General features: G+C 36.2%; 1 protein-coding gene and 1 long non-coding RNA gene across 3 annotated transcripts; one reads left to right on the top strand and one right to left on the bottom strand.

Moving 5' to 3' along the window:
- Positions 1–24,591: 24,591 nt before the first annotated feature.
- LOC150057309 (uncharacterized) lies at positions 24,592–43,535 on the bottom strand. The gene is made up of 8 exons (XM_090339988.1): positions 43,313–43,535; positions 39,002–39,112; positions 38,172–38,315; positions 35,392–35,502; positions 33,776–33,907; positions 31,385–31,492; positions 26,125–26,262; positions 24,592–25,256 (listed from the first exon to the last, which is right to left on the bottom strand). Exons 1-8 carry the CDS (start codon positions 43,380–43,382, stop codon positions 24,592–24,594), a joined length of 1,479 nt encoding a protein of 492 aa, XP_090196114.1. The 5' UTR covers positions 43,383–43,535.
- Positions 43,536–43,700: 165 nt separating this feature from the next.
- LOC150057308 (uncharacterized) lies at positions 43,701–142,054 on the top strand. Of its 2 annotated transcripts, XR_016536757.1 has the most exons (5): positions 43,701–43,832; positions 46,116–46,237; positions 46,764–46,918; positions 81,460–81,572; positions 141,778–142,054. It is a non-coding gene; the product is annotated as an uncharacterized LOC150057308 (long non-coding RNA). The 2 variants fall into 2 exon arrangements; XR_016536756.1 differs by lacking the exon at positions 46,116–46,237.
- The last annotated feature ends 2,125 nt before the right edge of the window (positions 142,055–144,179 follow it).

Below are 144,179 nucleotides of genomic sequence, written 5' to 3'. Positions count from 1 at the left end.
CTCACAGGGGTGGTTTAACCACCCCATTTCCAAACAGAAGTTTGCAAAGCTATCTACAGAGTTATTCTACTTCTACTGTTACATATATCAAGCACTTCTAAAGTGTATATATATACACTTTATACATAGCAAAACATCACCCTAGGATAATACTGTTTGCAATAACTCCTTGCCATACCTCCTCCAAATCACTGAAGTACAGACAGTGTCTACCCTTCTGCTCACAGAGCCGGTTTCCTCCTTCCATTTCCTAGAGTTACGTTTCATATGAATGAAAAAAATATCTGAAAGTGATCATATTTAACACACACTGGGCACTACTAAGTATCCAGCTAAACTAGATCTTTTCAAAGAAGGCCTCGGTCCACTGTATACACAGCCGTCTTCACTCATGCACACATCTGAAAACTGTCTTCAAAATCTGAGCATTCTAAGTCCTCCGGGTTGGTGGAACACGCGTGGACGCGCGTCGCTCGTCTAACATCGCCATCCAACGTCGTTTGGAAGGTTTCGTACCACAGATGGGCCTCGAAGGCCGCAGAGGTCTAGGCAAAGGCCGGGGAGCGGCACGCGCTGAGGCCGCTAATCCCGGGCTCCTCGTTCGTTCCTGCCAGCCCTGGCCCAACCGCCAGCGCTGCCAACCGCCACACACCCGGCTCAGCTCACCTTTGGGACCTTTAGGGTCCCCGCCTGGTGGCGTGCGAGGTCGCCAGCTCTGGTCAGGGAGCTCACCCTGGTCCTGGATCAGGGCCTCCCAAGAGCACCACACCCCAGACAGCCTGGCGGGGCCGCCCAGGTGGGAGCAGGCCTCTCTGCCGCGGGGCTGGGGTCTGCCGGATGGGGCCTGGGCCTGGGGCCTGGGGCCTGGGGACCTGGGGAGCAGGCTGCGCTCCATTGCTCTCGGATGAAACTACATTTTATTTTATTTTTACAATGTTGCAAAACAAAAGGCAACTCTTGCAACAACAACAAAAACAAAACCTGATTTCACCACACTAAGGTCCTTAAGTACCGTCCATTATTCAAAAGAAAATTCCACAAGAATCCATCTTGAATATAGCCGGAAAAAGCTGGGTTGAAGACTTGCTCCAAGTGGAAGGGCAAAAAAAGAAAAAGAGTAGAAAGCAACCATGATAAGTGATAATAGTGGAACACAGCTTATTCTCCGTAGGAGCTACAAGCAGGGGAAGTTAAAAGCGTTAAGGAGAAGCACTGATAATAAAGCTAGGATGCTTAAATGTTGATTTTTAAGGTTTTAAGGGAGACTAATTTTGATTGTTTTGAAGGGATTGCTGCCATCAAGCCCCAAACCTTGCACTAGCACATGCCTCTATGCTACGGGCATAGGCTCAGCCTTCTGGTTTGGGGTTTTGAGCAGGTCTTCCTAATGAGTCTGATTCCGGGGTGCCAACATATTGTTGTGAATGATGTTGGGCAGGTTGAAGGACACCTAATGCTTTTTAAGATGCTGGGGTGAACTTGACTGTCCAGTCAGGTCTAGGCTAGGCTGGGCTACATAGAGAACAACTCTGAAAAAGAAAACATACACAAGCTTCAGGAACTGTAGCCTTCATTTTTACGACGTTTATAATGTTATTAATTATATGTCTCTGTATTTTGTTTCATAGATGGCCTTACATTTATGATTAAATGATTTCTTCTGATTTCAAGCATGTTGGCACAGGGCTTTAATCAGAGCTCCTCAGGAAGTTGAGATTATGAGGAATGTAGTTCAAAACTGCCCCCACAAAAAAATCAAAGGGACTCAACTCAAAAACTGAGCTTAGTGGTGTGTCCCAGATACATAGGCCTCATAGATAGGATGATCATTATTCAAGCTAGCTCAGGCAAAAAAGCGAGATTCTGTATGAAAAATACCCAAAACAAAAGGGGTGAGGACAGTGTCCTATAGAAGAGTGCCTGACATCGTGCAAGGCCTTAATTGCCAACCCCAGAACCAGTATTAAGAGGATTTTTATTGCTTATTCATTCAATAATCTATGTGAAAATTACAAATACTTGATACTATTAAACTATTAGATAGTGGTAGATTTCTATGACAGAAAATCTTCTTGGATTATTTGAATAATAAGTCTAAACATTCTTACAATATTAGCCATATTGTAGCTTAAGCAAACATTGCCTAAAAATACCATGTTTTGTTCACAGAAAATTGTTTATATTGATCACTAGTAGTCTTAATTTCAAATGTAATTCTATTAACATTTTTGCATTGAACTGTGTGTGGCTATATAACATTTTCATATATGTTACTACTATTCTTGATATTTACAGAGAAGGTCCTCTGTCCACTTCTTATATACAACAGTTTAAATCAGGAAGCAGCTACAGGTTATTTGAAAATCATGTTTTCAGAAGTTCAGTTTTCAGAATGTGATAAGTTTGTTTCTTTTTTAAAAAAAATCTCATGTTTTCAGAGAACATTTGATTGTCCCCTGAAGGAACAATTTTCCTCCTGACATTATTCAAAAGCCTGAATGGTGATATAACCTCATTTTCAAATAGTCTTCCAGAACATTTTTAGAAAGCAAAATGTGAAAAGTATGTTTCTAAGTGCCAGGATGAATCATTTCTACAGCATATTTGATAGTGATTAGGCATGCTTCCAGCACTCTTGGTCCCATTTCTTCCCTTCTCCCTATGTTTCTCCACAGACTTTGTGGACCTAGATTCATTGCATTGACAATAGATAGACTTTATCACTTGGGTACAGTAAGACTCAACAGTTTGTCTGACTTTTGGAGAGAAAAGCAACCATCATTCAGAGATTTTTATCATTTATCCCAATATTTTCTGTCTTACTATCTGCAAAGTCTTCTTTCCATGAGAAAATACACTGTAGAAGATGTTGACAGAATCCATTTTCTTATGAGTGGCAAGAAAGGAAAGCCTGTCATGATATCAGGTTGTGGCAGGAAGAAGCAGAGAAATCTTAAATGAGCGGAAGGAAACACCTCTGACTTCACACTACACTACAGACATCCTTCTGGGTGGGATGAACACTGTGTGCCTCTTTCCCCTACAAGGAAAGACAGTCCTAGCATTTCCATTACCAGGTGTGTTCATATCTCTTGACAGTTCAATTTTTCTGACTATGGAAGTGAAGTATGTTTTAAGTGCAGATTTGAGTAGTACTCTGACATTAAAATACATGTAGCTATTCCAATAAATGACAAGTGAAATCTAAGCTACACCCCCTCAAAATATATAAGCAGTTTACATGCCAACACTGGCTACTAGACTGTTTTTGAGAATGTATTGCTAAGTGGTTTGCTTAACCTAATTTAAGGTATTTGACCTAATGGTTTGAAGTTATTTGAGGAATTTGATGTGATTGGGCTAATTTTACTGGTTTTCTTTTTTAATTTTATTGTCAGGTTCAGGATGTAGAGTGATTACATATATATATATATACATATATAATATGTGTGTGTATAGTACATTTGTTTTGTTTGGTACTAGGGCTTGAACTTAAGCCCTCATACTTGTTTGACTAAATTGATCAAGTGGCATCTGCCACTTCAGCCTGGCCTCCTACCAGGCTCCATTTATTTCTAGTTATTTTGGAGATAAGCATCTCATAAACTTGTCTGCATCAGCTGATTTTGAACTGTGATCTTTTGGATCTCATCCTATGTAGCTAGGATTAGATACATAAAACACTAGCATCCATCTAGACTTAACTGTGTGCTGAAAATAAAATGGTCATTCATTTTTATCCTCTTCCTGGCCATAGAGAAATAGTTAACACTTGAGAAAGCCTTACTATTTCCATATTCATAGTTATGTTAATGAAGCTCTTAAACTTGATCACCTGAAGACCTAGCATCCTTGCTAAAACATATAAGCTTTGAAAAAAATAATATGATGAATTAGAAAAGTTGAAAGAAGCAATTCAATAAAAGAATAAAAGGCCCTCTTTTTTTAAGCTAGAAAATCATGCTATACCACAGAATTCAGTGCTCTAACCAGGAACAGTACCTCTCTCTAAGACAATGTCTGAAGTAGCTTCAGAGAATTTGCTTGCTTGCCCTATAGTGAATAGAGATCAGAAGTAGGACAAGACATCCTAAATGCCCAACATAAATCATTCTCTTCATATTAAATAATTATCTGACATAAATGTTAAGTGTTGATAAAAAGGAAAACAGTTTTGCATGATCAGTAGATTTGCTATGCAATATGCTCTGGCAGCATGATATCAAGATCAAAGGCATAGTAATGTTTCCAGGCATGACATAGCTATATCTCCCATCAACAGAAAGTGTGGGTGACAATAAGTAGGCAGATGAAATAAAAATATAGATGGCCATTTTGGCCCAACTAAATAAGGTATGTAGAGTGTAAGATACTCTAAGCCAAGCTGTTCACCTGAATAATTAAACAAAGTCTCTTTGTAGACAAGTGGCTCAATATAAAATCTTATAATTCCATAGACTATTCTACAAGTATGGTGTTAAATATGGCCAAACCCTAATTAGGAATGGCAGAAAACAAGAGAATTCAGTGTTACACTTTTGATCTCCAAAATATTTTAAATATTTTTCAGAAAAAGCTATGTATAATACCTATTTTAAAATTTACATGTTCCACACTGTTGTTCATCAGATGCAAGGCTCTATATTTCATCATAGACAAAAAAAGACAAGTACTAGTGGACTAGTAACAAATAAAGGAAATTTTTTAACTAGCTAAACAAATACCATGCTGGTTCGTATATGAACAAGAAAGAGAGTTGCTTTTGGAACTATTTATAGAATTGTTCTGAATTTATAAGTAGAGAAGAGAAAGTGACAGAAGAGACTAGAGTAATGGGTGAGCATTGTTAATAAACATACACTAAAATGGAGGGAAAAAGCAAATATTGAGATTACAACATCATATAAATTTTAACAAAACTGTGCATTTTGTTTGGACCCATAGTCTCCAGTAATTGCACTGAGGGAATGAACAGGAGGTACATATTTGGAGGTCATTTTTTCATGCTTGAGAACACTCCAATAAGTTATTATCCCAAAACAAAAGTCAATTTTTCATCTATAAATCCTGATTAGAATGGCATTGGTATTTCTAGATGCCTAGAAATATAATTCTACTCTTAACTATCATACAGACATGTAGATGTGTCTCATGATTTTAAATATCTATCTTGAAGGATGAGAAGCAGCAAATTTTGACCTGGGACAGGACTTCACCTCTACTTTTCATATATCATTCTTGATGGAGATTGAAAATAAACTCAGAGATTTGAGAATACCAAATTTTTGTTGCTATTATATGACTGCACACAAACTAGTGCTATTATCCTATTTTTTTGGGGGGGGGGGTCCAGTATTGGGGCTTGAACTCAGGGCTTAGGCACTGCCCTTGAGCTTTCTCAAGGCTAGTGCTCTACCACCTGAGACACAGCAGAACCACTTGCAGCTTTTCTGTGTATGTGGTACCAAGAAATCTAACCCAGGGCTTTGTGTATGGTAGGCAAACACTATACCACTAGGCCACACTTCCAGCCCTGCTATTGTCCGTTGTTCTAATCATTTGTATCTCATTAAAATTCAAGGCCAGATCTGTCTACAGTAAATAACAGAATTAAGATAATCTTAAAATTGCATACCAAATGTACAAGATGGTAAAATTAGGAAAGATTCTTTGAAAGATTCTTAATTGCGTAGAATACACTGTTGAAAATTATGAAATATTTAGTTTCTATCAACTATGTCAAAATCTTTATTTGTAAAATATAATGTGACATAAGTAGAGGGTATAGCAAGTTGCAGGCTAATTTTTACCAAATACTAAATGACTGAGTTTAGGATAGATGCCAACAATACCATCATTCAGAGGGCAGAGGCCCAAGAACAGTGAGATCAAGAATGCATTGGACTGTATGGCAGATTCATAATCAGCTTGATCTCTGTAAAATTTTATCTCTACCAAACCAAAGGCCAAGGACGTGGCTTTGTGTTAAAAGTGTTTGCTGAGCATACTCACAGTGATGGGTTCGTTCCCCAGTGACACGTACACAATATGTTCTGAATAGATGCTGGCATAATACGACAAATAGTAGAGATAAGTATAAGCTTTTAGAAATGCAAGCAATTATCAAAGAAAAGAGATAGACTAAATTTTCACTGGCAAATTGTTATCTACTAAAATACCTCATTCTCCCACAACTAATTGAATTTTCCTCTCTCAAAACTAGAAAGTCCTTCTATTAATACCAGATTTTTTAAGTCTTAGCTATTGCCCATTGTGTAATTTACCAGAATAATCGATTTGCAAACACCATGACTACAGATAAATAGACTCCCATTTGGAGCAGAAATACAGAAGTAAAATGCACAAACAGAACTGGATCCAACAGGTTAATTTTTCTACAAAAAAAAATTGTTGGTTAAAAAGATACCAAGTGGGGCCGGGAGTTTCGCCTAGTGGTAGAGTGCTTGCCTAGCATTCACAAAGATCCGGATTCAATTACCTGGTACCACATACAGAAAAAAGCCGGAAGTGGCACTGTGTCACAAGTGGTAGAGTTCTAGCTTTGAGAAAATCCAAGGACAGTGCTCAGGACCTGAGTTCAAGCCAGGACTGATTAAAAAAAAAGATACCATTGTGTACAAATACCACAACTTGTTGATCCACTCATCAACGAGGGACATCTAGGTTGGCTCCATATCTTTGCTATGGTAAATAGTGCTGCAATGAACATTGTTGTACTAGTGGATTTAGTATGTCCTTGTTTCTGGATGGTTGGGTAAATGCCAAGTAGTGGAATTGCTGGGTCATAGGGGAGTTCTATGTTTAGCCTTTTGAGGCCTGCCACACTGCTTTCCATAGTGGTTGAACGAGTTTGCCCTCCCACCAACAGTGCAGTAGTGATCCCTCCTGGCCACATCCCCTCCAGCATCTGTTGTCATTCGTTTTCCTGATCCTGGCCATTCTAACTGAAAAGTGAGGTGGAATCTTAGAGTTGTTTTGATTTGCATTTCTTTTATGACCAGAGATGTTGAGCATTTCTTCATGTGTCTATAGGCCATTTTGTTTCTTCTTCAGAGAAGACTCTCTTTAAGTCTTTGGCCCATTTTTTAATGGGATGGTTGTTACTTTGGAGGTTAGTTTTGGAGTGATCCAATTTTTTGAGTTGTTGATATATTTTAGATATGAGGCCTTTGTCCGTTGTTTGGTTGGTGAAGATCTTCTCCCACTCTATAGGCTTCCTGATTAGTTTACTAGCTTATCTTAGGCTCAATGGTTTCCCTCATTCGTCATAATCAGTAGAAACCTTGGCCTCTACTAGCAGAGATCTGCAATAGAGCAAAATCTTGATACATAAGGCCATATAATGTGAAGCTAATTGAAAGGACCTCCAGGATATTGAAACAAAAGCCATATAATGAATGATTGTTGCCCTTAATGTACTATGTTGTCTCTCATCTCCTTTGCTGTCCCTTGGTTATCTCATATTGGTATAGTATCTCACTTTGTTATCTGATATATTGAATTTATTTGTATTTGGATATTTGAAATTTGATAGGGAAGGGGGGAAAACCAAGACGGGTGTGGGGTGTGGGAGGGGGGAGGGAAATGGGTACCAAGACATGTGAAAGGGTATCAATGTATGTGAATTAATGCACCTTCTATCTGGCAAATATCATGTAACCCTTTTACTAATTACAATAAAAAAATAAATAAAAATAAATTAATAAATAAACTATAAAAAAGATACCAAGTTATAAAATGGATCAAATTGAATTGCATCGATAAGTTCTGTGATCAGTTATGTTGATCTCAAAATCATATATACAAGCAGTATATACTTAACTGTGTTTGTGCACCCAAGTGCTCTTTAATAATGCAAATGAACCAGGCACTAGTGAAATATACCTATAACCCTAGCTATTCAGGAGGCTGAGATCTGAGGATCGAGGTTCAAATGCAGACCACGCAAGAAAGCATGTGAGACTCTTCAATAAAACACAAAAAAATCAGAGGTGGTGCTGTGGTTAAAAATAGTAGAGTGCTAGCCTTTAACAAAGAGTTCAGGGATAGTACCCAGGCTCTGAGTTCAAGCTCCACAACCTACAAGAAAAAAATAAATAAAACCAAGAATGAATATGTTGCCAGTCACTGGTGCCTCAAGACTGTATGAGAATTCCAACGCAAAGTCAGCCCAGGCAGAAAAGTACATGAGGCTCTTTCTCTAATCAACCACTGAAAAGCCAGAAGTGGAAATGTGGTTCAAATGTCCCAGCACGACCAAAAATATAAGGGACAGTGCCTAAACCCTTTGTTCAAGCACCAGCAACAAAAATTTTTAAAGATACATATGTCGATTATTATTGCAGGATCTTACTTATGCTTCAAAGCACATGAAATTGATAGAACATGTGTTACACAAAATAAATTACAAACATACACATCAAAACTTGTGAGAAGTTTGAATTTTAACTCTACTTGCAAGCTAACTGTTGCAGTTTTATGAATGACAACAGGAGGCGTAGGACCCTGGATCCATGACAAAGTCCTGTGTTAGTGTGCAGAGTGCAGAGGGAGGGCATTGCTTTTGTGTATATTAGGCTCCATGCCACACCATGAAAGACGAAAATAATACCACCTTTGGCTCTCCTATGGCATTTCTGTGACACATATCAGGAGGTCAGCAACTGCTTTCTATGAATAATTTTGCTCCCTTTGTTTTAAAAGGAAGCAATACTTGATGATGTGTTTGGCATTGTAGTAAGCAAGCGATGTTGAATAGTTTCAAATGGCTATGTGAGCCAAGCTGAATTGCAAATCTTCATTCAGGAATAGATGTAAAAATCCATGCAAATGGCATGTGGCTCTGATCCTAGCACTCAAAATCCTGAGGGAAAAGGATTTAGATTTTGAGGACACTCTGAGCAAGATCCTGTTTTGAGAGAGACAGAGATATAGAGACACAGAGACCCAGACACAGACACAGAGACAAAGAGAGAGAGATAGAGAAATTACATTGTGCTTTCAAGAGCATACATTGGTAGTAAAAGAAAATAGATTTGGTTAATGATTCTTTTTTGAGAAGTGGAAAGATCATGTTAGATTCTCCACAATTCTGGTTTTTAAAAGAATATTGAACCACAAGAATCACAAATGGCTTGTATGGAGCTATTGCATTTGAACAAAAGATTCTTAAAACATGCAGGAGGGAGGTAGCATGCACAGTTCATTCATACTTGCACTCCCTGCACCTTATATAAACCAGGCTGGATATAGTTACTCTGTTGGATGATGCATTTGCTTAAAGAAAGTTTAGGACTCTACTTTGAACAGCCACATAAGTTTATGATAACATTGATAGGATTGGGGTATTGATGACAAGGTAAATACTGACAAATTACCATAACTGTGAGCCAGTTATACACAAATGCTTTCTATTTATTATTTCATGGGATTTCCATAACAGTGAGCTGTAGGAAATGTTGATGTTCTCCTCAGAGGGTAACTGAAGTTCAGCAGTTGAATTCACTGTCCTGCTCAGGAAATGCTGACTATAAACATCATTTCAGGGCCCACGTTTTTTATTTGGTGACATCCTAGGTTTCATGATTAAATTAATTCTAAGATGGCTAAAAGCCTGAAAACTAGCCATATGGATAATAATGTGCTCTGATTTGAATATGTGTTTCTAAAATTCATCTGTTCAGCCAGGTGCTGGTGACTCATACCTATAAAGATTCCATCTCCAACTAACAAACAAAACCCAGGATACATATGTGAATCAAGTGATAGAATGCCAACTAAGAAACTATGAGGCCCTGAGCACATACTCTGGTAGTAGAGAATAACAGATAGCTAGTTCCCTTATCAGACAGCAAGTTTATTATTCCTGGATCTTAGACTGTCCAGATTAGTACTCTGAAAATTTAAATTTAATTATTTGTAAATTACTTACTCCAATGTTTTTTAAAATAGGAAAAACACGAAGATGTGATCCTTTCTTATAATCAGCCATGATTGGCTTGTGTAAGCAGATACCTCAGGGTGTAATTTCTGGGCCAGCAGTACCAGCATCTACATGGGTAGGGAAGAGATTCTTCAGGCCCCACCAATTCCCTCCTGATTACAGACTCTAGAAATGCAGCCATGTAAATGATTTTCACAAGCCATTGCAATGCATAATAAAGTTTGAGAAACATTGCTGGGAATATCTGGCTTCCAATCAGAGAATCCTAAGTTAGCATGCATTAAGAGATACATTCTGAAAGCTGAGAAGTTGAAATGCTTCATAAAAATACTTACATCCGAGATCTCTTCCAAAAATTAAGCTTAAAAAATATCCTGCTATGCATATGTTTTTTTCAAGTAGATTTTGTAAAGTTTACCAAAAAGGAAAGGAAACCTACCACATAGTTCAGACAGAAAAAAGTTGATTGTGGTGAGAGCAAACTGTAGGCCTGCACAAGATGGAAGCATGGGGAGACAGAAGGGGAGGAGAAAGAGGGAAAAAAAGGGGAGAAGGGATTATATGGGGAAAGTTAGGAGGCGGGACCACAGCAGATGCCCCGCAGTGATTCAGAGCCTAGGAGTTGATTGGCTTGATTCCAGGTTCCAGGCAAGTGAAGAGGAAGGAGGAGGGGCTGTTTTCCAGGGCAGACCTAATAGATTACATGTTTTTTTCATGGGGAATTTAAGAGGCTTTTAAGAAAAATTGCTACAGTTATGAAGTGTAATGTGTCCATTTTTCCTCTGAGAACCTCCTCCACCAACTTTTGCAGATGTCACAGAGGATGTAATAAGCTTTTAGTATCTCAACATAGAACTTGGTACAATAAAGGCATTTTCAAATATTCAAGTTGCAAATGCACCCTTTTCCACAAAACTTTTGAGAATGTTATTCCTCTAAAACAGGAATTAACTAACAAAAGAGAAAAGACCTGACTGAGAAATGTCAGGTAGAGCTTCCCAAACAAGAGCACACAGAAGTGTAATCAGGAGAATATCTAGGCTGAACAGTTTAACTACTTCAAATTATTTCACAAAAGTGGACCACTATAGGTGGATTTTAAAGGAAAAACAGAAAAGTGATAAGACAACAAGGTTACCAGATAGTCATCTCAATGAGCAGAAAGTGACATTCTGGGAGGTTTGCTAGGATTATTCAATAAGCAGATAGGAATCTGAATCAGTAAATGGATAGGGATTTCTCCAGAGAAAGGAAAGCAACAGAAAATGAGAAGTATAACCATGAAGAGGTTCAGGGACAGTGCTGGGACCCTTAGCTCAACACCTAAGGTGGCCAAAAAAAAATGCTTACTGGTGGAAATAAACAGAAAAATCATAGCGAGTACAAAGTAGTGACTTCATGTATACATCGTACAAAGACAAAAATAGAAGCAATCTTTTTTTTTGGCCAGTCCTGGGGCTTGGACTCAGGGCCTAAGCACTGTTTTGGGGCTTTCCTCAAGGCTAGCACTCTGCCACTTAAGCCACAGCACCACTTTTTTTTTCTATGCATTTTTTACTGAGGAATCATACCCAGAGCTCCACACATGCTAGGCAAGCACTCTACCACTAGGCCATGCTCCCTGCCCCAAAAGCAACTTTTGATACACTAATGCAAGGAGGAGAAGAGTGAAGCAAAGCTTTTAGATACTGAAACAGGAAAATAACACACAATGAGCAAATAATGTGAATGACACTTCCATTGAGCAGAGGAAACCTGTAGAACTTAATACTAGGATTAGAGGGAGAAGAAAACAAATCTCGGGAGTTCGTTTATACTAGATTTTAATCAAAGATATTTTTCTGAAACACTTATCTGTTCTAATTCTGGAAGAAGTATTTTTACTATCTTAATGAAGGGATATCTCAGCTGAGGAAAACTATAGTAATGATCAGAAGTAAAGAGTTCATTTACCCATTCCTTGACTGATGGAATCAAGCTATTGAAATGACTCTTGAAAGAAAAACAAAATGTGAAAAATAGCAAAACATATTTTTCCATGTTGTGGCGATAAAGATGTACCATGATTGCCAATTCAAAAGAAATCATTTTTGGAAGTAACTGAGCCAACACTAAGCTTTTAAAAAGAGAAAAATAAGATGAAACTAAAATGTCCAAGGACCTAAAATTTTGAAATATTTATTTTTGTTATAAGCACTATTTAAAATACATACTTCAGCTGGCCACAAGTATCTAATCTAATCCTGGATACTCAGGAGGCTGAGATCTGAGGATCATGGTTTGAAGTCAGCCTAGGTAGAGAAGTCCATGAGACACCAGAAAACCAGAAGTGATGCTGTGGCTCAAAGTGGTGGAGTGCTAACCTTGAGCAAAAGGGAGCAGGGACAATGTCCTGACCTTGAGTGCAAGGCCCATGACTGATACCCCCCCCCCAAAAGGACATTTCATAGCAAATAAAGTAGTTAAAAGTCATAATAGAAAACTTTAAATAATATTTTTATTATAACTCCTTAAAAAGTATAATTAAGCCAAGGGTGATGGCACATAGCTATAATCTCAGCTATTTGGGAAGCAGAGACAAGAGGATCAGTAAAATTAGGGAAAAAATCTATCTCATAAAGAAAATAAAAACAAGCAAAAGTGTTTGATGTATGGCTTACATGGTAGAGCACTTGGCTTGCAAGACTAAGTCTGGGTTCAATCTCAAGTGCTCAAGTGAGAGAGAGGAAAGAGAGCAAAAGGAGGGAGGAAAGAAAGGGGGCGAACTATAACTAGATCTACTTTATACATATATACCTTTAGAGTACAAAATCTTTCAAAACCCTTTGCACACAGTATTATGTAATTGAAGAAAATGTTTTTTGCTTTCGAATAAAATCTTTCTTTTTTTGGCTAGAGCTTGAACTCAGGGCCTGAGCATTGTCCTTGGACTCTGCCACCTGAGCCACAGCACCATTTCTGGCTTTTTTCTGTATATGTGGCACTGAGGAATAAAACCCCAATCTTCGTGCATGGTAAGCAAGCACTCTACCACTAGGCCAAACTTCTGCCCACTCAAAGTAAAACCTATCTGCCAAGTACAAGTGCAATTTAGTATATTAATAATGAATCACTAGAGTAAAAAACGATTTAAACACATGAACTTATTGCAACTGGAAGACCATTTGGGAAAACAAATTAGGGTATCATCTTAGGCCATCAGCTGAATTACATGTAACAAAAAAAAAAGCCACCTTTGAAGCAAAAGCATAGTGGCTTTCACCTATAATTCCAATTACCCAGAAGATGAAGATTGAAAACATTTGAGGCCAGTTTAGAAAAAAATGTCAGGAGACTCATCTCATAATGGTCTGTGCCTGTCTTCCTAGCTAAGAAGGAATCCTAGTGTAGGAGAATCATGATTAATGCTAGACTCAGGTGAACCTATCTTCAAAGTACCTTGAACAAAAAAGGTTGGAGGCAGGGTTCAAGTGGCCCCTAGCAAATAGTCCTAGAGTTCAAACTCCAGTATCAAAAAGGTGGCTCTGAAAATTCATCAACACTGGAAAGCACTAATTCTAATTCTAAATCAAAAAGTAATAAATAGAAAATATTCTTCAAGCAACTCTGTAAAATTGAAACACATCTGTTAAGAATAAATCGGTGATAGTCATAGCCAAAAAGCAAATAAACAGCTTGGTAATAATTTGTGAGAAAACAGAGCAAAAGTGGTGTGCAGCTCACCAGAGAACAAATGCAAATAGCTTTGAAGCACAGGGAAGTATATTCTGTCCTACTCGTCACAAGCAATAAACACTGTCTCTGTATCATTCTTACATGACTGGCAAAAAGTTTAAAGGCTTACAATGGGCGGAACTGGGAGAGGAGAGAAAATGTTATCTCAGATGTTAGCAGTGGAAATTCAGTAGTACACATTCTGAAGAGGGTAAATTGGCCAGAGTAAAGCAAATTCAAAATGCACTGGCAGGAGTTAGTGGCTCATGCCTGAAATATTAGCTCTTCAGAAGGCCAGTATCTGAGGACCAAAGTTATAAGTCAGCCAGAGAACAAAGTACATAGACTCTTATCTCCAACTCATTAGCAAACAAAAAAGCAGCTGCTGAGGTGTGGCTCAACTGGTACTCTCTGCCAGTTCTGAACCAAGTGAAAATTCAGTGGCCCTAGTCTCAGCAAGCCCTAGTAATGGTACACACACACACACACACACACACACACACACAAACACTCTTCCATGTGTCATTATAGGCACATGTGTTGACACTTGAGAAACGTGAAAATATTCTTTGTAATATCCATATGGGAATTAACTTTGTTAGCCTACACACTTGTTGAAGTCAGGCAAAACCATCCACATACTCTGTTGGATGGAATAGTAAGGAAACCGGAATGATGTAAGGAAACATAACAGTTCTGCTTCTTTGTCTCAACCCTAGTCTTATCCACCCTGTATAAGAGAACCAATACATTACTGGATTCTACCATAAACTTCTGCATAATTAAGTAACATGCGTTTGCCCTTCAGATTCGAGTGTGGGGGAGGCAGAAATATGGATCTGCTGTACCCCTCTCAACTCTCCTCTTTCCATTCCTATGTTCCGCTTCTTTAAGACTGTATCTTTCTACCCTTATTGTGTGCTAGAAATGTCACTTAAATTGCATTTTCTCTTTTTCTAAAATGGTATTCAGTCCCTCCTGTTTCATGAATGAATAGTTGTAGATACTTGGTGAAGGGTAAGGAATAGATAGAAAGTACATTTATGATCTTCAAAATTTTACTTGCAGTGCATTTTTAAAAGGCAACTTAAAAACTGCTTTTGTTGGGCCTACAATAAGGAAAAGCAGGATAAAAACTTTGAGCCATTCTCTTCTTCAGTCACTGTAATCATCTGTAGGAAGGACAAGGTATATCTTAGACATATCATGTAACAAAAGGCGAACTGCCTGTCAGACAGGAAATTCCTTCTTCCTATCAACTTGCAGCACAAGATGAAACTGCTAAAAAAGGAGGAAAAGCTCAGGACAGAAGTCCTGCTTTTCAACAATTAGTTACTTGTTTCTTCTATTCCCACCCTCCCCCCAGTGGTGGTGATTTCTCTGGAATCCCTTCAGAGACAAAGATTGAAATGACTTGGACACTGTTTTGTTTATGCATACCTTCTCTTTCTCTGATCCAAATTCTCTTTCATTAATCTATGGTTGATGTCCATAGGCATACCTGAAGGTGTGCTAAGATGCTGTCTTTCTGTGGATGCTATTGTTGGCTCCTCACAATAGCTATTTAGAGTATAAGGGTGAGATCTGATGTAAAATGTAGAAATACTAATATAAGTTTCATCCTTATTCTAAGAAATATTGGAGCAGATAGGATAGGTATCCTCATCTAGGGTGAGAATGGCCTTGCTAAAGGGATAAAGGAAACAGCTCAAGACTATTGTCTTTCCTGATCTTGTGTGATAATTCCTTGACAAATCATCTGTTTTTTTAACTCCTGGTTTTGCTTTCACTCCCAAACAATGAAGCTGTGTCTTATCAGGAAAACTGTTTATTAATATCCATGTGGAAGTGGTTAGAATTTACAGTTTCTTCTATATAGCTACAAATAAAATTTATAATTTTGTCTTTGGAATGAAGAGACTAGCAGATCTAGGAAGAGCATTCAGCAATGAACAGACTCACCTTAACAATTATAGCCATTCTTACTAAAGAAGCAAAACTATGTATCTTCATAAACTGACTCAATGCATTGTCCTGGTAAAAAAAAATTGGTAGGAAAATCTTGTATTTCATATCTCTAATCATCTCAAAGAAGATTACACTAAATGTTGACAGCTTGATAGATAGTCCTGGTAGAGGTGACATGACCCAAGAGCTAACTTATCCTAGCAGGAAAAACTTACACTAGTGGCTTTGTTGAAGTAATAATCTTGTGTCTAATTTTCAGAAGGGCAAATATTACTTTTCTGACTGAATTTTATTAAGTTCACATTAATTTCCTGGAAAAAAATATACATGTATTTACAATTGAGGGAAATCTTGTCACTTACAATGTAATTAAACTACTTTTCATGGGCTTCCTACTGAGTTGTTTTGACCTGACAATAAGATTAAAATTTTTCAGCTATTTTAATATTTTAAGCCACATAGTACAAAACAATATCCAAAAAAGGGCTTGTTCTTCCTGGTTACGAATGTATGTTCTCAGTGTGCCTGATTACCCGCAGATTTGTTTATATAAACCCTCTATCAAGGGTTAAAAAAACCCACAGTGGGAAGTGGCACTGTGACTCAAGGAGTAGGGTGGTAGCCTTGTGCTGAAGAGCTCAGGGACAGTGCCCAGTCCCAGAGTTCACGTCCTGACAAAAACAAAACAAAACAAAAACATGCTTGCCTAGTATGTAGGAAGCCCTGGGTTTGTTTCCTTGGTACCACATACACAAAACAACCTGGAAGTGGTGCTGTGGTTCAAGTGGTAGGACTCTAACCTTGAGAAAGCTCAAAGACCATGCCCAGGCCCTGAGTTCTAGCTCCAGAACTGGCAAAAAAAAAGAAAAAAACACCATTTTTAAGCTGTGTATTTGTGACTTTTCAAATATTACTCATTTTTTTTCAAGTTCCACTAACTAATTTGTAGGCTTTATTTATAAATGAGTCTAATTATAATCTAAAAACTATGTAAAATAGCTTTTCATTGCTATGTCGTATTTTTCATCCCTAAGTGAAACTACTGTTTTAGTTTACTCAAGTTTTATTTATCTTATTTATTGTATTATTTCAGAATAATAATTTAAGTGATTTCTGCATCAATGTTTTCTGACCTTATGATTATAGCTTCATTGTATTACAACTAAAGTGCTCCTAATTCACTTCATATGATGAAATAATGTTAAAGTAGTGTAAAGCAATTAAAAAGTGCAGTTTAAAGTGAATTTAAGTATCCAACTTCGTGAGTACCATGTACTTGTTCCCTTGTACATAAAAATTACCCCTAAATGTGGAACTTATTTACATAAAGATGGCAATATGTCTCTAATGAAAGGCATGAATTTTTAAAGGATTTAGAGCCACATGGAGATTGATTTATCTGCCTGACTGCCTGGCTCTTATGCAGAATAGTCACAAATTTATTTCATCTGTTAGATGTTTGCAGCTCTTCAAAGTTCAAAACAAATCTGCATATGCTGAGGGAATTATTTTTACATGCCCTTTGTCTTTTCATTCCAACTCACTGTACAGGTACATTCCCTACTGAAATAACTGTAATAATTGTAAGTTCTCCCATAATTTAAAAATATTTATTTTTTACAAATGATTATTCATTTTATTTTGTTTTTGAAATTCTCATTGTGCAGCCTCTGGAGCTCTCCATGTAGCCCAAGCAAGCCTAGAACTTACAATCCTCCTTCTGTTTATCCTGCTGAGATAATTGTATGCCATTAGTCCAATATTCAAAAAGTTTTAAATGTACAAACTATACTCAAAGAAATAGTTTGATTTTTTATCACATGCCACAAGGATGGGTTCCTTGAATTTTAAACTTAAAAATATGAAAAAGAAACAATGATTAATTAATTCATTCTATTGGTAAGGGAGCATATTAAAATTTTGTATGTCATCAAGTGAAAAAAGTCCATTTTGTGTATTTTTGTTTTGTTTTATTTTTGTTGCTTGCCAGTCCTGGGACTTTTCTGCCAGGGCTGGCTTTAAACCATGATCCTCAGACTCAGCCTACTGAGTCACTATGATTACTGGTATGAGCCACTGTCACCAAGTGAAATGTAAAATTTTTGACAGAGGTAGTACAATTTGAACAAAGTCACATTTTAATGGGAAGAATGGTTTCATAAATGAGAATTCAATTTTCCACGTGTCAAACATGATCTCAGAGCTGTGTGTCTCCTTACCACACATGATATTAGTCTATGCATGAATCAATCCTGTTCTAGCCAATATAGAAAGTAGTAGACATATAAAATATATTTTAATACTATTTTTTTCTGTTTCCTATACTAAATTAAGAAAATCATAAGAATATAAGTCTCAGAGATATATGTGCATGCTTCATACAGTTAAATGAGTAAGATCAAGGTAAATAAAACCATAGAAATACTGGAATTATTGATGAACACATTGAAAGTAAGAAGAGTAAATTTAAAAATTAGTAGCATTAAGGAAGTGTATATTTTCTTTGCTTTTTGAACCCAGTCAGACTGACTGCCTAATAGTAAATACAATATATATTTAATATTGTATTTCAAAACACTCAGAATGTTATGTTGTATTGAAAATATCCTGGTTATAATGAGAAAATTGCCTCATAGAAATGGAAAATATTATCACCACTCAAGGACAAAGATAATTAACAAAGCACACTATACGATGTCCTAGATACTGAGAGTTTTAGATAAAACTGCAATGCAGTTATATCTGTCATCTGTGAAGTTAATTTTAAAAATAGAAATCCTCAGCCAGACACCAGTTGCTCACACTTGTAATCCTAGTTATTTAGGGGGCTGAAATCCAGAGAATGGTGATGTGAAGACAATCTAGCAGAAAAGTTTATGAAAATCCAACCAGAAGTTTCTGAACTAGAAGCATGGTGCAAATGATAAAGTGCCAGCTGAGTATGCTAAGCACGAGGCCTTGCATTCAAGCTCCAGTATGGACAAATCACATCAATAAATAGAATAGAAACTCTCAGTTAAGATACATGAATACAGATATCTAGATAGAAATTCCAAAACTGATACAAGACAATATATTGGAAATGAACTCTACAACTTGGGGACAGGGAAGGAAAGTGGGAGGGGACAATGTCCAAGAAATGTACTTACCACCTTAGCATATGTAACTGTAACCTCTGTAAATCACCTTGACAGTAAAATAAAGAAAAACTGCAGGCATCATATACCAGAATTTTTGTTGTTGCCAGTCCTGGGGCTTGAACTCAGGGCGTGAGCCCTGTCCTTGGGCTGTCTCAAGGCTAGCACTCTACCACTTGAGACACAGCATCATTTTTGGCTTTTTCTATGTATGTAGTACCAAGGAATTGAACTGGGGTCTTCCTGCACACTAGGCAAGCACTCAACCACTAGCCCACATTCCCAGCCTATATACCAGGGTTTTTAATGACATCCCTAATAGCAAGTACAAAACAATTCCCACACGAGTAAATAAATATAAATATAAAGGCTTTGTTGAAACTCTTTTGGGACAGCTACTAAATGCTAACAAAAATATGAAATAGCGGACAAGCCCACTATAGTCTTAAAGGCTGTTCAATTTATGAAGCTGTACAATGCTGTCAGCACCAAATTCTGAGCCCTTATCTTCGCCAGAATGAAAGGAGCACATAATTGCTTGTCTTTAGAACATTTTCCCCAGACATTTCCTTCTCCATCTATCATGTTCAAGGCGGGCTCCTCAGCTTAGACTGCTGTGGGACACTGACTAGGACAGCAGCCAGCTCTGAGCTTGAGTTTCTCAAGGATGGCTGCATCTGCTTCAGCAGTAGCACAGGTGTGGACCACCACAGTGCAGGTGTGGTGGCCTTGCCACCACACATACATATGTTCCAGTTAGAGATTTTGATTATAATGGAAAATGAGCAATAGCTAATCTTGATCTTGTGACTCAACTGGGCATCTTCATGTTCCTATCCAAGGGCCAAAGAAAAGTTTAGACAACGGGAATCAAGAATCTCTAGTCCCTTTTGATATAGTCTTAATACACTCCATACGTTTCTAATCCTTTAGTTTCAAGGCTTTCTACCACTGACTTTTATTTTATCATATTATCTGTCTATCCATATTTATTCATTTATTTGTACTGGGAGATGGTGATGAGATTTGTTTCATTTATGGTTGGATTATCAGTTTGAAGAACTATTTCTTATATTCAATATCTGGTTTTCACTGCTTTTGAATTTCACAAAATTATGCTTCAGATAATGGAAAATATTTAATTATGCTTATATCCTCTTAAATATGTAGAAGAGTAGTTATTGTTCCCTAAAATTTTCAAGTATATTTACTTTGTAGCAACTTCTTGTTTTTGACAACATATAATAAATGTTTTACTTATATAATCCAAATAATATAGAGATAGTACTGTGCTAATACTGTACTATAGCATCGGCAGTGTACATTTATGTGCATCATCTCTTTAATATTCATATTAGCTCCATATTGAATGCTTCATTATTCCCACAGCTTAGTTGAGAAAAAGGAAGATTTTAAAGGTTAAGAGACTTTCTTAAACACAAAGGTTTTACTCATATTTAAAATCTCTTAATGAACGTAGAACAAAAGAAAAAGAATCTCTATTCTCTTTTAATATTTTATCTTTCTCACTGTATTTTATTGTTGGGATAATGTATAAAGGGATTGCAGTCAGGTAATGGGTGAATTTTTATTATCTTTAGTTGTACAAAGTGGTTTCATGTCAGTTAATGAGTAAAGTATATCTTGGTCAATGTCACTCTTTTTATCTTTCTTTTCCTTCCCTCCAAAACTCATCTGTCTCCTCATGTACTCTACTATCTTGATGTAATAAAATGTAGTTGAATCTTAAAAGCAAAGAAATTCCAGAATTGACCATTTTAAATGATGGAAACTCAGGGGATGAGCCAATTAGCAAAATAAAAATGAAAGATGAGTCAGTCAATATGAACATCAGTAGAAATTAGCTCTGAAGGAAAAAAAGTTTATCAGTAACATTAATAACAGACAACACAACCATGACTGCAAAACTATTAAATAACTATCATGTAATGAAATGCCTACGCAATTAGAAGATATTAAGGGGGTAAGGAAATGACATCACACATTGATGAAGATATAGAATGGAAAGGCCACTGTGTGAATTAGCCTGTAGTTGTTTTTAAGAAGATAAACTTATGAAGTCTATTTAACTAAGTACTATACTAGATATTCAACCTAGAGGGAAAAACAAAACTTACACAGAATTATGCACAGTCACTGTGGCATTTTTGACATGTAGTGGAATAAACAATGGGTATATGCAACACTTAAGACACAGATTATGTTTTGCTAAAAGAAGTCAATATTAGAAATTTATGTGGCTGGGAGTTTGGCCTAGTGGTAGAGTGCTTGCCTACCATGTACAAAAACCCGTGTTCGATTCCTCAAAATGGTGCTGTGGCTCAAGTGATAGAGCTCTAATCTTGAGAAAGCCCAAGGACAGCACTCAGGCCCTGAGTTTCAGTCCCAGGATTGGCAAAAACAAATCTTCATATGCTATGGTATTCTATCCATAGTGAATTCCATGTACATCTATATTTTGATTCATTGTATTGCTCCAATCAGCTGTTTTGCAACTGGATAATGCATATGGTATTATGGATAATGGGTATTTGAGACTCTCTGAATTGTTTCAGTAACTTCTTCTGAAGCTAGGTACTTCATAATCAAAATATCTATTTTCCCCTATCTGAATCCAGTAGCTCAAACCTGGCATCCCAAACTATATGAGGGGCTGAGAATGGGGGCATAGTTGGAGCTTTCTTTGTCACCCTCCACTAGAATTAACTCCAAATGGATCAAAGACCTTGGGGTAAAAGCCGACACACTGAAAATTTTACAAGAAGGAATAGGAGATACACTAGGCCTCCTTGGCACAGGTCGAAACTTTCTCAATAAGGACCAAGAAACACAACAATTCAGAGAAAGGCTGGGTAAGTGGGACTACATTAAACTGCAGAGCTTCTGTATGGCAAAGGACATAGCTAGCAAATTAATTAGGAAGCCTACAGAATGGGAGAAGATCTTGACTAATCATACAACGGACAAAGGCCTCATATCTAAAATATATCAACAGCTCAAAAAATTGAATCACTCCCAAACTAATCTCCAAAGAAACAATCATCCCATTAAAAAATGGGTCAAAGACTTAGAGTCTTCTCTGAAGAAATAAAAAATGGCCTATAGACACGTGAAGAAATGCTTGATATCTCTGGTCATAAAAAAATGCAAATCAAAACAACTCTAAGATTCCACCTCACTCCAGTTAGAATGGCCATTATCAAGAAATCTAATAAGAGATGCTGGAGGGGATGTGGCCAGGAGGGATCACTACTACACTGTTGGGAGTGCAAACTCATTCAACCACTGTGGAAAGCAGTATGGCAGTTCTTCAAAAGACTAAACATAGAGCTCCCCTATGACCCAGAAATTCCACTACTAGGCATTTACTCAATCATCCAGAAACAAGGACATACTAAATCCACTAGCACAATGATGTTTATTGCAGCACTATTTACCATAGCAAAGGTATGGAACCAACCCAGATGTCCCTCAGTTGATGAGTGGATCAATAAGATGTGGTATTGGCACACAATGGAATTCTATGCTGCTGTCAGAAAGAATGACCATCACCCTATTTGTTAGGAAATGGAAAGACTTAGAAAAAATCATATTAAATGAAGTAAGCCAGACTCAAAGGAACATAGGCTCAATGGTTTCCTTCATTTGTCATAATCAGTAGAAACCTTGGGCTCTCCTAGCAGAGATTTGCAATAGAGCAAAACCTAGATATGTAAGGCCTTACAGTATAACGCTAAATGAAAGGACCTCTAGGATATAGAAACAAAAGCCATATAATGAGTGATTGTTGTCCTTAATGTACTGTTATCTCTCATCTCTTTTGCTGTCCCTTGGTTATCTCATATTGTTACAGTATTTCACTTTATTTTCTGATATATTGCATATATTTGTGTTTGGTTATTTGAAATTGGATAGGGAAGTGGGGAAAACAAGATGAGGGGTGCGGGTTCGGGGGGAAATGTGGACCAAGTCATGAGAAAGGGTATCAATGTATGTGAATTAATGTACCTTCTATCTGGCAAATATAATGTTACCCTTCTATTAATTACAATACAAATATATGATAAAAAAGAAATGCAAATCAAAACAACTCTTAAGATTCCACCTCACTCTAGTTAGAATGGCCAGGATCAAGAAAACTAATAACAGATGCTGGAGGGGATGTGGCCAGGAGGGATCACTATACACTGTTGGTAGGAGTGCAAGTAAGTATAGAGCAGCATGGGTGCATGCCCAGAGTGGGAAACAGAGCCCTGTGTAGAAATAAACAAAGAAAAACAAGGCTGGAGGCCTGGCTCAAGGGATAGAGAACCAGGATAGCAAATTTAAGACCCTAGAAATCAAACCAAAAGAAACCAAGAGCTTTTCTTAAAGTTCATGAAATCCCAAATAAGATCATCTGAAAGTAAAAAGTTTACTTAGTAATCAAATTGTTAAAAATCAAAGTTGAAGATGAATGAAAGCACATGAGCAGTCATTTCTATCAGTCACAGTATTAGGTGATTTTACTCTTGTTGTATGCCCTCACGGTGTCATTTTAAGTGCTATCCTCTCAGTTTTCCATATGAGAGCTAAAGGTGGAAGAGCACAAAGATGGCTAACTCCAGCAAAGGTTAAGCCATAGGATTGCTATAATGAAATCCAGTCACTTGGTTTCTGATATGGCGATTTCTAATGTATCTCCCTGATCCACCAGACACATTTGAATCCGTTGAGCTTAAGTATGATTTTTTCTTACTGTGAATCGAGAGGATGATAATATGCTACATTTCTGGAGATGTATCACTTCAATTTATTAAAATAAATAACCTTGTTAAATTTAAGTTGCATCAGTTGCATCAGTTAAGGTATACTAGGTCACACACAAAATCACTCCAGGTATTGAAGCAAAACAAAGCTTTATTGAATGTATAGTTAATTTATGGAACAATTAAAACAGTTACAGTTCAAAAAGGAGAACAGGAATTAAAGCTTGACCAGCCTCCAAGTTTCTTAGGGCTTATTTAAGAGTAGCAATTACCAATAATTTCCAACCATATCAATCTCCCATGGTTTCTTTTCCCAAGATTGAAGTTTGCACAATGTAAACCGGGTTTTATGAAGTCTTTGCTTCTTTGTCCATATTTAACTTATCACTGCTGGCCAAGAAACAAATCTAGAAGAGTTATGTTATGGCTCCTCTAGGACCAGTGGCTTGAATGAGCCCTGTGTCTTTTTTTTCTGCTGAATCACTTCATAGATATTTGTTTCTGTCCTCTCAAGGCATAAGTAGAATGCATTGTTGAGCTGTCATCTCTCAAGTGATGGTACCATGCAGATGTGTGTCAGAGAGACAGTCCTAGGAGATTCTTCTTGTTATTAATTCTACTTCTTCTAGAACCTTGAATCTCAAGTTTGGAAGTGTTTACCTGCCAGGATGTCCTCACCTTTTCTTCAATTCACAGTTCTGCACTTTCTATTCCTAAGGAGTTTATAATTTCATTAGTGTCATGCTGGTATTCACTGGTTTTTAGTTTTAGACACAGCTGGTCTGCTTTGCATGGCCTGAAATTTGTCTTTGTCTTCTGGAGGAAGTAGTGAATATTGTTAGAAGGGGTTCTCTGGTCCTGCTGGTGGTATTGAAATAGAGATGTTGGTAGTGGTTTATGAATAAAAGTGGATCAAAAGTCACGTGGAGAAGATCAAGCTCAGTGGTATGTAGCCTGACTCTTTTAGAGGCCAAAACAATAGTATATGTCAATCTTGATATGTTTGGCACACATTCCTGGTCAAAGTACTTTGCCCTTACTAATTGAAGGTGTCTTGCTCAGGTGTCTTGGATCTTTTCTGCTTCTTCTTGTGTTTCCTTTTATTTCTAAGGGAGGCCAGGGCCAAATGAAAGGTATGGCAGCTGAATCCATCATTGACTCCATGTTCCACGTGATCCTGGAGTATTTCCAAACTTGGGAAGACTCTGCAGCAGGCCATGCATCTGTAGCCATGGTCAAGAGCTACCAGCCATTCAGGTGTTTTGGGCCTAGCCCTTTCCTCCAGAGCCTCAGGCTCATTGGGGCACTCGGATTCCTCCAGTCTTTCCTGAGTGTCGCCATTTACACTAACCTCACTGTCACATAGAAGTTCATGGGTGCACACTTCAGAGTGGTTGATTTCGGTGGGAATCCTCTCAGGGAACATAATGTTGTCTAGTTTGATCTTTTTCCTAGGGTGCTCCAATTCTTCTGTCTCTGGTAAGATAGCCACACCTCTCTTCAAGTGGACATGCATGTAATAGACTTTCATGACTCTTTCGTTATCCATAGGTGCTGAGGAGGTAGAGGGCTTATGGTCATCTAGACATACTGGAAAATAGTTGACTTGGAAGGGAGAGGACGAGTCCTTGTTCTTCAAATGTTGGGTTGCAGGCATCGGGGAAAATTCAAAATATGGGAAATGTTGATCAACTTTGTGGATTTCTACAAAAAGAATATTGAGGTCAAATATGTATGAGAATATCCTTTTGTGTGGTCATGTGGAATGTGAGTACACAAGTCAGATGTCACAGAGTTTTGTGTGTGGCATGTGTTATCGGGAAAATCCATTTATAGTACAGCTTACTGTACATTCTGGTACAATATACAGTAAATATTTCTGGTGCTGTCTTAGGTCCTTTTGACAGTATAGAGTACTGTACAGACTACAGTATCTACATGCTGTTAAATGTTCTCTTATGGACCATGCAACCTAAGGCTTCATGTTAGAGGAAGTTTGTGGGGCTATGTAAAGAGCTAAAGGAATAGTGGATTAAGAGATGTCTGGAATGTGATATATAGGAAAGATTCATAAAAAATGACATGAATATTTTTAAGGTTTGGATTAGGATAAGTTAGGCTATCACTGTGCTAGAATGTGAAGCACTTATGGGTTCATACATAAATGAAACTTTAGAGAATGATATTATGCAGGGATGAGGGTACAAGGATGCAACTCTGTAATGTTGAGAGGGAAGATGAATTAACATGAGAGAGCAATCAAAAGAGTATAGCATCCCACTTGATGTGAAGTAGAATAACACAAAACTGTGACCATGAGATTTTTCAGTCTAACTTGCAGGTTATCGCTTGCCTCACCTACACTGGACAGTGTTCCCATGTGAATACTTGCCGAGGAGCTCAGTCTAATACTTGAAGGGACATTTGCCAGGTGTTCTCCACAGAAGACCCATTCCCTTGGCCCTGAAGCCCTTTCCTATATTTGAGGGAAAAGTGCTTTGAGTGGAGTTGGGTGAGCAGTTTAGCTCTACCTTGCCATACAAATTCAGGTGCACCTTTGTTCCTGACTTACGTTGTTTCCTATCAATTAGAGGAAGGTTGCTTGGAGAGGAGACACAGGAGAAATATACTGAGTCAGATGAACTTTCTTCGTCAGCTGGGCTGCATGCTGCATGGGACTCAGGAGCATTCACCTGAGATTTTAGCCATTCTGGAGAATGAAACAACAATAAAACCTTGACACAAAGCAGGATCTAGGGTCTGCATCATACAAAACCTGGAAAATGAGTGAACTTGATGTTTAAAGTATTGTTATTACCAGAATTAAAGTGATTAAAACTCCAAAACAAAAAGTAAATAAGAAGACTTTAAGATCCAAGGCTTGGTGTACAGGTCTGAAAGTCCAGCTACTCAGGAAGTAGAGGCAAGTACAGCAGTTTGGGCAAATGTGTTTATGTAACGCTAGTAGGAGCCCATCTAAAAAACTAAAGAAGTATATCCAAGGCTCAAAAAGTAGAGTACTAGCCTTGTGGAAACAAGTAGGCCCTGGGTTCAAGTCCTAGTACTGCCACATAAATGAATAAATAAAACAAAAAGGTTACTTGTGGTAGCTCAAGTAGTGGATTGCTTTCTACCACGTATGATGTTCTGAAGCAAACTCTCATATGAGAATGAAAGAGAGAAAGCAAGAAAGGGAGGGAGGGAGGGAGAAAGAGACAGAGAAAGAGACAGAGACAGAGAGAAAATAACAATAAAAGCCATTCTTAACATTGTGCATTGTGTGTATTATCAGAAGCCTGTGGTCTACTCCTGCCATCCTTACTTCTTCATAAGGCTCAGACCTGAGAATCATGGTTTGAAGCCAGCCTGGGAAGAAATGTTCAAAAGATACTTACCTTCAATTATGTACCAGAAAAGCTTGAATGGGAGCTGTTACTCAGGTGTTAGAGTGCTATCCTTGAGCAGAAAAAGCTCACAAACAGTGCCCTGCAGGCAATCCTTTGACAGTTACATGCGTTATACATTTAAAATTGCATGTGGTAGATGACAGTGACATAATCGTGTACAAAATATTCAAAAAGATGCATACAAAAATACTAGAAATTGGAGGACTCAAAGATGGCACTGAAACAATTGGGACCCATCCCAGCTCTCTCCCACGAAAAGAGAGAATTAGGGAATCCCAGGAGCCAACTATCTTAAGAAATCCACAGCTATAAATTCAAGAAGCAATGGAGAAGTACACAAACCAGAAAAGAAGCACAGATAAAGCTTATATCCAAAGATCTCAAAAAATCCAAAATGTGAGGACCCCTCCCCACCGCTAGCCACCAGCTCCAAGCCACAAAAGCCATGTAGGAGGGTGCTGGGGCCCAGGAAGCCCGGAACTCCAGCAAGCAGCAGAATGCAGATGCAAGATTCCCACACAGACTGCAGTGGACTCCAGATGCAGGAATCCCACACAGACCAGGCTCAGACAGCACAGGCAGCAGAGGAGACCAGAGGGGAGGTGAAGGACCCTCCAACACCACAGAGCTCAATAAGTAGTCCAGTGGGTTCCCCCAAACCCATCTGGAAAGCACAGCTGGAGGCGAGCTACAGAACTTAATCCAGACCGCTTCCACCCCACCCAAGAAAGATCAGCAAGTACAGGTGTGAAAGGAATTCAGAATCCTGTCCCTTCCCCCAACAGGCCCCTCCCCAAGGCCAATGAAACTGAAGACTGAGGGGCACTAAGACTCTGCTTTCCAACAGCAGGTGGGGGTGTGTGCACATGACTGCTTCTGTGTGAGCCAAAACTTAGTTGGGTGTCCTCCTGCTGGGAGCCTCTGGTAAGTCAGCACCAGGGGGGACTCCTCCACGGCCCTGTATTTCCAGTGGAAAACATGGGTGCACTCTGTCCTAGTATGGAAAAACAGAAAGAGGAGGAATAACAACCCCAAAACACAACAGGAAACTGGAAGGAAGACCAGCAAGGGCCAAGCTCCCACTCTGAGAACCAGCTCCGCCCTACTGCACAAACTCCCAGAGCCCATGTCCTCAGCTGGGCCCCACCCCTGGGGACTGCGATGGCAACCAGCAGTTGGGCTAGCTGAGAACTAGGTGCACAGTTGCAGACATCCTGTGGGAATTAATTTGGCTGAGAACTACACATATACATAGATAGCCAGAACCACCAGCCCCAAACCAAGTAAAAACCACTTCCTACTGACCACAGAGCAAACCTACAACAATAGTGAACTATCCCTGAACTTCTAATGTAGAAATTACAGAGACAAATCATGAAATATATAAACAAAGTCCCCAAAAGGAAACAAGAGTGAAGGGATGAGAAAGAAGTCACTATCCAAAGAAATTTCACCTGAAGAGACTTGAGACATGACTGTTCAAAGAGATGATTGTGGACATGACTAAAGAGATTAAAGCAGAACTCCAAAAACAATTCCAGGAATATAAGCAGGAACTCACCAAGGAGTTTCTTGATTTTAAAAGAGAAATGGAGACAAAAATAGATAAAGCTTATACTTCCTTAGATGGAAAGATAAATAACCTCAGAGCAGACATGATGGACTCATTGTCCACAATGCAAATTAAAATGGAAGCACTAAGCAACCGATTGACATGGAGAATAGGAAATCAGAATTCATGAAATCAAACGTTCATATATTTGGAATTGGTAACGGGGGAATGCAGCACTTATTCAGCAAGATTATAGCAGAGAAAGTCTGTAACCTTAAAAGGGAAAATGTCACACCCATCACAAAAGACTTCAGAACATTCAATAAACCAGATCCCAGAAGGAACTCTTCCAGACACATCATAGTAAAAACATTCAACCTGAATACTAAGGAGCTGATCTTAAACACCACAAAAACAAAGAAAGAGCTATACTACAATGGAAAAACATTAGAATCACTGCACACCTAAATCACACAAACCCTAAATGCAAGAAAAGCTCGGGAAAATATTATTCATGCCCTGAAGACCAACAACTGCCAACCCAATTGTTATATCCAGCAAAGCTAGCATTTACATTTGAGGGAAAAACAAGAATATTTCATTCCAAAGAGAAGCTATATGAATATATGCACACTAAACCAGCACTACAAAAATATTAAATAATCAAGAACAAAGAGCAGAACAGCAAGAACTCCCATCAAGAAGCTATCACCTATAAATCAGTAAACACAAAGGGGGAAAAAGAGAGAGACAGACACAGAGAGAAACACAGAGTGAAAAGGGATGCTAACCATTTCTCCATAATTTTCCTAAATGTGAACGGGCTGAACAATTCAATGAAAAGAACAGCAGATTGAATTAAGAAACAAGACCCATCAATATGCTGTCTGCAAAAGACCCACCTCACTGCCAAAGGCAGTGAAGGGATGGATCAATGACCTCAATATCAGAACTGAAACCTTGAAACTGCTACATGATAGAGTAGGAGAGACATTGGAACTCATAGGCACTGGCAAAAACTTCCTGAACAGAGTCCCAGGGTCACAACAGATTGGAGAGAGACTCGATAAATGGGACTACCTAAAAATAAAAAGTTTCTGTACAGATAAAAGCATAGATATTAAAGTAGAAAGACAGCTAACCAACTGGGAAAAGATATTTACCAATAATACATCAAACAAATGCTTAATATCCATATCCAGTATCTACAGGTAACTCAAGGAACCCCCCCCAAACCCAACAAACCAATCATTTAACGGGTAAAGGAACTAAAAAGAGACTTATCCAAAGAAGAGTTTAAAATGGCAGAAAAATATATGAGAAAATGCTCATCATCCATGGTCATAAAGGAAATGCAAATAAAAACAACCCTAAGATACCACCTTACCCCAATTAGAATTGCTAACATTCTGAACTCAGACAAGACAAATGCTGGCAGGGTTGTGGAGAAAGAGGAACCATACTGCACTGCTGATGGGAATGTAAACTAGTTCAGCCACTCTGGAAAGCAGTGTGGAGGTTTCTTAAAGAACTGAAAATAGACCTTCCTTATGATCCTTCCATACCACTCCTGGGCATCTAACCTGAACATCATAACCCAAGATATTATAAGGACACCTGCTCAACTATGTTCATCTCTGCACTATTCACACTAGCCAAGGGATGGAAATAACCCAGATGCCCTACTGCAGATGAATGGATACAAAAAATGTGATACACACACACACACACACACACACACACACACACAATTGAATTCTACATAGCCAATAGACAAGATAAAATAATGATGACATTCACTAGGAAGTGGATGAAACTAGAGCAAATCATGTTGAGTGCGTTAAGTCAAGACCAAAGAACAAAAGGAACATCCTTTAATATGTGGATATTAGATCCGAACAGTACAAGAGCGATGGCTTGATATTTGTTTACAAGGTTATGGACATGGTCTTGGAGATATAAATATAACTATATAGACATAAAAATATATGATGGGATATATACTCTATAAACATAATATTATATTGATTGATATGTATCTTTGACATACAAACCCCCAGTTTAATTTCAACTCTGTTCTAAAGTCTATGTGCCAATGATTGTATATAGAGAATTCATTCTTAAATATTTTAAGAAAGTAAAATACTTTTGAAATGTAAAAGAAAAAAATACTAGAAATTCAATTCCATATCATCTCCAAAGGCTGGATATTATTAATATCAGTTCAGGTTCCTCAGAAGCTTTGCAAATAATTGATGTGGATTAGCAATTTATGAAAAAAATTTGTGTTAATTTATTTGAATTCATACACATATAGCCATAGAGCAATGCTAATGTAAATATGAACAAATGATAGGTGGATAAATAGAAATAATTACAGTTGTCTAGGAACTGGGAATCCTTTTGTTGGATGATTATATGAACACTTCACAGACATTCCTCAGACTCCTTTTCTGGAAATGTGCTTTCAAAATTAGTTGGATTTAGGGGCTGGGAGTTTGGCCTAGTGGTTAAAGTGCTTGCCTAGCATGCATGAAGACCCGGGTTCAATTCCTCGGCACCACATACATAGAAAAAAAAAGCCGGAAGTGGTGCTGAGGCTCAAGTGGTAGAGCTCTAGCCTTGAGAAAGTCCAAGGACAGTGCTCAGGCCCTGGGCTCAAGCCCAAGACTGGCAAAAAAAAAATTAGTTGGATTTTAACAGCATGTTAGGACACTCTCAAAAGGATATAAAAGCATAGGTACACTTTTTGAAGGAGACTCGGCATTCCTTGGGAGATGAGATCATTTATATCAGGTGTTAAGCAAAGGAACAAGGTTTGAATTTTCAGTTGTTACTCTATTGTATCACTTCATGATAAGGTAATACCTTACCTTTGTGAATTGGCTTGTCCATAGAAGTACGGAGAGTAGATTTTGAAGTCTTTGTTTTCTTAATGTGGCTTTTAGCCAACCTTGAAGGCCCAGCCTTTGGAGACATTGCTAAAAAGAAAGGAAAATCAGACATAGGGGAGGTTGCATTCAGTATTAATTCCACTATAATAGTGAAAACTCGCATCTGTATTCTTTTTTTATATATTTTTAATTGTAATTAATAGAAGGGTTACATTATATTTGCCAGATAGAAGGTGCATTAATTCACATACATTGATACCCTTTCTCATGTCTTGGTCCCCATTTCCCTCCCCCCCTACTCTCATCCTTCATCTTGTTTTCCCCCCTTCCGTATCCAATTTCAAATAACCAAATACTAATATATCCAATATATCAGATAATAAAGTGAGATACTGTAACAATATGAGATAACCAAGGGACAGCATAAGAGATGAGTACATTAAGGACAATCACTCATTATATGCTAGAAGTCCTTTCATTTAGCATCATACTATATGGCCTTATGTATCTAGGTTTTGCTCTATTGCAAATCTCTGCTATGAGAGCCCAAGTGTTCTACTGATTATGACAAATGAGGAAAACTGTCGGGATCCTTCGTCCCCAGTCCCTCTTGACTAGTAGGAGGGATGGGGAAAAAAATGCCTCGACCAGGCCAAGCTGCGAGAGGAGAGGGCCCACTGTCCTCCCACACTCAGCCTTCCTTCCCCGGAGCACAAATAGAGACTCCATGCTGCTTCAAGGCAGGAAAAATCTCTCTCTCCCCAATAAAACCCCCCTCCTCCTTATATTGGGTGCGGGAGCCTATCAGCACAACAGGTGGGCAGGATAAAGAGGTCCACTTGTTTACCCCTACTACAGGTCTCAGCAGAAAGGTATTAGACATGGCATTACTCAGCCCCCAACAGGAAAGCATTGAGCCTATGTTCCTTTGAGTCTGGCTTACTTCACTTAATATGATTTTTTTCTAAGTCTTTCCATTTCCTAACAAATAGGGTGATGTCATTCTTTCTGGCATTTGTATTCTTAAATCTGCTCTTCTTAGAATATCTATCCATAAGTGGTATGTGTAGGGTATCAGCAGCTCAGAACCATTCCTGACTTGTGAGGAAGTATCCGTTATATTTTGGTAATAACAATTTCTATTAACCAAAGAATCAATTCAGTATATGTATATAGGAAAAGTTTGTTACCTGTAGATTACTATAGAAAGTCCTCCTATTCCTCAAGCCTATGGATTACATGAAAATCTACCTGTTTCCTCAGTGGGATTTGTAGGAAGAAGACTGGTTTTCTGCCAATGTTTTCATAGATGTGTTCTTCTGGCTGTAGTGGGTATAGCTTTGCAGAAATGGAGTATTGTGAGAAGTGACACAATGGAGGCATAAACAGGAGAGCAGGCTGATGTGTGTTTGACTGGCTTCCCAGCATCTGGTACCCCAGTCACACAGCTCATCTCCTTCTGGAGTTCCTACCTAGCCTATACTATCAACTGGCTTAGTATATATCACCTTTCCCAGCTTCACAGCATTTTGCATATCCTAAATTTTTCATCACTATTCCTGATTCTGAATGGTTTTCCTAGCACAATTTGTGTGATTTTAAGTTGAGTCTACACTACACAGATTTAAATATATTGTGAAAATTGTGTTTTTCATATTTATATTAACATCTGTATCCAATGAGAAGAACCCACCCACTGCTGGATTTAACAGCTTAAAACATAAACACTGAAGGTATTTCCTAGCAAGGATGATTAAGGACATAGGATTGCTAGATTCAAGTCCAGTCATTTTGTTTTCAAATATGAAGATGTCTAATGTATCTCCATAATCAATCAAGGACACCTTGAATCTATGGAGTTTGGGTATACTTTTCCAGTATAAAATCAACTACTGACTCATTTGCCAGATTTACTTTTTGAGGGGATGTGAAGTTTTTCTGTTAACGTGTAAATCAATTACAAGGATGAGAGTATAACATGGTACCTATGTATTATCCATAGACCAAAATGGCACACAGATGGAAAGAGAAGATACATTCATATGAAACTATGGACAAAAGGAATGAGCAAGAGAGTCATGGGGCAAAATAACACAAACCTGGGGTACTGAGATTCCTGCAGTCTGAGCATTCCACCAAGTGCCTCACCCACACTAGCTCAATGTAATCATGTAAGGACATGGTGAGCCATTTCTTGTAATGCTAGAGGGGCCATTTTCCATACACACTGCATAGAGGACCCAGTCTTAGCCCCTCATCCCTGAAACCTTTTATCAGTATTTGAGGGGGAATTACAATGAGTGGACCTTGGTGAGCAGCTTAGTTGTACCGTGTTATACACATCCAGGTGCCTCACTTGTTCTTCCCTACCTTTTTTATCAAGAAGACAAATCTTGCTTGGAGACGAGACGCAGGAGAAATACTCTGAGCTGGATGAACTTTCTCCCTCTGCTATATGAGTCACATGAATCTCAGGAGTAATCACATGAAATTTCTGACATCCTGGAGAATGAAACAACAAAAACCTTGAAACTAGGTAGCATCTGATATCTGCCCCATTCAAAACCTGGAAGATGTATGAACTTTATGTTTAAAGGTATTATTACTACTAAAATTGAGATAATTTTCAAATCTCCAAAAGAAAAAAGTAAACAAGGGGATAATAAGATTCAGGGCTTGATCATATATATCAGAATTGAAGTACTCAGGAAGTCGAGACAAGAAGATCAAGACTTTGGAAATATGAGTTCAAATAAATTTAGTGAGGTGCTATCTCAAAAAATAAATAAATAAAGTAGGGCCAAGAGTTTGGCCTAGTGGTAGAATGCTTGCCTAGCATGCATGAAGACCTGGGTTTGATACCTTGGGACCACATAGAAAAAAGCCAGAAGTGGTGCTGAGGCTCAAGTGGTGGAGCTCTAGCCTTGAGAAAAAGAACCCAGGGTCAGTGCTCAGTCCATGCCCAGGACTGGAAAATAATAATAATAATAATAATAATAATAATAATAATTATGTATAGATCCAGCTCAAGTGATTGAGTGCAGGCCCTTAATAAACAAGTAAATGACAACACACAAGATCTGGGTTCAAGCCCCAGTTCTATCATATAAATTATGAAATAAGGCAAAAATTACTTGATTCAGTACTTGATTCTATCATGCATAAAATCCTAATTCAATCGCTAGCATTAAAGAGATAGAGACAGAGAGAATATATAAGAAAATAAGTAATATACTGTGAATTTCCAGGCACCTGTGGTTCACCTCTATAATTCTTACCTTTGATGAAGCCCAGAATGGATTATAATTCAAAGCCAGCCTGTGCAGAAGTGTCTAGAAGACTTATTATCAATTAAGCACCCGAATAGTTTCAGATGGAGCATTTGTTCAAGTGTAACCCACTGGCCTTGTGGATAAAATCTCAGAGACAGCTCCCAAGCTCTGAGTTCAAGCTCAGGACCAGAACACACAGATACAATTTTATATTTTAAATTGTGTGTGTTGGATGTCAGTGATGTACCATTGTATATGACATTTTTGGAGATGCACTGAAAATATTAAAATGGAACCATGTCATTTCTGAAGAGTTTATTATTATTATTAGCTCAAGAATGTGGATTGCAAGTTTATAATATTCATACATATATACATTAATGATGTATATATGAGGCTGATGTGAATATAGATGATCTTTATGTAAATCAATGGATATAAATAATACTTTGAAAATTGTCTAGGAACGGGTGTGATTTTGCTGGATGTTCATGTAAAGGCTTCTCAGCTTTGCTTCAGATAATTCCTTTGGACATGTGCCTTCACATGTCCCAGAGAATGTGACTTCAAAAGAATGTAAGAAACAAAGGGACATTTCTGAGGCAGACCCAATAGTCCTTGGGAGAAGAGATCATTTATATCAGATGCCAAACAAAGGGGCATGGTTTGAAGTCTCAGCTGTTACACGATTGTTATCTCTTTCTTACACCTTACCTTTCTGAATGGGCTTGTCCACAGAAGAAGTACAGGGAACAGACTGTGAATTCTTTCTTTTCTTAGCATGGCCTTTAGTTAATTTTGAAGACCCAGCCTTTGGAGACATTGCTGAAAAAGAAAATCAGGCATAGGGATGGGGGTTACATTCAAATATTAAGAAATTCCTGGGCTCAGAGTATGGTCTGGTGGTAGAGTGCTTGCCTAGTATGAAGGAAGCCCTGGGTTCAATTCTCCATACCACATATACATAAAAAGACATAAATGGTGCTGTGGCTCAAGTGGTAGAATACTTGCCTTCAGAAAGTTCAAGGATAAGCTGGATGCAGTGGCTCACACCTGTAATCCTAGCTACACAGGAGGCTGAGATCTGAGAATCGTGTTTCAAAGCCAGCCTGAGTACGAAAGTCTGTGAGACTCCTAACTCCACCAAAAAACTGGAAATGACACTGTGACTCAACCTGAACGGGTAGGGCAACAGTCTTGAGCTGAAGAGCTAAGGGACAACACCCAGGCCCAGAGTTCAAGGCCCACGATGGACAGTAATAAAAAAGAAAGCTCAAGGATAGTACCTGGGGCCTGAGTTAAAAAAAATCAATTGTAATAATGAAAACTGGCATCTGTACCAAGATTATATTCTTAAAACTGCTCTTCAAGGTTCAAATATCTAGATACATAAAACATTTTCTTGGAATGATCTACCAGATGTATGTGTAGGGTATCACAGCTCAGAATCTTTCCTGACCTGTAAGGAAGCGTCCATCATATCTTGTTAATAACCATTTCTGTTTAACCAAAGAATTAGGTATATGCGTATAGGAAAAGTTTTTAGATTACCATATGAAAAGCTACCTGATTCCTCAGTGGAATTTGTAAGAAGACACTCACTTTGATTTTCTGCCAATAATATGTTCTTCTGGCTGTAGTGGGCATAGCTTGGCAGAAATGGAGCACTGTGAGAAGTGACACAATGGAGGAATAGATAGGAGAGCAGGCTGATATGTGTTGACTGGCTGCAGACAGCACCAGGCACCCAAGTCACACAGCTTTCTCTTCAGAAGTTCCTACCTAGCCTAAACTATGAATTGGCTTACTGTTGTCCATTTTCTTAGTTTCACAACATAGTGTGTATCCTAAAATTTTCATCCTTATTTCTTATTCTCATTCTGAATGGTTTTCATAGCACAATTAGTGTGCTTTTCATTTTTACACTTTTAAATATAGTGTGAAAAACTTGTCAGTTTTTCTCTTTTTTTTTTAAATGGGTCATGGGGCTTGAACTTGGCTTGGGCACTGTCCCTGAGCTTTTCAGCTCAAAGCTATCGCCCTTCTCTTGAGCCAAGCCTCACTTCCCTTTTTCTAGAGGTTAATTGGAGTTAAGAGTCTCCGATACTTTTTTTGCCCAGGCTGGCTTTGAACCTTGATCCTCAGATCTCAGCCTTCTGAGTAGCTAGGATTACAGGCGTAAGCCACCATGCCTAGCAAAAGGATTTTTGTGGTCATTCCTGGCCTTGGACTCAGGGCCTGAGCACTATCCTTGGGGTTTCTCTAGGCTAGCGCTCTACCACTGGAGCCACAAACCACTTTTGGCTTTTTTTCTGTGTATGTGATACCCAGGAATCGAACCCTGGTCTTCATGCATGCTAGGCAAGCACTCTACCACTAGGTCAAACTCCGGGTCCCCTTTTTCCTTTCATATCATTATTGTCAAAATAATGTACACAGTAAAAGTAATGTACACAGAAGGAGTTACGGATATATTAGTCAAGTAATGAGCACATTTCATTTTGAATAATATCACCTCTTCCTTGATTGTCTCCCACTTTTTCCCTCCTACCCTCCTCATCCCACATTGTAGAATTTGTTTTCAACGTAGTGTATATTGAGTATCACTGCTGCCCTGGTTCACCCACTGGCACATCTTTTCTGTGTTTCGATTTACCTTCCTCCCCACAAAAGATGAATTTACATAGAAGGCAAAGGATCTAGGTAACAAAAACAGCAATGAAGGAGAAAAAAAAGAAGCCAAATAACAAAAAAACACGTTTTCATTTCTTAATATCTGTCTCCAGTGAGAAGAGCCCAATCTGAATTCACTAGCTCAATAACTAAATATGAAAATTCAACCTCTTTAAAATAATTTATACACACAAAAGATACTTCATGGCAAGAAAGATAAAGCCCATAGGATCTCTTGATTCAAGTCCAGTCATTTTGTTTTCAAATATGAAGGTGTCTAATGTACTCCTTAATCAGGCAAAACTTCTTTGAATCCTTGGAGCTTAGGTATGCTTCTGTAGCATAAATTCATTTTGGAGATTAACTTTTTGAGGGGATGTGAAATATTCATCGGTTAATGTATAAATCAATTACTGTTTGGAGATTGGTACTATAAAAGGATGAGAGAGTGGTATGTATGTATTGTCCCTAAACAATGGCAGATAGATGGAGAGAAGATACATTCATACGAAAGAATGAGTAAAAGGAATGTGCAATCGAGTTTCATTTGACATGAAGCTGAATAATACAAATATAGGATACTGAGATTTCTCCAATCTGAGTACTCCAAATGCTGTGGATTGCCTCACCCACACTGGCCCAATGTTCTCCTGTGAGGACATGCTTAAAGAGACATCCCCCATATGTATTCCATAGAGGACCCAGTCTTAGTCCCTTGGCCCCTCAGTCCTTTCCAGTATTTGAGGGGGAATACAATTCATGAGGCTGAGTGAGCTGTACCTTGTTGTTCATATTTAGGAGCCTTATTTTCTCTGCCCTACCTTTGCTATCAGGAGGAGGAAGATTGCTTGGAGAAGAGATGCAGGAGAGATATACAGAGTTGGATGAACACTCTTCCTTTGCTGGACTCTCTGCTGCCTGAGTTATGTGGGGCTTAGAAGCATTCTCTGGTAATTTCTGGCATTCTAAAGAATGAAACAACAAAAATCTTGAAACAACATACCATTTAAGGCCTGCTTCATTGAAAACTAAAACTAGGAGTCAACTTTGTGTTGAAGATATTGTTACTTTCGCCACTGAAGTGAGTTTTAATTAATCACTCAGGACGTAGAGGCAAGAATAACTGCTGTTTGGTAGTTACAAGAGTGTATCTCAAAAAAAATAAAGAGGTATGTCTGTGGCTCAAGCAGTACCTTTGAGCCAAAAACTTGAAGTTCAGAGTTTTGATTCTGAACGCATGAGTGCACACACACACACACACACACAATTTTTTAAATTGCATGTGGTAGATGTCAGTAGTGTAAGATACTTTTAGAGATGCACAGATAATACCAGAAACTTACATATGTGTCACTTCTGAAGCTTTCTCATGAGAAATTTTTCTGGCAACGGGTGTGGATTAAAAGTTTAGGATGACAATATTGTTGTTGATATATTTTGCCCTGAATTATTTTTCAAATTTGCATTGGATTTTTAACTTTTTCATATTATTTAGAATACTTTGCAAAGCAAATAAGAATCCCAGGCACACTTTTGGAAAGAGTCTTGGGTAGTTCATGGAGAAGGATCATGCTTTAGGTGCTGAGCAAAAGGCTGTGGGTTCAATTCTAGGTTGTAATTCTGTTGCATAAACAGAACACCTTAAACACACCTCCTTGTACAGTCTTGTCCATAGGAAAAGTGCAGAGAATATAAATTGAGCTATTTGCTTCATTCTTACGTCCTTGAACTGATCCGGAGGGTCCAGTCCCTGGAGAAACTTCTGGAAGAGAAAAATAAAACTCAGACTCTTATTTTTTGCATTCAAAAAATAAGATATTCCATTATAAGAATATAAATATCAGCTGAGCCAAGATTATGTTCTGAAAACTTGTCTTCAAAATTCCAAAGTTTAACCAGAGAAAAAATTTGTCTTAGAATGATATACCCACCACTTGTGTGTGTTGCCTTATACAGAGTATTAGAAGCTCTGAATCTTTCCTGGAAAATGTATAGATGTTTGTGATTATTTTGAAGTTTCTTAATTCATCAACTAAACTTTTACATCCCACAATATATCCAACTTGCTGTTTGCACCACTGAAAACTGTGTTGTATATGATATTGGTGAAGAGGTCAAAACTGAGTGTGCATGGTATAATGCTACAGTTTGGCTCATTTGGTGAGTGTGTAGGCATGAGGTTACTATTTGCATGAAGCTATGAGTAGCTCTCTTGCCATTGCAGGGTACTTTTGAATATGTATAGGCTTATATAATATCTTCTCTATGACCTGCATATCACATATATTGGAGCCTAACCAGCTATATAAAAGGACTTATGAGAAGCTTTTCTGATATTAGTCAAAACACTTAGTCTATGAAAACAAAATGGCTCTGTGACAGATAGGATGGTGATTATGTGAGTTCCTAGGAGGTTATGTGAAGGCTGTAAAAATTTGGAATAGAGAGGAGTATGAGAAATTCACTGATTACAATGCTTTATGCATTGTTAACTGAAGCACAACTCATCTCAATCTCTAGGAACTGAAAACGTTACTTTGATGTCTAAGAGGACTTTATTAAATGGTATTTGGAAATTTAGGTGGGCATAATGACTCACGCCTATAATCCTAGCTATTCAGGAGACTGAGATTTGAGGATCAAGGTTCAAAGCCATCTCAACCACAAAAGAACCTGAGACTTTTATCTCCAATTAATCTCTAGAAAACAAAGTGGAGCTTGGCTCAAGTGTAGGGCAGTAGCCTTGAGCTGAAGAGCTCAGGGACAGTGCCCAAGTTGAGTTCAAGCTCCAAGACTCACAAGATTTTGAAATATAAACAAAGTCTTGGTATTCATGAATAATGTTAAATGTAATTCTGTTCAAGGAGGAGGCCAGCAAAGGCAAGAGATTTGACACATTAAAAGGGGTAACAATGTCCAATAAGAAATGTACTCAACTACTTTATGTAACTGTAATCTCTCTGTGCATCACTCTGACAATAAAACTAAATAAAAAGATATGACAATGGACACAGAGGCTGAAGTGCAGAAAAAGTGGCTGTAAACCAAGGGTGTAATATACACACAAACCTGGAATGCAAGACACATTTTCTGCTGAAGCCCCCAAAATAACCATTCCTACTATTTCCTTGATTTTAACCTATTTTTAATTCTTCACTTCTAGAATGGCAAGAAGTTCATGTTTTTTAAGCTATTAGTAGCAATTTGTCACAATAGTTAATATAAAATGTGTACTACCTTTAAATTAGGGATATCTATATCAAATTCTTGGCTTTTTTATGGGTAAATCCATTGAATATAATTTTTTGGTTGGTCATGGGGCTTGAACTCTGGCCCAGGGCACTGTCCCTGAGCTCTTCAGCTCAAGGCTAGTGCTCTACTACTTGAGCTACTCCACCACTTCCAAGTATATCAATTTTTAGCCTCTATTTTTCTTTTTTTATATTTATTTTATATTTTATTGTCAGGGTAATGTATAGAGGGGTTACAGTTACATTATCTAAGTAGTAGGTACATTACTTCTCATACACTGATTCCCCTTCTCATGTTTTTGTTCCCATTTCCCTCCCCCCACCCTCTACCATCTTGTTTCCCCCCTTTCCTTTCCTATTTCAAATAAACTAATGAATGTATATACAGTATACCAGGTAACATAATCAGATACAGTAACAAGATGAGATTAACCAAAAGGCAAAAAGAGAGAAGTGAAATAGCTTAATACATTAAGAAACCTCTGTGTTTCTTATCCTATCAAACACACACGAACTCCAACATAATAGCTCTACTTTTAACTATTTGTCATATACATATCTTCATATTATTGAGAGTAAATACTTCAATTATATCTGTTTATCACCTTTTTTGATAATGATCATTATTTGGCTGGTTGAGTTGTTAAAACATGTTTAAATCATCTCACAGAGTTACTAGATTCTTAGTTTATCCACTATTCCTGGTTGTCATAATTCCCTGTTCTCCTTCAGTTTTTCTAAATACAGTTCATTAGCACTTTTTACATATTCTCTGTCACTCTTATTGTACCATCTCTCTATTCTCATTTTGTTTTGATTCTTGTTTGGCTGTGATCTTCTGGCTCCAGTATACACACTATTTTATCTTGAAAAATCATTGTTATATTAGAATCTTTGCACTCTGGTACTGCATTTTCCATACAGCAATTCTACTTCAAAATTCACTTATCCCATCTTGCGTTGAGCTTAGGATAATGCCCAATTCTAAAATTGTATGTAGGGGCCTAGAGTTTGGCCTAGTGGTCAAGTGCTTGCCTAGCATGCCCGACAACCCAGATTTGATTCCTCAGTACCACATACATAGAAAAAAGCTAGAAGTGGTGCTGAGGCTCAAGTGGTAGAGTTCTAGCCTTGAAAAAACACAAGCACAATACTCAGCCCCTGAGCCCAAGCCCAGGACTGGCAAAAAAAAAATTGTATGTGTTTGTTTAATTCTTGGATTTATTTAAGTATATAACTCATTCTAATCTACATCATAATTGCATTTTTTAATTCTCAGAGATTTATTTAAGTATATAACTCATTTAATTTGCATTATAATTCTTTTTGTTTCCATTATCCTAACTTAATCTTTCCTTTGCATTTTCCATCTATTTATATTTATATTGTAGGCTCTACCATACATCTCACTAGTTTTTTTTAGTAATTTTTCATCTACTGTTTAACCTCTCATACTCAAATTTTTCTGTTAAATTTTTAAGGAAGAAAAACACTTGCACTGATTTAATATTATATAATGTATACATTTATCAAACTATCACATTCTGAAGTTTTAGTGAAGGGAATTTTATCTATTAGACACCATAACCTGATTTACTTCAAGGAAGTCTGGGTGTAATGTGTTTCTAGAGGCAAATAATCTCATCTCATGTAAGTTTTGCGGAAAATTATACTAAATGCCTATTGATTCATTTAGTAAGAGTGTATTTTGAATGTCTTATAGTTTACACCAAATAACATCTTTGTCCTTATTTAACTGAAGGGGAACTAAATACAATTTTACTCTCCAGGCTCTTTTTTCATAGTGACAATCAGAAAATATAAAAGCCCCACATTACACAGTGTTGGAAGTATCAGATTATCTTTATTAATATGAGCTACTACTTAGAGCATTGGGGCTGGTTTTATTAGATCCTTCCACTGGCACTGAGAAATTGTTTACTGATAATCTCCAGAATATTCCCCCAGAAATGCAAATATCTCCTTAGTGTAGTCATCATTACTAATAGCTTTGGATTTTATGATTGGTTTTAGTTTTGGGTCATGTATGTGTTTCAATTGTTTTATGATGTGTGTATGTGTGATTTTTGTTTTGGTGATGGTATGGATATTTAAACTCAGCCTTGAATTTGCTATATCATCTGAACCATATTCTCAACAATTAATTTTTCCATGCATTTCACATAGAATCCTCCCATTGATTCAATATAAACAAAACACTTTAAACTCGTGAGTAAATTAATTCTTTGTGGTTTTCTATTCATCACTGGCAATTTTTTTCAGAATTTATATCTTTTCAATGTTTCCTTAATACAAAACACATTTTTGTTATTAAAATGAAAAAGTACTATTAGAAAATGTATAAAATTGATAAAGTCTTTTCCTCAGTCCTTAGAAAGCCAAGTAAAAGTAGTTTTTTAAAGAAAAAGTTTACTCTAAAGCAGCACTCTGGGACAGAGTAACTTAGAGTACCTTACATGGTGACATTGGGCCTAAGTTATGGGAATAAGATCTGGGTCATCTGAATCTTCTTTCAATTCAGATTACCTGGACTCAAGAAAGACAAGTCTATACCTCACATAAACTTACCTCCTTCCCTCATTTACCAATTTCTCATTCCCTCCTCTATCACAACCTGGAAATTTTCTCTTTTCCCTTTTTCAGAAGGTCAGCCCAGCTACCTTATATTCAGAGAACATGTTGACATATACCTCTTGCCCTTTTTGCCGTTTGGGAGCTGTTTTCATCTTCCAGGTGTTTCTTCTTCTGTTTTTGCTTCATGGTTCAACAATTTGGAGAGTTGCTAAAACCTAATAACGTTCTCTCTGGAACTATGCTCACAGAGAGTTTGTTAATAATAATAATTAAATTTGTCTAATAAAAATAACAAATCACAGGAGAGACTACCTCCTCAAAATATCAGTGTCCTGTCCTGACCAGTGGTCAGCACAAAATCAGGGTTGTTTTGCTACCAGTTGTCACTAAAGGGCTAACAGTGTCTATGACCTGTTGATGACATCAGGAGCATTTGATGAAACAACACTGCAGGGTTGTTACAGGTGGTAAAGCTAAGGGTTGTTTCTGCTTTGAGAAATTGGGGATGTGATGAGAGAGTAACAAAAGCAATCTCTTTTTATCCATGACATTTCTATCACCAACTTACATTTTTTTTGTCATTTTCACTGTTTGTAGGTAGTTGTACAAAAAGGTTGCAGTTCAACATGTCAGTCTGTGAGTATAGTGCTTCTTGATCAGCGTCATCCCTTTCTTCATTCCAGCCAACCTATCTGTCCTGCATCTGTCTGTCTGCCTGCCTGCCTGCCTGCCTGCCTATCTATCTATCTATCTATCTATCTATCTATCTATCTATCTATCATCTATCTATCTCCACTTACAGCTTTTTTGGTGATTCATTGGAGATAAGAACAGATCTGAGCCTCCTGAGTAATGAAGGTTACAGGAATAAGCTACCGGCTCCAGGCTTCCAACTTGTGTTCCTATTTTATACTTGAAAGCAAAAGAGAAGTACAATGTATGAATTAAAGGGAAGTTTCATCTGTGTTGAAGGTTACCACCTACTATGTCCAATAATGACTTGTTCCCCAGAAAGTTAGGCTTTCAATTGTGTTTGTTCCACAGAAAATAACATATTAGAGTTTATTAGAAGCATTTATGTAGACACATAGTTGAGAGGTATATTGGTATATATAAGGAGAGAGCTGGCCATATTGAATTAGTTTCTGTTGTTTCTATACAAAGCTAACAGAAGGTAACAGCATACAGTGAAATTTAGTGCAGTTCTAGAGACTAATATTGGCTTTAGGCCTAATATTAAGATGTGGGCAGAGCTGATTTAATTAGGAAGCTCTGCAGAAGAATCTTTTCATTTGCTGGTTTCAGAAAGTACCTTTAATCCTTGTTCATAGTTTAATACTGAAAATACATGCCTGCCACATCTGCTGGGATGTACCTCATCCCAGCCTACCTTTCATAAAGACCAATAGGATTTCATTGGCCACACCCACATAACAATAAGACCATGCCCTCTTTCCACCAAAATTTCTTTTTAATTTTTTTATTGTAATGTATACAGGGGTTACAGTTACATTCACCAGATAGTAGATGCATTACTTCTCACACATTGATACCCCTTCCCTCTCCCTATCCCTTCCTAATCATCTTGTTTTCCCCCTTCCCTTCCCTATTTCAAATAAATAAATGTATATACAATATACCAGGTAACAAAGTCAGACACAGTAACAATATGAGATTAACCAAAGGGTAACAAAAGAGAAGAGAAATAACATAGTACATTAAGAACAATAGTCACACAAAATAAACCTAAAATTTCTTGAATCACTCCTCTGTGCAGTCTCTTTGGTCATGCAAAAGAGGATTTTTTCCCCCCAGGCTCCAGGAATTAGTAGGTCAACATTTTGGGGGTGAAGAATTATGGGGAGAGGGCTCCTTTATTCACTGTAGCACTCAAAAATAACTTCAAAGGGTATCAGAATTCATCCTGAGTAAAATTTAGTGATTACATGAAGGAATAGGGGCTCCATGACATAGCCTGAAACTTCCTAAATAAAGATATAGAAACACAATAAATCAAAGAAAGCCTGGGTAAGCATGACTGCATTAAGCTGCAGAGTCTCTGCATGCTAAAGGACATAGCAGGATAAATCAAAAGCCCGTGGAATGGGAGAGTATCTTTATTAACTGACATGAGTTTCATATCTAAAATATACTTATAGATCAAAAAATTAATCCCCCAAAAAACAAATCCTCAAAAAAACCCTATTAATAAGAGTGTAAAAGACTTAAGGAGAGAATTCCCTGAAGAAGAAATAAAATAACCCATAGACACATGAAGAAATGGTAACATTTCTGGACATGAAAGAAATGCAAATCAAAATGGACATTGAGATTCCACCTGACCCCAGTTAGAATGGCCATTATCAATAAAAATAAGAACAGATGCTGGTTGTGGACAAAAGAGAATATTACTGTATTGTTAGTGAAAATATAATTAGTTCATTCTGTGGAGCAATATGGAGGTTCCTCACAGAACTAAATGTAGAGCTCCCCTGTGATCCAACTTCACTTTTGGGTATTTACCCAAATGACCACAAAAAAGGCCACACTAATGCTGCCAGCACAAATATACCATTGCAGAATTATTTACCATAACCAAGATGAGGGTTAACTTAGATGAAGGATTAAAAACCTGTGGTATATCTACACAATGGAGTCCTGTGCTTCCATCAGAAAGAATGACATTGCCCCCATCATAAGGGAATGGAAAAACATGGAAAAAAAATCTTATTAAGCAAAGCAAGCCAGAACCAAAGAAGCATATGTTGCCTGGTTCCCCTCATTTGTAATAACTAAATATCATATATCTATGATATTCTTAGCAGAAAATTACAATAGTTCAATAGCTAGGTTTATGTCCTGTTACTGATTTTGATTTTTGTACCCTTTTTCTTGTATGCACATTTATCTGATTTACAGAAGGGAAGGAGAAATACAGAAACAGGGGGGCAAAGAGTAAGTCAATGCAAAAGTGATAGTCACTAGAAATATGTTGGAATTGAACAACTGTAACCCTCTGTACATCACCTTTACAATTAAAAGTAAGTAAGATTTCTTTTAAAGCCTCATGGCCGTGATATAAATAAAAGAGAAAATATAATGGTATGACCATAGAGCTCCAAAATTTAGTAAAAGCATAAAAATATGAAGCAATGGAGATTTCAACATAATGAGTAAAATAAAGCAAAATGGAACAAAGCTAAAGTCTGATTTTAAATTAAGTATTACCAAAAGAACATAAGAACAATTACACAAAATGTTTCGTGCCATAAACTAGATTTAATATAAATGCCTTTCCCCAAATATTCAAGGCAACAGTCATATGAAGAAATAAATATGGAGAACTTAGAGCTGTGAAAATAACAGTAAACAAAATCAGAACATGGACAAAACTTAAAATTTAACAGTTGGAGTATAGGCTTAAATAAGGTAATTGAAGGAAAGAGAGAAAGATAAATTATATTCATACTTTAAGTGGTTGTACAAAGGGTTTTCAATTCAACATGTTAATTTATGATTACAATGCATCTTGATTAATGTCACTCCTTCTATCTTCTTTTTCCCCAGATACTTTGTGAGCCCAAAGGATGAAGGGGAATTCTTCAGACTCATTAGAAGTGTGTCATTTATAAGTGCTGAACTTGAAGCTGGCCATCTGCCTGTATAAAGGTCTATCTATTGCTTGGAAATGATAGCATATGTAGAGTATTGAAAGGAAAAAGGTATGATTCTGGAATGGTATTGGGGTTTGAATAAGGGTTCCATACATTTAAAGTAAACATTCTACTACATGAACCACATCCACAGCTCTTTGCTTTACTTTGTTTTGAGACTGGGCCTCCCTAACCTAAGTGGCTTTGAACTGTACTACTTCTGTTTCTGCCTCCTGAGTATTGGCATTGCAGGCATGATCCACTAGGTCACAAACAGTTTCCTAATTATTTAAGGGGATAGAATAGTTCTGTTAAATAGTTATTTTCCTCTGTATTAATCCAACATGGAATGCATACAAAAACTAACTAGCTTATAATTATGCAAATATTAACCAAGAATAATCAGGCCAGGCACAGGTAGCTCACTCTGGTAATCCTAACTAATCAGGAGGCTAAGATTTTAGTATAGCAATTCAAAGCCAGCTTGAAGAGTAAACTCAGTGAGACTGATATCTCCAGTTAACCAACAAAGAAAAGCTGAGGTTTAGCTAATTTTGAGCCAAAATAGAATGCTAACCTTGAGGCAAAAAAGCCCAAGGGCCCTGCCGAAGCCCTGAACTCAAGTCCTGGGACTGGCACAAAGTAAATCAAAGGTAGAAACTCATTTAATAACACCACTGACCCATTCTCCTGAGTTTGATGTCACCTAGACGAGGCCTATGGATATGATCATAGCTCATGATCTGTAGTGAGTTGTTCTCATAACAGTGTCACAAACCCTGCCACAAGTTCTCAGAGAGGGAGGGAGGGAGGAAGAATAAGAGTAATCGTGAAACAGATTTCTAGGTTATTTAAAAATATTCGATTTTAAGGGGAAATCAATCTATGACATGAACTTTTTTAGTGAATAGCATAATTATAGATAAATTATGAGTAAAATTATGGAGAGAATTGCTTCTGAATTACTAGGAGGAAAAAATTCCTGTGAGGGCTAGGTCTTTGGGTTATTTCCTTTTTGCTTGTATTGTGGTTGAAACTGGGGACTTTATGGCTCACTCAAATCAACTTTCTTGTTCCTCTGGTGTTTTAGAACTTGCTGGATTTTTTTTTTGCTAGTTAATTGGAGATGGAGTCTCCTTGGCTTTACTGTCTGAATTGGGACTTCACGTTTCACTTTTGATTCTCCAGTACCCTCCTCCCAAGTAGTTAAAAATATGGGTATGACCCACCCATACGTAGCTTATGGGCTATCTTTATATCTGGTGAATTCCTAGAGCCAATAAGAGTGGTTTCTGAGTAACAATTCTTATTATTGACTAAGCATATCTTGAGATTATAAATATAAAGATTAATAAATTTAGGCAGTACAAAAATGTGCTGAGGTTTCCATTGGCTGTAAATAGTTTACTTGCATTAGGGAAAGAAACTCTGCTGCTCACCCCAGAAGATGGTTGCATAGACTATGCAAGATCATTTCCTTTCTTTTCGCACTAGAGTTACCACTGATCCATGATTAGTGAAGAGGAAGAGGTAAGGAAAGTTTCAGACAATGCTCTTATTTACGACTAGTAACTATGGAAAGATGTTCCTTATGAAAGTAAAGTGAAAGAAACCTGAACTGACCTGCCTTGCATTCTCTTTTTGACTGACTGACATTTATAGAGGTCAAAGACCTTGACTAAAACTTCTTGCCTGATTTTATCTCTTCGGAAGAAGCTAGGATGGTAGATCTCTTTCAGCCAATCTGTGACAAAAGGAAAAAGTGTGAGGCAGAGTATAGGGAAGAGAAACAGTAAAAGAAATAGGAAGAAGGAAGAAATAAAGCCTAGGAACAGAATAAGGAAGAGATTTGTGAGACAGAGTGACATCTGTCCTCCAGAAAACTCGTGGATCCACCATAGCTCTGTGCTGAATGAGCTTGAAAAGAGAGAAGTGAGTTTCCCAAAAATCCCATTACATTTACTAATGAAAAGAAAATGTAATATCATAGGTCTTGAAGAACAAGTTCAAAACCCAATCCTGACATTTTCTGCAGTGTGAGAAAATAGGTTAAGCCTCAGGTTCAATCTTTACATGATGACAGTGTTAAAAGGTAGTGAATTAGTGATAAATATCTGAATATACTTTGACTACATGAGTGTTTCCTTATGAAATATGGATAAAACATTTACAAATTAAATTTAAATCAAGATGGTCAGATCTTAGCACTGAAAATCTGGTAAAAGTAAATGGAGTCATTTGATATAGCAAAGTTAGTGTTAGCATTTCTTTTCTTAATATCATCTTCTGCTTATTGTAATAATGAAATTTTTTCAGTATCCCCAATTTGCAATTCTCCTATGCCTTTCAGAATCTTAGGAAAGACTTACTATTTTATACTTGAAAATTATCATTTTACTATTTTGAAAAATATACTTCTGTGTTCTTTGTTGAAAATGCACTTAAAAATGATATTGCAACAAATTAGATAGAAACAATTTAATCCATTTTTTCTGGCAAAGACATCTTTTACTCCCTGTGGTGATAAAACCATGTTTTTGTACCATGATGAATAGATATCAACATTTAATTGTGTCAGATTACATTTTGCTAACTTTACGGGAATTTGCATAGTACAAAAAATAATGTTCAGCAAGGTTATTTTGGTTTGAACTTAGGGTTTACTTGCTCATGGCTGATGTTCGGTCACTTGAGCCATGCTAAGAAGTTCTGCTATACAATTGCTATCTCTAAATTCTCTCTTTCTCTCTCTCTCTCTCTCTCTCTCTCTCTCTCTCTCTCTCTCTCTCTCTCTCTCTCTTTCTCTCTATCTCTCTTTCTCTTTCTCCCCTCTCTCTCTCTCTTTCGCTTTCTTGCTCTTGCTCTTTTTCTCCCACCTCTATGATGTTGGGGTTTGAACTTAGGGTCTTGAGGTTGCTAGACAATTATTATATCATCTGAATCATTTATCAAGTCCTTTTCATTTTAGTTACGATTAGGTAGGGCTGTGATTTTTTATTTATGTAAAATATTTTAGAATGTTCACAATGAATTAAAATACCACTGAACCTGAGAAAGATCATTTTAAACATTTCTTGCAAGCTTTCATTTTTGTTCTAAATTTCCAACTATCATTTCCTCCAAGAAATAAATCTCTATTGTGAACACTTTTGGAAAAATTATTTGATAATTGGTTTTTCTAAATTAGCCTTTATCTTCACCATGCTGGTGTTAAATTTAAGCTAATTGTTCATAATTCAACCTTTAAGTAATCAGAGCAAATAAATGTGTTTTTATGATGAGGTTTTATTAAATCTTCATCCATTCATTTGCTATTAAAGTTCATATTTCACCTGGATAGGATCAAATTTTTTCCAGGCTGACCTTAGACTATAATCTCCCTACCTAAGCCTCTCACATTGCTAAAATTGTAGATGTATGCTAATATACTCAGCCCTTCCTTCCACTAATGTCATTGTCCTCATCTCTGTGACCAACAAGTTGAGATCATATGGAGACCAGAATTCTTTGTAGCAAGCTTCTTTGTGTAAGCAAAGTTTACACAAGTACAAGTATCATTTTTTTATCAATAATACAACATCTATGTGAATACAGAATACAACAACTGTGACTGGCATCACTAAGAAGAACTGTGAAGCCATAGTTCTTGATCAAACAGCATCTCCACTGATGCAGATGAGAAGGAGCTATATATTTTCTGTCAGTCGTTGAAGTAGGCATAACCCTTGTTCAAATATTGTTCCTACGAATGAAAGGAAGAGATCACACAAGAATGGGCCAATGATGGTTTTTTCCTTCACAGCCACATCTTTTCTGTCAGTCAGTTTTACATCTGTCATAACCCTTTCTTTTGCAAAGCTATTACAAAACCATCAGAAGAAAGCTATTTTTGAAACTTCATTTAGCCTGGTTCCTCACACTATCATACATCATTGAATGACTGCTTACTGTTCCTTCCCTGTCTTATTTCTGCTTAGTCAGGAAATGTCTACTTTTCATTATGTAGTTTGTTGGCTTTTAAATCAAACTACACATTTTGTTTCATTAAGCAAATAGTATTTGGCTTATTTTTATTCATCTGTTCTAAAAATTCAGAATGGATAGTTTTCTTTTTAAATGTTTCTGCACTATTTTTGGAAAAAAACATTAATAAATTTAGAAATACAATATTGTACATTTTATGATTATTCTTAATATTACATAAGTTTGTGCTCCTATAAAAATATCTGATCATATATCTTTTTCAAAATGGGATGCCTCTTTGCTCTTCTTTGCTAAAAGATTTGTTATTTAGACTTATTCATGATGAAATTCAACTTATTTTTGAATTTTAAATTAGCTATATTATTACTCAAGTGCAATGTTTGAAGATAGAAATTTTGATGTCTTGGTTTTGTTTATGTTTCTATTATTATTCAATATTATTTCTTCTATGTGGTCTTCTAAATTATTCACATACACAGTATTTTGTTCTAAATGTATTAGTAAAGGTTGTCCCTTTTATTATTATCTTTGTCTTAACAGTGATTTGCTAAAATACCTTTGGTAGAATTCTTTGAACTACTTTTTTTTAGGACCTTGGCCTTATTATCCTAGTAATGTAAATTTCTGTCAAGAGACCAATATGCAAGTAGTTGCCTGTGAAGTCTGGAAGGTAGAACTGGGTCATTGCTTAAGGCATTCATTTTCTATGGGACCATACTGTATCTTGTGATGTTGTACTACTGTTCGTATCCTACCTCAGCTGGATGTTTTAAACATAACCTTATTTTAACTTACTATTGGCAGTCCTGAGCTGTACATTTCTTTTTCTGCTTTAGGGAAGCATTAAATTTTTTCTTTGCCTGTCCTGTGGCTTGAACTCAGGGCCTGCACATTGTCTTTGAGCTTTCTCAAAAGCTAGCATTCTACCGCTTGAGCTACAGCACCACTTCTGGCATTTTCTTTGTATGTGGTACTGAGAAATTGAACCAAGGCCTTCATGCCTGCTAGGTAAGTATGAAGCACTCTAGCACTAAGCCACACTCCCAGGTCCTGAGGAAGCAAATATTAATTGAATTAATTTATAAATGTCAGAAATAAGAAATCAGGAAACACCTAAAAGGCTGTTCCTAACTTTCACTCAATACACAGCATTTGACTCTATTCTGTTCTTGAATGCATATTTTTCCATGTGCTGAGTTTGATAGCTTTGACAATGGGTATCAGCTCTGGCCATCTTCTGTCTTATGCAGAGGCTACTCCCTCCACTCAGAATCTGAATCTCCTCTGCCAGGGTTCTTTCTTCACATTGATGAGTTATGTTCAGTGGAGAGCTTTAACACAAAGAATCATCCCATTCATTATTCCCTCTTTTTAACATTTTCTATAAGCAACCCGTCCAGATCAATCAGGGAGAGGTAGAAGTTGAGAATCTGACAATTCATAGGTGAGTTTGGGTTCTTATAGAACTTCATGTGCATTTCCCTATTATTCCAATTGTGGAATTTCCAGCTCTTTTCAGGAGTTATTTTTGGTTACATATTGTAATTAACTGCACAGCCATTAAATTACCAATGCCTTCACTAGTCTGATCTCCACCTCTTCCAAAGATTTCTTCTGAATCGATCTGGATTATGACCTAAGAATAGCATTTTTTTTCTTTGTACCAGTGCTAGAGATCTAACTCAGGGCCTCAGCACTGTCTCTGAGATTCTTTTGTTCACTCTAACAATTGAGCACAATGCCACTTCTCACTTTTTATGCTTATGTTTACTGAGGAATCAATCCCAGGGTTTTGTGCATGCTGGGCAGTACTCTACCACTAACCTACATTCCCAGCCCTTGACAACAGCATTTTTTAAAAAGCTCCCAATAGATTTCATATATGGTATAAGTTGGCCAGGGCCTCATTTTACTTTTTCTTTCATCCTAGTGAGATCAAATATCAGCAGTTTCATAGAAATCAGGACTATTCTGCATGTAAATGGTATACAATGCAAAGTATAAATGCAGAGAGTATCAGATGAAAAAGACTGACAGAATGTTACACATAGCTCTATCCATAGCATGAATATAGTATAAAGAAATTCCACTTAAATTGTTAAGAATACTATGACTGTGATTAAGTCAAGCATGGAGACCATTGAACATGGCCCTAGTGCACAGTTGTTATGTCATTAAGCTAGATCTGACTGAGAGCCAATAATAACAATTATGGATTTAACATCTTATGAGTTATTTACCTACTCCATAATTTCCTGTTTCTACTCAGTATTGTAAATTTGCTTGCTTGTTGTTAAGATTACATTTCTCTGGCCCTACACCTCACCACACCTCTAGTTGGTAAACAAGGTGTTAAGATCTTCTTTTGACTTGGCCATGATGTTTCACGAGGTATTATGGTCTTGGTTGTTAATGAGAATTTTAGATGATTTCTGAAAACCATACTTATAATTTTATTAATTTTATTGTGACAGGGATTGATGTAAGGAGATTCTTAGGTAAGTTGTCATTTCCTCTATCTTAATTAAACACAATTATAATACATATTATCTCTAATCAATATAATCAATAAGATTAATTAACAAAAACATAGTTATATGTTATAAATACTTAGAAAAATAAACCTCCAATCTCATGCCAAAATAAATGGATTCTAATATAACAATTAAGTAATTAACAAATATTCATTCATATAATTCAGCCTGATTTTTCTGGACTTACTTTCTTCCTACCACCCAGTTCTATTTCATCGAAAGCTTCTAGTCCAAAAACTTTAGAACATAGCTGGGAGTTTGGCCTAGAGGTAAATGCTTGCATAGCATGCCAAAGATCCAGGTTCAATCCCTCGGTACCACATATGTAAAAAAAAAACAAAAAACTGGCTGAAGTGGTAGGGCTCCAGCTTTAAGAAAGCTCAAGGATAGTGCTCAGACTCTGAGTTCAAGCCCCAGGAAAACCTTCAGAAGTGGCATCATAAGATTCATCTCTGGAAATATATCTAAAAATCATGGGAACTTATTCCATGACAGTTGCCACACACATTGAGATGAAAGTACATTTGACACTGGAGCTGGGATTGCAAATACATTTCTGGACCTGAACTTCCTTTTCCCTTTTAAAAGATGGAACTTTTAGTATCTATGGAGGCCCCTGGCTCTCTGCTCAGCTGACCTTCTGGTACTCAGGATTTACTACACAGTGAGTGAGAAAGAGTCTGTGAAGCTGGCATAAAGTGCTATGTGAAATGCCATTCAAGAAATGTTAGTCAGGAGATGGCGAGGAGACAATAGGGATGCTGCCTAGCTCTCTCTCACAAAAAAAGAGAACCAGGGAGTCCCACAAGTCAATTACCTTAAGAAATCCACAACAACAAATTCAAAAAAACAATGGAGAAGGACTCAAACCAGAAAAGAAATCCAGACAAAGCTTACATCCAACTTTCTCAAAGAATTCAGAATGCGAGGACCCCTTCACCACCCCTTGCTACTGGCTGTGAGCTGGGAAAAGTGACCACAGGTGGAGGGCGCTGGGCCAGGCAGCCGCGACCCGGAGAAGCTAGAATAGGACCCGGCCAGCAGGCAACAGAAGCAGACTCAGGAACCAGTACAGACCAGAACAGCAAGCAGCGGAACCCAGACACAGACCACAAGCAACAGCGGAGATCAGAGGGTAGTAAAAGACTCCCCAACACCGTGGAGCACCCACAGCCAAAGGCAGAGGCATGAGTAGCACAGCTGGTCCCCAAACCCATTGGGAAAGCAGAGCTGGTGCCAAGCAATAGAACTTAACTCAGACTCCTCCACCCCGCCCGAGAAAGACTGGCAGGAGCAGGGGGGCAAGGAATTTTGAATCCTGTCCCCTCAACAGCCCCCTCCCCCAAGCCATTCACTGGAGACTGACAGGTGGGGGGCACTAAGACCAGCACCCCACCAAGGGAGGCGGAGGTGTCCCAACCCCACCCACGCAACAGGCTCCTCTCCCAGGCCTCTGACTGGAGTCCTAAAGGCGGGCAGACGCTAAGATCCAGCACCCCACCAGGGGAGGCCGAGGTGTCCCAGATCCCACCTGCCCAACAGGTTCCTCTCCCAGGCCACTGGGTCTGGAGAGTGGAGGGCGCTGATACTCTGACTTACAACAGTGGGTGGGGTGTGCAGGGTAATAGGAGCCAGCATCTGTCCCCCTCAAATCTTCAGCTGGGCATCCTCCAGCTGGGAATCCTGAGCAAGACAGCACTGAGGGGCCCCCACAGTCACAGACTCTCTGAAAAAGCGGTGGAAACACAGCAGGGAACCGAAGGGCAGACCAGAAGCCAAGCTCGCCTTCTGAGAATCAGAAAGGCAAGGCTCCGGTCCCTGGAGACCACCTCTTCAGCTGGGCCCCACCCCTGGGAACAGAGCCTGTCCTGCTGACAGCCCCTGGAAACTCCCAAACCCCAGACCCTTCCTCACAATAGTGAGGAATCTTCCCCCACCTTTTTCTCTTTTCTTTGATTTTTTTGTTGTTTTTGCTTTTATGTTTTTATTTTTTGTTTCTCTGTTTTTCGTTCTGTATGGTTTTTTTTGGTTTTTTTTGTGCTTGTTTCTGTCTTACTTTCTTTTTAAAATTTTTCATCATTGAAATCTATATCTACCTCCCTCTTTTCTCGGTATATTCTTCTTATTACCCTTCTTACATTCATAAGTTTTATCTAATACTTTCCAAACTTTGTACTCAAATACGCTACCTGCTTATCAACTTAGGTCAGTTATCCTTACGCTATACCTTTTCTTCATTACTATAATAATCTTACACTCCTATGTCACTCCTCTTGTACCTCCGCTGTTCTCTCTCACACTATTTTTCTATCTCTGGTCCTCTGTTCATCTTTCAACCCTTATAATGCATGGATCTACACTTGATGGCTGTGGAGCAATACTGTATATCTAGGTGTTCAATTATACTCTAGGATCCAGAGGGTTTAAATACAATAGAGATTGGATTGAGAGGCTTACTGTTTTAGTCATAAATCGGTTATCAGTGGTTGTATTAGATTGGTCTGTAAGTGTACAAAAAGAAACAGTGATAATACCAATCAAAAATGGTGAACACCTACTGTCTGCCAGCTAAAGAGGTCTAGGTAGGTTATATCTGAAAAACTATAATCGTATTTAGTATTAATCTTGCTCCCATTTTCATATGGGCAGAACAAGAAACTCAAGAAAAATGTCAAATCAAGGAATAACATCCCCCACCCAATATAAACAGACAATGGAACAGTCACTGGCAAACCTAAAGGAGAGTCTTCCAAGTGCTATACAAATGGAATTGATAAACATCACTAATGAAAAATGTGAAAATATAAAGAAAGAGATAAGGGAGGAAGCCATAGCTAAACAAGAGGAAACCATAAACAAGGTGATAAGTGAAAAAGGAGAAGCCATAAAGGAGGCCATAATAAAGGTTTTTCAAAGAAAAATGGATGAATTCAAAGGTCCAAAGAAAATAAAGCTACTGAGCTAACCACTCAAAAGGAAATAAAGGAGCTAAAGAAATCCATACATTATCTAAAACAAGAGATGCAAGGCATCAAAAATGAGCAATTAGAAGCAAGGGAGATGAAGAATAAAGTAGATACCTGTGATAGCAAGTTAGACAATACAGTAGAGAGAATTTCTGGGGCTGAAGAGAATTTAGTTATAGAGAAAGAACAGAAAATGAGCCAATCCAAATCTAGGAAATATGAGATAGTGCTTCAGGAGGTCCAAGATACAATTAGGAAGCCTAATTTAAGGCTAATTGGTATTGAGGAGTGTCTGGAGGAGAGGTCAATGGTATTGGAAATAAACTCCAGGGAATCATCTCAGAGAATTTCCCAAATACCCAGAAGGGCAGGCCCATCCAGAAGCTTTTAGAACCCCAAACAGACCTGACCAGAAAAGAACATCCCACCGCCACATTATAATCTGAACTGGATCAATCGAGACCAAAGAAAGTTTCCCAAAGGCACCCAGGGATAAGGGATCAATCACCTATAAAGGCAAACCAATCAGAATAACCCCAGATTTCTCAGCAGAGACCATGCAAGCAAGAAGTGACTGGAAGCATATATGTCATGCCCTCAAATAACTACCAACCAAGAATACTGTATCCAGCTAAGCTCTCATTCATAACTGAGGGAACAAAAAAATTCCATTCCATTCCAGGGAAAAGCTGCAACATTATGTTCCAACCAAACCAACATTACAAAAAATTCTCAAAGACATTCTACACATAGAAAACCAACATAAATGCAATACAGAGAAAGAAATGGCACCTAAACATAATACCATCTAAGTAGTACAAGAACTGTCAAGACACAGGCCCTAATGAAAGCTTTTAAAAATGGTAGGAACTAATAAATATCTCTCAATCCTAACTCTCAATATCAATGGACTTAACTCTCCAATTAAACGGCATAGGCTGTCTAGTTGAATCAAAAAGCAAGAGCCATCGTCTTCTGTCTTCAAGAGACACATCTTACCCAAAAAAACAATCATCTTTTGAAAGTGAGAGGTTGGAATAAACTCTGTCAAGCTAACGGCCCCCATAAACAGGCTGGAGTTGCCATCCTCATATCAGATAAAATGGATGTTAAACTAAAATTAGTGAGAAAAGACAAAGAAGGTTACTACATACTACTAAAGGGATCTTTCCTCCAGGAAGACATAACGATCCTAAATATCTACACACCCAATCCCGGAGTTTGGAATTTCATCAAGCAAACATTACATTCACTGAAACCATACATAGATCAAAACACAGTGATTGTTGGTGACTTTAGCACACCACTTTCACCTGTGGACAGATCAACAAGGCAAAAACTCAACAGAGAAACCTTAGAATTGAACAACTATATAGACCAACTAGATCTAACAGACATCTGCAGAATATTCCACCCAGCAACAACACAATATACGTTTTTCTTAGCAGCACATGGAACATTTTCCAAAATAGACCACATCTTAGGCCATAAAACAAACCTGGACAGATTCAGAAACACTGAAATTATTCCATGCACACTCTCAGACCACAAAGGCATCAAATTGGAACTGAACACACATGTCCACCAACGAAAACCCTGTAACTCATGAGATTGAACAACACATTGTTGAATCACCAATGGGTCATCGAAGAGATCAGAACAGAAATCCAACAGTTTATGAAATTTAACAAAAAGGAGCATACAAAATACCATCTCCTTTGGGACACAGCAAAGGCAATACTCAGAGGAAAATTTATAGCTCTGGGTGCCTACAACAACAAGTTGGAAAAATTGCAAACCAACAAGTTACTGTGTCATCTTAAACTCCTGGAAAAACAGCCAAAAACAAACCCTAATCCCAGTAGAACGAAGCAAATAATTAAAATCAAAGCAGAATTAAATGATTTGGAATCCAAAAAAACTATAGAAAGAATCAACAAAACAAGGAGTTGGTTCTTTGAAAGAATTAACAAAATTGACAAACCCTTAGCGAATCTTACCAAAAAAAGAAGAGAGCATATCGAAATAAACAAAATCGCAGATGAAAATGGTAATATCACGACAGAAATTACCAAGATCCAGAGTATCATGAGGGAATACTTCTCAAAACCTTTACCCCAACAAATTTGAGAATCTAGAAGAAATGGAAATAGTGAAAGTAACACCAAAGAAGAAGTGAAAATTACAAGTACAGAAAATATGATGCTTCATGAGACAAATGTCAAAATATTTTTCAAATATTGGACCAAGATTGTGTAGTCCAGATCTCAAGCTGTTTAATTAAGGTGGCAACACATATTTTCTATATGTATCCAGACACATAGCCCATTACAAGAGATTTTTCTTGTAAAATATAGCAGACACAAGTGAGATATTAACATAATCTTACAAAGTGACCAAATGAAGTCCATGAGTTGAACATGCAGTTAGTAAAAGTTTATCAGATTAAAGGCCAAAACTAGGAGTTGATGTGATATTGCTTTATCAGTCTGAATGGTTTTTTTTTGTTTGTTTTGTTTTGTTTTTGCCAGTCCTGGGCTTGAGCTCTCTACCTGAGCACTGTCCTTGGACTTTTTCAAGCCTGGAGCTCTACCACTTTAGCCTCAGCACCACTTTCAGCTTTTTTCTATGTATGTGGTACCAAGGAGTTGAACCCGGTCTTCGTGCATGCTGGGCAAGCACTCTACCACTAGGCCAAACTCCTGGCCCCTGAATTTAATTTTTAAAAAGGAAAATAAGTTACTTTTAGATTAAAACTGTAAACACAAGTGGGCTTTTTTCTAGGTATAGTTTAAAAACTATTTAGGCTGTATTGATTTTTTATACAAACTTTAAAATTTGTTCATGGAAGAATATTTTTCTTTTTATTATGATTTTAAGTCATTGTAATAAGGAGTTGCCACTTAACAAAGCAGATGGTGAACTTTGCATTTGCTGAAGGCAGGTGCTGAAGGACTTGAGTTTTGCCTTTGCAATTGTTTTACTTTATTTTTCAGATAATGACGAAGGACATAGCTAGCAAACTAACTAGAAAGCCTACAGAGTGGGAGAAGACCTTCACTAACCATACAACAGACAAAGGCCTTATATCTAAAATATATCAACAGCTCAAAAAATTGAATCACTCCAAAACTAATCTCCAAAGAAACAACCATCCCATTAAAAGATGGGCCAAAGACTTAGACTCTTCTCTGAAGAAGAAATAAAAATGGCCTATAGATGCATGAAGAAATGCTCAACATCTCTGGCCATAAAAGAAATGCAAATCAAAACAAATCCAAGATTCCACCTCACTCCAGTTAGAATGGCCATGATCAAGAAATATAATAACAGATTCTGGCAGGGATATGGCCAGAAGGGATCACAGCTACACTGTTGGTGGAGTGCAAACTCATTCAACCACTATATAAAACAGTGTGGCTTCCTCAAAAGACATAGAGCTCCCCTATGACCTAGCAATTCCAGTACTTGGCATTTACCCAGTTGTCCAGAAACAAGGACATACTAAATCCACTAGCACAGCAATGTTCATTGCAGCACTACTTACCAGAGCAATGATATGTAACCAGCCCAGATGCCCCTCAGTTGATGAGTGGATCAACAAGCTGCTGTCAGAAAGAATGGCATTGACCCATTTGTAAGGAAATGGAAAGACTTAGAAAAAGTCATATTAAGTGAAGTAAGCCACACTCAAAGGAACATAGCCTCAATGGTTTCCCTCATTTGTCATAATCACTAGAAACCTTGGGCTCTCCTAGCAGAGATTAGCAATAGAACAAAACCTAGATACATAAGTCCATATAGTATGATGCTAAATGAAAGGACCTCCAGGATATAGAAACAAAAGCCATGTAACGAATGATTGTTGTCCTTAATGTACTATGTTATCTCTCATCTCTTTTGCTGGCCCTTGGTTATCTCATATTGTTACAGCATTTCACCTTGTTAACTGATATATTTTATATATGCTTATTTGGTTATTTGAAATAGTATAAGGAAGGTGGAAAACAAGATGAGGGGCAGGGGTGGGAGGAGGGAAATGTGGACCAAGACATGAGAAAGAGTATCAATATTTGTGAAGTAATGTACCTTCTATCTGGTGAATATAACGTAACCCTTCTTTTAATTACAATAAAAGTATATGGAAAAAATAAAGATACAAAGATAGGGAAAAATAAATACTTACATGTAATATATTGTATTATAATATATGTAAATATTTAGTAATACTTTACTAAATATGTATATGGACTAAGTTCTATATAGTTCATATGTGAATATGATTTTGAGCTATCTCATTTCTTTCATATCTCAATTCTTAACTGATTTTTCATGCATACCTAGAGAAATCTCACATGACAATCAAAACCTGTCATCATATTGTTTTACTCAAATATTATTGCTAATTTCAGATGCAAGTTAAAAATTATTAAACATTCCAATTAACTCTTTCTCCAGGAGGATGCTGTTTTAGTTGTCATGTCACATATCATATTATATCAAACTTTCATAGGCACTACAGAGGATTAAGTGCAGAGCTGGTCTGAGTGCTGCTGGGCTGTATAGAAACATGTGCAGTGCCATAGGACTCTGTAATTGAACTGAGTAGAGAATTCGGGAACAAATCTTAAGTAAGAGCTCAGATTTAACTACATTCTAAACTAACAAACTATTTACGGATCAACAAACATTCATTTAAAAAAAATTGAGCAAGCTAGTGGTTCACACCTGTAATCCTAACTACTCACGAGGTTGAAATTGGAAAATCAATGTTCAAAACCAGTACTGGAAGCAAAGTCTGTGAGACCTTTATTCTTTATCTCCAATTAACTACCAAAAAAGCCAGAAGTGGAGCCATGATTCAAATGATAGCTCAGGAGCTAAGTGTGGTGGTTCATGTGGTGGTTCATGCCTGCAATCCTAGCTACTCAGGAGACGGAGGTGTGAGGACCAAGGTTACCAAGGTTAAAAGCCATCCTGGCACAAAAGGACCTGAGACTCTTATCTCCAATTAACCCCTAGAAAAGGAGAAGTGGGGCTTGGCTCAAGGGTATTGTGGTAGCCTTGACCTGAAGAGCAAAGGGACAGTGCCCAGGCCAAAATCTCTCTCTCTCTCTCTCTCTCTCTCTCTCTCTCTCTCTCTCTCTCTCTCTCTCTCTCTCTGTCTCTCTCTCTCTCTGTCTCTCTCTGTCTCTCTCTCTCTCTGTCTCTCTCTCTCTGTCTCTCTCTCTCTCTGTCTCTCTCTCTCTCTGTCTCTCTCTCTCTCCTTCCCTCTTCTCTCTCTCTCTCTCTCTCTCTCTCTCTTTCTCTCTCTCTGACTTTCTCTCTGTGTCTCTTTGTCTCTCTCTCATATACACTCTTATATACACACATACACACACAACACACACAGGATTATAAAAGCAGAGAGAACTTCATTAAAATAGTAAATTATTTAAAATGCTTCATTTGTCTTGATTTAAAGCACTTTACTTGCATTTTCTTTATCACTATTGGATTTTCTTTTAAGGCGATAACAATGTGTTCATGTAGGCTAGTTTATTAGAAGATCAAAAATAGTAAAGAATTGCTTTAAGATTTTCTCAGTCTTCCTGGAGGTGCAAGCATCACAGATTTAGTGATGAAGTAGAGCAGGTGTTACCTCTACACAAAGAGCTGTAAATCTATGGTGCTTACTTTTTTTTCCTCTTGAGCATTTCAACTGACTCCAAGACAACAATCTGAGAGCTATCTGAACACAAGAAATAATCCCATAAATGTCAGGACAATCCATCACTTAACTCCATTTGCTGTAATTCAGTATTTATTATTTGATCTTCAATGTTACTTAGAAAATGCATGCAGCACAGTATCTATTGAAATTCTAACAAAAGGCAGCTGCTATCCTTGTGGCAGGCACATGAATAAATACAGTGAAGATGTAGAAGCACTAAAAAGGAGTCTGGATAGGCTACCATTCAGCCTTAGAAATAAGGAGACAGACATGTCGCTATGGCATGGATATATCCAAAAATATGACTATAGACAAGATTTGTCTGCTCTGATTCAAACTGGATCAATTACTTACGACAAACATTAACTACTGTAGCTGCAGTCTAGATGTTCTATTTGAAGATTCTGTCCATTATTCATTTTAAATTAATAATAGACATAGCAGAAATTAAAAAGTAAATCATGATATCAAAATAAGAGGCACCTGACTATTGTATTAAAACTAAACCAAACTACAGTTTGTTGGATATTTAAATTTTACAAGGACAAAAAACACATATACATATGCATTATGTATATTCATGTGTGTATGTATTTGTCATTAAACTTTTTGCATTGTTGTAGGTCAGGCTCATTTTCTGCAACTTTTCTTCTTTTTCTTCTTTTTTTTATCACTATTAAGGCTTAAACTAGGGCACTGTCCCTTAACTTTTCTCCTCAAGGCACTTCAGCACATGAGCTACTCTTTCACTTGGGGCATTTGGTGGTTGGTTGGAGATAGACTTCCCTGCCTGGGCTGACTTTGCACCATGACTCTCAGATTTTAGCCTTCTTAATAGCTAGGATTATAGGTATGAGAGCCACTGTACTTCAGAATAAATATACTCTACATTTGTTCATAGATAGTGTTTAGCACAGAGTCCAATAATAGGAGACTCCTATTTAATGATAAAGTAATATAGTCCCTGGGAGATATTTCTTGAGTTACGATTTTTTAAAATATTTTTTAATGTATTTAATAAAAGGGTTACATGATATTTGCCAGATAGAAGGTGCAGATTTTTGAAGTGAGATATTTCATAGAACTCACAATTTTAAAAAATGCACTAAATAGCAACATAATTTAAATGGAAATATAAAGTTCCTAATTTCATCAAGCTATCTAGAAATGAGAAGTTGCAGTTACCTCCTTCTTTGTACTAATTTGATGCTCTTTTCACCAATATGCAGATACACAGCCTTTGTTGTAACTTCTATTCAAGACTAGCAAAAGGGCTAATATCTTGTTATTCAAGAGTTGTTGGGCCTAAGCTATCAGGCTTCTCTTTTGTCTACAGAAAGAAACAAAAATAGCTGGCTAAGTATGGTTAATGTTCAAGAGATATTGCATTTATTAAATGTTTATACCATTTTTTCACCTTTTAACAACTGACTAAACAATTTAGGATTTAAATTTTACTAATTATGCTTTATGTGCTTAATTATGATCTTCTAGGATACAGTTCAACTTATCTGTAGAGCACTGTCAGCTCAGCTTGATCAGCAATGACTAAATGAAGAAGCCTGTGGAGGCTTGCCTGCCTGCCTGCCTTCCTTCCTTCCTTCCTTCCTTCCTTCCTTCCTTCCTTCCTTCCTTCCTTCCTTCCTTCCTTCCTTCCTTCTTTCCTTCCCTCCTTTTTTCTTTCTTTTCTTCTCCTTCTTCTGTGTGTATGCATGTATACAATGTGTATTGTGTGTGTGTGTGTGTGTGTGTGTGTGTGTGTGTGTGTGTGTGTGTGTATGAGTCCTAGGGGACCTAAATTAAGAGCCTGGACACTGTCCGTGAACTTTTGTGCTCAAAGCACAGAACTCCACTTCTGGCTTTTTGACTGTCGGTTGAACATCAGAATCTCATAGACTTTCTGGCCCGGGTTGGCTTTGAACTTTGATCCTCAGATCTCAGCTTCCTAAGTAGCTAGGCATAAGCCACTAGCATAGGGCATTAAAAGTTTCATTTTTAGAGTGCCTAGAATAATGCTGGCCCACTGAGGGTGAGGACAGCCATAAAGTCCCCCTTATCTTGATTAAACTTGAAACGGATTTCTTCCCGAATGTAGAACCTACTAACCTCCCTTGCTTTGAAACACTGACTTTAGAAAACTTTTTTATTATAAATTATTTTTCTGCCCCTTTGAGATAAAAACTTTCCAATTTCCAGGTTTATGAGTCAAAACTGTTTTCTAAAAGAACTAGGGTCCTCTTTTTTCATATGTAGTCAAAGATTGCTATGGACTGGCCAAATTGTGGATCTTTATAATAGCTAATAGGGTTATATCACTATACTGGAGTCTTAACAGGGTGAATAATTGAGGTAATAAAGTTGGAGACATGATCAAAGAGAACTTACATCCTTATGTACAATGAAGAAACACTAGAGACTTCTCTCTCTTTGTCAGGTAAGAACATAAGAAATCAGCCACCTATAGGTTAGAAAAGTAGCCCTCAGTATACTTGACTCTTGGGCCTCTTAGTCTAAAGATATGTAAGAAATAAACCTCTGTTTCTGGGTCATCTCATGGCTACAATTTTTTTTTTTAGTTACAGCCATTGTTTCTCTATCTCTCATTTTTCTGTGGAAAATAAGCTAAACTTTGATAAACAACTACGAACGTAGTCACCTAGTCAAATTGCCCAACTCCTTATGATGTCCAAATTTTTTCTAGTCCCTCTTGCGTGAGCCAAAAAGCCTTCTTCCTTTTATTTAAATCAAGTTGAATTTAACCTTTCTGTTTTGTTTCAATAAACTACTAGTTTAACTCCGTTCAGTGAAACTTTCTCTTCACACTTTTCATTGTTCCTGTAATTTAATGTAACCAATCTATTTTCTGCAATTACTTTGTCATAGATGTTTTCCCTGCTACTTGGGTTTCAAGTAATCCTCCTACTTTGGTTTCCTTGCTCACAGCTGGTACTCTACCACTTGAGGCACACCTCCAGTCCAGTTAAATGGAGATACAATCTCAGATTTTGACTGTTAATTGAGAGGAAGTCTTTCAGACATTTCTTTCCAGAGTTGACTTTCATTCTCTAGGTCTGACCCTCCGTAGAATTGCAGGTGTGAGGCACCAGTATCCAGCTCTGAACATATATTTCTTAAGCAAAAATGATCGTATATTTTTAAATATTTTAAAATATTTTATTACTTTTGAAACAAAGTATATCTATGTTGTCTCCCTATTAGGTTTGAATCTCTGGGCTTAAGTTATTATCTTACCTTTACCTCCCAGATTTTAGAACTAGAGGGACATGCCACTATGTCCAGCTAAATATTATGGATCAGGATTATGATCCAGAACTTTTATCTATAATTCTTTGTACTATAAACTACAAGATTATTTTTGAATTTTTTATTGAATTCTCAGAAATAGTTTTCCTTTAATACTGCAGTTGCTTTTACTACACAACAAGCAAAAAAATATGTTCGCTAATGAATCAGTAAATCAAGAGGTTTTCTGTTTTTCAGTAAAAGGAATTTATTTAAAATGTTATTTTTGCCCCAAAGAAGTTCATAGCAGTTGGGCAAAGTGGCTCACACTTGTAATCCTAGCTACTCAGGAGGCTGAAATCTGAGGATTGTGGTTCAAAGCCAGACTGGGTACTTAAGTCCTTAAGACTCTCATCTCCAATTAACCACCAGAAAACTGGAAGTGGTGCTGTGGCTCCAAGGGTTGGGTGCTAGCCTTGAGCTGAAGAACTCAGCTCAGGGACAACCAGGCCCAGTGTTCAATTTCCACGACCACCACCACCACCAACAAAAGTACTTAGCATTATCTCCAAAAAGTCTTAGTTTACCTTGGTGACAGTAGTTTTAGCAATAAAAGCACAGAGTCCCTGGAAACTCAGACACTGTCAAATTGGATAAATAGATTTTAATTTTCTTTGACTTTTCCCCTAGGACTAGCTATCCACTAAGCCTAACCTGTCTGAAAATGATAAATGTGCCTTCTGTGGGGCTGACCAAACTGTAAAAGATAACTCTACTGAAGGAACAGGAGAAAAAATGAAAGAGAAATTGGAAGAAAGAATTAAGATAATGGCATAGCTTCCTATCACCATCTATGTAAGAGAAACCGATTCTTAATATCTTAACTTGAAATCATTAAGTAAATCACACAGCTGTTGTGTTTGTTTTATGTATGAATAAAATAACTTCATTTAAGATTATTTTTCAAGTTCTTTCAACCTCCAGCTAGTGCAAAAATGTGCTATTTTGTGAGTTATGCCAACGTATTTTAGAACAAATATAGATGCTTCAAAGAAATAGCAATTCAGCGTATCTACTCTATAGAAAAGAAAAATGAAAATCAAGCTTAATAGCAGAATCTATCAACAATTTTGCAAATATGGAAAGTGTTTTGAGTTGTTCCTTCTGTGAATAGCCCTAACATTTTTATTAACTTCCAAATAATAGTGACATTTCAGGAAAATTATCATACTTAAATATAGATTTCTGGAGAAAAGTGATTTCCTAAACCCAGTTATTCAACTGAAAATGTCTTGTCTATGGCAGCATTGGGCAAGCCTTCGGTTTGATTCACAGACATGACATAGACACAGGAATCTGGAATTCTCCTGCTGATATTATGATATCCTTTGAACTTATGTCATTCTGTCTTCATGTTTATATAAAAAGATACCTAAGAACTGGGCAAAGTAAAGAAAGAGCAGATATTGTCCAAAAAGAATTATACTCAGTGCCTGGCCTATGAAATGGCAACTATTCTTTATAAAAATTAATAACAAAAATTATATTAAAAATTAAAAAGTATATCAAAGCCAGGAACCAGTGACTCATGTCTGTGATCCTAGCTACTTAGGAAGCTGAGATCTGAGGACCTTGGTTTTATTTCAGCTTAGGTAGGAAAGTCCCCAAGTAAGTAGCAAAAAGCCAGCTGTGGAATGGTGGCTCAAGCTCCTGTTTGTTTCAAGAACAAAATCTTTTCACAAATATGAGTTTGAAAGTGGTTATTCTTTTTGGCAAGGCTATAGTTTCATATTCATATACCATTTGACATGGAGGTAGCTATTACATATTTAGATTTCTAGTCTTCTCAGGTCATCAATACCCATCGACAGTGTTTACCCTTTGTATGTTTTCCTTCTTAGAGCATTTATCAGAGCAGTGGATAATTCCGGCAGGAAAAGTCTCTTCCATTAGCAAAACTCAAAGGACAACCGAGGACCCACATATTTCCTCATCCTCTGTAACTCTTGGACATATTTGTCCTTTCTTTGTAATGTTTCTGGAATCTCACTGGCTTTACAGTTCATAATAAGAGAGTAAATGCAGGAAAAGAGGAGCTGGTGAGACAGTGACTGAACCTTTTCTGTGGGATACATAGAAATAGATTGTGTTGAATAACATGTAGAAAGTATGAAAGTATATCAAACAAGCAAATGAAGCTAAATAGCATGTCAAAGTCATACCAACAATCAACTAGGCTTCTATTCCTCTGATGGGGAAGATAATAGAGGGTAAAATCAAGTGAATGGAATCTAGGTCTACACTGTGCATGAAATACAGTGAAACACATTATTTTTATATTTTCTCACACCAGAGATCATGGAAACTCTCCTCCAGGAAAAAAATGTTGATATTCAGAGTAAGATATTGTTATTGAAGAATTATTACTGTTTTGAGGGTTATTTGATTTCTATTGCTTTATTCAGATAGTATGTAGTTTTATTTATTATTGTAATGTTGATGTACAGAGGAATTAGTTACATAAGTAAGGCAATGACTACATTTCTTTCGAACAGTTTTACCCTTTGCCTAATTTCCTCCCACTTTCCCTCCTCCTACTCCCCTTCCCCACAAGTTGTAAAGTTTGTTTCCAACATAGTATCTTCTGTAGTATCTTCTGAATATCACTATTGCATTAGTTCATCCTTTGTCCTTTGTCTCTCCATTTCTATGATTCTCTTTCCCATTCCTTAATCAGATAAACTTATATACAATACAAAATGGTATCAAAATAAACACTGCTAACAGAGAAAACCTAAGGGGGTGGAGAATGAAAGAAAAAGAAATAACTGCATACAGTATTCTAAGAAAAAAGCAAAAAAGAAACAAAAATATTCCTCATTTCCATATCTTGTACTTCATTTTGATTAGCATTATTTTATGAGTTCATATTTACATAGATATTGAGAAATTGTGATTCTCTGTTGGAACTATCAGTAAGGGAAATCATGTGGCCTATGCTATTTTTTGGGTCTGGCTTACTTTACTTAATATGACTTTCCAAGTGTTTCCATTTCTTTAGTATAGTTAGCTATGAGGCCTTTGTTGTTTGGCTAGTAAGTATCTTTTCCCATTCTATGGGCTTTCTATTATTTCCTGTCTTTCCATGCAGAAGCTCTGCAGTTCAGTGTTATCCCATTTATCCAAATTTTCTTTGATTTTAATTAGTATATAGTAACTTCTAATCTAACATCTTCAGTTCCACTCCTGATAAAAAAAAATTATCAAATTCATTATGTGTCGGGGTTTTTACGCCCCCACTAAGACAAGGCCAAGAAAGGTTAGGGCTGACTGGCAGCCTTCACCCAGCCCTCCCTCTCCAGAGGGAAGACACAGACACGCCAGGGAGACTGTCACAGCAAGACTCGTTTATTCCGGAAGAACATTGGGCTAAAATAGGATGCAGGAGCCTATCAGCATACAGGTGGGCAGGTAGGATGTGTGTGCCGTCAAAGAGGGCAGAAGTGTACAGGGCTAATAGCCAAGCCTCCCAACAGGTGACAGGCAGGTGAGCTCCAAAACCAGGAAGTGAGCACTGGACCACGAGGTAGGCCTTTTACAGCATTTCATTTCCTTGATGTGACGTGCCCCACAATTATATTCTTCTAAATATGTAAGAAACCTCCCAAAAGAGTGTCCCTACCCAAGAGAAGAGTTATATTCATTATGACACCATTTGATGTCATAAAACATATATTTTTCCTTACACTTTTGAAAATACTTCCTCTTGAAGATGGTGCCTTATGTTGTGAATGAAGCAAATCTTGAAGAAATCATTTTATAAGATATTCAAGTGAAAAGTGATAAAATTCTGAGAGATCAAAAGCTAATTATTACCTGATGCAATATGATTTTTTGTACTGTTAAGGAGAACAGCTCTCTTAAGTTTTAAACAGGATTCTCATTTCCTCAGGCTGTTTGTTCATTTTTGCAATTTCAAGAGGCTGAGATAAAGCCAGCCTGGAGGGCAGACAAATCCAATAGAATGTTATCTCTAATTACTCAGCATAATGCTGGGAGTGAAGATGTGACCAAAGAAAGTATCAAAAAAGGTTAAGGAAGAATGGAAGCTCAGATACTGTGCCCCCCAAACACACACACACACACACACACACACACACACACACACACACTCACACACACTCACACACACACACACACGCACCCTGATAACATTTTGTTCTTTTGGTAAACTTATATTTTTGTAGTGATTTGAATAAGATAGAAAGTGAAGTTAAGTCAAAACCTGTGTACATAAGGTCATATGAGACTAAATGAAATGAACTCTAGGATATGGAAACAAGAGGTTTATCTTGTGTGATTGTTATTTTTCTTCTCTTATTTTGCCTATATGATTAATCTCATATTGTTACTACATCTGACTTTGTTACCTTGTATATTGTATGTATATTTATTTGTTTATTTTTCATAGGGAAAGGGGAAACAAGATGATTGGAGGGGTGGAGGAGGGAAATGGGACAAAACATGAGAAGGGGTGCAAGAATAATATACCTACTACCTGAAGACTGTAAAACCCCTCTATACATTATCCTGAAAATAAAATAAAAAAAGAAAGTGAAGCTAAGGCTCCATGCCATAGGGAGTACTGAACAAAGAGATCCAGGAAGGACATTGTGGCCTGAGGTTTTAAAATTTATCTCGTTTTAAAAGCTGCTTTTATAATAACCCATTTTTCTAATAAAAGAATATGGTAAATTACATGATTCAATTCTACCTCTGAAATTTCTGAACTAAAATTTCGATATAAGATATAGGAAGAATATCATTACCTATACAAATAGAACCTTTTAATAACTATGTTGTGTGTGTGTGTGTGTGTGTGTGTGTGTGTGTGTGTGTGCATGCATGCTGGTCCTAGGGCTTGAACTAGGGTCTGGGTGCTGTCTCTGAGGTTTGTGGATTTTTTTCCCCTCAAGGCTACTCTTTAAAGACTGAGCCATAATTCCATTTTGGTGGTTAATTGGAGATAAGAATTTCATGGACTTTCCTACCCAGCCTGGTTTTGAACCATGATGCTCATGTGTCAGGCTCTTCTTGCTACCTATGCCCTGCAATATTTTGTTGCTGTTGTTGTTGTTTTGCTTTGTTTTAAAAGCTGAACTATAAAGGTCCCAGATTAGGAAAGGTGATTACAGATTCATTAAGAGTGAGAAGCATGATGGAAAAAACATTAGCATGTGCATCTGTTTTCAGGGGCTCCTGGGAATTGAACTGTGGTTCTAGAGCCTTACATTGAAGTGTCTGCGAAAACCAGTAACACAAAAGATAAGTCTACAGATGCAATTATTTTTCTCTAATGTAAATAATGCCACAGTATTGTCTGAATTTGTTTCTCCTCTACCTATTTCACATATACTGTAGATAGACAGATAGATAGATAGATAGATAGATAGATACATACATAGATAGATAGACAGACAGATAGATAGATAGATAGATATAAAGATTACAGCATATCTACAGATAAAGCACACAAATTTAGGGTGCCACCAGTGACTCATGCCTGTAATTTTAGTTACTCAGAAGGCTAAGATTTAAGGATCATGGTTTGAAAAAACCATGGGACTCATTTCTAACTAATCACCAAAAAACAGAAATAGAACTGTGGCTCAAGTGGTCAATTTCTAACTTTGAGCAAAAAGGCTCAGTGACAGTGTCCAGGCCCTGATTTCAAGCCCAGGTACAACACACACACACACACACACACACACACACACACACACACACACAAACACACACACCCTCACACAAATGAATCAATTTGAATATATAGTAAATATATTTGTATATCTCGAATTATTAATTAAAGCAGAATACATTTGATTGTATTGTTTGAACCAGCTCAATTCTCTGCAAAACCACATTTGTTTTCTTAATGTTAGTCTAATGTGTTATATGTGCTTTATCTTATAATATTTTTGGAAGAAGTTTTATTAAAATACAATCTTCATATGTCAAAGTACAATATCAAAAACAATATACAGTGAGTACCAAGCTGACCTTTGACATTTCTAATAAAAAAATGTATGCAATTGGCAAGGGATAAGCCCTGAATGGTGATATAGGAGAAAAATGTGGAGAACTGAGAGAGAGAGAAAAAAAGTAAGCTACTACCACTAATCTTAGACAATACGCTATAATACATTCTTTCTCTAGAATCTTCAGGTGCCTTTTCAAGATAATGAAAAATGAATTAAAAAATTCCCAAGATTAATGTGGAAGCAAACACAGAGATTAGGTTAATCCTCTCATGAAATATAAATGTTACCATTTTATAAGTATATGGTCTTAAATCATAATACTTTTCATGATTTTACCAAAATGTATTTAGATATGAGCATGGATTTATACAAAGACAACCTTTTGAATACCTGTGGACAAGTTATATTTCGTTATCAGCATATTCTTTCCTTTGTGGTTAAAAAATTTTCCACAAGCAATTTTTCAAGTCCTTTGATATATGTAATGGAAATGGTATGCTTTGAAATCTTACATTCCTATAAAACAAGATGAGAAATTTTAGAATTAAGAACTAGTTGTTAATAAGTAGTTAAAAATACAAATGAAATGAAATGATGCATAGTAAAATTTAACACAAAAAGAAATTCACAATAGCTCAATAAATAAAAAAACTTGCTTCCTGTAACTATGTCTTTTGTTAACCAAATCTGCACAAATTCATTTCACCACTTCTGTCCCTAATCTTTTTACTTTCTTGTTTCCATAGAAACCATACAAGTGCCTCAGCTAAGTTACTTTTTTTCATATGGTTTTGATTCCTGTTGATTTTCTTATCAATTCTCAAATGGTGTTTTCATAAAAATTTGGAACCAAAGCTTCCAAAATTTGTTTATATCTTACTTTTGGACAAATATAAGTATATACATTTATGGAGTATAATTCTAGACTTCACTATATAATCTCAAATATGTCACCCATGCTTGGGTGGCAGAATAAGTTAACAATCTCTATTAGAGCTAACTTGAAATAATCTGAATTGACTCATGAAATCTGTATAAAAAATACGTAAATGTGCTGGGTTCTGGTGGCTCACATCTGTAATCCTAACTATTCAGGAGATCTGAACATTGTGTTTAAAAGCCAGACTGGACATTGATGCCTCTGATATTCCTATCTCCCATTAACTATCAAAAAGCTGGAAGTGGAGCTATGTCTCCAATAGTAGAGCACTAGCCTACCATAAAATGTTCAAGTATGGTGCCCAGGCCAAGAGTTCAAGCCCCAAGATACACACACACACACACACACACACACACACACACACAAAAGTGATGTAACTTATGACAGTATATGAAAGTTTGTGAATGATCTCAAAATGTAAAGTTCAAATATTCACAACACAGGCTATGACTTCCAAACTAGAAATCTTTTCTCTTTTTTCATCTCTTAAATAGATATGAATCACTCTTTGAATCACTCTTTTCAACTGTACCCGCCCCCCAAGAGGTAACAAGTACACCTGGTAACTGTGCTAATAGTTAAATGGTATTATTACATCACCACAGAATATGTACTGTTATTATTTTATAGACAAGGAATCAGACTCAAACAGTTGCTAAGTAACTTCCCCATATCTTGGTTTTCTTACTCCTTCTATTGTAATCTTATGATGTTTCTTTGTGTATCTCACCCAGTGAGGGGTTTTTATCTCATGAAGTTTTTATTTCATGAATCTGTACATCTTTAGTCTTTTTTCTGTCCTTCCCTTGAGTTCAGCCATATGCTCTTATGAGTGAGCCCTCCAGGTGCTGCTTCTACAAGACATCAATGGCTCTCTTAATTGTTGTTTCCTTTATTCATTTATTTGTTTGTTTATTTTGTGGCTTGAACTCCAGGCCTGGATGCTCTCCCTAAGATTTTTGCTCAAGGATAGCACTCATCAACAACCACGAAGTTGGAGTCTCATGGATTTTACTGCCCAGTTTGGTTTCCACTCAGAGTCCTGAGTTCTCAGCCTCCTGAGTAACTTAGATTTCAGGCATGCACCACAGGCACTTGGCTTGATGTTTCCTTAATTAAGATCAAATGAATCGATATTTCAAATCATCTCCAATATTAAGTTAAAATGGTAAATTTACAGGAAAGACAGATTTTTGTTCCTGAAACATTTGATATGCTACTTAATTCAACACAAGTATCTTTGCAAATACAGACTGGTGTGATAGGAGCCAGGAGTTTGGACTAGTGGTAGAGTTCTTGCCTAGCAAGCATGAAGACCAGATACTTAGAGAAAGCTGGAAGCGGTGCTGTGGCTCTAACTTTGAGAAAGCCCAAGAACAGTGCTTAGGCACTGACTGTAAGCCCAGACTGGCAAAAAAAAAATCGGTTTTGCTGTGGCTCTAACTTTGAGAAAGCCCAAGAGCAGTGCGTAGGCACTGAGCATAAACCCAGACTGGCAAAAAAAAAAAAAATTCGGGGTGATAAGCTGTGAATTCACAATCGCATGTAGAGAATTGGTTTCAAAAGTTGGTAAGTATTGTATTTTTTTTTAAAGTGCTAGCATTTGGACTTCATCACTCACTGGGCTTTTTCCTGTTCACAGCTAGTACTCTATGAGTAGAGCCTATCTCCATTTCTGGGTTTTTCAGTGGTTAACTGTAGTTAAGATTGTTGTCCTTAATGTACTATGTTATCTCTCATCTCTTTTGCTGTCCCTTGGTTATCTCATATTGTTACAGTATCTCACTTTGTTATCTGATATATTGGATTTATTTGTATTTGGTTATCTGAAATTGGATAGGGAAGGGGGTAAAACCAAGGGGGGGGAAGGGTGATGGGGACCAAGACATTTGAAAGGGTATCAATATATGTGAATTAATGAACCTTCTATCTGGCAAATATCATGTAACCCTTTTATTAATTACAATTTATATATATATATATATATATATATATATATATATATATAAAGAATTCAAACTGGTTCTGAGCCAAATGCTTCGGATTGTAGCACCCTGAATCACTATGATTGAGTGTGAGCCACTACCACCACATAAAACTGTTTGTTAAAGTTGCCAATAACCCACATGCCTAACATTCATATTAAAAATGAAAATGAAAAATGGAATTTATTACAAAAAGTTGGCCCAATTTTATTTGATTAGAAAATAATAAAAAGTCAGCAGAGATGTCTTACAATAAATAAACAGATTAAGACAGGAATTTTAATCTCCTGAATTTAATACTTATTCACAAATAATTGGAAAGAAGTTTTTGAGAAAAGGAAATAAGGATTTATTGAATTTGCCAGGTAAAATAAAAATCATGCATTCTGCTATCTGAAAAATAAATGAATAAATAAACAAAGCACAGTATTCCAATGTGGTCATGGAGATGGTTAGGATTGATTGGGGGAATAGGATTTTTTTAAATTTGTGGGTCATGGAGCTTGAACTTGGCCTGGATGCTGTCCCTGAGCTCTTCAACTCAAGGCTACTACCCTATCCTTGGGCTTGGGTGTTGTCCCTGCGTTCTTCAGCTCAAGGCTAATGTTATACTCTTGAGCCAAGCCCCATTTCCCATTTTCTAGAGGTTAATTGGAGATAAGAATCTCAGGTCCTTTTGAACCTGGGCTGACTTTGAATCTTGATCCTCAGATCTCAGCCTCCTGAGTAGCTAGGATTACAGGCGTGAGCCACCCTGCCCCAGCTAGGATTTTTTTTTAAGTAGCCATTCTGACTAGATTCAGGATGTACAATGTAGAGGTTTGACTTTTATTTTTTATTTTATTATTTATCTATTTACATATTTTTGTTTTTTTTTTTAATTTTTGTGTGTGTGTCATGGGGCTTGAACTCTGGGTCCGGGCATTATCTCTGAGCTCTTTAGCTGAAGGCTACCACCCTACCCATTGAGCCCACTTCCCAATTTCTAGTGATTAATTGGAGATAGAAGTCTCACAGTTTTTTATGCCAGGGCTGGCTTCCAACCACCGTCCTCAGATCTCAGTCTCCTGAGTAGCTAGGATGACAGGCTTGAGCCTCCACACCTGGCTTTATTTGTTTTTTGTCAGTCTGGGAGCTTGTCCCTGAGCTCTTCAGCTCAAGGCCACCTTACTCCTGGAGCCACAGCTCCACTTCTCATTTGCTAGTGGTTAACTGAAGATAAGAGTCTCTTGTTCTTTAATGCCAGGGCTGCCTGTGAATCTTGAACCTCAGATCCTAGCCTCCTGAGTAGCTAGGATAAAAGGTATAAGCCACAACATCCAGCTTGAGGCTTGATTTTTAACTAAATGGTGCCCTTAGGTCTACTTAATTCTTGATAAGCAGACACTTGCCTCTGGAGTTGTTAACGCCAGCTGTTTTCCTTTAATTTCTTTTTGTCTCTCTCTGGTGGGAAGAAACAGGATGGCCTTGCCTGGCTGTAAAGACAATCTTGAATTGACTCAGGAGAGAGAATGAGGGGGGAAGCAAGAAAACAAACAGTACAGAAAAAGTATTTTTTTTGTGTGGGTCATGTGGTTTGAACTCAGCCTGGGTGCTGTCCTGAGCTTTTCAGCTCAAGGCTACTACCATACCCCTACCATTTAGCCAAGCCACATTTCCCATTTTCTAGAGGTTAATTGGAGATGAGAGTCTCAGGTCCTTTTGTGCCTGGGCTGGCTTTGAACCTTATCCTCAGATGTCAGACTCCTGAGTAGCTAGGATTACAGGCATGAACCACCCCACCTGACACTATGGTCTTTTTTTAAACTTGTGAAACTGAAAGCTGATTGGCCAATAAGATGTGTTTATTATTTAGCTAAAATTGTTACTGTATTGAACAATAAGTTTTCTAGTCTTTTTTATATGGTACTTTTTCTATTTTAATTATATTTAAGTAATTTTGCAAAGTATTTATCATTCAACAAAGCAGTTTATGAATACAACACATCATTTTTCTAATAATTGAGAAGAGTAGATATGAAGGCACTGCCGAAGGAAGCTATGTAGTTTACTTTGGTAATATAAATAGCTATCGGGATCCACACTTTTACTTTCACAGTTTCTGTGTGTGTTGGTGGAAAACATGTGGTTCTACCACAGGACACAGTGGTGGAAATGAACTTAAAAAACTTGTAGAGGCTCCTCTTTAACATAGTATTAGAATTCCTAGCCAGAGCAATAAGGCAAGAAGCAAGCATAAAGGGGATCGAAATAGGAAAAGAGGAAGTAAAACTTTCCCTCTTTGCAGATGACACGATCTTGTATTTAAAGAACCCTATAGACTCCACTCCCAAACTGCTTGAGCTGATTCAAAACTTTGGCAGGGTAGCAGGGTATAAAATTAAACCTCAAAAAGCAACTGCACTCTTATATGCCAACAATGAGAGAAAAGAGGCAACAATCGGGAAAGCAGCTCCTTTTGCAGTAGCCTCAAAGAAAATAAAGTATCTAGGAATTAACTAAGAATGTAAAGGACCTTATGATGAAAACTTAAAAACCCTGAAAAAGGAAATTAAAGCAGAACTAAGGAAATGGAAAAACCTCCCATGCTCCTGGACTGGGAGAATTAATATCGTGAAAATGACAATCTTGCCAAGGGATATCTACAAATTCAATACAATACCCATTAATATCCCAATGGCATTCTTTAAAGAAATAGAAGAGGCAATTCAAAATTTCATATGGAATAATAAAAGACCCTGTATAGCAAAAACACTTCTTAGCAGAAAGAACAGCACAGGAGGAATTTCAATTCCAAACTTTAGACTCTATTACAGAGCTATAATTCTCAAAACAGCTTGGAACTGGCACAAGAACAGGCCTGAAGACCAATGGAATAGAACTGAAGACCCAGATATTAAACCACAGACCTATGGCCACCTAATCTTTGATAAGGGGGCCAAAACAATAAAATGGAAGAAATACAGCCTCTTGAACAAGTGGTGCTGGCAGAACTGGTTAAGCAACTACAGAAAACTAAAGTTGGATCCTTCTTTGTCACCCTGCACTAGAATTAACTCCAAATGGATCAAAGACCTGGAGGTAAAAGCAAATACACTGAAAAATTTACAAGAATAGGAGATATACTAGATCCTTTGGCACAAGTCAAAACTTTCTTAATAAGGATGAAGAAACACAACAAATCAGAGAAAGGCTGGATAAGTAGGACTGCATTAAACTGCAGAGCTAGCAAATTAACTAGAAAGCCTACAGACTGGGAGAAGACCTTCAATTTCTATACAACAGACAAAGGCCTCATATCTAAAATATATACACAGCTTAAAAAATTGAATCACTACAAAACTAATCTTGAAAGAAACAACCATTCCATTAAAAGATGGGCCAAAGTCTTAAAGAGAGTCTTCTCTGAAGAAATAAGAATGGCCTATAGACACATGAAGAAATGCTCAACATCTCTAGCCATAAAAGAAATGTAAATCAAAACAACTCTAAGATTCCACCTCACTCGATTTAGAATTACCATGATCAAGAAATCTAATAACAACAGATGCTGGAGGGGATGTGGCCAGGAGGGATCACTACTACACTGTTGGTGGGAGTGCAAACTCATTCAACCACTATGGAAAGCAGTATGGTAGTTCCTCAGAAGACTAAACATAGAGCTCCCCTATGACCCAGCATTCCACTACTTGGCATTTACCCAACCGTCCAGAAACAAGGGCATACTAAATCCACTAGCACAATGATGTTCATTGCAGCACTCTTTACCATAGCAAAGATATTGAACCAACCCAGATGCTCCTCAGTTGATGACTGGATCAACAAGATGTGATATTTATACACGATGGAATTCTATGCTGCTGTCAGAACATCACCCTATTTGTAAGGAAATGGAAAAATACATATATATATATATGTATTATATAGCCAATTTACAAATGCAATTGATTTTTTAAGTAAAACTTCACAGTAAAAGTCATTTGATAGTTTTATTTACTTCAATAAGTACATGAAACTACAACTTTGGAGGCAGAATTGAAATTTCACTTGTCAATGTTGTGAACTTTTTTTTCAGAAAGAAAACAAACACACTACTATGAAGAATGATTCCTGTTTTACTATTCATTACATAATAGTACAGACACTGTACATTTGCAAGTTGAATCTTCATCCACATCTCTCTCATTACTTTCTAAAAAAACTTATTATTTAAAAGTACTGAATAAGAGGGCCTGGAGTTTGGCCTAGTGGTAGAGTGCTTGCCTAGCAAGCACGAAGACCCTGGTTCAATTCCTTGGTACCACATACATAGAAAAAAGTCGGAAGAGGCTGAGGTAGTAGAGCTCTAGCCTTGAGAAAGTCCAAGGACAGTGCTCAGGCCCTAAGCTCAAGCCCAGGACTGGCAAAAAAAAAAAGTGCTGAATAAGGCGGAGAGTTTGGCCTAGGAGTAGAGTGCTTCCCTAGCGTGCATGAAGAACCAGGTTCAATTCCTCCGTACCACATACATAGAAAAAGCCAGAAATGACGTTGTGACTCAAGTTGTAGAGCCCTAGCCTTGAGAAAACAGTGCTCAGGCCTTGAGTTGAACACCCAGGACTGGCAAAAAATAAATACTGAGTAGAGATATGGAGCAAGTAGTATACCATTTTGCAGCCATTCCACACACTAGGCACAATAGGCACAGGTAACCTCAAAACCATGGATGCATTTTTTGTTGTTATTGTTGATTGTGGCGCTTGAACTCTGGGCCTGGGTGCTATCCCTGAGCTCCTCAGCTCAAGGCTACCTCCCTACCCCTTGACAGCACTGTTTCCAGTTTACTAGTGTTAATTGGAGATACACCTCAAGGACTTTAGCTTCCCGGGCTGGCTTTGAATCACAATCCTCAAATCTCAGCCTCCTGAGTAGCTAGGATTACAGGCTTGAGCGACCTCTCTGGCTCGTGGATGCAAATTTTACAAAAACATAGTGCTCAGAATATTCATAAAAAGTTAAAAATTACTTAATATAATTTAATTTTAATATAATATAATTTAATATAATATAATTTTAATTTTTAGTAGCAACTGTTTAACAAATGGCTTGTAAAATTCCCAGAAAAATGAATGAAAAGTGAATGAATTTTCACACAATGCTGCTTAGTAGCCCGCAAGGTTTCCTGGGTATAAAGATACCTACATTTTGTACTGGAAGAACCATTTTTTTTTAATTGCTGGGGTAATGTATAGAGGGGTTACAATTACATTTGCCAGGTAATAGGTACATTACTTCTCACAAATTCTTACCCCTTCTCATGGTTTTGTCCCATTTCTCTCCCCGCACCCACTCCCAATCATCTTGTTTTTCCCTGTCTCTTTTGTATTTCAAATAAGCAAATAAACCTATATACAATATACCAGTTAACAAAGTCAGATCAGTAACAATATGAGATTAACCAAAGGGTCAAAAAAGAGAAGAGAAATGGCATAGTACATTAAGAACAATAATCACACAAGATAAAGATCCTGTTTCCATATGCTAGAAATCCTTTCATTTAGTCTCAACCTATATGACCTTATATATGTAGGTTCTAAACCGTTGTAATCCTCTGCTAGAAGAGTCCTAGATATGTACTAATTATTACAAATGAAGGAAGCCATTGAGCCTACGTTCCTTTGGGTCTGGCTTACTTCCCTTAATATGATTTTTTCCAAGTTGGAATAACCATTTTTGAAGACACTTTATTCTCAAAAATAAAATAAAAGGGCCAGGAGCCTCCTGGTAGAGCACTTGCCTACCATGCACGAAACCCTGAGTTCAATTTCTCATTGCCACAAACTCAGAAAAAGTCAGAAGTAGTACTGTGGCTCAAGAGGCAGAGCACTGGCCTTGAGCAAAAGTGTCCAAGTGCAGTGTCCAGACCCTGAGTTCAAGCCCCAGGACTGGCAAATAATAATAAAAGCTGGGAGAGATGGCTCATGCATTTAGTCCCAACTACTCAGGAGGCTGAGATCTGAGTATCAAGGTTCAAAGCCAGCCTGGGCACAAAAGGACCTGAGACACTTAATATCCAATTAACCTCTAGAAAATGAGAAGTGGAGCTTGGCTCAAGGGTAGGGTAGTAGCCTTGAGCTGAAGAGCTCAGGGACAATGCCCAGGCCCAGTGGTAGGGCAGTAGCCTTGAGCTGAAAAGCTCAGGGACAGTGCGCAGGCCGAGTTCAAGCCCCATGACCCCCCCCCAAATAATAAATACAAATGGGAAATTCAGTTACTCTAAGTCATGAACTTAGGATAACCCTAGTATAAAATATAAATATTAAAGTATGATGGTAATAAATCTGTGTCTTCCAATGAATCTAAGTCCTCATGCTAATTCTTTCTTCCTCAGTATCCCTGCTCCTCTACTTCTAGAGGTTGGCTGGGATTCAAGCCTCTTCTAAAAAGATAGTTGTCATGGTTCCCATCACTGTTAGACTTTTCAAACAATTCTATACTGTTCTTCATTTTGGAATCAGGGTAACTCAGATCCAGTCTAAATTTATCATCATACTTTTACTGAAACCAAGTCTACAATCTTAATAAGATTCCTTTTCTTTTTGACTATCAAGAATTCATTTAAAATCACTATTAAAATCGATGTTCCCCTCTTTTTTTTTTTCAGTCGTGGGCTTGAGCTCAGGGACTGTCCTTGGACTTTATCAAGGCTAAAGCTCTACCACTTAAGCCTCAGCACCACTTCCGGCTTTTTCTATGTATGTGGTACCGAGGACTCTACCACTAGGCCAAATTTCTGGAGCAATCCAAGTTCTCCTCTTGTCACTCCTTATAGTTACTATAGTTACTCTGAAAATTAAATCAGATCTCATTTGCACAATGTCAACTACAGATGTTCAATAATTATTACAATAACATTCTTATGATTGATAAGACTCTAAAGTCTAGGTCTTACATTAGTCCTAATAGTGTAATTAGTATAATTAGCTTGAAGATATTAGCTGTCCAGGAAAATAAATACAATTAATTACAGAGTCTGTTTCCATTACATATATCTGAAGAATGGAGTTCTATGATTGATTTTTTTACTATACAATGGATTTTAATCATAAATTGTACCAATTATTCAACCAATTCAATATTTATTTTCTAGCCACCATACACATAAATGATTCTTACAATTTCGTTGAGTCACATCTTACTACAGGTTGTTTATTTTCATATATTTCAGTTTCATCCAAAAAGAGAAAATGACTACTTCTTGCTACAGTGACAAATATTTCTCAACTTTATATTATCACATTTGCTGAAAATAACCTCCAGGGAAAGGAGAGCAAACTGTTGGTAAGTACATAGTTCTTCAGTTTCATGAAACTGAAAGTCACCACATGAAGAGTGACTCAAAAGAAAAGTCCGAATTCTAGTGCAAAAAGTCAGCAAGCTATGACTGCTTACATTCTGCTTTCGTAAATAAAGTTTTATTAGAGCCCAGCCATGTATACAATAGTCCCTTGCTTTGTGCAGGTGCATGGTTCCAAGAACCATAGAGCTCTATGTTCTTCTGTTTATTCCATGATGTATCACCTAATTTCTGCTGAAGACATGGATCTTTTAATAAACTGCAAATTTTTACTTTTAGCACTTAATTTGTATTTAAATTTTCAATTAAATTTTTTTCTTTCATTAAGTAATGTCATTATTTAAATATCATTTGCTCTTCTTGCCTTAGGATGATTGGTTATTTAAAAAAAATTGAATGCAACAATTTGCTAAAATTTGAATAATGATTTTATTGAAAAGCCATTTGAAGTAGAACCATTTCAAGTTCAGTTTTTACATTGATTGTCTATATAAATTTATCACAAATAAAAACTGGATCATCATGAAAATTGAGTTTTATGATATCTGTTCCAACTGATACCATAGAAAATTAGGTTAGACTGTCTGGATTTTTATTAAAGAATAGTCTTTTTAGTCTTCTTAAACAAATTCTCACATATTTGCCTGAAAAACTAGCTAGTGTTAAAGAAAGTTAGGGAATTCTCCCAATTTTAGAATACCGTAATCAAGTTTTTTAAATGAACATCTTAAGTCTTCCTAGTTGAGTCGTGCTTTAAGGACTTCCCAGTAGAAATGAAAGAGCTATTGCCAGGTCCTGAAATACAGCACATTACTGTCATAGAGCTAGAAGAAGGAAAGACACTGAGATTAGAAGAACAGATTATCTTTGAGTAGAAATTTTCCTGTACTACAAGGACAGGTAAGACTGAGGTCAAAGAAAAGAAGTTGATTGGGATGTAGAGTCAGGTGTTATAGCAGTTCTATATAAGTAATCCTCCTATTACACTTTGTCTTAAGGCTCTTCTGCTCATAGCTTTGTTGAAAAACTACACAGAAACACAAACACACACACAGAGGAGTCACTCACGATTCTTTGACAGGTACTCAGAATGCTTTTCTAAAAAGCATTGACTTTCTGCTTGGGCCCTGGTGATTTGACTAAAGGTAGCATAAAAGCTTAGTATCCTAGCCTCCATCATTTTGAACCATTTTCTCCTGCAGTTTCTTTGCAACTACCTTGAAGTCCAAAATGACAGTACTGGTGGAAAAACATAGTGCAGTGGAAGACAAAACTAATCCATTCCACGTAGCAATCATTCATTGTAACAATACTTCTTGATGGATTCTGTGATGATGAGCTCAGTCAAAAATGGCCGTAGGAAAGCAGTATAACGTATAGTTAAACCCTAGTCATGTGTTGGGCCGTACAAAAAAGAAAGGTAAATGAGTAACTCATTCCTTCCACAGTTAGCTCAAACACACTGGAGAAATGGCTTCTTTGATCTCACACTTATTTCCTGATGTTGTTACAACAGTTTTAGCCCCTGGTCTAAACTTCTGAATTCCATACATCAGATCCATGTACTCATTGCAATATACCAAATGTAAGGCTGATACATATTAAGGCCTGTGTACAATTAACTATGAGAAAGTCACACAAGGCCAGGGGATTATGAACAGACACTTGTCTTAATTTACTTTTAAATTTTAAAGTGGCTGAATCGTTTCTGATTTTGTTTCCCTAAGGGTATAATTTTATTCCTTCCTTCTTCAAAAGACTCAATTTATTCACAAACTACCTCTGCCCACTGCGCTGTGGAGTTTGAAGAACAAAGTAGTGGTGATTTAAATTATAGCCTTTAAAAACGGAGCAGAAAGCACACACAAATGAGGTTTGCTAATTGGAAAGGGGTGGGGAGAGGGAAATGGAACAAAAACATGAGAAAGGGTATTAATGTGCAAGAAGTAACGCACCTACTACCTGAAAAATGTTAACTGTAACCCCTCTATACATTATCCCGACAATAAAAAAATGAGATTTGCTAAAAATCTGTATACTTTGTTTTACAAAATAGTGTTTATTGAACAGAAAAAAATGCTGTCAGTCTGACATCTTTATGGGCATTATTTGATTAATTTTACAGAACAAATAGACTATTTTATGTACATAATTATTTTTAGTGATTTAATCAATTATCCTAAGGGATGACAATTGCTATAGAACCTATTTAGATATATATGACTTATATAGGATTGTAATATTCATATTAAATTGATGCTAATTTTTCTTTTCAAAAATATAGAATCTAGGTTGGGATTGTAGCCTAGTGGTAGAATGTTTGCCTCGCATGCAAGAAGCCCTGGGTTTGTTTCCTGGATACCACATACACAGAAAAAGCCATAAGTGGTAGTGTGGTTCAACTGGTAGAGTGCTTGCCTTGAAGAAAACCTAAAGACAGTGTTCAGACCTTGATTTCAAGCCACAGGACTGGCAAATCAATCAATCTATCTATAAATTAATACGTATTTTCTCTCTCTCTCTCTATATATACATATATATGTAATCCTCATATCTCAAATCCTAACTAATCCTAGCTTGAATTGGTGCTATGGCTTAAGGAAGAGAGCACTGGCCTTGAACACAAAAAGGCTCAGGGACTGTGCTGAGGTCCTCAGTACAAGCCTCAGGACCAGCAAAAAATAAATTATATATATATATGAATCTTTATATATGTGATAAAATATTTTAGTTTTCAGATTAGGAGGTACTGTAATCTTTTAAGAAATGGAGCCTTTTGGGAAGTCAACATATTATTGAGGGGCAGGTCTTTGAAGGGGCTATGGGAATCCCTGTTTCTTTTTGTTTTCTTCCTACATATGAGAGGAATCATTTTGCTGTTAAACATTACCATCTTGATGTGCTGTCAAAGTCTCACAGTAATGGACCAGTGGATCACTGACTGCAACTTCTAAATGTGTAAGCCAATACTGATATTTCTTTGTACAAAAAATCTTGTAAGCCTTGAGAAAATGCCTAAAAACTGTGTAAGAAAAGAAAATGCCTATGAATTTTGTCCCTTCAGAAGCATAATTTTGCAAGTATCATGTGGTTTGCATGTCTATGTTGACAGATAAACAGAGAGATGTATATAGATCTCTTTTTCAATGCTAACTACATGCAAAATTTTACTTGTGATTTCTTTCTTGGATGACATTCATCCCATAAGATGTTTCCAGACAATTTTCTTACTTCACTGTGATCCATGTAGTATCCAATTCTCCGAAGCAAACAGGAAATCTGTAAAGTGTAAGTGTAGGAGGCAATATAAAAGATATTTTCGCTGGGGTCTGTAATTAAAAGTGCCTTCTCTCACTTTTTATCTGTGCTATTCTCTGCTCAGTGAACTTTGAGATTGCCTGTTTGCAGGAGAAAAGATTCAGATTACCATCCTGTATGAAAGGCACACTGCCCTTCAAACAGCGAATATCTCACATGGCCTAAAAGATGAAAGATCTTCTTCTTGTTCTGCTCTAGTACTACAGTGATAACTTCTGTAGACTTCCTCCAGGGACAAAGACTAAGTTAGTGATCCACCAAGACTTGGAACTGTCTAAGCGTCACCCCTAAATCTCCCTATTTTGCCCAGTACTACTATTTATATCACAGAAGATAGTGGAGAAATTCATCTCATTGCTTCATGATACCATGTTGGTTGCAATTTGTCCTCTCAAGAATGAGGAATATCTCTGGGAAAATGCCATTGCAAAATCTTGGCACATAAGAATATTTTTATTTTTTTTTTTAAAAAAAGAATATTTTTAGAGAGGGGAAGAAGAAATCATGTTTATCTGCACATCTCTAAGAGAAGAGATCGACTTCATATTTGATGCTGTTGAATATGGAAGTAAAATGAGCCTGGATCAGAGAGTTCTGATGGTCAAATTTAAGTAGTCCTTCTCATAAAGATATTATGAATAAAATCAAGCCAGGCACTTATGGCTTATGGCTGAGATCCAAGGAATATTGCTTGAAGCCCACCTGGGGAAGGAAAGACTCTTATCTCTAATTAATCATTAAATGTTAAAGGAAACTTTAGGATTAAGCAGAGTCTGTTAAGACAGTAAGCAGGAAGAAAACTAAGGTGACAATATAGTAATCAACATGAAATAACGATCTGAACTAACAATGATCACAGTATTGATGGAGACAGAAGAATATTTAAGTGTGTTGCACTCAAAGACTCTTAACATTGAGCTAAGTATAGGAATACTTTCACTGCAACTGGATTCTGAGAGTGAGCCGCCAGGTAACTGTTACTTCAAGCCAGAAAATAAACAGTGCTGTGCAGGGAGGGCTCTGAGAAAAATATAAAATTATCTTTACTTTGGAGCATATACAGTTTCAAGGGAATGGCAGGAAATGTTAGAGAAAATGTCAAGGTGATAAAAAAAAGATGACATTATAATTCTAGTTTAAAAGAGTTCAGATTCTGAAAACAGTCTTGTTATTTACATGCTGTCACCCATGTAATAGAGGTGAATCTGGCCCACTGGAATGACAGCCATGATGACAAACAATAAATGTAAAAACCTAGAAATGTTGTGTTTAATAACAGTGTTTCAGTAAATAACTCTCAATTGTAATTTGTGTTGTTCTCTTTTTTTAAAAAAAAGCATAGGTTTGAAGGAACCTTTTTTTTAAAATTTTTTATTGTAATTAATAAAAGGGTTACATGATATTTACCAGATAGAAGGCGCATTAATTCACATACATTGATACCCTTTCACTTATCTTGGTACCCATTACCCTCCCTCCCTGTCTTGGTTTTCCCCCCTTCCCTATCAAATTTCAAATATCCAAATACAAATAAATTCAATATATCAGATAACAAAGTGAGATACTGTAACAATATGAGATACCCAAGGGAGAGCAAAGGAGATGAGAGACAACATAGTACATTAAAGACAACAGTCATTCATTATATGGCTTTTGTTTCAATATCCTGGAGGTCCTTTCAATTAGCTTCATACTATATGGCCTTATGTATCAAGATTTAGCTCTATTGCAGATCTCTGCTAGTAGAGCCCAAGGTTTCTAGTGATTATGACGAATGAGGGAAAGAAACCATTGAGCCTAAGTTCCTTTGAGTCTGGCTTACTTCACTTAATATGATTTTTTCTAAGTCTTTCCTTTTCCTATCTAATGGGGGGATGTCATTCTTTCTGACAGCAGCATAGAATTCCATTGTGTACAAATACCACAACTTGTTGATCCACTCATCAACTGAGGGACATCTAGGTTGGTTCCATATCTTTGCTATGGTGAATAGTGCTGCAATGAACATTGTTGTGTTAGTGGATTTAGTATGCCCTTGTTTCTGGATGTTTGGGTAAACTCTAAGTAGTGGAATTGCTGGGTCATAGGGGAGTTCTATGTTTAGCCTTTTGAGGCACTGCCACACTGCTTTCCATAGTGGTTGAATGAGTTTGCACTCCCACCAACAGTGTAGTAGTGATCCCTCCTGGCCACATCCCCTCCAGCATCTGTTATTATTCGTTTTCCTGATCCTGGCCATTCTAACTGGAGTGAGGTGGAATCTTAGAGTTATGATTTGCATTTCTTTTATGACCAGAGATGTTGAGCATTTCTTCATGTGTCTATAGGCCATTTTTGTTTCTTCTTCAGAGAAGACTCTCTTCAAGTCTTTGGCCCATCTTTTAATGGGATGGTTGTTACTTTGGAGATTAGTTTTGGATTGAATCAATTTTTTGAGATGTTGATATATTTTAGATATGAGGCCTTTGTCTGTTGTATGGTTGGTGAAGATCTTCTCCCACTCTGTAGGCTTCCTAATTAAGTTACTACCTATGCCTTTTGCCATACAAAAGCTCTGCAGTTTAATGCAGTCCCACTTATCCAGCCTTTCTCTGATTTGTTGTGATTCTTGGTCCATATTAAGAAAGTTTTGCCCTGTGCCAAGGAGGCCTAGAGTATGTCCTATTCCTTCTTGTAAAGTTTTCAGTGTGTCAGCTTTTACCACAAGGTCTTTGATGCATTTTGAGTTAATTCTAGTGCAGGGTGACAAAGAAGGATCCAACTTTAGTTTTATGAAGGTGCTTAACCAGTTCTGCCAGCACAACTTGTTGAAGAGGCTGTCTTTCTTCCATTCTATTTTTTTGGCTCCCTTGTCAAAGATTAGGTGGCCATAGGTCTGTGGTTTAATATCTGGGTCTTCAGTTCTATTCCATTGGTCTTCAGGCCTGTTCTTGTGCCAGTACCAAGCTGTTTTGAGAATTATAGCTCTGTAATAGAGTCTAAAGTTTGGAATTGAAATTCCTCCAGTGCTGTTCTTTCTGCTAAGAAGTGTTTTTGCTATACGGGGTCTTTTATTATTCCATATGAAATTTTGAATTGCCTCTTCTATTTCTTTAAAGAATGCCATTGGGATATTGATGGGTATTGCTTTGAATATGTAGATAGCTCTTGGCAAGATTGTCATTTTCACAATGTTGATTCTTCCAATCCAGGAGCATGGGAGGTTTTTCCATTTCCTTAGTTCTGCTTTAATTTCCTTTTTTAGGGTTTTAAAGTTTTCGTCAAAAAGGTCCTTTACATTCTTAGTTAAGCTAATTCCTAGGTACTTTATTTTCTTTGAGCCTATTGTGAAAGGAGTTTCTTTCCTGATTGTTGCCTAGTTCCTCTCACTGTTGGCGTAAAGGAAGGCAGTTGATTTTTGAGAGTTGATTTTATAGCCTGCTACTCTTCCAAAGTTTTGAATCAGCTCAAGGAGCTTGGGAGTAGAGTCTATAGGATTCTTTAAATACAGAATCATGTCATCTGCAAAGAGGGATAGTTTTATTTCCTCTTTCCCTACTTGGATCCCCTTTATGCTTGCTTCTTGCCTTATTGCACTGGCTAGGAATTCTAGTACTATGTTAAAGAGTAGTGGAGAGAGTGGGCATCCTTGTCTCGTTCCTGATTTTAGAGGGAATGGCTTTAGATTTTGACCATTAAGTGTAATACTAGCTGAGGGTTTGTCATACACAGCCTTTATTATATTGAGGAATGTTCCATGGATTCCTAGTTTCTCTCTGAGCTTTAAACATAAAGGGGTGTTGGATCTTGTCAAATGCCTTTTCCGTGTCTATTGAGACAATCATGTGATTTTTGTCCCTGCTCCTGTTGATGTGTTGAATTATATTAATTGATTTGCGTATGTTGAACCAGCTTTGCCTCCCTGTGATGAATCCAGTTTGATCATAGTGTATAATTTTTCTGATGAGTTGTTGTAGACGGTTGGCCAGTATTTTGTTGAGAAGTTTTGCGTCGATGTTCATCAAAGAAATAGGTCTATTGTTCTCTCTCTTTGATGAATCTCTTTCTGGTTTGGGGAGGACGGTTATACTGGCTTCATAGAATGAGTTTGGTAAAGAACCTTCATTTTCAATTTTGTTGAAGAGCTTGAGGAGTATTGGTGTGAGGTCTGCTTTGAAGACCTTATAGAATTCAGCTGTGAATCCATCTGGCCCTGGGCTCTTTTTAGGTGGAAGTTCTCTAATTGCCATTTCTATTTCAGAGCTTGAAATAGGCCTGTTGAGTTGGGTTAGCACTTCTTGGTTCAGTGTGGGTATGTTAATATTGGCTAGGAATTCATCCATTTCTTCTAGATTCTCAAATTTGTTGGTGTAAAGGTTTGAGAAGTATTCCCTCATGATATTCTGGATCTTGGTGATTTCTGTCTTGATATTACCATTTTCATCTGTGATTTTGTTTATTTTGATATGCTCTCTTCCTTTTTGGTAAGATTTGCTAAGGGCTTGTCAATTTTGTTAATCCTTTCAAAGAACCAACTCCTTGTTTTGTTGATTCTTTCTATAGTTTTTTTGGATTCCAAATCATTTAATTCTGCTTTGATTTTAATAATTTGCTTTCTTCTACTGGGTTAGGGTTGGTTTGTTGCTCTTTTTCCAGGAGCTTAAGGTGAGACATTAACTTGTTGGTTTGCGATTTTTCCAACTTGTTGTTGTAGGCACTCAGCGCTATAAATTTTCCTCTGATACTGCCTTTGCTGTGTCCCAAAGGAGTTGGTATTTTGTGTGCTCCTTACTCTTAAATTTCATAAACTGTTGGATTTCTGTTCTGATCTCTTCGATGACCCATTGGTGATTCAACAATGTGTTGTTCAGTCTCCATGAGTTACAGGGTTTTCGTTGGTGGTGATGCGTGTTCAGTTCCAATTTGATGCCTTTGTGGTCTGAGAGTTGCATGGAATATTTTCAGTGTTTCTGAATCTGTCCAGGTTTGTTTTATGGCCTAAGATGTGGTCTATTTTGGAAAATGTTCCATGTGCTGCTGAGAAAAACGTCTATTGTGTTGTGGCTGGGTGGAATATTCTGCAGATGTCTGTTAGATCTAGTTGGTCTATATAGTTGTTCAGTTCTAAGGCTTCTCTATTGAGTTTTGCCTTGTTGATCTGTCCATAGGTGAGAGGGGTGTGTTAAAGTCACCGACAATCACTGCAGTAACCTTTTAATTGACTATGAACACAATTTTCTGGAGAAATATTTCATGGATAGGCCTATGAATGTGCATTTTGATTGCTGACCAAAATAAAAACAAAAGTAATACACACACATATAGCAATATTACTAAATAATTCTGTGCCTGTGTCTAAATTGTGGAAATATACGTACCCCCATGTATGCATGCATCTATGATGTGTGCATACACAAATGTGCATGTGCTTGGATGTGTGTGTGCACATGTGTTTAGGTGTGTTTCTTTTCATTCCTTCCCCTTTTATAACAGCCAGCGTATTTTTGGTCTTGTGCATCTGGATTTTCCTAGACTTAGCAGTATTACCTCGTGTTCTTGGGTGTCCTGGGAGGGTTTCAAAAGCACACAAATGGAAGGAATTAATCAATCTCATAAAGGAAAAGACTTACTTAGGTTTTAAGAATTAAAGAGAAGCTCACAAACACTCTAAGAAGCAGACACATTCACAAAATACTTTCTCTTGATCATACAGAACACCTTGAGATCTAGGAGAAATAATTTTAGATACTTGAATCTGAACAGCAAGTGACTTACCTATGGAAGCTTCAGTCAAGAGCCAGTGGCCTTACTCTGCCTGAAAAGGGGGCTTTTGTATATGGTGTCTGCCTTTGGAGCGATTTACTGGGTTTGAACAATGATTAGTTCTTAAGTGACCATAAATGTACTGTTTTCCCAATTGTCCTGTGTTACTTAATTCTGTCTGTGATAGAAAAGGAGATCTGAGGAAATCACTAATATTGGGTTTTCTGTCAAATGTAATGGACTAGGTCATTATGTGAGCTAGGAAAGTAAACAAAAGTATTAACAAGAAAGTATCTCTTCATTACAGGCCAAGTAAAGCTAGTCTTTTTAAATACTGATAGAGATTTATGAGAAAAACAGGTCTATTCCTTGTACTTTGATTTTACAAAGCTTTCTAGACTTGATATTTAAATTTAAATATCATTTTTAACAGGTTATTTTCTTTGTGCAGTAAACATAGAGTATGATTTCTTTTTTCTTTTTTTTGTCTTTCTTCCAGTCCTGGGCTTGAGCTCAGGGCCTGAGCACTGTCCGTGGACTTTCTCAAGGCTAGAGCTCTACCACTTGAGCCACAGCACCACTTCCAGCTTTTTCAATATATGTGGTACCGAAGAATCAAACCTGGGTCTTCGTGTATGGTAGGCAAGCATCTACCTCTAGGCCAAACACCAAGCCCTTAGAGTATGATTTCTGTTGGAAACATGTAGTTATTGTAATATAAACCTCTGAAAATCATTATTTCAAGTGACCTTACAACTGTGAGTCACATTATTATCACTCTCTTGCATTCCTTTGAATGCCACTTTCAAATTTAGAAAGTAATAGTACACATAGCTCACAATTTTGAAATGCAAGGCAGTAACATGTACACAAGAAACATGTAATTATTTTAAATTTATTTATTTTCAGTGATATACGGAGGGGTTACATTTACACACATAATATAGTGAGTACATTTCTTGTTGGACATTGTTACCCACTCCCATGTTTTTCTCTCACTTTTTCTCCCTTCACCCTCCCCCCCCCAAGTTGTAAAGTTCATTGCCAACATATTTTATTGAGTATATCACTGGTACATTGAATAATCATGTAGTTTATGGGTGATTCTATGTAAACCAATCCATAATGAAACTATATAAACCCTGTACAGCTGGAATTACAGTGGAAGATGGAACAGCTCTTGTGATTTCCTTTAATATGGCTCTTTTGAATGACATACTTACCAGAGAATATACACGAATGAAAAGTATACTTTATGAATATTATATAGGATATTTTATGGGAATTATATAGGCATATTCTAATATATAATATTCCAATATAAGATGTAGGGTATTCCTCTCATGTTTGGGAGTTACTATTCTTCTTTACATTATTTTATATAAAAGTAAGTCTTTTAACACTAACCTTTCATTTAAACTATTAAAATTGCATCTACTTAATTTTGTGTCTTAATTATAAAATACTGTATACAAACAAGCTTACTAAGAAGATTTTATTTTAATTACAATTAAAGCATAATATAAACCAAAGATGTATTTGAATAAAGAATTTATTTTAAAGTTGACTATTGAAATCCAGCTACCTACTTTTAACTTCTCTCCCCATTTTTCTTTGAGGTACAGTAAGCAAAATTCATATGATCATCTTCTCACATTTTTGTTTTGAATTTTTAAGACATAGCTAATATAGCAAGAATTATTTTGCTTTGTCATGGTTTCTGCACATTATATATGTTAGCATTGTTTATGTGTCAGTCATGGGATAGTGTATTCTTCCAATGGATTCTCAAAAGGCAGGCATCTTTTTAGTTAAAAATTCACTTTCATAATTGTTATTTCTATGGGCCCTAATTAACACATATATGGAATCATATTTACCTGTGGTTACTCACCTAAGGATGGAGGCCATAGTGTTATCATAATAATGTGATTCCCATGGCCAGGAATATTATCCATATTCTGGTCTGAGGAGCTTATCACCTCCATGTGATATTTTAAAAAAATTCTAGCTCTGTAAATATCTTTCCTACTACCAAGTTTTAAAGGCAGACACTAGAAATGCCTCATTAATGTCTTTTCAATATAGAATTCTTCAAGTAATTTTACAAAACTTATATTTGCTTGATGTAAAAATAAGACATTAAAAGCCAAACAAAATTTCTGGATTAATCTACTTATGCATTTAAATGCAAAATTTGAAATAAAATATTGGTAAAATTAATCTAGGAATGTTGAAAGATAATAGGAGAATATAAGGAGCATGACAACACAGTAAATGCTTCAAGTCATTCCCAATATAAATTACTAAAATGAGCCATCAGATATCAAAGCCAAATGATCAACTTAAGAGATGTACAAAACATTTTTGGAAAGAACATAATAATTCATGTTTTGAAAAGCAGAAGTTTCAAAGCATAAGCAATTTAATTTATTTAACTCAATAAAATATTCTCTCCAAAAATATAAAAGATAACATTGCATCAAATACCAGCGTGAAATGCCAGAAACATGTAGGAACAAAACACTTGCAATTATATTTAATTTGTACTAGAAAATATGGGTAACACACTAAGACAGGCACAAGGATGAGGAAAAGAAGGAGAAAGATAGGATTTGTTGAAGGGTAAAAATAAAAGTGTCCCTTTTCATATAATGTGTGGTACATCCACTTAAAATGCTAATTATTGGAACTAGTAAATGACTTCTGCATAAGTGGATTAAAGTTACACACATGAGTGTTTGCTCATGTTCCTAAAGTCCATTAGGAAATAGAATATTTTATGGATATAACTTTAGAAATAAATACTTTAGAATAACTGGAAGTAAAACCAAGCAATGCCATGAAAGAATGTATGGAAAATTTTGTATAATATTATGGCAGAAGGATATCAAAGAAGGCTTAAATCATAGGAATATTTTGTCTTAACCCATAGGAAAACTTAGGCAATAAAAATGGAAATATTCATAAAACAATCCTATCAAAATCCAAATTGAGTTTGTCATAAAAATTTGAAACTGTTCTTGAAATTCATATTGCCAAAATAATGATAATAAAAATGGACAGTTTAATAGTTTTGCTTAAAGTTTTATAAAATTTTATTTAAACATATGGTTTTTGGGTAAGTATTAACAACTATACCCATGGGCAGAATTTAAAGCCTGAAAAGATACATTGAAATTGTAGGTTTTATGTGAGAACTGGCATTATAAAGCAGGAATTCAAATATGGGAACAATATAGTGAAATCACTTTTCATTCAACAGCTGACTGAGTTAAGAAAGGTCGTCAATATGTGTGAAGGAATGCAACTTCTATCTGGTGAATATAACTGTAACTCTTCTATTAATAACAATAAAAATAAATATTATTAAATATTAAAAAAATGAAAAAAACCCAATTCTGTAGCCACTTTTCAGTGGCTAAGCAAATAGTGCTGGAATTGAAGACATAAATATAGAGACATCAGAACTCTTAACCTGGATAGCAGTGTCTCATGATGGCAACCCTAGCTACTCAGTGGGCTGAGAATACCCATGGAGGCAGAAAAGATCTTGAGATTCCATTTCTAAATTAACCATCAATAGGTTGTTCTACAAAAAAGAACCAGCTGTGATCAAGAATTCAAAGCTAGTATGAGACCTTGAGATGAAACCCTAGTACTCAGGAAAAATTAAAAGAAAATATATATATACATACATATAAATATCCATATACATTTGTGTATCTGTATAAAACAGTTAACAATAATAAATTACAAGGCAGTAACATTCAGATTTAAAAGGCATTTGAGTGGAAAAAGATCTTTCATGTGAACCTTATTTTATGTAAGGCATTGAACAAAATGCATTATACCTATAATCTCATTTATGAAACTGTAACCTCTGTACAACTAGTTAATAAAATTTATTGTGAAACACAATTTCTAAATACAATCTACCGTCTCATCAAATAGGAAGTTTATGTCTTGAATATAAAATTAGAAGCATGCTATAGATATTTGAGGAATTTTCTTTTAAAAATGCATCTCAGGGGCTGGAAGTTTGGTCTGGTGTTAGAGTGCTTGCCTAGCATGCACGAAGACCTCAGTTCAATTCTCGCTACCACGTACATAGAAAAAAAACCAGAAGTGGTGCTGAGGCTCTCTAGCTTTGAGAAAGTCCAAGGACAGTGCTCAGGCCCTGAGCTCAAGCCTAGAACTGGCAAAAAAAATGCATCTCAATAATTTTAAAACAATAGAGAGATTACTTGAAACTAAACAATAGAATTGAGCTCATTTTCATATAAGATACAACTTTTAGATTCTTAAAAGATTATATTTTTAAAATTTTATTATCAGGGTGATGTAGAGAGGGGTTCCTTTTCATATGTAAGTTAGTGAGTACATAACTTCTTGAACATGTTTTTCACCCAGTACCCCTCCCTCCACCCTCTCCCAAGTTGTAAAGTTTATTTCTAGTGTATTGTCTTGTGAATATTGTTGTTATATGGGTTTTCATCTTGTTTTCCACTGCCCTTCCCTGTTTGAAATAAACAAATAAATATATATACAATATCTTAAGAAATCACTGCTAGAGAAGAGAGAACTAGGACTACAGAGTGGAATGGGGCTGTACTACCATTTGAACTCAGGGCCTCACATTTTCTAGGGAAGCATTCATTCTTCTACTGAAGCCCCAAGGGTTTTAGTTATTTTTCAGATAGATTTCCATGCTTCTTGCCCAGTGCCTGACTCAGCCTTCCTATCTATGTCTCCCATATATTTGAGATTATACAAGTGAACCATCATGCCCCTCCTATTACTATTTTAAGTTGATACATAAGGTTGCATTTATCATGTAGAGTAAATTTGAAGTATATGCATTGTGTAACTATTAAATCTAATTACAGAACATAATATTACCACAGATCATTTTTTGTGGAAAACCATTGTAACATATACATTTTAAGTATAATCCAAGAGTACATTGTTATTTTAACTATAGTCTATGTGTAACATAGATCACTAAATCCTATTTGTCCAAAGTAAAATTTTGCATTCTTGGACAAATTTTCTCCTAAACAGCAGATGCCCAAAACCAGACAACTGTTACTTTATTCTCTATCTCTGTGAGGTCAACTCTTTTTGTAGTCTTTACATGAGAAACATCCGGTAGTATTTGTCTTTCTGTGTCTTTTGATTTTATTTTATATAACCCCATCAAAGCTCATTCATTTTATCAAAATCTATAAGATTTCATCCTTAATATGCTGGAATATTATGCCATTGTCCATTTACTCATTGATGGTTACTTAGGTTAGTTTCATATCTTGGCTATTGCGAGAAGTTATAACTCTATGTGATAAACATAGACTTACAGGTCATAGATATACTACTTTTTATTTCTTGGAGATCAGTACTCAGTAATGAGTTTGTTGGGCCCTATGGTAGTTCTGATTTTCTGCCAGAATGCAATGTACACTCCTACCAATGGTGTAAAAGGGCCACACCCTCACTAGCATGTTGTTTTTTTCCCTCTTTTGAAGAGGTGTCAACTGCTGTTATTTAATGGTGACAAAAAGTTTTCTTTATTTTGGTTTTTATTTATATTTCTCTAATGACTACTGACATTGACCTATTTTTTCACATACCCATTGTTTATCTGTGTCTTCCTCCCTAAACTAATATTTCAAGCAAATTCCACAGAGTTGAAGATTTATATGTAACACTGCAAACCATAAAGCTACTTCTTAGAAACACAGAGGAAAATTTCTGTGACATTGTTCTGAATCTTTGAATCTTTGACCTTCAAAACAGTAAACAGACAAGAGGTTATGATGTACTAAAAAGTTTCTGCAACTATGTATGGTAACAATTCAGCACTTGAAAAACTGAGGAAATGGGATCCTGAATTTCAGGCTATCCTAGATTCCACAAGGAAACCCTATCTCAAAATTAATTAATAAAAAGATTCTGCACAGAAAAGGAAACAATCTTCATTGAGAAGATAGGCAACACATAGAATGGGAGCAAATTCTTGCATACTATACATCTGGCAAGAGATTTATATCCAAAGTATATAAGGCAATAATTCAGTGATGAGGAACAAATAATGCAGTTTCAAAAACGGCATAGCTCTGGGCCAGGAGCATAGCCTAGTGGTAGAGGACTCGCTTAGTATGCATGAAACCCTGGGTTTGATTTTCTGGTACCACATACTCAGAAGTAGTGCTGTAGCTCAAATGGTAGAGCACTAGACTTGAGCAAAAGTGTCCAAGGACAGTGCCCAGGCCCTGAGTCCAAGCCCCAGAACTGGCAAAAAAAAAAAAACCCAAAAAAACAACTTGCCATAGCTCCGTGTTATCTCTGTTTATCTTCAGTTTATCTTTTAATCTAAATTGTGCTTGAATTTTCTTGTGTGTGTGTGTGTGTGTGTGTGTGTGTGTGTGTGTGTGTGTGTTTTAATGGTTGTGACTTTTAGTCTGGAACTTCTGTCTCATATGCAGTTTAATAGTTTGACTTTGCCTGAAAAAATTTTCTATCAATTTGTTTTAAATTGGTGTCATTTTTAACTTATACTTGCCATATGAAAATTCATCTCTATTTCTTATGTGTTTATTTTTGGCAGATGCTCTTCCTCTTGAGCCATGTCTCCAGTCCTGTTTTGCATTGGTTATTTTCAAGTTGTTTTATGCCTGGGTTAGTTTGTGAGTTAATCTGCCTACTTGTGCTTCTCTATGCTGCTGGGCATACTCACTACCGGCTAGCAAGCCCAGCCATTAGGCCTCCCTCCTCTAAGTGGACTAACAGGCCCCTGCCACCATGCCCAGTATAGTTGAGATGGAGTCCTCTTTTCCCCTTGGTCTGGCTTTGATACTCAATTTCTCAGGCTCCATTTCCCAAGAAGCTGGGATTATAGGCTTGAATCATCATACTTCATTCAAAAACACACCTTTAATTTTGTCTGATATTGTAATTTGCTTAAATGGACGTAAACCATTTTTTAATTTTGGAAATAAAATTGTAACTTCTGAAGGTATTATTATTATATTCAATTGACTTGGAAAATAATGGGTAGAAGGAGATTGAATGTTCCCTTTAAATTCTAGTAAAAATTTTTTTCTTAGCTTCATATTGTCCTCCTTAAATTTATTAGAATTTTCTACCATTATCCTCTGAATAAAAGCCAGAATGTTGATATTTCTGAGAGATATAACTTGACTTTCATTCTATTGATTGATATTCTTATAAGGAATATAAGAATAAATAAGAATACAAGAATGTAACATAGTGCTTGATTTTCATAAGATTCAATAATATATACATTTATGTAATGTTCAGAGTGCACAAGCCATTTATTAAATAGTCATACTATCATTTGTTTACTTGGTATTTGGCAATAGACTTCAAATTCTCTTTTTATAATTTTCATTTGATGTGCCTTTGCTAATTTTATTCCTATTGGTTGAAGTGATTTATCTGTGTTCACAAGGCCTCCAGTCTCTAGAACAAATCAATTACAAATGGACCGTTTATCTTTTAAATGCCTTCTTTTCTTTCTTAACTTTTTCAGTCATCATCCATAATGAGCTAAGTACTGTCTTGGAAGAACTTAGAAGACTAAATTCCACTTAAATAAAAAGTTTAGTTACTTTTGCTCTCCAATCTTTAAAAAATGTCATTTTTCTGGTATTGAATTTCTATATGAGAAAAAACATTATATATTTGTTTTATAAACTTGCTTATTTCATTTACTATCTCTAATTTCATTCATTTTTGAAAATGATGTAATTTCATTCATTAATGCACTCTTGTTTGTATATGTTTGCTTTTTTATTATTATCCTTAAATAATTATGTAAAGGGGATTCAACTTAATATGTTCATCTGTGGGTACAATAATCTTTATAACTATTACCCCTTTCATAATTACCCCTCACCTCTCCCAACTTCTACCCATTTCCTAAATTTACTTAGTTCTATTTTCACAGATATACATTGAATATTGTGACTGATCCTACCAGTGAGATGGGAGGCAGAAAGGACAAGATAATGTAAGTCGAATGTTGTTCAGGTTGTTATATCAATGTATAAAAGTAGAATAAATAGAATGAAATAAAAGCAGAAATGATAAAAACTAAATGTAGTCCTCGGGTTAAAATAAGAATCAAACAGCTGAGAGCAAGAACATCCTCATTACTCCTAATAATGAAAGAGTTCAGGGTGTAACAAATACCAATCAAGACTGTAGAGGTGTTTGATAGAAGGCCTGAAAAAAACAAAAGAGAAGGAGAAAAGTAAGTTAGGAAAATTAGTATTTAGCTATTTCTTTATTCAACTTTTATTTTTTTCTTATTCCTATTTTTTATGCTTCATGATAAAATTTTCACATAATGTAATTCAAAGGAGGAAGGCAGGGAAGTTCAGAGGAAATTGCTAAACTAAGTTGAGAGTGGGTGAGTGACAGAATGATCAGCAAATTTCGCATGCACTTTCCTTATACCTTTCTTCTCTTTCTAGTTTGATCTTTTACTACTAACAAGCATTGCATCCAGGGAACTAAACTTGAAAAAGAACACTTAAACCACACAGACCAAAAGACTCATTTACTTCTCTCTTATCTAAGAGAAAAGGTGAATTTTAATCTATGTTCTAGCATCAATAAATCTAATAAATATGTTTGAAACACAAATGTAAACCAATGTAAGTTTCTAGTTGTAAATTAGTTCAATAAAATACCAACAGAGAATCTGTCTACCAATTTGGAAGGAACTTAAGGTCTTAAGACTTAAATGGACAGGGAGTTTGGTCTAGTGGTAGAGTGCTTGCCTTGCAGAAAGTACACAGACAGTGCTCAGGCCCTGAGCTCAAGCCCCAGGATGGTCAAGAACAAAAAAGAAGACTTTAAGACTTGTGGTTTAGAAATCACTATAATCATTTCAAAGTGAACAATAAACCATGGAGTGGCCATAAGGAAACTAAGATGCATCTAAACTACAGTTAAGTATTCTGGTTTTAAAAACTGCTAGAATTGATTAAATATGTGAAATAATTCAAAAAAACGTTTAAATGATATGACACCACTAACTGCCTATTTTGGTGTAATGCCAAAATTTTCTCATAAAAGAAACCTTCTCTAATATCCTTATGATAGATCCAGAGCTATGCATCTATTCCTAATGTTTGGGCCAAAAACAGACAGGAAAAACAATGTCTGAGAGATAGTGGTGTTAGCTGGAATCCATATGGTGAGAAAAGCCAATGAATATTCATAATTGACTGCCTCATAAGTTGATTAAAAGGAAGATTTAAACTCCAAAATTACCTTATTATGCATGAATGAACATTTCAACTTTCAAAAATTTAAAAATAATATTTCAAGCTTCATATTTATTGCAGTAAGATAAAAATGTACATGCATATATATATATATACTCATAGAATATACATGTTGGTCTGTATGCACATGTAAATATATACTTTACATTATGGCAAGTTTTTTCTCCTTCCTCCATGTATAACAAGGACAACTTTCAAAATGTACACAATATTGTGGTATAGTTAACCATTAAATACAGATGCTATTTTATACAAAATTATATAATAGAGAAATTTGAACATTGTAGGAAAGATTTGCACAGTATGTTTTTATTGATTTTGCACTGATAGAAATTTGTTTGCATTTATAATGTTATATTGTTAGTGTATGTAGCTTGTAAAATTTTTGCAACTAGTGTTTCATATTAAAAATATTATTGTCTTGTCCTTTAGGTTACTACACATTTGTAGATTTGAGTGACTTCCATACAGAATACAACACTAAGAGCTTTAAGGTATTATTCAGAAGTGTGGCATGAAGAAAATTATGCATGAGTTATCAAGTTATTTTGAAATTTTAGAATGAGTATTCTTAAAAAAATACTAATTTCACCGAAGTGAAGGTAAAGTTCAGGTAGTAGAGGCCAACCAACCAAGAGCCTGAAGCCCTGAATTCAAGACCCAATACTCATACAAAGTTTTTTTAAAAATAGATTTCAGCTAAAAATCAAATTTTATACTCTATTAATGTAATGAAAAGCAGGATGTTCTAAATTGAGGCCTTTTTCCTTTTTGGAAAACGTTTCTAGATTTTCATTAATATCCCAGAGGTGAGGCTTTCTCTTTTATTATATTTTCTGTTAAAAGGGCTTTAGAGAATTTGTATATGCTCTTATGTATCTGATGCTTTTTGTTTCTTTTGACCTTTTCTAGTATAATACATTTTATGCTGGGGTTGCACAGGGACTTAGCAACACATTAAAACACATGCCTGAAGTCAAACCAGACTTACACAGTGTGAAAACTATTAAAATTGCATTTCCCTAACTTCCATTCTAATAACAGAGACTGGAAAACTAGAAAAAGTGATATTGCATGACAACCTGAGTTGAAATTTAAATTGACTTTTGCTGTGTTTACTGACCTACTTATCCTATAGGAATGGCATGAGCACAGCCCGTAGGGCACATATAAAGAGCTTTTTAAACTAATAATCAGTTTCTTGTCTTCTCTGTCTTCCAGATGTAAGCCACATTTAAAAGCATATCAGAAGTGGCAGTTCTTTACAAATTGAATTATTTTAGAGTACTCATTAGAGATTTTTAAAGAGGACACATTGGATTAAAACTGAGGGACTATTTTCTAGAGGTCAATTGGAGATAAGTCACTGGTCCTTTTATGCCTGGACTGGCTTTGAACTTTGATTTTCAGATCTCAGCCTCCTGAGTAGCTAGGATGACAGGCGTGAGCCACCACGCCCAGCTAACAAGTAAATTTCTTATTTAACTGAAAATATGTCTAATTGCATTGTTTTCTGTTTTGTTCAGTATCTATTGAATAAGAACTTCAGTGATAGATTCTATTGAAAATGTATTTCTAAGAAATAATGGTAATAATTTGGAGGAATGTATTTTTCTTCTATTAAACAATAAAGGTTATATAAAACCACTGCAACAATTTTACCTGTAACTAAGTGGGAAATTAAAAAAAAAACCTGAGGGACTTTCAGTCCACAGTGTTATGTGGTCATAATCAGAGCATAACAGAACCAGATTCAGGCAAAGGACACCAATACACATATGCACAGATTGCAGTATGTGGACATTCTTGCTCCAACATGCTTCCTCTTTCATGATAACTGTGAGCTCTTCCTTCTTGGCACTGTTCTCGGGATCATAGAAATCAGTAGATTTCTCTTAGGTCATCATATAACTTCTTTTTTCTCTGTTCTCATCAATTACTTCTCATTTCACTTCTTTAACAGCTTTCTTCCTTTGCAGCTGGTTTATCAGATGCTTTCCTCAAGTTCATTACAAATGTTGCATTTGGTATATAGTATTTTCAATGGAGAAAATTAACCAAACTCCATTGTAAACTCCATTGTAAACTCCATTTCCTTTATAATATGCGTGACAATAACTGATTTAAAAAACATTTAGAATATTTGTCTTTTCTGCTCTGTCTCCTTTTATTTCTTTTAATCTTTTTTTCATTAATACATTTTTTTTGCCAGTTCTGTGTCATGAACTCAAGGCCTGAGCACTGTCCTTGGGCTTTTCTCAAGGCTAGCGCTCTACCAGTTAAGTCACAGCACCACGTCTGGCTTTTTCTGTGTATGTGGTAGCAAGGAATCAAATCCTGGTCTTCGCGCAGGCTAGGCAAGCAATTTACCTCTAGGTCAAACTCCCAGCTCTACATTTGATATTGGATCAAATAAACCTGTAGGCATTCCAATACATGCACACAGACAACAATAACTAAATAATTATTATCAATCATTTCATTAGCTAGACTACAATAATAAATTCATAATTATAAATTTCTGTTTTTAAGACTCAGAATACTGTATAGCCACCAAAATACTTCTAAATGAATAACACAATCGAGTAATTTGGGCATCTATTTTAATTCAACTTTAGTAATCATCTTCTGAAAAATATGTCAATTTGCTTTTTATATCCTGACTTCAGTTTTCTCAGTGTGTGTGTGTGTGTGTGTGTGTGTGTGTGTGTGTGTGTGTGTGGTGCATTCATGCTCTGATCCTAGGGCTTGGGTTCAGGGCCTGTGCACTGTTCTCTAGCTGTTTCACTCAAGTTTGCTTCTTTACCACTTGAGCCACACCTCCACTTTTAGTTTTTTGGTGGTAGGGAATTGATAGGGAATTGTGTAGATTTTCATGCCCAGAGAAGTTTGAGATCCTAAGATCTCAACCTCCTGAGCAGCTACGATTATGAGTGCCAGCTAAGAGCAGCACCTGGCTTTGAGATTTTGGTTTTATCAATTTTCAGTGACTCTCCTGTCCTTGCCTCAAACATATTTTTTAGATCAGACAATCTAGGCACCCAGACTCTTGTACTTTCTTCCTACTACTTGATAAACCAAAAAATATGGTTTCCCATGTTACTTATGAGAAAGGCCAGTGAAATTGCATTGCATTTCTCTTCCCTATAAAATCTCTGTACATAGGTAAGTACAATTAACTCTAATAGAAGCTTCTCCCTCCTCTCCATGGAGGCACAATGCTTTTACTATTCAGCTTTGTTCTTTTTCTGGTCAATTGCTAAACCTTACACTTGGAGGCATGGTTCTAGACAGAGTTCAGTAATAGTGCCTGCATATGATTTCTTACTTAAAGGCCTTTGCCATTATTGGGCAAGGATTTACCTAAGTATCTGCCTGTAAGTACATTTGTATGTACAAAACTATGATATGGACTGTATTACTGGCCTTCACAAAAGACAGAAGTTGAAATACAAGACAAATAAAAATATGCTCCTAGTCACATGTCATCCCTGGGAGACCCAGGTTGGGGGACACATATCTATACAATTGGGGAAGTGATCCTTTGTCATATACAAAATTTAACTCCAAGTGATTTAAATTATAAGGATTTAAACTCCTAAAACATAGGAGCAAATATTCTTGATGTTTCCTTTGGAAAATAGACTCTTAAATATGATAGTGATAGCATGAGCTGCAAAAGAAAATCCATAAATTGATGTTTACAGCAACATCAATATAAAAGCTCCTTTATAATTTTGAAATAAAAATATAATGTATAGAATTGAAGAAAACATTTGCAAATCATACATATGTTAAGAGTTCAACCTAGACTATATTTTCAAAATGTTAAAACTCAAAGTAAAAAGATACCAGAGCTAAAAGAAAGTGCTTTCATAATGACCATAGTCACAAGTAAATTTTTGTAAAAATGTTCATTATTATGAAAAGGGAAATGAACATTAGACTGTGACAATGTATTAATTACTTCGTACCGATTTACTGTGATAGTTACGTAAAAATTGTTGGAAAGAACTGGAGAAATTGAAATCTTTAGTAACTGCTGATCAGAATGTAAAATAGTGTTGCTGCTATGGAAAGGACTGTACTCCATAATGAGCTATAAGCCAAAGGAATTGAAAATAGATACTGAATGAGGCACTTCCATGCTAGGTTTAATTTTTCTATCAACAAGTGGGAATAATCAAGTGTATACTAAATGAAAAATGAACAAAATATGATATATATGTATATAATGGAAAATTATTCATCCTTAAAAAGGAACGACATCGGATATATGTTGCAACACTGGATGCAAATGAAAGCATAACATCCTGAGGGAAATAATAAATAACCCAAAGAAAATCCTCACAGGAATGGAAAGGACTGCATAAAAAATTAAAGCTGAAAGAACGTGACTATAAAAATTATTTAGTCTGGAAATGGTACTGTGGCTCAAATTGGTAGAACAGTAGCCTTGAGCTGAAGAATTCAGGGACCATGCTCAGACCCAGAGTTCAAGCCCCATTACTGAATATATATGGATATGGATATGTATAGTCAAATAAAAATATTCTAATATTTTTCAACTTCAATGATTTAAGATCCACTTTGACATTTTTCTTTCCTATTTCCATACCCCACAGAGCTATTTTCCCCTTGGCATTTATTTCCTAATTGTTTACTCAGTAATGTACATGTGTCTAGCTGGCTACAATTTTACTGAAGTCATATGTTTGAATTGCATCTTACATATTTTCTGCTGTACATTAAAATACACTTATAGCTGAAAGAAAATGCCCTTTAGGTCTATGTCTTCAATGCTATTGCAGAAGGTGCTATAAGGGATGAGATTACAGAGATGAGATTTCATTGGCAGAACAAATGATGCAGGAATAAGGTTCCCTAGGATGAAAGCTATATGGAAATCTTACTTTCAAAGTAATTATCCTTTCTATCAAAGTGAAATGGTAAAAACAGCTATGCAAGCATTTGTTTATTTTTCTCTAAGAGTTTTTTTTAAAAGCAGAAATAATGCTGTTCATTAAACTCTAACAGTGCTTAGTGCATTCAAAAGTCATTTTAATTAAGTGGGAAAAAAAGAATGCAATTGAGCCATAAACCACACAAGAAAGCCATTCCCAGGGTTAATGAAGGGCAGGAATAAAATCCTTTGTGGTCACTATTGTATACATCCACAAAGCTTTCTCTCTGCTCCCACTTTGTGCACTAACACTTACGTTGTCTTTTATACATTACTGTTTAGGTTTGTTGTCTTTCCACTAGAGTCATTGGGAGTTTTGAATTGATTTTAGTCTTATAAACTTCCTATTGTCTGGCATGTTCAGGACATAGGAAATGTTTATCATAACTAAATAAATGAGATAACATAGCATTTATAAAAATAAGCAGATGGGGTCCAGGAGTTTGGCCTACTGGTAGAGTGCTTGCCTAGCATGCATGAAGACCTGGGTTCAATTCCTTGGTACCACATACATAGAAAAAAAGCCGGAAGTGGTGCTGAGGTTCAAGTGGTAGAGCTCTACCCTTCAAAAAGTCGAAGGACAGTGCTCAGGCCCTGAGCTGAAGTCCAGGTCTGGCCAAAAAAAAATAAGCAGATGGAAAGAAGTATTTTAACATGATCTTAACAATAGGAATGCATAATTGGATATATAATGAACACAGTCAAAAGTATTAGTCTTGTGAAATAAATTCCAATAAATACAAATTACTTATAAATGTTGGACAAAATTATAAGTAAGACTATGAGTTTATGATACAAATTTATGAGGCAGCATATTTGAGAAGGGTCATATTTAGTATGTAAAGGAGTTGAAATCACATAAGCTGAAGTATATGTATATGGAAGAAATAGAGGTAAGATTATCTCATACACCTAAGCATAAAGAGAAAGTCTATACAAAGGAACATTTGAGAGAGAATTGATGTTGTATTGATGAAACTGAGAGAGATGGTAACTTAAGTCACACTTTACCCCACAAAACTATGAGGAAAGAAGAAAACATTGAATCAATGCTGTGAAGGAAATTAGAGACTTAGGTAAGAATAGTGTCAACAAAGTTAGTTGAGAGTACTGAGGACAAAATGTGAACTTGGTTGTTGCTGGGAGAGGTATCTCTTTCTGTGTTTAATAGGAAAGACACAGGAACACTAGACACTAGAATGTGAAGAGGCTTAAACTTGTAGCAACAGAAGGCTATTAATAAGAGAGATAGGATCAGAGTCACCTATTCTTAGGGAAACAAGGCAATATTACTTCTAGATTGCCCTTTCCCATTTCCTGTTTCTTTGAGAACGTAGTAGCAATGAATTAATAGAAGGAGAAAGTGAAGTTTTGATGTGAAAATAGAGAGGGAAACCTCCTCTATAGATTTCATTATTCTTTTAGCTGTGAGGGACAAGGTAACATGTTCAAAAGGCCTAAGAGAGAACCACATGAAGATCAGTACACAATGACCTGTCTCATTTTATAATTGGAAGTCTCTTGCCCACTGGAATGTGTTGGATATTGTGATAAGAAGAATAACCTCAGAGTTCAACAAAATAAACAGGAAATGAAATACTCAAAAATGTGGAGGGGAATCAAGGGGGTCATGGTATATGCATGAAAGGAGGAAGGATACATGAAGCAATCATTAAAATTCAAGGTGTATTCTACAAAACTAAGAAAATTGAGGGAAAGGCTAAGGTTGGGAAAGAAGGGGGAGAATGAAGAAATGGGTGGTACTGATCAAGATTCAATGTATTCATATACTACTTTGTTGATGCAATGACTAAAACACAAAAATAGGCCCGGGAGTTTGGCCTAGTGGTAGAGTACTTGCCTAGCATGCACCAAGACCCTGGTTGGATTCCTCGGTGTCACATACATTGAAAAAAGCCAGAAATGGTGCTGAGGATCAAGTGGTAGAACTCTAGCCTTGAAAAAGTCCAAGGACAGTGCTCAGGCCCCAAGTCTGTCAAAATAAATAAATAAATAAATAAAGAAATAAATAGACAAAAGTAAAAGAAAAAAGAAAAACAAGAACAATCTGGAAGGGTTATGCTGTATCCAAAGGAACCACTTTTATTGGGATGCAGTCAGTGGTAGAGCATTTATCTAGGATGAGAACACTTCTGAGTCACCAGAGTTCTGCAAAAAACAAAAATACATAAATAAAAATTTTAAAAAAGCAAACAAAAACACAGAAAGGCAGAAACAGGACAAGTTTATTTATCATAATCACATGTGAAATTTAGAATATTTATCTCATAGACAAGTTGTGTAAGATGTTTACTGGAGGGAAAGACTAGAAAGGTTGATAAATAAGCACTGAGTTACAGGTAGATGGGAACAAGAAGCTGTGATGTCCTATTGTACAGTAGGTGGCAGAGACAACAAGAATCTGTAGATTTGCAAAGCTAAAACAGTATTTTAAACAGTATCAAACCATAAAAAACATGAATATTTAAGGAAAGAAATAAGTTTAATTTGTCTTAAAAATTCCACAATGTGTGTATATACATATACATACATATATGTATATATGGTATTCATTCAATATTTACAACTTTTATACTTGCATAAGTGAAAACTTAAAAGAAAAAGAAACCAAGCTTGACTTTCTTTTTCAGAAAGGCTGTTCCCCAGAATTGTGACAAACGGAAGTAATCCTCAGAAGAGGTTCTTGTTTCAAATGTGCTAATTTTCATAATCTTAGCTTCAACGTTTAAATAATCAGGAGGCTGTAGTCTGTCTTTTTTTCTTTCATTTTTGTATGTACAGAGGTAATATTCAGAGAGGTTACTGCATAAGTCATGCAATAAGTACCTTTCTTTTGAATAGTAGCCCCCCACTCCTGTTTTAATCTTCCAATTATTCCTATCTCGTTTCTCCTTCTCCCAAGTTGTAAAATTCATTTCCAGGACAGTGTTTAATGAATACCACTGCTAAGTTAGTTCACATTTTGTCCCACTGCTTCTGTGATTTCCCACCCACAAAATCAGAGAGGCTTACATATAAAACAAAAGAGTACAGAAATCAAAACATAGTGAACAAAAATAAGCCACATTAAAAAGGAAAGAAAAAAGAATCAAAAACAGTACAACAAAAATACATCTTGTTTCCATTCCTTTGAATTCATTTTGATAAGCATTATTTTATATGTACATCATTACTTCTGATCCTCTCCTAAGAATTCCTTCCTTTGTTCTCACTGTGTCGATGTTTAATTAATCATGTTCAAGAGTAATTATCTTTCTTTTTTATATCCATTGTGTTTGTCAGTATAAAAGGACATTCTAATTATTACAATTGAAGGAAACCATGCATTCTATGATTCTTTGGATCTGCTTACTTCACTTAATATGACTTTTTTCAAGCATTTGCAATACCTTACAAGTGGGGCAATGTCATTCTTTTTGATGCAAGCCTAGAAATCCATCTTGTATATGTACCACATTTTCTTGATCCATTCCTCCATTTAAAGGCATCTGAGCTGATTTCTTATCTTAGCTATGGTAAAAGATACTGTAATAAACATGTTTGTGCTGGTGGCTTCAGTGCAACCTGATTTGTGGCCATTTGGGTAAATGTCCAGGAGTAGGATTGCTGGTCCACAGACAAGTTTATGTTTTGTCTTTTGACAACCCTCCATGCTGTTGCTGTTTTATTTTAGAGTGGTTGAACAAGTTCACATTCCCACCAACTGTCTAGTAGCATTCCATTTGGCCACATTACCACAGCATGTTATTAGGTTTTTTTTGATAATGGCCATTCTGATTGGGGTGAAGTAGAATGAACTTGGTTGTGATTTTTCCACTTTAATTTCATTGAAAAGGTTAAGTATTAAAGTGTGTTCTCCTTTCAATATCTTATAGAATTCAGTTCTGAATCCATCTGCCCTGGGCTTTTCTTGGGAGGGATTTATTTAAATTATTGTATTTTATTGTCGGGGTATGTATAAAGGGGTTAGAGTTACATTCATCAGGTAGTGGTGCATTAGGCCTTTTTTTTACTTTATTTTTTTATTTCTGTTGAATTATTATTTTTTATTGTAATTAGTAAAAGGGTTACATGATATTTGCCAGATAGAAGGTGCATTAATTCACATACATTGATACCCTTTCACATGTCTTGGTACCCATTTCCCTCCCCCCCCACAACCCCCACCCGTCTTGGTTTTCCCCCCTTCCCTATCAAATTTCAAATATCCAAATACAAATAAATTCAATATATCAGATAAAAAAGTGAGATACTATACTACGGATGCTCCTTCCCATGCTTTTCTCCCATTTTCCCTCCCCACCCTTCCCTTCTTTGTTTTTCCCCTTCCTTTCCCTATTTCAAATAAAAAAAAAACACATACAATATACCAGGTACCAAGTCAGATATAATAACAACATGAGATAAATTGTAAGGGGGGAAAAAGGAGTACATCAAGAACAACAATAACAAAGATAAACCTCTTGTTTCCATATCCTGGAGTTCATTTCACTTAGCTTCATCCTATATGTCCATATGTACATAGCTTTTGAGCTATGGTGATTCTCTGCTAGGAGAATTCTAGATGTATACTAATTATTACAAATGAGGGAAGCCAGGGAGCCTGTTTTTCTTTGTGTCTGGCTTACTTCCCTTGATATAATTTTTTCCAAGTCTTTCAATTTCATTACAAATGGAATGATGACTTGTTATCGGGTCTATTTAGTTGGTTTAAATCTTGTTTTTGTTTGAGTATAACAATATTTGCTAGGAATTTTCCAATCTCAAATAAATTACTGTTTTTGACAATTAATTGTTATTTTTAGGCAAATTAACCACCTAATCTGCCTAAAATAACAATCTTACTTTCAGTCATTCACTTGATACATTTCGTCTCTTACTTTTTTCTACTAAGTGTTATTATGATAAATAACAGTGTAAATTATGGGAAATGGCACTGTGACTCAAGTAGTAGAGTGCTAACCTTGAGCTGAATTGCTGAGAGACAGCACCCAGGACTAAAGTACAAACTCCACAACCCAGAAACAACAACAACAACAAAAATAGTGTTAATTATGAAAATGCTAATTTAATGCCATTTTAAACAAAATCCTAATTTTACCAGTGAATTTAGTGTTCGTTGTTGATTTTACAAAATCACCACAGTTACTAAAAAAGCATATAAGTATGTACATAAGTATTTTAGTTGTATTTTATTTATGAAATTTACTTTCTCCAGTAAAGTTCTTATAAATATGTCCAAGAAATATATTTGTATATATTAGTTTATACAAATAAGTCTATGCAATACGTGAAAGCTTCCAATTAATTCTAATTATTGAAATGTGACTGACTTTACCAGAAATGTTTCCTTATTCCCTACTAACAAATTATCTTTTTCTTAAAGCCATTAAACTTTATTAAAATAATATGAAGTATAATGACAATTTTTCTAATGCTTCATAAATCTTTCATTTTCTACTATAAAACTTATTTGATAATATAAGTTGTATAACACAAGTTAAATCATATGTACTTTTGCATTCTTTTGATTTTCATCTATGGTCATAAGTGAAAGGAATCAAAATTTTCTTTAGCTTTTCTGTGATAATTCTTTTTTTTTTGCCAGTCCTGGGCTTGAGCTCAGGGCCTGAGCACTGTCCTTGGACTTTCTCAAGGCTAGAGCTCTACCACTTGAGCCTCAGCACCACTTCAGGCTTTTGGTATGTATGTGGTACTGAAGAATTGAACCCGGGTCTTTGTGCATGCTAGGCAAGCATTCTACCACTAGGCAAAACTCCTGGCCCTGATAATTCTTTTTTAATTGTATTTTATTGTCAGGGTGTAGAGAGAGGGCTTATGGTTACATTAATCATTCATTTTTAAAGATTTTATTAACATTGATTTTATATCATATTTCAAATGTCATGTTTAACAAACAAGTATTTAAGAAGGGATTCTCTATATACAATAGCTGGCACATGGATTTAAGAACATAATTAAAATTAAGCTGAGAGCTTGTATGTCATAGATACATTTCAATCTGTATAATATAACATTATGCCCATAGAGTATATGTCCCATCATATATTTTTATGTCTATGTAGTTATGTTTATATCTCCAAGACCATATCCATAACTGGGGGGACCCAAATATTGAGTCATCACTCCTGTACTGTTTGGACCTAATATCCACATAATAAGGATACCATTCATCATTCTTTTTCTCTTTTAAAATGAAATTATACTATCATAAAATTAGTTTGAAAATTATTCTTTTACTTCCTTCTTAAATACTTCTTGTCAAGCAAAGGCCAGTTGACAATTTCATATTATTGCAGTAAGATAATTTTAGCTTTAAATAGTTATTGCTAGAAAATTTTAAGTTGTGTTTTATTGTTATTAACCATGTATATGTTTTATTTCATCCTATTTTGGTTTTGGCCATTTGAAAGGAAAGGAAAGTCCATTAGACTCTTATTTCCAATTAACTCCTCCACACAAAAAGAGAAAAATAATAGAAACAAAACAAAACCCAAAAGGCCATGGATCAAGGGTTAGAATCCCAGACTTGAGGGAAAAACTTCCTGATACAACTTAAGCACTGAATTTCAGATGCAGGACCAGCACATAAAAAAGAAACATTATTATGAGTAAAGTTAGAATAGCCCAGTTAATTCCATAGAAGGATCATAATGAACTATAAAAAAGCAAGTTTTCCTGTGAATATGTTTATAATTTTGTTTCAATAGTCTAATGCTAACATAATGGTTTAGGTTACTCTGGAGGAAATATTTTGAAAATCTAAAGAGATGGAAACAAAAAATAACTCAAATAATCCTTAAGTAGACTGTAGTTACAAAATGAATTTAAAATTATTCATCTTAAAAACTAAAGCACTATTGCAAATCTCTGCTAGGAGAGCCCAAGGTTTCTACTGATTATGACAAATGAGGGAAACCATTGAGCCTAAGTTCCTTTGAGTCTGGCTTACTTCACTTACTATGATCTTTTCTAAGTCTTTCCATTTCCTAACAAATGGGGTGATGTCATTCTTTCTGACAGCAGCATAGAATTCCATTGTGTACAAATACCACATCTTGTTGATGCACTTATCAACTGAGGGACATCTAGGTTGGTTCCCATATCTTTGCTATGGTAAATAGTGCTGCAATGAACATTGTTGTGCTGGTGGATTTAGTATGTCCTTGTTTCTGGATGATTGGGTAAACGCCAAGTAGTGGAATTGCTGGGTCATAAGGGAGATCTATGTTTAGTCTTTTGAGGAACTGCTATACTGCTTTCCACAGTGGTTGAACAAGATTTGCAATAGAGCAAAACCTTGATACAAAAGGCCATATAGTAGGACGCTAAATGAAAGGGTCTCTAGGATATAGAAACACAAGCCATATGATGAATGATTGTTGTTCTTAAGGTACTATGTTATCTCTCATCTCTTTTGCTGTCCCTTGGTTATTTCATATTGTTACAGTATCTCACTCTGTTACCTGATATATCGGATATATTTGTATTTGGTTATTTGAAATTGGATAGGGAACGGGGGAAAACAAGATGAGGGGTGGGGGTGGGGGGGAGGGAAATGGGGACCAAGACATGTGAAAGGGTATCAATGTATGGGAATTAATGCACCATCTATCTGGCAAATATCATATAACCCTTCTATTAATTACAATAAAAATATATGGAAAAAACTAAAGCAATATCAAAATGTAATTATGTTTATGTATGGAAACAAAATTAACCAGCTCTATAAGATTTTTCAAAACAGTATCTTTTTGAAATGAGATAAAAGAAATATTTCAAAATTAGCAACAAATACCATGCACAAGTATTTGTTTTCCAGAAGGAGCTACAATTGAGTCATTTTAACATGATATGGAGTTTTTAAAATCTATCTTACTACCCACTATGTTTTAGGAAGTTCACATAGTCTATCCTATTTAATCATAATAATCATCATAATACTCCAAAAATTGCTCAGGAAAACCACCTGAGATAAAGCTATACAAGGTAAAATTGCAAATAATGGGAGTAGCTGGTATTCATCTTCCTGAGATTAGCAGAGCTGGAATGAATGCGTCTAATAATAAGTACAGATTTCTATGTGAAGCACTGGATGTGACGTCCACACCAAAATTTTATTCAATCCTAAATTGTTGACTATGACTGCAATACCCTCATCTGCATGTCTAATGTTTGCAGACTTTTAGTTCAAAATCAAGCCACACAGATTAGCTGAAACTATGAGTCTTTTCCTCAGAATACTTATTGCACAATAGTTTGATAGCCTGGAGTTTCAGTAGTCACTAGCCAGTCAAACTAAACACTAGGAACAAACAATTAGACTAAAGGAAGACAGTATATTTAGGATGATATTAATAGGTGAGTAGTAGATGAATATTGCTCTAATACACTTTAGGCTTTTACATTTCCTTTTTAACCCATCCATCCAGGCCTTTGCTCAACTACCAGGCTGTACATCAACCAACACAGAGTAGGAGAATGAATTTGCAAACCTAGCTGGATTGGTGGGCATAAAAGTACTTCTTAAAGAGGAATAGTTTTCTTAATTTCACTAAATTCAGGAAATTGGTATTTTTTCATATATTTTTATTGTAATTAAAAGAAGGGTTACATTATATTCGCCAGATAGAAGGTGCATTAATTCACATACATTGATACCCTTTCTCATGTCTTGGCCCCCATTTCCCTCCCCCCACCCCACCCCTCATCTTACTTTACCCGCTTCCCTAACTAATTTCAAATAACCAAATACAAATATATCCAATATACCAGATAAGAAAGTGAGATACTGTAACAATATGAAATAACCAAGGGACAGCAAAAGAGATGAGAGATAACATAGTAATTAAGGACAACAATCACACATTATAATGGCTTTTGTTTCTATATCCTAGAAACATAATATATATCCTACAGCCATACTATATGGCTTTACGTATCTAGGTTTTGCTCTATTGCAAATCTCTGCTATGAGAGCCCAAGATTTCTACTGATTATGACAAATGAGGGAAACCATTGAGTCTATGTTCCTTTGAGTCTGGCTTACTTCACTTAAGGGGATCCAAATAGGAAAAGAGGAAGTAAAACTTTCCCTCTTTGCAGATGACATGATCTTGTATTTAAAGATTACTTATGTATACCTTTACTCCATAAAAAAGAAATAGAATTACTTAAAAGACTATGAAACATTATAAAAGAGGCTTTTAGGTTTACAACTGTATTCCTAGCTATTCAGAAATTTAATGTTTGAAAGATCATGCTTTGAAGGAAGCTTGTACAATAAAGTAAAATTCCATCTCTATCCAACCAAATGCTGAACTGGAGGTGTGGCTTAATTGGAAGCATATGAGCAAGAAGGTTGAATGAGAATATGAGTTCTTAAATACAAGCCAAAATACTAGCATATGTGCATGCGCGCGTGCACACACACACACACACACACACACACACACACACACACACACAGACACACCAAAAAACTAAAGGATTATGACCTACCTAAAAATAATTATCAATTAGCCTAGACAGATTAGCCTATTAGTCTCTTTCAGACTTTGTTTCATGGATCTGAAATAATTGAAAAGATTAACAATGCCTTAGGCCTTAGAACTTTTATGGACATCCTGGAATCCATTCAGAACCTTTGAAAAACATGTTTATATACTTTGAAATGGTTCTGGAGTTCTTTCAAGAACAATGTTGTTTCCAAGCAGCAAGAATAAAAGCCATATACTGTAAAGGACAGTAACCTGCTTTAATTGTCTGTAGCTGACATGACTGGGGTGACTGCTCACTAAAGAATGTTTAAAAATCAATGAGAACAATGATCCTTGCTTACATATGCATCTATGGCATATCCAAACTCTTTTTCCTTTGGTCTAATTAAAAATGCAACATCTTTCGTAAAGTAAGATACTAGGCTATTGCTTTTCACCCACCAGCTCTAATTCTTTGAATCATGTGGCCACAGAATGCCTTTGGAAATATGATGTACTGTTATCTTGTACAGATTTAGGAGTGTTGTACTGTGTGTGTTTGTGTGTGTGTGTGTGTGTCTTTCTTCCATTTGTGTTTTAAAGAAGTGATGCTGAGAATAAGAAAAGAAATGAATGTAGAGAGAGAAATGTAGACTTTGATAAATGTCTTAAGAAGCTCAGTCTGCTGGTTAGGCTCTGTGGGGGAATGAGGGAATGGAAGAAAAGGAGTCAGAAGGAACCTATGATAAAAACTATTGTAAATAAGCAATGACATTTGGCATAAAAATTATTCCCTATATTACCTATGTTTTGAACAACAACAACAACAACAAAAACCCACTAACAGGCTGGTCTGAGAGTTTGGCCTAGTGGTAGAGATGCTTGCCTAACATGCACAAAAACCTAGGTTCGATTCCTCAGTAACACATACATAGAAAAAAAAAGCCAGAAGTGGTGCTGAGGCTCAAGTGGTGAGTTCTAGCTTTGAGAACCCATGGACCGTGTTCCTTTTGCCTGGACTGGCAAAAAAAAAAAAACCACGACAAAAAAACTCAAAAGATAAATCCCCTCACTCAATTTCCACATCAGTCAAACCTAGCAGCATTCAATTAGGTGGGGCAACAACTAAGTAATGTATAATTTGACTTTTGTTGAGTTCAATAAGATGCTGCTGCAAAAGGAAAAAAATCTGTGTACTACAAATATACAATGGCTGAGTGTGTATTTCAGTGGTAGAACACTTGTTTAGAATACATAAAGCCCCATGTTCAATCCCTAACACTCCAAAAAGAAAAAAAATAAAGCAATAGACAGTGAAGCTGGATTGTATGTTTGATTAAAAAACAGGTTGTGAGTGCCTATACAAGGAGAGTTATAAAGCAGCATAGCACAAGTCATTGCAAATTTATGTTTTTGTTTATATATATGTTTATATATATATATGTTTATATAAAGATGTGTCATCACTGAATTTGTGGGCTTTGTGCCTTGAACCTTTTTCAGCCTTGATTTCTATTGTACTAGAACCTTCAGCACATGTTGTATTGTGCTTCCTTTTGTAAATGATTTTTTTTTTGCCAGTCATGGGTTTTGAGCTCAGGGCCTGAGCCCTGTCCTTGGGCTTTCTCAAGGCTAGAGCTCTACTACTTGAATCGTAGCACTATTTCCAGCTTTTTTTTTCTATGTACATGGTACTGAGGAATTGAATCCAGGTCTTCGTGCATGCTAGGCAAGCACTCTACCACTAGGCCAAACTCCTGGCCCGTAAATGATTTTTTAAATAAAATTTTGCACATAATACATTGTACCATACTGTACCATAATCCTGTGTGAAAAAATAATGTTTTTGCAATATTAAAAAAAGGAAGTCATGCCACACTAGTTAGAGATTCTTATTTAGTTGGACAATGACTAATAATCTATGTATCAATAATTGTATGCATCAGGCACTGGTGGTTTTTACCTGTAATCCTTGCTACACAGGGGACTGAGATCTGACCATCCTGGTTCAAAATCAACCTGGGTAGGAATGTCCATGTAGCTCTTACCTCCAATTAACTACCAAAGAGTGAGAAGTGGATGTGTGGCTCAAGTGGCAGGTACCACCCTTCAGATGAAAAGCTACAAGACAGCACCCAGACCCTGAATTCAAGCCCCAGTACTGCCACTAACAACAATACAAGAATAAGAATAACTGAATGAGGGATAATTAACTATTCTCTACAGAATTTACAGACATGGACATTCTTACACAGTGTTAAGTTGATTTAATGGGGCAATTTTTTCTCCTTTAAATAACTGCAACTACAAAATAATGAGGCAAAGTTAGTATGACAGAGCTGTCTAAACATATATTTAAGCTATACTTCTACATGGGTGAGAAAATTGGGCTCCCCTAGGCTCTGTCTGGGAAAGTTACTCTCTACTCCTTCCCTCCATCTTACTTCCTCTCTATCTAGAGATGAAAGAAAAAAAGCCAATCAGTCCATCTGACTTTCATAAAGATCTGCTCATCCCTTTTCCTTCCAATTTTTGAGGGATGTCCACATTTCTAGACATAAAATTATAGTATTGTGTTTCTCTGAACACAACTTTTACATGTTTGGAATGTTCTTTATTGAACTCACATATTAGACTCTTAGGACTCCCCTGCAGACACATTCATGTACACAAACAGAAGTTCCATGGAAAATGAATAAGAAGAATGCTCTTTTAGGGATGTTTCTCCAGGGAAAAAATGAGCCATGTTCCACATTTACTAAGGATGCTGAGATTTCCCTACTCTTTAAGGAAGGAACTTTTCTATTGAACTGAAGTTTCCAAACCTATTGCATTCTGTATGCTGCCAGACTAATGTACTCAAGACTCTCGAACCTTTGCACCAAAAAAACCCAGAAAGTATTCTTTTATCTACACTTTGAGGATCCCATCACAATCTATTCTGTATTCTCCATTGGAATCCTCATTACTATTCTTTCTAGTTATGTTAATTAGATATGATTTAGAGTAAATTCATCACATCTAACTTGGAGTATGACATCTCATTTGGAAAAAAAAACCATACTATTCAGGCCCCTTTTCCAGATGTTTCTTTTACTCAAGGAGTTGAGGTATAGCAGTAGAGATCATGCCCTGTACACATGGGGTCCTGAGTTCAAACCCTAGTGCCAACAAACAATGGCAAACATCTATATTTGACTGGAGACCACTTTGAGGAGGCTAATACTGCCTCTCTAGCCATGCTTCAGGTAGCAAATTCACACATGCTCTAACTTCTGTGGAATGCCATATGAGGGCTCAGATCTGTGCATCTTCCTGACATGAGTTTTAGAGATAAATTGCAAGGGCCCATATTCTGTCCCTCATGGCTCAGAGATCTTGAATGAAATACTAACAATATTTGAGTTATTTTTCTATGTAATCTATTACCCAGTGTATATTTTCAAATTCTTCCCTCCATTGCCATGGAAACCTCAATAAATACTTCCTCTCCTATTTTTTCAGTCTCTTTGGTTGGCTCTACTTAAAGCTGGACCAAATGTAAATTTTCTAACAAGATTCACATTTTAATTTCCCATTCTTCTGGACCCCCTGAAAACATTTCCTCTTTTCTTAACATCTTATTTTTTTCACTTGGTTCAATGGCAAAGAAGCCAGACTCCGGTTTCTGGTTAGAAATGAGTTTCTCAGCACTAATCTTAACCAGACCATAAGAATCAAGAATGTACTCAAGTATTGTTTGTGTATACCCTTGTAGAACAACAGAAAGGTTAGAGAAGTACTTAGTCAAAAGGAACTATCTGCTGTTCCTAAGAACATGTGCAAAAGCATATAGCCCTACTTTCAGGCTTCTGTGAATGCATTATAGTGAGAGACTTGTTTAGACATCTGCATCTAGAAACCAGTGATGGCCTCTAAAGGCTTTTCCATGTTCTTAGGCAGAAGGTCATCACCTGCCTTTGTGGCCACAGCCTTGAATTAAAACCTCACCTATAACAAAAGTAGCTCTGACTTCTTCATAGTGCTAATGTGTATGATTTTGAACTAGATTGTATGTCTAAAAGACAATACATTATTTTCATTCCACTTAACTAAAATCTCACTAAAAATGTTTGTACCTTAATTAAAAAACAGAAACAACAACAACAGCAAAGCACTCTGTTCTTTATCCCTAAGGGTCATTATGGCACAGAACAGTAACTCGAGTTTACAGATCACGTTGTGATTATGAGAACTGAGTTTGTCCTACAAAGCTCATCATCTTTCACATGTTACACCCACAGATTAAATGCACTTGAAATGTATCCCTTTTCTCTATTATAGAAGAAAAGGATACTATTTAAAGTGCCACCATTTATCTCAGAGGGCTCAAATAATGTGGTCTTCGTAAACAAAGCAATAAGATAATCTTAGCAATGTAGGAAAATGATCCTTGTTACAATTATGTCTTTTCGCTAGTAAATATAGTAAAGGCTATTACAATGGGAAGGATATTAATATTTTCAAATAACATGACGGTTTGTATTTTAAAATAAGCATTAAAGAAAATCATAAGAGGAGATATCTCAAGATAAATTTCAGATCATACTTAGGAAAATAAGGACTGGACACAGAGCTTCTAAATTTATTACTAGCTACGCCCTCAGTCAATTTTAACATTGTTGTTACATCTGAAAGAAATTTATGTGATGCTCAAAAAAAAAGAAACCACTAATTTTCTTTTCTAAGTTTTCATAAAGCATATTTAGTTTTTTCATTTAGTTTTTTGTTTTTGTTTTGTCAGTGGGGCTTGAACTCTGGGTCTGGGTGCTGTCCCTAAGCAACTTCAGCTCAAGGCTACCACCCTACCCCCTTGTGCCACAGTACCACTTTCTGTTTCTGAGGGGTAATTAGAGATAAGAGTCTCATGGACTTTCAGGCCCCGGGCTGCCTTTGAATCATAATCCTCAGACCTCAGCTTCCTGAATAGCTGGGATTACAGGCGTGAGCCACTGGTGCTCAGCCACATAGTCACTTTTGTTCCAAACTCACACAGAAAAATAAGAACAACTATTATTACAATCTGACTGGAGATCCATATCTTATGAAGAAATTAAAGTACAATACTGAGCCAGGTGCATGTGGCATGAGACTGAGAACTGAAGATCGTGATTTGAAGCCAGCCTTCGAGGAACCAATTGTGATCTTCTTATTCCAATTATTTGACAAGTAAGTCAAAGTAGAGCATTGGCTCAAGTGATAACATTGAGTGAAAAAGTGCGAGCATGAATTCAAGCCCCTGTGCCTGGAAGCACAAAGCAATTATTAAGGATTATTATTTGACATCATGAGAAAAGAAGAAGAAAAGATTTCTGGTGAATTCATGACTCTCCATAATGAAAGGATTTCAGATTGTTTAAGAGGTAAGAATTGAGCTCAGTAATAGACATAGAATAAATAAGGTCTTGAGTTTGACAACAAATAAAATGAAAAGTGGGACTAGGTGCAATGTCATGAGGAAGGAAGTACTTTGTCTTTGGTTTTTTGATGTTTTCATTCTATTAATAAGTTAATTAACATTTCTTTTGAGGCAATGTTTGCTTATGTACCTCAGACTTGGCCTAAAACTAGCTATAGCCTAGGATATCATTGAATTCCAGCAAGAACCTCTTGCATCAGCCTTCCAGGTGTTGGAATTATAAGTATATATTGTCCAACCTGGCTAAAATTTAATTTTTAACACATTGAAAATTTTACATATTTCTATAAATTATATATACCTTTTGGATTGGCTAAATTTAGCTAAAATCTTGCTACAAATTATTATAATTCTCAATAACAACACTGGAAATCTGTTCCTATCAGTTTTCTTTGGAAAGCAAAACATTTTAGCAACCATAATCCATCTGTAACATAACAGGTTGTATGGAGTTCCACCCCGGCTAATCACCCCAGCCTCTGGTAATGTCCATTCTACTCCTGCTTTGACCCTTGCTGCCTTTGAGTAAGCTCATATAGTCACTGTTCCTGTACAGGGCTTATTTCCCTTGATATTCCAGTCCATCCATGTGGCACAAAGGACACTCCAAGGAATTGACAAGATAGATCACAGTGAGAGAGGGAAGTTTCTCTCTCCTAAGGATCAAACATTCAGTATTTCTGTTATTACCTCTGATTCTGAAACACATAGGGATGGATTAGTTAGAACTCAAGTCATAGTTCCTCTTATTTATATATAGTTTTGGGACAAATAATTAACTGTTCACTTAGTAACAGCAACAAGATGTGTATTTACTTTTTCTCAGTTACTGTGAATCATTTTCTTCCTGAGCCCTCCCCCCTATTGTTTTTCTTGAGGGATCAGGGTTTGAACTTAGGACTTCATACTTGTTCAGCTCACTCAGTGCTTTGCTACATCAACTATGCTTCTAGCCCTGATTTTGGTTGTTATTTTGGAGATACAATTTTGTTAACTTTTCTGCCTGGGTAGGCCTTACACTATAGTGTTCCAGATTTCAGATTGCAAAGAGACTAGAATTATCGATGGAAACAACCAGTACCCAGCTTTGGTTGCTATGAATTCTGAGTAAAGGCAGAAATGTTTTGATCCTGTCTCTAGCCATAGACTAAGATGAATCCCTACTGCTCTGAGTGAGGAAAAGCATAGATCTACTTCTCCTCCCAGAAATTAAGGATAAGCCTCAACAAAAATTCACCACAGTATTAACAAATTAGCCACGGGAAAATGTCTTATTTTCTCTTTACTTACTAAGTAAATAAATCAAAGAAGGGGGATACATCATTCAGCATGTAGCTGGTGGGATGAAGAATAAACCTCTCTGCATTTATATTGGTTGTTTTCCCTAAACACACATGGAGTTTGAACTTACATCTCTCTGAAAGTCTCTGTGTATCTGTCTTATTCCATGTCCTTTCCTGTTCTTACCCTGGTTCTTGAAATCTTCACCTAGTGTATAGCCGTTTATTACCTTTTTCTCAGTTGAAAAAACAAACTGCAATATAGCACCTTCATGCTCAAGTCATCACAGACGCACACCTGAGTATCATCAAATCTGCTAAATACTGTTTAAACTTTATTTATTGTACTTTGTTTATTTCCTTTGTTTTTGCCAGTCCTGGGACTTGAACGCAGGGACTAGGCACTGTCCTTTAGCTTTCTCTAGGCTAGTACTCTACAACTTGAGCCACAACATCTCTTTAAGCTTTTTCTGTATATGTGGTATCGAGAAATCTAACTCAGAGTTTCATGTATGGTAAGCCAGCACTCTACCACTAGGCCATTCTCTCAGCCCCTAATTTATTTATTTCTAAGCACTGAGATTTCCAAGATGTTCCTACTTTTCTAAGAATATGGTTCTAGTATTCATTATTACTAGGTTTGTTGCACTCGCACTGAGACTCAAATATTTGACCCCTGTTCTTTGTCTTTGCTTACTGAATGCATCCAGGCTGCTTGTATTATACCATGGATATACTGCTAACTGTTGTAAGTCTCAGTTTATATGAATTTCCTGGATTTATGATATTCTGAAATACAAAAAATGAGCATATCCAAGTTAACATGTACTTCTATTCAGCAACATTTTCCTCTCTAGAAGTCTTTTGTAGTCTCTTTACTTGCTAATCCTTCATATTGCTCATAAAATCTAATGAATGAATTACCCATGTATAATAAAAACAAATGATGTCTAAATTTATCATATTAACTTAAGTAATTCACAATTTAACCTATATGAAATTAGTTGACTACATAATTTTACAGTTTCAAAGCAAAGTCATCCTTTTTGTGAAAATCTTCCTGGTTATCCTGCTTTTATTCCATTTCTCTCTAACAATGTATAGACATGTAGAAAAAGTGATGATTATACTCTACTATGGTATTTCATATGCAAAGAGTAAAGAACTGAGTAAAATTTAGCATGGTTAGTGGTATATATGTAGTTTTTGCTATAATTAGAGTTTTATAATGTCTTCCAAAGTCTGTGCTTTATCTTATTTTTACTCAAGGACCTGGGACCTTAATAGTTCTTGACAAATAACAAAATGAACTAGACACGTTAAATGTAATTCTTTCCATTTTGTTTTAATTTATATAACTTTTATCTCCAAATTTTGCTTAGTTCAATGATAAGGCATCCTTTATAAAATATCACTTCAGTTGCTATTTATGACTGTGAAAGAAGAAGACTAATACATGTTAAGGTAAATATAGTGTACTTTGAGAAACAAAGTAAATATTTTAACTGCGTGGATAGATTTTCAATTTCAGAGGACAGACTCAGATTATAGTAGCCAAAGTGCTTTTCTTATACCCTATAAGAAAAGAAATGAAGCTTGTTAGTTATTTTACATGGCTATTCCAGTAATGAATGAGACCAACATTAGCATAATCCCCAAACTACACGAGGATAAAACCAACAAAAAATGAAAAAGAAAATATTCAGATTGGCTGGGAGTTTGGCCTAGTGGTAGAGTGCTTGCCTAGCATGCACGAAGACCTGGGTTCGATTCCTCGGTACCACATACATAGAAAAAGAAGGCGGAAATTGTGCTGAGGCTCAAGTGATAGAGCTCTAGCCTTGAGAAAGTCCAAGGACAGTGCTCAGACCCTGAGCTGAAGCCCAGGACTGGCAAAAAAATATCCAAATTCCCTGTGATAACATACATGCAGAATTTAAAAGTACATTTATTAGATTATGCACACTGATCATGTTCCCAGTGTACAAGGATGTTGTGGTGTCTACAGATTCCTGGGATATATTACAATGAGAGAACCAAGTAAAATAAAACACATGAACACTCGAGAAGTGCACAAAATGTCTGGAGCTGGGAGTTTGGGCTAACATGCATGAAGACCCTGGATTTGATTCTTCAGTACCACATACATAGAAAAAGCTGTATGTGGTACTGTGGCTCAAATGACAGAGCTCTAGCCTTGAGAAAGCTCAAAGGCAGTACTCAGACCCTTTGTTCAAGCCCCATGACTGGCAAAAATAAAAAAGTTAATATCCCTTTATGATTAAAATACTGAATAATATACATATATATGGAACATATTTTCATACAGCAAAGGCCATACATGTCAAAATGACTGTAAAGCCAGCACTGTTTGCTCTTGCCTGAGCAACTCAGTTCTCAGAGAGACAGAGTTACAGACTTAAGGTTTGCAGATTGGTGCCAGGCCTGGCTAGAAAGTCTGGGAGATTGTTAGCTCCAAAAGCCAGAAGTGGAAGTGGAAGTGCAGTTCCCATGGTAGGCCACCAGTCCTGAGATCAAAGGCCCTAAATTTAAGTCTCAGGATTGGCACAAATATAGTTAACCAATTCATTAATCAAAGACTGACTGACCATCAGATTGGATGGAGAAAAAGTTGAAAGCTCTCCCTTGAAGAGTTAGAACATTTACTTTGTTATAGTACTGGTAATCCTAGTCAGAATCATTAGTCAGGAGAAAGCAAAGAAAAATGGGGATCTTAATTGGAAAAGAAGAAGTCAAATCATCCCTGTTTATATTGAACATGATCTTATATGAAGAAAACCCTAAAGGATTCACCAAAAGAAATGTTAGAATGGCCAAGTACGGTGATGTGTTTGAGAGGCAAAGGCAGGAGTACACCTATTACAAGCCTGGCTGGAGCACATTCTGGGTTTTAGGCCAACCTGGGCTACACAGTATGACCATCTCTAAAAATTGAAATAATACAAACATTAGAATAAATGAATATACTTCAGTTCCAGGATACAAAGTCAAACACATAAAAATCAGCAGCATTGCTATAACCCATATAGGTTTTCAGAAAAAGAAATCAATGAAGCAATCATATTTTCAAGACCAACAAGAAATAAAAGTATCCAAAAGAGGGGAAGATATCTACAATGAAAACTATAAAAGACTAATTTACAAAACTGAAGTGAAAATAAATATGTAGAAAAGTATTCTTATGTTCATAGAGGGAAAGGACTAGGAATATAAAAGTGTTTATACTCCCCATAGTGGTCTAGAGATTCAATGTTACACTTTCAGAATATCAACAAAACTATTTACAAGTTAGAACAAATATTAAAGTACATATAGAATTATAAAAGACTCTGGATATCCAGGGTCTAGAAGCAAAATGAGGCAAATAAGATGACATCCAACAATCTCCTAACTAGCAAAGGAAATAATTCCCATCAAGCAGACTGAATACACCAACGAAATGTAAAACCGAAACTCAACAGAAAATCAGCAAACAAAAAAATCTGATTTTAAAATTAGATAAAAGGCCTGAGTGCACATTTCTTAGAAGATGTGAATTTCTCTACATATACATAGAAAAAAAAGTTCAGCATCTCCAGTTATTAAGAAGATGCCAATCAAACCCCCAAACACATGATTTCCTTTCAGGAAGGATGGCTATTAACAAAAACCAAAAAATAAAAAGTGCTATGATGAAGTGTAGAAAAGGAAACTTGTTGTCACTGATGTGGAAGGGGAGGCATTACTGCACTGTATGAAATGATATGAAAACTCCTCAAAAATTAAATAGAACTTTCTGAATGCCTCCTGTCTACTTAGACTGAAATATGAGGCTGGGATCACGATTCAGTGCCAGAGTGGGCAGGCAAACCACTTAAGCATACAAATCTCAAGAGGCTCAAGAGACTCTTATCTCAAATTAATTAGCAAAAGTAGAGAAGTAGAGAGGTGGTTAGAATGATTGAGTGCAGGATTTGAGTTCCAAAAGCAAAAAGAAATGACAAAAAGCAAGAGCATGAAGTTCAAGCACACAACCATATTGTTTTATTTGATTTTGTTTTAGCTCATTTTTTTTAAACAAAGAGTTTTATATGTCATCCAGATTGGGTTAGCCATTGCTATATAGTTCAAGCTGACATTGAACTTGATCCTCCTGCTTCAGCCTCCTGAGTGCTGGAATTTTTGTTGATACTACCACATGTAACAATTTTTTAGAAACTACTACATTAGTAAGTTTAAAAATTAAATCAGTCTTTCAAAGATAAATCTTTATTCCTATGTTTATTAGTGTGCTGGTCACAGTAGCTACAATTTTTAATCAACTCAAGTATTCATCTAATAGATGAATAAAGAGAAATATGACATATATATACATATATAATGGAATATTAACCAGCCATGCAGAGCTAATAGGATAGATACATTATTTGTGATATAGATGTTCAAAGATATGATGTTAAATTAAATAGCCCATGCACAGAAACCTCACTCAAAATAAGTCATTAAGCCTCTTGTAATTATCACAGCACTTGAGTGTGTGTGTGTGTGTGTGTGTGTGTGTGTGTGTGTGTGTGTGTTGTGTCTGTGTCTGTGTCTGCGTGTGTCTGTGCATGTGCACATGCATGCAACTTGTTGACTGTGGCTTGAATTTAAAGCTTGTGTTCTATCCCTGAGCTTTCATGCTCAAAACTAGCACTCTGTTAGAGGGGACCATAGCTCCACTTCTAGCTTTTTTGATGGTGAATTGGAGAGAAGTATTTCATGGATTTTGTTGCCTAGGCTGGCTTTCAACCCCAATTTTCAGATCTTAGCATCCTGTGTATCTCAGAATACAGATATAAGCCTCCAGTGCCTAGCTATTAGAACATCTTTATTTATTAAGAGTATATGTGTTCATTACATCTAAATCTTTAAACCACCTTTGGGAATTTTAATGAAAATTTTGGTATTTTGTTCTTTGATCAGTTTGCCTTGCCTTAACCACTCTTTATAGTTGTTGGAAGATCAACTGTTTGACATTAATAAGACTAATTATCTCTACTTCTAATTCCCATAAAAAAATCAAGTTAATCATATGTCAGTCTAGGAACTTATCTGCAAATAATAAATTGATAATTAATCTATTCCATGATGTGGACTGGTTTATAGTCTGAAAAGTTTTATCTACATAAAATTGCATTTGCTTATTTGTTGTGGTCAATAATTTGAATTTATTTCTGATAATCGAGGTTTTTTAAGTCTTTTTTGTCTTCCTTGTGCTGGGATGAAACTCTTATCTTGGGTATGGTAGGTGAGCACTCTAGATGTTGAGCCATACCCTGTGATCTATGCTGTTATTTTATTTGTTTTTTGTTTTGTGTTGTTTTAAGAAAAGTTGCTATTAGTACTTTTTGCTGAGGCTGGTGTGTATCTTGCAGTCTTTTTGTCACCAGTTCCTGAATTGCTGGAAATAGACTTGTGTCATTATATTTGCAGAGATATTTCATACTTTTACTTATGATTTTTTTCATATTTTATTGTAATTAATAGAAGGGTTACATGATATTTGCCAGATAGGAAGTGTATTAATTCACATACATTGATACCCTTTCACATGTCTTGATCCCCATTTCCCTCCCCCCCACCCCCATCCCTCATCTTGTTTTCCCCCTTCCTTATCCAATTTCAAATAACCAAATACAAATATATCCGATATATCAGGTAACAAAGTGGGATACTGTAACAATATGAGATAAAAAAGGGACAGCAAAAGAGATGAGAGATAACATAGTACATTAAGGACAACAATCATTCATTATATGGCTTTTGTTTCTATACCCTAGATGTCCTTTCATTTAGCGTCATACTATATGGCCTTATGTATCAAGGTTTTGCTCTTAAAAAGACAGACAAAATATACTCAAAGAGCCTAAGAAGTCTTGAATAAATAACATGTAAATTATCTGTCATGAAGACAAACTCAGAGAAAAATCCAGAAGTCAAAATGGTGATTGACCATTAGTATAAATTATTTTTTTTATTATATTTTCCCTAGAATAAATTTAGGTCATATTTCTTTGGACTTGAAAAGTAAGAGCATTCATTTCACAGAAATAGAACCTCTGAAATATTTTAAATGGAATGAATATTCAGACCATCTCTGTTGCATTTCTAAAAAGAAAAGAATCGGTTCTTGCTGATTTAAAAACAACAAAAACATTGCATTCCTAGGCATAGCTTTCTGCTTGAAGCTATTAGTGGTACATAGATGAACAAACTGACTACAGTCTTCTCAGTACTAGAGGAAAAGAGGAGCTGAAGGTCCTGATGTTGGAAATACTGTCTGTTCCAGCCTTCCATGGAGGTGCTGAGCCTTGTGACTATGCCATCACCCAATGACATGAACAATCTGTCCTGCAGTGGTGCCTGTGTCTTCTTATTCCTGCTGCCTGTCAGCCAATTCTAATACCACTGTGAGACCCAGGGGAGCATAATTCCATAATACCATGCTAACACTCCCACCTCTTACTCTTCCAGTAGTGCTGCTTGTCTAGAAAAAATACAATGCAGTTTTCCTTGGGATATGGGGAAAAATTAGTCTTTTATTTTTCAGTGCCTTGAACTCAGGATCTTGTGCCTTCTTGGCTTGGTTGGTACGCTAGGCTGACAAGTCTCACATTTGAAACAAGCCTTTAATACCTAGCATTTTGCCATTTGTACAGTGAGAGATTTTTTTGTTGTTGTTATTCTACTCGCTATTCAGTAGGCTTGAACTCTGGGCCTGAGTACTGTCCCTGAGGTTTTGTGCTCTACCACTTGAGCCAATGCTTCACTTCCAGCAGCAAACCTTTTTTGCCTGATCTCTATTTCCAACCATAATCCTCAGATCTCAACCTCTGAGTAGCTAGAATTACAGGCATGAGCTATTGTTGCCTGGCTCAATTATTTTTTGTTTTGGACCTCAGATTTTGTACCCAGCCAGCCTCAGATGAAGTCATTCCTATTTATAGCCTTCCAGTAGATAGAACTATGGTATAGAATAACCATGCTTCCTAAGTGGCTGGTATTACAGACCTGAACCACTGGGTCTAGCCCTGAAAATAGTACATAACTGATACATCTATCTTGTTAAAATCTAGCATATAAAAATAAACCATAGCCTATAAAAAGATGAAACAAAAGTGCAAAAAGATCATCAAATTATCACTGGCAAGTGTGGGACATTCTATCAGGTAACAGTTCAAAGCTCATAATGATTGCTGACTTCAAGATATCCACAACATTCCAGCTCTTTAATGCATTGCATAATTTCAATTCTGTATGCTAAAAACCTTTGCTGTTGAAAGCTACAATAGTCTATCAATTACTGCTCCCTTATCTCCTAGTCAAACACAAGCACATCATTGTATATATAAAATACTAACATAAGATAATTAAGTATTAAAATAGCAAAATTTCTTATTTTTTCTTTTTGGTACTGGTACTGACTGAAATTTAATCTATTCCTTACACCATAGCTCAGCTTTCTTGCTCATAGCTGTTGTTCTTCTGATTGATATGCAGATCTCCTCACCTACCCCAGGCTATCTCCGAATCTAGAATCTCACAAATCAGCCTCTCAAATAGCTAGGATTATAGCATAAACCACTGGTTCCTTGGTAACTATTAGAATGTCTTAACTGCAGTGAACAAATGATGAAATTTATTTATCACATAATTAAAAAAATCTAATGTTTACAACATATTCTTTTATTGACAAGACACTATTGAAATGGATTTCATTAAAGTGTAATTTAGATTTAAAGACCATCTACTTGAGGAAAATAAACAAATGGGCTTTGGCCAAATAAAGCATTTATAAACATTATATTACCAATAAAAATATTTGTAGTTTTGAGTTATATGTATTGACTATATTACATGAAACATGTTCTGAAAAATTTCATGTCTTGGGATGTCATTATGATTTCATTTTCTGATTTTCTTTAACTGTTGAACAGAAATGCAGTTTAATATTTGTCTTTTAGTTTTACAATGATCATAGGCTGAATCAAGCCAGTATTACAGACATTATTTGTGTACTTAGAAGCAAGCTCCCTGTGCTATTGTTGAGTGCAAAATTTTAAACTTACTAATCAAGACAGGTGGGTAGGAGTGTTGTTCAACTATTCTTGCATTCCAGTAAGTTGTAGAATAACATTCTACAAATTTTTAGGACTGAAATATATCTCTATCTTCAATAGTTCATTCGTTGATTTATTTTTCTATTTCTGTCAGTGGATGCTTTATGGATTTTGGACTATTTTAGGTATGTACACCTACAAAATATTTTTCCTTGAAAAATTAATCCTTTTATCATTACAAAAGTCTCTTTAACTCAGTTCATCTCTCTATATAATGTTACTTTGTACAGTAGTAGTATAGCAATTCCAAATTCCTTAATATCCTTGTTTACATATATTTTTTACTTCCTATGTGTTCTTTCAATCAAATGTATTCTTGTGGAAAGAATAGGTGTATCTAGATGTTTTGGAGGGGGTTGTTGGTACTTGCTATCATTACTCCATTTATTTAAACTTTTTAAAACAATATTCAGTAAAAATATCTTCCTATTTATTTTGACCGTGTTGTGCTTTGCTTCAGTAGAAGTTTATTATATGGAGAAAGGCCTAGATAAGAAAAAATCCTGCAAGAATCATATAACACTGAGTGATATTCAGGAGCAATTCTTTTATTTGGGAAGTTGAACATTTCATCACATTTAAGGTTCAAGCTGAATATCTGAGTTATTATCAGTAACATTTTTTGCCAATCCTGGGGCTTAAACTCAGGGCTTGAGCACTCTCCTTGAGGCTTTTTTTTCTTCAAGGAGCAAACTTTACCACTTGAGTCACAGAACCACTTCCTATGTATGTGGTATGGAAGAATCAAACCCAGGTCTTCATGCATGTTAGGAAAGAACTCTAACCACTGGCCTTTACCAGTAATTTTTAAACATATTTTATTATAATTAATAGAAGGGTTAGATTATATTTGCCAGGTAGAAGGTGCATTACTTCACAAACATTGCTACCCTTCTCATGTTTTTGTCCCTATTTCCCTTCCCCCATCCCCTCCCCTTATCTTGTTTTCCCCCCCTTCCTTATCCTATTTCAAAATGAACAAATAAACATTTATACACTTGCCACTAAGTTTTGAAGCCTCATTGTTACTTGTCATCTCAATCACAGAAGTAACAAGAATGGAAAAAAAATGACAAAGATTTTAGTCAGAAGGTACCATTAATTATTTAAAAACCAATTAATATAGAAATTCCCTTCTTGAACAATTGTTTCTTAAACATGACATTTGAAATGCGATGTGAAAATCAATGTTAATGGAAAAAACACTTTTGATTCAGATTGTAAATCTAGCTACATCTTATTTGCATACTTTCTTGAAACTACAAGGGTTTGAACTCATGGCCTGATGCACTTTCACCTTAATTGATAAACTAATGCTCTACTAGTTGTGCCTTGCTTTCAGCCAAACTTTTTACCAGTTATTTTAGAGATTGTCTGTCCAAAAATATTCTGCCTAAGTTGGCTTCAATCCAACATCCTCCACATCTCAGCCTCTATGAGTAGTTAAGACTACAAGCGTGATTCACCTGCTTTAGCTTTATTTGCAGACATATTTTAGCCTAAATGGAAATTATTTTTAGATAGTCCTCTCATAAGTTAAACTTGTTCCCATATAAGTGTCAACATTAAACCAAGGACTCTACTAGCAGAGGATTACAATAGCTCAAAACCTTGATATATAAGGCCATATAGGATGAGGCTAAATGAAAGGACCTCCAGGATATGGAAACAAGAGTTTTATCTTGTGTGATTGTTGTTCTTAACGTACTATGTTATTTCTTATCTCTTTGTTGCCCTTTGGTTAATCTCATTTTGTTACAGTATCTGACTTTGTTACCTGGTATATTGTATATACATTTATCTGTTTATTTGAAATAGGATGGGGAAGGGGGGAAACAAGATGAAGTGAGGGGTTTGGGGGAATGGAAATAGGGACAAAAGCATGAGAAAGGGTATCAATGTGTGAGAAGTAATGCACCTACTATCTGTCAAATATGATTGTAACCATTCTATACATTCCAATAAAAAGAAAGTGCAAGGAGAGGAAAGGATAGGGAGGAGGGGAAGAAGGACAAAAACAACTTTTGTTTCTGAAAACAACATCACATGTTTCTCATATCAGAATTCCAGTATAGGGTAAAGACAACTTTATAAATAAGTAACCAAAAAATAGATATAAATATATAGACATAAAAATCTATGATGGGCTATATACTCTATAGACATAATGTTTTATTACATAGATTAATGCTTAATTTTAATTATGTTCTAAAACCTAAGTGCTACTAATTGTATATAGAGATTCCATTCTTAAATACTTGTTTGTTAAACATAACATTTAATATGTTATAAAAATCATATTTCCCACAGAATGAAAATATGAAAAACTATGTCATCTGTCCTCATTTCATTTAGATAAAGGCATCAGCATTATTACTTATAGCATTAACAAACATTTGTTAATAGATTATTTGCCTTGGTGTACTATGAGGATATTGAAATGTGCGGAGTGGCAAATTATGGAATGTTTAGGAAGCATTCTGACTCTTGTAGACATTATCTCCACAAGCAGCTTAGAACTAAGGCAGAGGGAAAATGCTGCTTTAAAGATGCAGCCAAAAAGGAGCACACAAAATATCGGCTCCTTTGGGACAGGGCAAAGGCAGTACTCAGAGAAAAATTTATAGCTCTGAGTACCTACAACTAAAAATTGGAAAAATTGCAAACCAACAGTTTAATGTGTCACCTTAAGCTCCTGCAAAAAGACCAACAAACCAACCCTAATCCCAGTAGAAGGAAGCAAACTATTAAAATCAAAGTAGAATTAAATGAATTAGAATCCAAAAAAAACTATAGAAAGAATCAACAAAACAAGGAGTTGGTTCTTTGAAAGAATTAAAAAAATTAACAAACCCTTAACAAATCTTACCAAAAAAAGAAGGGAGCATACCAAACTAAACAAAATAACAGAGGAAAATGGTAATATCACTACAGAAATTACCAAGATCCAGAATATCATGAAGGAATGCTTCTCAAACATTTAAGCCAACAAATTTGAGAATCTAGAAGAAATGGATGAATTCTAGCCAATATTAACATACCCACACTGAACCAAGAAGAACTAACCCAACTAAACAGGCCTATTTCAAGCACTGAAATAGAAATGGCAATTAGAGAACTTCCACCTAAGAAAAGCCCAAGGCCAGATGGATTCACAGCTGAATTCTATAAGGTGTTCAAAGCAGAGCTCACACCAATACCCCTCAAGCTCTTCAACGAAATTGAAAATGAAGGTTCTTTACCAAACTCATTCTATGAAGCCAGTATAACCCTCATCCCCAAACCAGAAAGAGATTCATCAAAGAAAGAGAAATATAGACCTACATCTTTGATGAACATTGATGCAAAACTTCTCAACAAAATACTGGCCAACTGTCTACAACAACTCATCAAAAAAATTATACACTATGATCAAACTGGGTTCATCACAGGGAGGCAAAGCTGGTTCAACATACGCAAATCAATTAATATAATTCAACACATCAACAGGAGCAAGGACAAAAATCACATGATTGTCTAAATACATGCAGAAAAGTCATTTAATCACCACCCCTTTATGTTAAAGACAAAGATTCCTAGAGAAACTGGGAATCCATGGAACATTCCTCAATGTAATAAAGGCTGTGTATGACAAACCCACAGCTAGTATTATATTTAATGGCGAAAAGCTAAAGACATTCCCTCTAAAATCAGGAATGAGACAAGGATGCCCACTCTCTTTAACTCCACTCTCTCCACTCCTCTTTAACATAGTGTTAGAATTCCTAGCCAGTGCAATAAGGCAAGAAGCAAGCATAAAGGGGATCCAAATAGGAAAAGAAGAAGTAAAACTTTCCCTCTTTGCAGATGACATGATCTTGTATTTAAAGAATCCTATAGACTCCACTCTAAAGCTCCTTGAGCTGATTCAAAACTTTGGAAGGGTAGCAGGGTACAAAATTAACCCTCAAAACCTACTGCCTTCCTATATGCCAACAGTGAGAAGAATGAGGCAACAATCAAGAAAGCAACTCCTTTTGCAATAGCCTCAAAAAAATAAAGTACCTAGGAATTATCTTACCTGAGAATGTAAAGCACTTTTTTGATGAAAACTTTAAAACCCTGCAAAAGGAAATTAAAGCAGATCTGAGGAAATGGAAAAACCTCCCATGCCCCTGGATTGGAAGAATCAACATTGTGAAAATGACAATCTTTCCAAGGGCTGTCTACAAATTCAATGCAATACCCATCAATATCCCAATGGCATTCTTTAAAGAAATAGAAGAGGCAATCCAAACTTTCATCTGGAAAAATAAAAGACCCCGTATAGCAAAAACACTTCTTAGCAGAAAGAACAGCACAGGAGGAATTTCAATACCAAATTTTAGACTCTATTACAGAGCTATACTTATCAAAACAGCTTGGTACTGGCACAAGAACAGGCCTGAAGACCAAGGGAATAGAACTGACGACCCAGATATTAACCACAGACCTATGGCCACCTAATATTTGACAAGAGAGCCAAATAAAAAGAATGGAAGAAAGATAGCCTCTTCAACAAGTTGTGCTGGCAGAACTGGTTAAGCACCTGCAGAAAACTAAAGTTGGATTCTTCTTTGTCACCCTGCACTAGAATTAACTCCAAATGGATCAAAGACCTGGAGGTAAAAGCCAACACACTGAAAACTTTACAAGAAGGAATAGGAGATACTCTAGGCCTCCTTGGCACAGGGCAAAACTTTCTTAATAAGGACCAAGAAGCACAACAAATCAGAGAAAGTCTGGTTAAGTGGGACTACACTAAACTGCAGAGCTTCTGTATAGCAAAAGGCATAGGTAGTAAATTAATTAGGAAGCCTACAGAGTGGGAGAAGATCTTCACCAACCATACAATGGACAAAGACCTCATATCTAAAATATATCAACAGCTCAAAAAATTAAATCAATCCAAAACTAATCTCTAAAGTAACAACCATTCCATTAAAAATGGGCCAAAGACTTTAAAAGAGTCTTCTCTGAAGAAGAAACGAAAATGGCCTATAGACACATGAAGAAATGCTCAACATCTCTGGTCATAAAAGAAATGCAAATCAAAACAACTCTAAGATTCCACCTCACTCCAGTTAGAATGGCCGGATCAGGAAAACGAATAACAACAGATGCTGGAGGGGATGTGGCCAGGAAGGATCACTACTACACTGTTGGTGGGAGTGCAACCTCGTTCAACCACTATGGAAAGCAGTGTGGCAGTGCCTCAAAAGGCTAAACATAGAACTCCCCTTTGACCCAGCAATTCCACTACTTGGCATTTACCCAACCATCCAGAAACAAGGACATACTAAATCCACTAGCACAACAATGTTCATTGCAGCACTATTCACCATAGCAAAGATATGGAGCCAACCCAGATGTCCCTCAGTTGATGAGTGGATCAACAAGTTGTGGTATTTGTACACAATGGAATTCTATGCTGCTGTCAGAAAGAATGACATCACCCTATTTGTTAGGAAATGGAAAGACTTAGAAAAAGTCATATTAAGTGAAGTAAGCCAGACTCAAAGGAACTTAGGCTCAATGGTTTCCCTCATTCGTCATAATCAGTAGAAACCTTGGGCTATACTAGCAGAGATCTGCAACAGAGCAAAATCTTGATACATAAGGCCATATAATGTGAAGCTAATTGAAAGGACCTCCAGGATATTGAAACAAAACCCATATAATGAATAATTGTTGTCCTTAATGTACTATGTTGTCTCTCATCTCCTTTGCTATCCCTTGGTTATCTCATATTGGTATAGTATCTCACTTTGTTATCTGATATATTGAATTTATTTGTATTTGGATATTTGAAATTTGATAGGGAAGGGGGGAAAACCAAGACAGGTGGGGGGTGTGGGGGGGGAGGGAAATGGGTTCCAAGACATGTGAAAGAGTATCAATGTATGTGAATCAATGCACCTTCTATTTGGCAAATATCATGTAACCCTTTTACTAATTACAATAAAAGAAAATTAAAAAAAAGAAAAAAATAAAAATAATTTCATTTTTATTGTTATGTATAGAGGGATTACAGTTCTATTTGCCAGAGAATAGGTGATTACTCCTCACACATTGATACTCCTTCTCATGCTTGTGTCCCCATTCCCCTCCCCCAAACACTTTGTTTTCCCCCTTCCCTTTTCTATTTCAAATAAACAAATAAACCTATGTACAATATACCAAGTAACAAAGTCAGATACTGTAACAATATGAGATTAACCAATGGGCAATGAGGCTAAATGAAAGGATCTTCAGGATATGGAAACAAGAGCTTTATCGTGTATGATAGTTTTTCTTAATGTACTACGTTATTTCTCTTCCCTTTGGTTGCCCTTTGGTAAAAATAATTTCTTATATGAACTTGCAGTATAGTGACACTTAATTGATCATAATTATAATCTTACATCTAAAATATGCATACATGAATAAGGAGGATTTATGCACTCATATGCATACCTTTATGTTATAATAAAAGAACTTACACAATAAAATCTCATTTTATGATAGTGCCTTTAATTAGGAGTCTAAAACCCCTGAAAATATTTAGGAAACAGCCACAATTAGAGGCACCCATTGACCTTCAATAATTATAAACAATAAGGCTCTCTGAGTAGGACATTATTTCTTTGAGTGAGGATTATAAATTGGTCAAAATTTCTGTGTCTTTCAATAGGAGGATTTCATTCAGCAGCATGGGTTTACAATGACATGCGATGCTCAGCACTGCAACAGGCTGTGAAGTAGCATGACACAACTCTAATAACTTACTCTTTCACCAAGGGACAGGAACTGTGGAAGTTATATTCATATTTTTAACTAAAAGTCAGGTGTGTAAGCATAAATTCAACCAGTTTAAAAAATATAAAACTATACTCCATGATGGTATGTCTGTATGTATGGCTCTATCACAAGTCAGAGAGAAGGCAATGAAAAAGACAATGTAAAGAAAATTTTTAAAAATGTGTGAGGAAGAAAATTGACAGTGAAAGATCTTTGCACATACATTTATCTAATATCAATATGCCAATTTGAGTGGTCTCTATTCTGAAGAAGTGACTTTTTAAAACAAAATGCTCAAAAAAATAAAAAAAGAAGAAGAAAAAGAAGTAAGGAAAAATGAAGGTAACTAAACAAAAGCTTCATTACATTTTTTTGGCAGCCCTGGGGCTTGAACTCAGCGCCTGGGCACTGTCCTTTGATACTTTTTGCTCAAGGCTATCACTCTACCACTTGAACCACAGAACAATTTCCAGCTTTTCTATTTATGGGATACTGAGGAATCAAACCCGGGTCTTCATGCATGCTAGGTGTGCACTCTACAACTAGGCTACACTCCCAGCCCCATTACATAATTTTTTAAAAACTTAAAATTTTTAAAGTCATAGGATGTATCTTAATTCAATAAATTAAATTAAATTAGAAATTTTGTAGGTTATCCAGGCCCTAATAAAAATAATAAAATGGAATAAAGCCATATTTTAAAAAGTTGTAAGCAAGATAGTTGTATAAATTGCATTATCTTAAGCATATCTGATCTCAGAGGAAATATGGAAATATTATGGAAAAAGAAAGAGAGGAGACAAGGAAGAAAGAGAAAGAGTGCAGGTGTGTGTATGTGCATGTGTGTGTATGTGCATGTGTGTACACCTACATATGTGTATTTCTATGTATGTTATTAAGCATCCATACTGTAATCCATACATTAAGCCTCATATTTTCCAAAAACAGGCCTTTCAAATCAAATAATAAAAATATTTGTTCTACTAGAAAAAAGGATCAAATAGTATATTGGAATGTGCTTTGAAATTTAATCCATTTAACTTTCATTCTCCTACAGGTTCACAGGTGAATTCTCTGAGCTACAGCTCCATCACTCATGTCTCCATGGTAGCAGGTGATATTACACACTATATAAATTCTCCTCAGGGCAGATGGATGGCTGATAAACCACCACTGAATTATATCTATATTCATTTGATAGAAATTCAGAGACAAGTAACATGTCAGTAACTGCATGTAAGTGACTGATTCTTTATCAGTAATTCTACAAAAGTTAAGACCATCTTGTTTCTTGTGGTGAATATCAGAGTTGGGGCAAGCTCTTCTGTAGCACCTGTAAAGGTGTTAGAATGTCTCTTGAGCTTAAGAACAAAATAAGATTACTGTGAAATTTTGTGCAGAAAACCATACACCTCTATTTCTGCTAATCTCTGACAAAGACTATCTGTCTCTAATTAATCTTACATGTTTTGCTCTTTTATGTCACTTTTTAAAATTCAGTTAAAATTGATCACAATGCTCTCAAAACTCTTTAAGTACTCAGCAGGCTATCAGAAAATCATGATTCAAAGTCAGCCTAGGCAGGAAGGTCTGTGAGATTCTTGTCTCCAACTAAGGACCAGAAAATCAGGTGGTGTTGTGGCAAGAAGTGGTAGCATTATCTCAAGAAAAGAACAAAACAACAAAAAACAGACAAACAAAAGAACAACTCAAGGACAGTGCCCAGGTCTTGAGTTCAAGCCCCATGATTGCCATCAAAAAAGTTATAAAGAAATTTTTGCTAAATCTTTCTGGCAATGAAAATAATATAGAGTGTGACCTTAACCTACAAACTGTAATGTCATGCATTCTTCTCCCCACACTCTCAAATCTCTCTCTTTCTTGTCTCTATTTATGTACTGTTCAAAATAATAATCACTGATTAATACATTCTCTATAAATGTTAGTCTTATCTGACACTCACACTCACAGTGACTCTAATTGTATGTTAAATATGCTCATCAGGAATTGCTGTCGTAAGTAGGACATGGACTGAAGAGAGTCCTGGCAAACAGAATGTTCTCAACCATCTCACTTGTTGTACATAGCAATTCAAAACACACAGGTCCTCTGCATAATATGAGAACTGGTCCATTTGTGCCAACCACAGGAATTATCTGGAAACTAACTGATATTAGAAAGAATGGAAAAGACTTGGGTAATGAAAACATACCTCAGTGGAAGAGAAACTGCATAGCAACATGAGGCCTGGGATATACCAAGTGCACACGCACATGCATACATGTGCATGTGCACACGTGTGTGTGCACACGCGCGCACACACACACACATACACACACTTGAAACTCTTAGTTTCTGCCTTGAAAAAGTTAGCTGACATGTTTGTAATACAAACATGTATAGAAATAATCACCTACTTTAATTAGATTTCCTTTTGAAGTTCACTGTATTGTCTTTTATTTAAAAATATATTGCACTGGAAATGAGCAGAGACCATTGTGTCTGGATAGTAGCTACCCATATATATTGTTAACATGAAACTAAACTTGATGGAGTAGAAAGCAGAACTTAAAGAAGCTGTCCTATACAGATATCCCTATTAAGTATTCAAATATGCCTCAACTGTGGTTCAGAATTGCCAGCTCTCTCTCTTATGTAAAAATGAACACCTAAGTGCAACTTCTCTATTTTTAAAGAAGAGAGAGAAACTCACAAACAAAAAGCTGTAATTAGCTAGGCACTAGTGAACTATACCTATAATCTTAATTTCTAATCTACAATTAACCACCAAACAGCCAAAAGTAGAGGTGTGACTCAAGTGGTGGAATACTAGCACTGAGTGAGAGAGCTCAGGAAACAGTACCCAGGCTGTGAGTTGAAAGACTCATAAGGGTACCAAAAACAAACAACAACAACAAAAAAAAAACCCTGTAACATTCTGACAATTACACTCACAAGTCTATACAAATGTATATAATTTCAGCTATTCTCTTTCACATTGCTGAGGAACTACTGAAGGGTATGTCATCTATAAGTAGTTTTGTGTCAGGAAACAGCCTCTATGTGTGAAGGAAACATGAGATCACAGAGAGGAGGGAAGAGAAGCCAGATGTATTCCACATACTTGAGCAGGATAGGCTTGGCTGGGAATTTCTCAGTGGTCATTCTCTATGCAGCAGGTACTGCTTTACACTCTTTTAACAATGGCCATTACTATAATTCTACAGTGGAAAGCTGCAAACCTAGGAATCATAGAGAGTTAGTGGACTATTATTGTTGACCCATAAGCAGTTATCCAGTGACTATTATATATCAATTATTACTGGAAACACCCTAATAATAGGGATTAGAAAATAATTATTTTGTCAGTCCTGGGGCTTGTTCTGGACCTGGGCATTGTCTTTTGGCATCTTTTGCTCAAGACTAGCACTCTACCAAGATTACCAGTTCTGGCTTTTTTTGTGATTAGTTGGAGATATGAGTCTCACTGATTTTCCTACACAAGCTAGCTGCTCTCAAACCAACATCTGCAAATCTCAGCCTCTTGAATAGCTAGAACAGGTGTGAGCTACCAGGATCTGGCAGAAAATGATTTCTAAAGGAATGGAAATTAAATAATAGGAGTACACAGCCATACATCTGACAAAAATCTAATATCAGAATGAAAAGGAGATTCAAATAAATCAAGTCTCTTGTGAATTAAATAATTACTTGGGTAAAGGAAGCAAAAAGACACTTCTTAGGAAAAAGAATTGCAAGGGGACAATAAATACATGAAGAAATGGTCAATATTCCTGACCATAAAAGAATATTACATTGGGCTGGAAATGTGGCATAGGGGTAAAGTGCTTGCCTAACATGCACAAAGCTCTGGGTTTGATTTCTTGGTACCATATATACAGAAAAAGCAAGGAGTGATGTTTCTTTCAAATCTTAAATCTAAAACAAAAACATATATATATATAACAAATAGCATCTTTTGAATATATAAATGTTCAAAATAACTAAAGTATGATATATGTATGAGTGTATGCTGTTACTTGCAGTTTAAAGCCAAGTAAGGCAGAAAAGTCAATGAGATTCTTCTTTTTTTTGTCGGTTGTGGGTCTTGAACTCTGGGTTCTGGGCACTGTCCATAAGCTCTTCAGCTAAAGACCAGCTCTCTACCACTCTGAGGCCAGAACCACTTCCTCAGTAAGGTACTAATCTTCAATTAACTGCCAAAAATCTGAAAATAGAGCTATGCCTCAAATGATAGAGTGTTAGCACTGAACAAAAAGCTCAGGGACAGGACCCAGACCCTAAGTTTAAGCACCAGGATACACACACACCACACACACACACACACACACACACACACACACACACACACACACACACACACACCCTACAAAATACAGCATTAAATTTCCTTACATAACAGCATAATAAACTTTAGAAAAGTCACCAAAATTAATATGCAGAGTTGTTTGATGAAAATGATCTCAAAAAATATATCGAGTACATCCCTGTTTAATGATTTTTTTTTACATTAAGAATCTAAAATATGCAGCAAAGAAGAATCTGCAGTCCTGTATTTCTCAAACTCTGATCAAGAAAGGCTTCTTTTTAAATTAAAAAACAAAATAACAACAAAAATTCCAAACTGGCCCCTGGCTAGTTTGTAAGAGTTGAGCTCTGAACTGCTGGATGCTTTTCGGCTAACAAAATATTTTGTATGTTTGCAAGAATGGGCCAGGCTGACTTGTTTTGAATGGCTAGTTTATGCTAGCTATCAGTATGATTTATGCAGTAGTATGAATAGCAGAGTCACAGAACATATGTCATACTCAATGGTTGACTGATCATTAATAAAATCCCAGGACAGCAATGCTCTGCTGAGCTTTCTTCACACATGCCACACATCACCTCTGGAAGACTTACGTCCTTCCCACTAGAGTGTATATGGTAGAGGCAGGTACATCTTCTCCCCCACGCCTTTGCCTTTTGCTTCATGCATCTGTGCCTTCTAGTGAGGGATATCTCGAGGACCTGCTCTACCAAAAGTGTTGCATAATGTGCCTCTGTTTCTGGTACTGAATGGTTGGGTTACTAAGACTTCTTTCTTTTGCTTCATTTCAAGCTGTTGCTATTATTGTTATGGAAAGCACATATTTTTATATTTTATTGTTTTGAAATTTAATAACCACCTAGTGCATTATTAATGTCATTTGTAAAACCAATTAATGCACCTATCTTCTGCTGTGGTACTTACTAAGATAAGTCTACTGTATCATCGATCTTAAAGGTCACCCTTAATTGTGAGTTTTGCTATCACCTCAAAGAATGGCACCTATCACATGGAAAAAGTTATAGACTTTCAGCCACTTCCAAGCCACAAATCTAGCAGAATTTAACCCTTTTAGCCAATTCAAAGCCACCAATCCAGCATTTATGCAACATATGTTAATTTATTAGCCACCAGCACTGAAATAAAATACACAGTGCATGTATTGCCTTCAAAATTCTATAAAACTGACCCTCAACAAGACATATGAGGAGGGCTGTTCAAATTCAAAGACAATAGCTACCATTTATAGACTTAAGCTGAGTAAATTTACTCCAATCAGATTCTCTCTTCAGCTACACAGGGAGAAGAGATCTGCTAAGTTTGCACAAGTCTGATGATATCCCAATGAGAAGAGAGGGGTTTCTGAGTAATATGCTGCCTAACCAGGTTGCAGAAAGACCTTCTCAAAGTCAAGGTCCATAAATTTCTCCAAAGTCATCTGTTACCAGATAACTGGAATTCACCACATCCCCAAAGAAACTTCTAATTTTAAGAATAATTACATCAGATTTTTCCTAACTAATGAGCCTGTGTTTTCAAGGTTGATCAGTAAGTGTGAGAAAACTAAAATTTTTATGTGTAAATAAAGCTGCATCTGCTGTCATTATTCACTGAACTTCTTCACTAATACAAAATGGATATTTTAGATTCTGCTTTTGCCAAGCAAATTTTGGCCTGTACTGTGTTGCCTGGTCCTTCTGTCTTCAGCTACAATAACAAGAAACAATCCTGCAGAGAGAATATCAAGTCTTTTCTGTCTTACTGTGCTTAAAAAAATCACTTTGTATGAAACTATATGTGTATGTACAAAACAATTACTGCCACATGCAAAAAGAAAACCTTGAAAATAATTTCCAATAAATCAAGTTTTATTGTCCTAAAGAAAAAATAATATAACTTGGAAAGGAAAAGAGTCTCTGTTCTCTGTAAGCTTACTTCTTTTGTCTTCTTTATCTTACTTTATCCACAAAGCAGTCCATGGCACTGAGTGAACTCAGCCCCACTACACAGCAGGAACTGTGAGGCAACTTTCTAAAGAGAGAACAAAGTACAGCATATCTTTGAGTATTGAGAGATTCCTATGAGTCTATTTGCCCTTTTTCTTTCTGTTTATTTTCTCTACTTTCCATCTCTTTTATTTTGCATCTTTAATAGGCTTTAATAATAATAGAAATGGTGTGATGAGTCAATGAATAATTATCATCATAGATAATTTGCATCAAGAGCACTATCTAATTGAAACAAAAAGTAAGATAAAATAAGAAATATTAAGGGCTGGGAGTTTGGCCTAATAGTTGAGTGCTTGCCTAGCATGCACGAATACCCAGGTTCAATTCCTCGGTACTACATACATAAGAAAAAGCCAGAAGTGGTGCTGAGGCTTCAGTGGTAGAGCTCTACTCTTTAGAAAGTCCAAGGAGCTCAAGGCCAGGACTGGCAAAAAAATTAGATATTTTAATACAACCACATAAAAGTAAAAGGACAAATGTTTAATAAAGCTTCAGTGATTTTTTATCTATGCTAATAGTATTAAACTTAGGATCTCATTTTGCTATCAAAATATATTATTTTCTGATTTTGCATCATATTTACTCACTCAGAAGGTATCTACTATATACTAGATTCACTATCTGTAAGATAGTCTTTTAGACATTGAGAATACAGCACTTAACAGATAGACAAATATCTTTGTCATGATGGGATTTATGTTCTAATGACCACAATACATTACTTGTTTTGAAAGTACTGGTATCACTGGATGATGAAAGAGGAATTGCCTCAGTTTTCCAGTTTTCACACAAAAATCACAGGTCCTTGATATTTACTAATGGAAAAAAATTAGAAGGTCATTCAAAAAGGGAAGATTCACAAGGTAATACTTTGGCAAGAATTCCTTTTATTATAACAAGGTAAAGTTGGGAGAAATAGGAAAAGAAATATAGCCTGCTCTACCAACAGGAAATTGGAGTAAAAGAATTTTTAGATAGCTAAAAACACATAGCCATGTATCTAACAACTGCTAACTCTTACATAATGGTCCTGGATGGTTAAAAATAGAAGAGGCCTATCCAAACTACAGTTAACATTCAGCATTTCCTGTTTTAAGATTTGTCTTCTTGGGGCAGGAGCATAGCCTAATGGTAGATTGCTCACCTAGCATGCATGAAGCCCTGCATTCGATCCCTCAGTATGACATACACAGGTAAGAGCCAGAAATGGTGCTGTAGCTCAAGTGGCAGAGTGCTAGCCTTGAGCACACTGTGTCCAAGGACAGAGCCCAGGCCCTGACTTCAAGTCCCAGGACTGGACAAAAGAAATGTCTCCTATTCTTTCTATCTTTTTACCTTTATTCTTTTATTTTTAACAAGAGAAAGGTACATTTTTTGAGTGTTAACTATTTGCTATTTATTGTTAAATATATACATATATATGTATATATGCTACTGTTGGTAAGAGGAAAATCATGGAATGACTAGCAGACTGGATTTACAATCCTTGAAAAACAAGAGGTGGTTCCAATACAAAAGTTCTGAGGCTTCCAAACCATTAGAAGAAACATTCTAGAGTCACAAAGAAATTGCCTGAGGAAATACAGCTCAGAGACTTCTCTTGCCATTTTATGTCATGTACTCTGTCATCACATTCAAACTCATCATCAATATTCCAAATCAGATCTTAAAAGATCACTAGCCATGAATGATA

The sequence above is a fragment of the Megascapheus bottae genome, chromosome 10 (genome assembly GCF_031878675.1).
Source record: "Megascapheus bottae isolate mThoBot1 chromosome 10, mThoBot2.hap1, whole genome shotgun sequence".
Classification (NCBI taxonomy): domain Eukaryota; kingdom Metazoa; phylum Chordata; class Mammalia; order Rodentia; family Geomyidae; genus Megascapheus; species Megascapheus bottae.
Note: the sequence above shows the minus strand (reverse complement) of the source record. Positions and strands in the feature narration are given on the sequence as shown.

Coding starts and splice junctions, on each gene's coding strand:
- LOC150057309 (XM_090339988.1), bottom strand. CDS start 43,382: ATGAAGCAAAAACAGAAGAAGAAACACCTGGAAGATGAAAACAGCTCC. Junction 39,113..43,312: donor AACGGCAAAAAGGGCAAGAG/GTATATGTCAAC, acceptor TTTCTCTTCCAG/AAGTTTCTCCAGGGACTGGA. Junction 38,316..39,001: donor GGACAAGACTGTACAAGGAG/GTGTGTTTAAGG, acceptor TTCATTCTTTAG/AATGCCAGAAATTACCAGAG.